Below are 126,390 nucleotides of genomic sequence, written 5' to 3' on the forward strand. Positions count from 1 at the left end.
AGCCCCTGAAATAAGATGCATCACCTATCAACTCCTGCATTATAATTGTACCACCAGTTGCTCATGCAAATATCATTTACATGACTCTTTGCATAAATCTGCAAGCCATGCATCACTGATACATCCGCCTTCCTGCGGCCACTCAGTCTTGGTCTCTGTAAAGGGCCTGGAGAAGACTCTATTTTGAGATGCACGGATCTTGAATGACACTGACCTATCACCTGAGTGGCTCCTAAATGAGACTGAGTGATGTCCTCACACCGACTTTCTGTCAGCGACGGCCTGTACTCAACGACATGAGCACAATTAAGCTTCTTGCCTGAAGAGGCAGCGAGCACATCAATCAGCGGAGAGAGAACCATTTCATAATCTAGAATGATGCAAAACGTCTCCCTTGAACTGCAATGACCGGGGAAAGAGCACTTATCACAACACAAGCAGGAGTCTGAAGGGCCGAGCGGCAGAGTACCCTTCAGATCATGAGTCACAGGAGCTGATGATTTTGTTCACCAGACGGGGTTTGACTCACCAAAGAGATGGTTTATTATTGATTCAGTTCACTAGTCTGTAATCAAAAACAAGAGAAACAGCAGGCTGATTTTCTGCAGTACGTTATAAATGGGATAAATGGCTTGCTCCAAGTAGCTAATTCTTTCTTTACCCTAAGTCCCATTATGTACTTAATGAAAAGACATAAAAAGCTTAAAAAATGGACTTGGAATTAGATTAGCTTTTGCAGGACGCTGGTCAGCAGTGAACCACACAGTGAAGTTGTATGGAAAGTTACAACTAATTACCTAATGAAGAAAGACTGTTATATAAACCTGATTTATTGTGTGCTGGTGTTGTCTTTAATTGAAAACGTTGAGGGGAAGCTAACATAACATTATGAGCTTCTGTTGAGGTGGCAACACTCTTCACATTACTTTCCGTCGGCTATTTCCTCTGCTTTAAAACAAAGCTAATGTCAAGCATCTACATCTTCCTCTTAATGTTCACTTGAACACTTGAGCCTCTCGAGCTAATCCACAGATTGTTTAAAGATAAGAGACATGACAGCTCCCTAAAGTGAAGCCAAATCGGATGCCCCCAGGTAGCTAGTGGATGGAATGTGGACCTAACTACAAAGTAAAATTTTCTCAAAGATGGATCCTGTCATTTCAACTAGTTCTTATCACAGTGATGTACGTCCGACTGCTCATTTACAGATAAGTTTGGTTTTAATTAGTTATTTGATGAAATGGGATAAAACGTCATGAATGGCGACTGAGACTGATTCCCAATTGGTCGAGTGAGTGTATTTATACCACGGCTCCATCTCCCGATCACTACAGCTCAGACTCTGGCTCCACATCACCACCGTCATCGCCACGAGACGGCAGCGTGCACATCCTGATTTTTTCACGCTTTATTTTCTGGATAGTGAAAGGAAGTAGAGACACCTCATCCATCTTTACACATGGTCTTTGAATGAAACTGGAATGAACCAGCTCAAAGCCAGGCTCGAGGGAAGAGTCAAAAAGTAGAAAGTCAGGGTTATCATAGTTTGGACGGTTCTTCTACGAAGGATGAAAGATTCCTGTTTAGTTTGCAGAAATTTGTCCCAGTGGAAGAAGTTTTTCCGCCTCAGAGCCATGCAGCTGTATAGTGCCTCAAAAAAAGTGTGAGCGTTCACAGGATCTGTTTGAATGAACATGTTCTATTTTGCCTGCTTCTACATTCTTGGTTACAGTCAAGCGAATGTGCCCTCAGTCACAAATTTAGTTTTTCAAATGCACTCAACACAACAATCTCGTCTGCTATTGTTGTAAATAAATGGTTTAGAAATTCGAGGTTGGATGGGCTATGAAAGACACCAAACAGCTTTTTGGCCCCACAGTACAGGCAGTGTTATTCCGTTGTCTATTGCCTTTGAGATGCAAAATGTTGCACGGCGAAATTGTTTCTTTTGTTTGTTAATTTCTATTCAGAGGATGCACCATGAAGATTCCATCAGGGATTTATTTTTTCTCTTCTGGGAATAGCTGGCCCACTCACTGTTTGTATAGGCCCGACCAAAAACTACAGTTGTCTGCCTCGCTGCCAAAGACATCCACGCTGCCAGTTAGATGTTTCATAAGTACCATGATAATCTCTAATAGAAAATTAAACCTGCGCTACAAGCCCTGACAGTCAGTGTCAATCAGACGATTCAAAGGGCCGGCTTTAACAAAGTGTGAAGCAGCGAGGAGGAGATAATGGGGACGAATAAATCGCTGAGGGGGGGAAAGGATCTATTTGATGGTGAGCCTGAAAGCTGAGAATTGTATCCTCTGTGTGGAAGTGCAGTTATTAGAGACGGCGACAGAGCTAAGAGATCACAGCATTCAAACACTTGAAGAACGTGGCACATCTCCCTCTCTCTTCTCTCTATTGCATGTTCTCCTATCTTGGAAAAATGAAGAAGCAGAGAAGTGGCTGTAAGTCCCGAGTCGGCGTGGCCCAAGAGCCTGCAGATTTCTCATGCCCCTGACACCTTCCTCCCATTAGCTCACCTTAAGCTGCAGAGGAGGAGGAGGACTAATGAGTGAGATGAGCACGGCCGGCCTGATCCACGGCAGGAGGACGACCATTGTATTTCTGTCATATTCGGCGCAATCTGTTCTCATTATGTTGTTTCTTCTCTGTGGTTCCAAGGAACTGCCGGCATGTGTGTGTGGTATGTGAGTTTACAGCACGAGAGAAACTGACGCAATCAATCTCCAAACATCAACAGGTTAATGATCCCAGCACAGGAAGGCAGTGACATTTATATGGCCAATCCATACAGGAAAGTAAGAGTGTGTGTGTGTGTGTGTGGGGGGGGGGGGGGGGGCTTTGCGTCTCATCTTCTTAAGCTCCAACTCCTTTACTGAAATAATGACAGGCAGGTCCGGTTGCATTGGGTGGAGCAAAACAATTATGACCCACACTTAAATTAACAGTAGAGCATTGCTGGAAGCCAAGAGCCAGAGGCGATGACATGACAGCGGAGGAACGTCCCTGAGTGAAAGGAGGCCGCCTGTAGTACTCCCACTACGCCCATCATAAGAACAGTGTAACAGCATGGAACAGGGAGCATTAAGTACCATTAAGGACAGCACGCAGTCCCTCAGGGACATTACAAGATTGTTGTGATAATGAATAAAATATAAAACATACCACGAGGACATTATGAATGCATTCATTGAGAACCATTATCCCCGTTTGTCCCATTACTACCCTGTGGGAGAAGCAGATGCGGGAATGAAGAAGTTTGTCACAGGTATGAATAAGGGAATAGAATAGAATAGAAGGTGAAAGTGTTGAATCAACATTTGTCCTGATGTTTCCATATGTTTTGTGTTGGAGTCCCTACTTAGGCAAGAACAACGTGTGAAATGATCATGTTTTGTTGCTGGACTCACCCTGAGAGTTGTCGCGCTCGTGTCCATCTGCCTCAGCTTTCGCGCACGTTCGCAGCGCTCCACGCGCACCATGCCTTCAAGTTTCTCACGCAGTTGTTCTGGGACATTGTGTCGTAGCCGACAGCAACGACCACTCTCTCCGATTGCAGCGACTCACGAGTCGCACAGTTGAGCTGAGCGGCTTCGCGAAGTCGGACATTCGTCGCCTGGCGCGCCCCGACACGACCGCTCGCTCCACGGGGAGATTCAAAAGAGGTGGATATGTTTCCTCCGTGTCCAGAAAGACTCTGTCACATTCTCCCTCTCTCCGTCAGAGGCGACGTGGCAGAGGTTGCAGAGGAGTGTGTGTGTGTGTGTGTGTAGCAGGTGGAAGGATCAGTCTCCAGCTCACTTCTGGTCGCAGCGCTGACTGTTCAGGTGCCTCTGGAGCTGCGCGCTGCGCTCCGCTGTGCGCTCCGCTGTGCGCTCCGCTGTGCGCTCCGCTGTGCGCTCCTCTGTGCGCCGCGCTGCGCCGCGCTCCGCCAAACCGTCTATCTGGGAAAACCACGACTGCTTCAGTGCAATGTGACAGCGTCAGGGGGAGTGTTTGTTAAGGATTTCAACTGACTGTTATGTGACAGGCGTCATCTCCCCGCGAATAGATTGGGATATATATGTTTTTCATTTAGTTCCTGCGTAAAAGGCCGGTGATCATTAAATCAGAATCCTAGTTGATTTTCCCACGTGGTGAGATGTAACCAGTATATTCTGTTTATTACTGTACTTATTTGTATTTAATTTATTTTCAGGTACTTTTTACTTGTACTTCCCCACAAATATCAGCAAATATCTCTTCCACTACAGATTCATATCCATATTGCTTTCTACATTTTTGTCACCTTAACGAGACATATTAAACTCATTCTCAGGTTCATATTTTGAATGTGTGCTATTATTCACTACGTAAAGGTTTACCTGATCTAATGTTCCAAACACACACTCCTCATACAGCCCATTGCTGCAGCTCCTCTTTTCTGCTCCCGTCTGAAACTCTTGGTTTTAGCTTAGGGTCACTCTCAAGATAAAGCCCAGTCTGCTCTGAGCTGTCCCAATATGAGGTGATGGTCAACCACTTCCAGGATGTAATGGGAAATGTGGGCCTTCACTCTTTTCCACCTGGCTTTGTTAGGGGTGTGTTAGACTCACTGCTAGGTGTCCATTGTGACCATGTAGGTAATTGGGTTGTCAAGTGACAACATATGTCTCCTTTTAAAGTAATAAGAGGAGAATTGGACCACAGATCCAATCAGAGCAAACAGGTATTAGACTCCGCCTCCTACAGCTTCAGCATCACTGGTGAAGAAACACCACTGAGACTGAGCCGTAATGATGTCATAGACCGTTTCATTATGGAAGAGGATACACTCAGCAAGCTCTTTAGTTAGTTTATTTGAAGCAAGTAATTACTTTTACTCAAGTAGGAAGTTGATGTTGTACTTGTACCTACACTTGAGTCTATTTTTGTTCATTTATTTGATCTTTAACGAAGTAAAACTTTGTCTGTCACTGGGTTTTTCACACGATGTCAAATTATTTACACATAATGTGAATCGTGTATTTATTCATGTATTTGTAAGATCCACTGCTCCTCAAACTGAAGAGGCACCAACTGAAATGTGAAATGCACAGTATTTTGGATTTTTTCACGTATGTGGCCACGGAGAGTCAGACACACCCAGCTCACACAGTAGGTGTATCTACGCAGCCTGAGAGCCTGTCATACTGGCTGGAGCGCCTTTTTAATTTCAGCCGGTCTGTCAACACCACGTCAGCTCAGCTGAGTGTATTCACAATGAGAGACAGCAGAGAGAAAATAATTGGCATGGTCTGATTGATGCTAAAGCAAACAGAGGTGATGGGAGTGGAAGCATCCGTTTGCAGGGTTTCTGCCTCAGGTAAATGACTGCTAACAGCTCAGGGTTAAAGCTGCAAATGTGCTGAAAATGACTCTTCAGATTTTTAAATAGAAGCAATTTTCACTTACTCAAATTAGAATCAAGGACGTGGTTTTTTTTAACAGCAGCATGTTGGTGACAGAAACTACACATTAGCCTTATGACAATAAGTTACAATAACATTCATGATGCTGGAGTGAAAAGCCACCAGCTCCTAGGACGCTGCTCCAAGGCCGCCAGTTTCAACTGTGACCTCCAGGTTATGGAGCCATATTTTCCTGAGAAGACAAAAAAAATCTAAATTTAATTTCTCAAAAAATGTACATGTCATCTAGAATCCATTAGTGGATATGCGTTTATGTAGTGACACCAAGCATTTTAGTTTGGCACTTTCAAACATTGTGGTGACTCAGAAAAGTTGAATGGTCAAAATCAAAGCAGCAGAGGCCAAGAAATCTCAACTTGCAGTCCTTGAGATGTATTGGGCACAAAAATACCTACATTTCCCATAATTCAATGTAGTATATTGCAATTGTATTTTCCACCATCACAATGTAAGAAAATGTTCCTGTTTATCTGTAATACTTGAGTATTGTCCCAAACCCAACTGAAGTTACCTGATGACACAAACAGTGATTATTTTCTGAGATCTGACAAAGCTCTGTCACTTTTCAAAAGAAATGATATGTTTAGTCTGAGTCGTGCTCTCAAGTGATCAACAATGAGCAGGTCCCTATAAACCAAGCTCCTACCCTGCATTTCATCTGAGCACATCATGTCCACATCGACAGGAGGCATTAAGGCTCAGGCTAGCATGATCCCATGATGATGCATGGAGTCATCAGGAAAAAGTCAATAAATCACCAGCAGCAGCCTGTGTCCTGCGCTAATCCGTTTTGGGAAACTGATAATTGCATTTCCCATTAGTTTACATTCATCGTCCTTTACAAGTATGGTCTTTAAAGGGAGACTGGAGAGACTATGAGTAATGTTTGCTGAAAAAAACTAAAAGGTCAGGGGTTATGCTAGGCGGTTGGACCAAGGTTCATGTCTGTGTTACATTGTTCACATTTGATCTGGTTAGTTTGGGGTCAGTGTCACGAACATACACATTGTCGACATCCCCTACGTGGGCTGCTTATACGTGACATTGATTGGTTTGTAGGTGTGTTTCTGACATTCGGTTCAAATGCGCTAAACATTCTTACATTGTGTTGTCGGAGGTGAAGACTGCAAGCAATCCCACGACCCGCTCACCCTTGTATTTCTGTTCTGTTGTTCAAAGCTGTCTCAACTTCCTGCAAATGGTTTGATCCAAACTATTCTCATGAAGTTTGCCCAGGGAAAGTGAACCATGGTTCAGTTTGGTCCTGACAGGGACCACCTCTTCTGGTTGACTAAAGTTTGGTCCTATATGGTCTAGAGACTGTGGTCCAAGGCACTTTTCACACCTGAGATTTCTTCACATCAAACTGGAAAGTCTGAAGGTCTGAACCAAACAAGGACGATGTGAAAGTGCCCTGAAAAAGTTACATTAAAGAGAAGGGTGGCCCTGAGACAGCAATACACTGTGATTTATGGATTCAACAAAACATCCTCATCAAGTTGATCACACATGAGCTGCAAATACTCACAACCACGGGTGTTTCCAGAGGACAGAAAAAAAGTGATGAAAATATCAGTGTAACAGATTTGTTGCTCTTTAGTAACTTACATCATCTCCAGTGATCCCTGAATGGAAAAGGTAACTTCCTTATTCAAAAACAAGCCAATGAGATGACCATGGAGAGAAAAGATTAAAATATTCACTCTATGAGAGTAGAGTCGGGGGGAAAGGGAATTGGACTTGTGTGTGGAAACTCACTGTCAGCCAAAGAAGAAACTTCTTCCCTTTGCGAATCCATCCCTCTCTTTGTTTGCCTCTCTGGCTTTAGATGGTGGATTTCCTCAAGTTAATTACAGCTCACATCAAGGTAATAGGTGCTTCAGGACCACTTTTGTAAGGCCACTGACATTATTAATCCGCCGCCCGTCCCCTTGAACTCATCTCTCTCTCACAAGCCCGTCTCCAGACTTCTCTGGCGCCCGTGTGTGATGAAAATGAAAGTTTGATGTTGTATAAAATCATATTTAATTTAACTATTCTGACTCAGCCGGGCTATTCTGGGTTTACACGTGTTACGTAAAAAAAAAAGGTTACCTAATCACGGCATGACAACGACAACAGCGACAACAAAAGTAAAACATAGGCACGATGACCTTACAGTCTGAGATATAACCGAGTTACACTGATACAGCTATTAGTCGTTCTCCACAAGCAGCGGACGTTGATGAATTACCATGCTCTGAATTTGCTGCATCAGCCATGTGGGAACATAATAAACTTTGGCTTCATTATCTCAGCTCACGTCCCTCCCTCTGCAGGAGGATGAAGTGACTGGGCCGTGAGCAACAAGCTGCTAAACCTGCAATTACGGTCACAACATGTTTCCAGCCTTGAGTCTTTACAGGTCTAAGACTGCGACGGGAGCGGGAGATGAAAAGAGCCAGGAGAGCAGGCGGCCTTGTTTGCTCCAGACAAAGCACGAGAGAGAAGCGTCTGCAGTGATAATGACGCTCGCTCCCGCTGATGTGCACAGAAACACTGTGTCCTCGGTCATCATGGATCATTAGGCGTGTTTTCATTTCACGGCCGAAGGATGCTGGTTCGGTTGTGTCATTTAAAGAAAAAGAGATGAACTCCACATTTTGTATACAATTTGTAACGACTTGGTTGTAATTTTATTTCGCTAATGGTTACGTTGGCCCTTGTAGATTGCGACAAAAGTCGTAAACAGGACAGTGAGACAAAACACAAGACGTGTTTATATTCTGCTTTTATCAAAAATGTCTCAAAGGAACATGGTCATACCACAGAATACCTGGCAGGGGATGTGCACAGAGGCACACCTAGCTACAAATTCAAACACATGGAGGGAATTTAAATGGAAAATAATTACCAGATTCTTCAGAACACCAGAAATAGTAGCCAAGATGGGCCCGACACATTCCAACTTGTGCTGGCGGAACTGTGGAACACGTTCTGCCAATCACACACACATATTCTGGCTCTGCCCTAAGTGAAACACATATTGGAGAGAAATCTTTGATGCCCTCAAAGAGATATTCCAACAGGACATCCCACAAGACCCCATAATAGCACTACTGGGAGCAATACCTGAAGGCCTGAATGGGAGGGCCAAAGAATATCTGCTAAACATACTACTCACAGCAGCATTGAAATGCATAACCATCAAATGGTTAAAACCAGACCCACCCACATATAATGTATGGACTCAAAAAGTATGGGACATCTACCAAATGGAGCAAATCACATAATCATTAAGGCTCCAAAAGTCTATCTTTACTAAACGATGGGGTCCTGTCTCTGCGTTATTAATACAATGAGGGTTACTAATTAATATCGCTCTGGGCCTCCGATCGTGCGGCTATCTGTCACCTTTGCCTACTTATGTACATCATAAACCATCCTCTCGGAAAAGCATATATAGCACCTATGATACTAAATTCTGGAGTGGACAATAACTATTACTTTATCCTTGGTTTTGCTTTCATTTACTTGTTTTTCTTTTTTCTTTCCTTGTTTAATTTAATATATTATGTATGTAATCAATCATCTATTCTTATCCCCCCTTTTTCTCTCTTGGAGTGAGCACTGTTTGATGTTTGTTGTTTTTTCTATGCATTGCACGCTATACTTGAATACCATGTATAACAGTATTGTATACAGTTGAAAAATGGACAAAGAAAGTAACTGTCTGGATATGCATATTGTTTTGTTGAAAACCAAATAAAAAATAAGTAAAAGAAAAAGAAAAAAAAATGTCTCAAAGACACATTGTTTCTTTTATCTTCATTTTGTAACACATTGCGTTTCTACAAGTCAGTTCTGTGAGTGATTAACAGTTTAATATCAATTTACTGTAAGATGAAGTCAACTGATCGCTTTTCAAAACTGATAATAATGTGAGTTATAATGTTTTGTGTTACCTGTGAGGCAGGACTCAGGTCTCCAGCAGCTTCAAATTAAATTAAATAAAACCGTGTTGAGAAACAAAGGTTGTGTCTTAATGAGGAAAACATCCGGATCGACTAGTATATAAACGCTCATGGTTACTGAAGAGGCTCGATGTTACAAACTTCTCGATTATGACTCCTGACAGTCAAACCTGACAAACTTCAGGATACAGGGCTTTATTCTTTATAATCTGTCAAATGATCAACACAATAAGAAACAATAAAAAAAATGTTTACAGCTTTAATAATAAAGCCCTCTTCAACATTGCAAAAGTACAACGTGTCCACAGTTTTGCATTTCTAAGTTTTAGAGTCGGTTGAAGTTGAACATATCAGACCTTAATGGACTCAGAGAAATGCCATGTTACTCTCACTTGGTTCTTTCCCGTCCAATAAGCTGGGCATGCACTCAGCGATGTTAGAAATGTTGTCGTTATATTCCACCTCACACTGTTCCCACTGATGCATTGGTTCCTCTGGACCAGCTCCAGACTGGTGTTTTTGTCAAGTTGAAGTTTGTTGCTACTGAGGGAGAAACATGCCTCCTTGATCATGTGGGTCCTTCTGTGCAAATGGAGGATATGGCTATTTTGGTTTGGCTATTTTGTAGAGAGAGAAAAAAAGTACATTTGAAGCTTTTATATGGTAAATGCATCATACACTCTGATTCAAGTACTGTAAGAACCCATATTCCTTCTTGATGTGCAATTGCTTTCAGCCTTGAACTACATTTCCTTCTATTGTGTTTTGCCATTTCACACGGACGCAGCGGGGGAACATGTGCTGATGCCGGGGGAATCACGTCATTACTACGCAACTGTGTGAATCTGACGACGACTGACCTGGATTTCATGTCAGAAATTCATCCGACCCTCCGACGAGCGGTCGGGGGCGTCTGATCTCTCCTCACATCCCCACTGTGCACTGCACTACAAAAGATGATGCTGAAAATTGGAAGGAATGATTCATGATTTGAATTAGAAACGGCAAAAGTGGGCTCAAATCGCACCGTGTACATGCTTAGCTTTACTTTTAGTCGTTTATCCACATAAGAGCAAAATGTTTAGTTTTAGCTATTTCACCGATATATACATTTTCCTGCTTTGAATCAAAGCCCAGTCACTCAACAAATGTTGATCACAAATCACTGGCGTTTCTCCCTCAGGGGGTTTATTTTTCAAAGTTTTCGGTTCCCTTCTGAATAGTTCCAACCAGGTTCTAGTGGGTAGATGTTATTTGTTGGTATAATTCTTTCCCCCCCTGTGATTGATTGAGTACATCTTTGCTTGTAATGGTTTGGATTTGGCCCTGCTGAGGATATTGATAAATTTTCTCCGCACAATAGCTTCTTCTTCAAGGACACAGCAGCTCTATAGGGAGAGTGAAGGACTCTGAGCGATCACCCCCTCGCCACATGTAAATAATGAATCAGCTAATAACAAGTTATGCCTTATGATGACCTGCTGTCCAAATGAGATGCTCACCTTGTGCACGATTTCATCATGAATCCAGATTTGCAGCGAGCGCTTTGCAATATTAATGACAGAAGGTGTTGATGTGTATGTGTGCTGTCAGCCTCCTGGGGCTCAGCTCACAGGGTGATAATCGCAGGTAGAGCAGATATGTTCTATAAAAAAAACAATACTAATGAGCTCAAAGTGTTGGGAAGGACGAGTCCTTGTGTAGTGTGAGTAGAGCTGATGCTGCATAATTTCAGGCTAAGTGGATCTGGTTTTTATGTTCCCATCGGGCAAGTTTGTTTCACTCAAACTGGGGCAACGACTCCTTTACTTCAGTGTGTTTGTGTTGAATTAAATAAAACAAAATCTGAACTGAAGGAAACAAACTAAAATGAGTTCAGAGCCACAACAAAATGGTCAAAACCTTCAATTCTCAGAGCTGTTTGCAGAGTGTGAGAGGGTGATGTAAACCAACAGTTTCTGGCATTGTGTCCCCACAACGCCAGGACTATAAAGATATATCCTGTTGTTCCAAGCCTGGAAAGTAGCAGCAGCTTGGAATGATGCTGATTTCTTTATGTCTCTCTCACCAAATGAACATGAACAGAACTGAACCCAATGGATCTTTGTTAATCTCTCTCGTACCCCATCATTACAGCAATGCTTCGAAGTGATCCTGCCTCCGCAAACACCTACGGTACAGTGACATGTCATTGACATTTCTTCACATGCTACAACCGACTGATCATGAAATATGTACAAAGCAACACTGACTGTGATAATTACAGAATTTATTTAAAATGATACGTGTTAAATAAATATGAACATGAACTGATGAATTTCTCAATGTACTTTGCACCAACAATTTCAATCTAGTATCAGGATTTTTTAAAACATTTATTTGAATCTAGTTTCAGTCCACTGGATGATTGTCCAAGTATCACAAATGTTCATGATATTTACCAAAAAGGTTAATAAAAATCATTCCAGAGAAATCTTTCATTTTGCTGATGTCGAAGTGTAATAGGTTGTGTCATTGCACTCTGACATCAACAGTGGATGTGGTTTCAGTTGCAATTAGAGCTCACATGATGAAGGTTAAAGAATAAAATTACACCACATAATTTAACAAAGATGAATGATTGGAAGAAGGGAACAAGCTAACCCCTAAGCAACGTAGTTAAAGATGGATTATTTTTAGCATAGGGACTAGCTGTTCATCTGAGTTGAAGCGTGATACTCGGCACCATTTCCCTGGGATGCACTGAACCCTGGGATAGGTCGGACTGAGAAGGATCCACCTGTTGGAGCCTTCATTTCTCAGGGATTGGATGAAGGTATTTGTTGGCAGCATTTGAAGGAGCCTGTGAAATGGAACAGTCTTGTCACACCGCTGTGATGCAATCAGTCTTCAAATGCAGCCTCCAAAGATGCAGCCCATGAAATGAGACACAGCCTTTTACTTGGTCCGGAGCTGTAAGTTCCAGGTCAGCTCCACTAAAGAACTAATTTGACACAAAACATTGCAGGTAACTGCAGAATAAACATACAAAATGAGTGGGTTTAAAATGTGCTGCATGGTCTTCACACTCTGTAATCTTTCAATGAAGCAAGGCTAGCTGGTTCCCTTCTTCTGGTCTTTGCTCTAAGGCTTTCGGTCTTCTATAGCAGGGGTGATCCGCGACGGCATTACAGGGGGTCCGCGAAATTCGCTTTGATATTTCATCACATTTCCAGATTACTCTTGAATATCGTGAAAAATATCTATTGTAGGAAAAATATGTCTAAAAGAATATAAAGGTGATGAGGGGAATCTTGAAACCGGCTTGGGGCTCGAAACTGCCAGTAGTTTTCCCCTGTGCATGCGTGTTAAAGGTAGATGTAGAAGAGCGGTTGAGCTAGGTAGAAAAACTTGCAGGAGGTCTATGAGATGATGGGAATTTTTATTTTCCCAAAAAGAAGTACCAAAAGGGCAGAATTAATAATGAAAATATTAAATAAAACAAAAGAGCATAATTGGCATAAATAGCCAAAACAACAATTAATTGCAATAACAGTCACTTTACCACGTTCGCTGGTTGAGAAACAATTTCTTAGGAGAGCTCTAAGACAAACACACTCAGAAGTACTACTAACCCACCACCCTCCCCCCAACACTATCAGTAGGTGGTGCTGCTGGTGATCACGAGGTTAAACCTAAGTAGGCCTTAATTATTTGATTGTTTGATTATCATTTGTGACATATTCTGCGTTACTTTGTCATCTTCCCTTTTCAGTTGTAGCCCCAGTTTATGTTGATTGTTATTGATAACCGTTACTTTAACGTTCTCTCAACATGTCAGCTCCATGTCTGTACATTTAAGTCATGAACGTTATATATTGATGTACATATGGTTGTGAGATGCAGTACAACTACAAACTGCCTTTACATTTTTTTTTAATGAAAATCAACCGTTTTTTTGTTGTTTTTTACATAGATTTTTCTAGTTTTGTTTGAGGTTTTTAAGTAGATATATCTAGATTTGTTTGAGGTTTTTAAAAAAACCAACATGGAAAACCAAATGTTAAAACTTCCTTTTATCCACATGAACGCACACAAACGCACGTAGGCACATCAGTAGGCAGCGGATTACTTTCTAGTCAGAATGTTGAAAACCCCTGGTCTATAGGAAAGATGTCAGTAAAATGTTTTACCATCAAAATACTTTTTTATATAGTAGCACGCACCCTTGCATATAAAGTTACATTACACTGACTGCTGCAGCACAATAGATTAATTTAGTTATTTTCACCGCGTCACACGAACAGGCTTCGATGTTATGAGGCAGCACAGCGAGCGACACAGAGATCTAAGCCCAAGTAAACATGCAGATATAATTTGTCAGACATAATGGAATGGAACTGTTTCATTACTTTTTCACTCTAAAGACCACGGCAGCGCTTGGTCTAACAGCTAATGAGGACATGAGCAGATAAGCACCTTATAAGCTCCTATACAGAGACACAAGTCACATTTGAATGACATTTATTCACTTTATCAGCCTTCAAAACAAAGCACTTTTCTCACCTCATTTTCCTAAACGTGAAAAGATTTATTCCTCCCTCTGCAGTAAAGGTCACTGTCTGCAGGAAAAGAATACAATAATGAACCATAATGGTCAAATCCATTCAGGAAAAAGAGGCACTTTGGAAAAAATCCCATTAATGCATGTCATTGTGTGCACTTCTCCTCTTTTATAGACTTTTTCATAAATGTCAGTGGACTGTGAGCAGGAGGTGGGTTGAGGAAGTGTCTGTGAGAGACAGCAGAGAGAGAAACACACAAATGCTGCTCTTCAGTCAAGATGATGATGAAACTGTACTTATTCATCCATGACAACCATTTTAAACGGAGAATGACTAGTTTATGATAACAGATCAGATCACGGGAAACAGGTTGCAAGAAGTGTCAACCTCATACGATTTTCAGTGTCAAATACATAGAGAATCATTGTTTTAGTGTCTTTCAGCTTATCTGTCCTGTTTTGTTTCTCATCACTCATGTCAGGGATTCCTGCAAAGCATTGCTGACACTGTCCGAAAAAGAGCTGGAGAGTGAACATTTCACTAACATGAGTCAGCAGGACGAAGTGAGAGGGTCAGAAATCCTATCAAGGGAAAATATCAGAAAAAGGACCATGTTGCACATTAATAAGAGTATCAGAACTTTCAAAAAGATTGTGTAGGAAACTGTGTATCCTGAAGAAAGAGCCACAAAGACTTGGAGGAAATTGTCTTTTTTGTGGAGGAGGAAATGTTTGTGCAACTGCAGGTTTTCACATTTTCTCAAGAATTAAATTATGACTTATGATTAATTCTCATAATATCTTAACAATAAAGTATTTTGTTCTATAATATGGCTCTTATACGTCATCCTACCTTTTGCCCCTGTGTTAAACCACATTAATGTGTTTCCACAATGCAAAAGCGATTTATCTATAGTGAACCTTTGCTATATTGCTATCAATAAAAATGATATTGTGATAATGATTGATAGTGTCATAGTGTTATTGACCAGCCACATAATTAGGATGGCTAAAACAAATAAGGGCCAAATCAATGCTCCTGTTGATTCATGTCCGCCGAATGTGTAATATGTTTGCTAACCATATATAGAGCAGCTGCCATAACCACTGCTGGTAGATCTGCATAGTCTCAGTCTCACTCTATAAAGAACCTCAGGACACACTGAAAAGAAAGTGATGTGCAAAGTGGCAAAGACGTGGATCTGTGAGAAGCAGTTTGTCTGGCAGGAGAAACGAGGACTTGATGGGATAGAAGTGTTGTGTAGTTATTTCAGTGAAGTAGATTTGTTTCATGTGTTGGATAGAAAGTAAATAATGCAGAACATTCCCCCTGGCTTCCTTCACGTCATCACATCCAATCAGAGAACGGGTCTTTCCCTCTCTTTATTGCCCTTCTTCTGGTTGACAAGTGCTCGGCTGCTGATGTGCAATATTGAAGAGAACCGAGGGAGGTAATTCCCTTTCCAACCACCATCGAACTTGACGGTGACATTTCTTTTGAATGTCCTCGTCAAACCTTCCTCAGATGGAAGAGTCAAACCGCTATAAAGCCTGAAGAAGTGACAGGATATGAAACTCTTCCTCTGTCCGCCACAGACGGGATAGCAGCAAGGGAACTTCTGAAGACCTTCTTAATGATGATGTGTATTGGCGTGTACATGTGCACATTAACATGGGCATGATTTAATCCGCAGAGAAGAAGACGGGATTTTCTATTTGATCTGAGGATGTTTTGATTTGATTTGGGGAGAAACAGGCAAAAGAGAAAAATGTCTCTCCAGCCTCTAAATGCGGATGTGTCAAGTCGTTCCCACAGGTCAGAGATGATAAAGGAAACGGATTCAGAATGGCTCTTTCCTAGTCGAACAGCGTGCATGGCAGAGGGCGGCCGCAGCATCAGCAGCTGATCTCTGGATGAGCCTCCAACCACTGACAACCTGCACTGCTTTGTTTCTCGCACACGCTGCCACAGTTTCCCGACAGAAAAAGAAAAAATCCATACACGGCAAAAACATCTGTCTTTGCAAGTGTCACATTGAGCCTTGAAAAAAATAAGGGGGGGGGGGGGGGGGGATTGTCCTTTGTTACAGGGACTTTGAAGGACAGAGCACACCATGCATCAACAATACGGCCTATTTGTGCACTGCAGTAACAAGACAGTTGGACACCATAGCCTCATGGCTCCAGTGATGGCAAGTTTGGACTGTCAATTTTATTTACAAAGCATCAATTTTATATTATTCATTTCAGACTAAACTATGTCAACCTCAAAAGCAATAGATCACCTTCAGTTGTTCTGTCATTCATGGTCACCAGAGGATGGACCCTGATGAGTTATTGTCTTGCACAATCCCTTTTAAAAGAGCTATTGATTTAAAATATCTCAGCAAGATGAAACCACATTTTATTTTTAAAATTCATGGCTCCCAGATTATTCAGTCTTGGCCCCCCTGGCTTCATCTCTGGCGCCATCATGGAGTTTATGTTTTGGGGTTTTGAGTGAAATATTGCAACAGATACTGGATGGGTTACAAAGAAATTTGGACTTTCATATTCTCCTCAGGATTACTTTGCTGCTCTCTTCAATTTTCATCTAGCAACACAATCAAGCAAGAAAACACAGATTTGCATTTTTTGCTTAAACTGCAGGAGAAATAAATAATAACCAAGCAACTTCCTGATTACTTAACCCTGCATGGACTGTGCACCACTGCTCCCAATGCAGCCACTGGCTGTACGGGGACTGTTAATAAAAGGGGCCCAGTTCTGTAATTATATATTCCCTGAGTCACAAAGTTGCTGTTTTTTACGAGAGAATCACAAAGAGGAGTTGCTCTGTAAACCTTCTGCTGTTTCTTGAGACAACACAAAGTATGAAATATAAACTTCAGTCTTTTCAATAATTGGGTGGATGATATAATTCCCTCTGTTATCAAGGTTGCCACCCGAACTGCTGTGCAAAATCATAATTAGTGAGATTAGCACCAATATGCTTATCTCATTAAGTATCAGCCATCTAATCAAATCATAATGGTGTTTGGATCATTGTGGGGAGTGTGGTTAACTCACACACAGTAAAAAAAAAAACTCCTGATAGAAGAGACGCAAAGATTAAAGAAATATTATAAAACAGACATTTTCTACTCCCTTAACTGTCGGACTGGTTCCTAGCAGGATCATAAACCATGTCTTTTTAACTTTGACGGAAGGGAATAGGAGAGAAAACGCATCATACAAGGACGTTTGTGTGGACCTGATTGGAATATGTATGACCCATGATATTGCTGATCTTCCAGATGCAGATCCCGGATCTAAAGGTCATGTGGAAGCGGCCCATATAAAAAAAAAAAAAGCAGTCGGTGAAGCCCTGAGTCGGTGATCCCAGCTGAGCCTCGTTTTTGCCATGAGATGAGGTGAGAATGATTTCTCTGGAAACCAGTCAGATCATGTTTGTCAACAGAGGGCTTTCTTTGAGTGGTTCTTAAGAAGCATTTTGCTGTTGTCTCGCCTCTTCACATCTGTTTTTTTTTTTGCGTGTGTGTGTGTGTGTGTGTGTGTGTTTGGGGGGGGGGTATTTAATATCATATTCAGCTCCAACTGATAAAATGTCATCTTTTGAGAAATCTTGATGCATATTTCAGGACATAAAAAATTAAAAATGAAGCTACTCATAGTGTCTGCAATGTTGTGCAATAAGCTGCTTGGAGACAGGGGAGAGAATCCCTGTAAAATTAATTAATTTATATATATATATATATATATATATATATATGTCTGTCTATCATATGTTTTACGAAAGACAATAAAAGACTCATTACCAAACAAATAGATATGCATTGATGGATAATCTTGCCCAAAAATTATAAGCTTTTAAGCTTTGTTTCTTTCCCTGATGGTGTCTTGAAAAATCCCTGTTACATAAACTGTGCCTAATAGGCCACAGAGCCATAAAGAATCTGCCGGCACAATATATGATCTCGGAAAGCCTCTGATGTTTTCAAAAAGAGAAGCTGGAGAAATCAACTGCCGTATGTGGCAACGGACAAAAATACCCCGGGTGTTAGTGGGTGCTGTATTTCTGGAGGAGCGGAAATTAGCCGAGGTGTTGGATTGTGATTAATATTCTCGGCCGTTAATGGCTGAGGAGCAGAGAGCTATTGGCTGATAAAAGCTAGCTACGCCTGTGAGAGGGATATGACCTGGTTTGATGCAACAGATGAAACATTCAGCCATTATGAATTGTTACAGTCTTCCCATTTTAAGTCACTGATGTGTCTGAAGCAGACTTTATATAAAGAGGGACGACGAGAAAACTTCAAAAAGTGAAGCCAAATCATGGGGATCATTGCAGTATAGGTCATTAATCCCGCCTAATCCATGTCATCAAATGGGACAAGGAACAAACTAGAAAGTCAAAATACATATTAAGTACATTTTTCTCAAAGATTATTGATTACTGACTCAATACTGAGGCTCCACCCCTATGCTGCACTCTACACTCTGGTTCCAAATGTGCAAGAGGGCGGAGTTCGAATGTAGAATATTTTGACTTCATTCAGGAGAGTGGGAGGAGGTGGAGACACCTCGTCCATCTGTCTTCACAGTATATGGTCTAAACAGTGAAAGACATTTTGGATATACTTCTAAATGAAACACTGACTCCACGGTAATGTCCTATGCTTAATTTAAAGCCACAGCCAGGAGTTAGCTAGCCTAAATATTGTATGCACTTTCCTTTCTGCTATTCCTTAAGAATATATGCTTATATGCCCCAAAGCTAAATAATTAACGTGTATGTCACTTTTGTTTATGTCTGATAATTTTTATAATACGTTGATTTGCACTCTTGCTAAGTTATAATAGAAAATTCGAAAACCATTTGTGCAGTAATGGTAAAAAATCTTTGTCCAGTAGAAACATTATATGTTCATTCGAGATATATGAAAGTTAATTGAGAACTTCTGTTGCTGTACTTTAGTTGGAGCGAGGCGAGCAGCTTCCCCGTTTCCATTATTTATGCTAAGCTACGCTAATCATATAGCGCCATATATTAGCATAGAAATGTGTGGTGTAGATCTTTTCAGGAAGTTTTGCGGGAAGAAAACCCATAATATTCCCAGTAACACGCTATACAACAGCTAAATGTAACATCCCCCCATATTAAAAGGAGACCTGCCAGTGTTTCCAGTATGATGTGCTTGGTATTGTAAATTAAGTAATGTTGACCTGGCCCAGTTATCAGCTCTACATGTCTTAGAGACACATTTTATTAGTGACCCTCATCTATTTCTGGAACATATCAATTGACCAATTTAACTGGTGACTTAATTGACCTGGTTTAAAAGTGGGTTCCAGTCCGTCAAACTGGCTCCTTCCTGAATTACTTTGAACAGGAGCAAATTCCTTATTCTGGCGAAGCCCTCAAGTGGTCCAATCTCATACTCGACTTGATTCATCATGTTTCATTATGCAGCTTTGAGCTCACGTGGTCATCCATATTTCAGTCACACTAGGGCTGATTGATTACCATACTGGGTTCCCATGTGCAAAGACTTTCCAGTAAGTTAATTTCATTAGAGTTTTGAAGGATGACATGGATGCAAGCACGTTTTGTGTAGGGTATGTGCAGTATAACGATGGAGGGATGTAGTCCACCTGCTTTTCTACAACCGACAATAACCCAGGATGAGATTTGCTGTAGTCGTGCTAATTGGAAATAAAGTGAATGTTGCCACAATCCCAAGTTAGTCACAGTTTTTACCTCAAGTCTTGATTGAAGCAATAACTGTGAATGCTTGGTCCTGTAAAGGTGTGTGATGATCACAGTAATAAGTGCCTTTCAGTCACGTATTAATGGAGGCGCTCACCAAACTATAGCCAGTTTCACCTCCCTCTGCTGCCCTACATACAGCGCTCAAACAGCTGCCGCATGTCTCAGCCAATCAAAGGGTGGGAGAGGTTTGGAAAAAACTTTGATCTGATGCCAGGCATTGTTCCTCACCCTGTTTAAACTTTGGAGGTGACTTGAGTCCAGATGTTGGAATTCAACGTATGAGTTTTATCGGCCCCTGGTAGTAACCACAGACTGTTTATAAAGATGAACCACACGTCTCCGATTCCTCCTGCTGTATAAAAATGAAGTCAAAATATCCCAGATACGGTTTACCACCAATTTGTCCCTTTGACGTCTTTTGATCTACTCAGTGTTCATGGGGCGGAGCCAGGTCCTGCCTATACACATGTTTGACAAAATCTCAGCTGTCAATCATGACGGTTCATGTTTTGTTTATCAGCATCAAATAACGAGTTAAACTGAACTTAAACGTCAGGAAAAAAGCACTTTAAAAAACATCAGGGTAATAAAGGAACAGAAAACATTGATTGTCCTGATCTCATCCAATAACATGGAGAGGGTAGAATGTATGACCTTTAATGCAACCAGCCACCAGGGGGCAATCCAGATGATTTGGCTTCACTTTTTGGAGCCGTCATGCCGTTCATCTTTTTATACATTGTATGGTGCTAATACGTGCTCTTCTTCTTTTGTGGATTAATGGCAGCTTCCAGGAGCACAACTGCCCACTCCTGGTGGAGGCTTACATATAATTGTCAGGCACTGATTGAATCAAAATATACATTATCTTCATGACAAAATGATAATTTGCATACATTTTTTTATAGTTAACGAATAGTGAGCCTCAGGCCACACAACCCCGGATGTCGAAATGGATGTCGTGGCCTGTCCATGGTCTCAGATGTCAGCCTGATTTCTTCTGTGTTGTGGCAGAATGCTCTGGGGTTAATCATACAACACCCTCGGTGCCTCTCAACCTGTGAAGTATCAGTGTGTGTGCTTTCATTTGAAGGCGTCAGCTGATCAGATGGAGCTGGTACTGGCTCGTTCAGCAACTTTCAGAGAATAATCAGGAAAAGGCACAAACAGAGATTCATGAATGTGATCTCCTGTGTCTGTCACATGTGAAGTGCAGTGCAATGAATCAGTGTGCATAAAATCTGAAATTTCATATTTGATATTTGAGAGGACATCTAAACAGTCGTGAAAATCTGAATATCAACATCTCATCAGACACAAGCTGACCAAAGAGAGGTCTTTGGATCCCTGTGGAGAAGGGAGAACCCCAGTCACTTCGGCCCTCTCGACTCTTAAATCTCAGCGGTAGAGGCAGAAGATTTTCTTTCTTTCCCGGGTGGCCAACCACCAAAGACTCCTAGGGTCCAGACGATCCTTCAAGGGATCCTGTTCGTGACGCCAAGTTTGCGATGATAATAATAAGCTCTAATAAACCAGAACGTATACAAAGAGGCGTTTCATAAGACATGATATGAAATAAAGAAGACATGAAAGACATGAGATCATCATCTGTGTCTTATCTGCTGTGTCCGTCTGAGGTACCAGTTGGAAGAAAAACATCTCCAAATAAGGGTTCCATCCTGTCAGGTAGACAGTATCACTCACAGCAGTGAGACACCTAGTCAGAGGATTTCCACTTCCTTAGACACTGGTCAGTGGAATTTTCCATAACAAAGGTCATGTAAAAAGCTAACAGCTAACGCTCCCAGAGTTCCTCTCTTTTGATTAGGTCAAAGAAAGACAACATTCAACAACCCTGGTGCTCTCCTTCCATCTCCTCTGTGCAGACGCACACTCAGTTTGAAGAAAAGAGAACGGATCTCAAGTGGCAATCAGAACACCAGCTTCTCATTGGTTAATGGCTCATCAATCACGTCCAAGACACGAAACCTTCAGGACAGACACAAAAGAAGACCATCGGGCCGAGCACATGATGTGAGATGTGAAGGTGTGTCCTTGGCAAGAGGCCAGTGGGAGCAGCTGTCACTCAGCAGTGAGGACAGTATTTTTCTTGTCTTACAATCATAAGGACAGGAAGTCAGGAGAGAGGAGAAATGGAACAGGACGATATCTACAGACACGTCCCCATTTAAGGCTTTTCTGAAAAGCAGGAGGTGCGTAGGCTTGTCCAAACTAAAGGTCAATTCACACGCCTTTCCAAAAGTCTCACGCTTTTCATCCTTGAAGACTATAAAAAGGAATTGTGAAATCCTGCATATTTAAACTGAATTGACACAATCAGAGAATGTTCTCGTGAAGGCGAAGCAAATTTAACAAACCATCACTATGTCTTCCTGTTAGGAGACATACGTTGATGGTACAGATAAGGATTACCTTTATTGATCCGTCATAGAGGTAACTTAAAGTTAACACAGCAGGACGAGGAGGTAGCGGCGCGATAAAATAGAAAATCTATATTCAAGGCTGTTTTTATAAATGCGCAACAGAAACGTAAAGGTTGTGAAAATGTGCAGTTGTCCAATCCGTCAGTCGTATGTCTGGCACATTTGGTGTGAACCAATCAAACAGGTTTAAATGATGTGGCTGAGGTTTAGTTCGCCAAACAACTATATCAGCCACATATCACACAATACCTAAATCAGCTGAACCAAACACATGTCATATTCAGCTGACTGATCTTGAACTCATATTTAGCAACAAATTAAAAAACTAAACAGTGACCTGGGTATATATAACAAACCCAAATCCCTCTAAGTACTGCTCCGTATGTTAGGGAGCCTATAGAAACCTCAATAGGTGCCTAGTCCCTTTCCTTCAGAGTCGTCATCACTGCTCATCACCACGCAGCCTCCATCAGGGCTCATAAATGTGTATATGGCTATGGACATAATCACATGGGCCTCCCACCAGGAAGGGACACACAATCTCATTTTGAGCTTTGTGTTTTGTTTCAGCTCATTTATTCAACAAGGCGCTTCATGTGATTCCACACGGACGCAACAAGCTCGCACAATCTGTAAATCTGATTTGTAAATGGAGTCACTTCTTCCTCTGATCTACATCAGGGTCACTGTTGTTGTCGATCATCAACAGACCCACAGTAAAAGCAGAGTCTGTACGATATGGTTGAGCGCTCTGAACCTGAACACGTCCCACATCGAGAGCGGAGGCTCAGGCTTGAACTTTAAAAGCCTCATAGACAAACAACTCAGCATTTATTGCTGTTTGCTTTGGCTTTCAAGGCAGCGGCTCATTCCTGGAAGGAAACGCAGAGAGCCTCACAGCAGAGCCACAGGAGACATGCTTTTAATGAACTTCATCTCGCCGTGATCAGCGTCACATCTGAAGAGCCGAGACTTGGACCGAACGACAGGATTGACGGTGTAATGTGGCAGACGTCTTTGTTTCCCAGACGCCCCAGGTATCGCAGGGCCCACAACAATTTAGACCCATCAGACGGCTACACGAGGCTGCGGTTATACACAGAGCGCCATTTTATTCATCCCTGATGGAGAGGCAGATGAGGAAAACACCACGACTTCACCTCACACAAATGATCATTATTGTCTCCCTTCTTTTCCCTCCTGCATCAAAAATTGCAAACTGTTGATTTGTGCTCTCCCCTGTAATGAGCCTGCTTGTCTCTGTGTAATAACAAGGGGAAGAAAGGAGATTTTTTTGTAAGTATGTTGCAACACATTTGCTACACATGTATCAAAGCAAGCGACAAGATGGAACAGGGCCTAATGGTTCTGGGGTGGTTTCCATGACACAGAATCCATTAACTGAGTATAACGTTTTCCTGGGAAGAGTCTCATAGCGAAATACATTTTACGATTCTTAATACCCAGCAAAGAGGCCACGTAAGGCAAATTGACGCTTTCTTTAATAAGTGATTTTGTTGAAGAAATAGAAAATATTACAACTACGTTTTCCTCTATAGGATAAAAAAAACCTACTGTGGCTTCCGTTGTTACTTAGAAACATCTTTATTTAATGAAAGTATCTTTTTTTCTTTCTCGGGGGTCAAGTAGGAAATTTACAAATAGGTTACACGTCAGTTGTTTGGATCAAAACTCTTGGAAAAAAAACACATAAACAGAGACAGTTTGTCAGGGAGAGAAAGTGAAAAGAAATAAAGAGTAAAACTTGTAGCGGACACAGATCCACACGGTTTCAGTGCTGTGGGTCCGACTCCAGATAGATGCCAAAAACATGAGCGTGAGCACATCCTGGTACCACATATGGTTTACACTGGACGACATCACAATTAGTTCTCTAAAATGATGTCAGTAATGGAAGTTGTTGATCTCCAGCCATAAATACTGTAACGTGGGATGACGGTAAAGTGCGCTCAGGCGGTCTGTGATTGGATAAGACACCAAAGGGATGATATGCTGGTGAGTCCTGCTCTCTTCTCAAATTTTAATTCATAGTTCCTGAAGTAAACAATTTAAAAAAGGCAAATGGGAGAAAGAAATTGTATCAAGTGCATATTTAACGATTTTGTTTTGACTAAATTACAATAATAAACTGTATTGTCACTAACCTCCGGAGCTATGTAGCTAAATGGGCAATTTAGGTTTTTGAAGACATTTTGCTTCTGCTTCCTCCCTGACACAGCGGAGGTGACTGGAATTAAGTTTGGGGTGTTATCATGAACTTCAAATTCAAGAAGCCGGATTTCCAGGATCAGTTTGAGGCCAAATATGACCCAAAATTATTTTCTACTTGTATTATGTCCTGTGACGTGTTAGAGAAAAGTTTTACTTCAATATCATCTGTCAATTTGCTTAGCTTAATTTTAACCTGGGCGAAAAAAAAAAAAAAAAAAATGCATAGTTACATAACACTAAAAGTGAGAAAGTTATTAGAAAATGTATTGATTTTTGAGGATTATCTTATCCTTAAAAACATTTCACAATAATCAGAGACCTGATTGGAATATCGGTCATGATAATGTCAGTTGAGCTGAATTTGGTTTTACAGTGATAATCTCTCAAAGTTCTGGTTATGACAAAAAGAGAAAGTTCCTTTACCGCCATGTCAACAAAAGTACACGGAGGAGGAAAGAGAACACATTCACAAGTCTGGATCCGCTGGTTGAATTAACGACCCGAGCAAACTGTTGAGGAGGACAAAAGAAAAATACGACTGTAAAAAGTTTAGCTGCACGCCGTGGCAAACCTACTCCAAACTCTTTGGCATGAACAACCAGCAAAGGTACAATTTATAATCTCGTTTCACCTTTGTTGTCATGAATATAAAAACTCGAAATAGAAAACGGTAAAACAGAGGAAGTATCAAATTCTATGTCTCCTACAGTTTGTTATCTTACAATAAAATGTTAACTTCAAAGTGTTTCATGCCAAAGTGGCTGTGTATCAATGCTACAAAAACAGAAAACCTACTAGCCGACTTATTTACACAGCAACATGTCATTTCTGTACAGGACATTCATTTTCATGACAGCGCACATTCATGGCTCGTACATCCTAAGTGGACATGAATCCAAATCAGAAAAATAAATTTGTAGGTACCACTCGTAGGGAGAACTGGGTCGTTTTTTTTGTTTTTTTGTCCGTTCATGTTCCCGGTCACATAAAGTCATTGAGCTCCGCATCCAGTGCGGCGGCCATCTCATCCGCCTCAGAGCTGCTGCCTTCCTCTTCCTCGTTGGAGTCTTTGGAGGACTCGTCAGCAAACTGTTTACTCTCCTCCACTTCCTTGCCTTCATCGTGCTTCCTTTTCTGGCCCCTACAAGGACAACAAAGGGGGATTTTAATGTAAATTTTGAACTTTCAATTTGTGTGACTCCTCTGCTCCGCTGCTGCAAACAGAATTTATATCATTAACATTGATTTTCCATTTAAAACTGATGCATCATATATTTGTTGCTTTGGTACAGCATGCAAGGAAACCAGAACCAAAGTATAATGGCACCCAGAGAGAGAGAGAAAGTCCTCGTATGCAACCACATTTAACATTCATCTAAATTTGAACTTTTTTGGCATCTGCAGCAAATCAAACACACTCATAAATATCAGTAATATCAGTCCACTTATCAGGCCTGATTTTTTTTTTTTACCAATCAAGATCCATGAATTATTCTCTGAGAAATCAATGAAATGTGGACAAATTCCCTCTCACATTGTTCAATAAAGAACTGAATTGGATAACTTCCTGACACACATATTACATCCTTCCACCAAATTTCATGGTAACCCGGCTAAATAAATACAAATGCAGATGAAAACATTAATTCCTTGGCAGAGGTGAAAAGACAATAATTAAACCACATAGTTAAATCCTTTAGGTGTACTGATAATTCAATTTGAGGAAATATCCCAGTACAACTATAATATAATATAATATAAAAAACACTGATTTGCATTAAGACAGGGGAGTGGTATCAATCTTCTCCACCTATTATTAGCAAGAAAGAGAATAACTGTATTTCCCAAAAATATCAAACTAATCCATTAAGAGGATATACGAAACAAAAAAGCTTCCTTTAACTTGTACAGTTGCACTACGTGTGACTTGATCTGAAGATCTCAGTCCACAATTCGTTAGTTTTTCATTAATTTAAAATATCTTGGATGAATAAGCTAATGACCAGATACCAAACAGCTAACTAGACCCAGTAGAGGTACATACTAGTTAGCTACATGAAAAAGGCAATCCACTCATGGACTTAGTCAGGGAAAAAGTATGAAAATGAGCAAAAATGGTTCTTCTCATCTGATCAAAGATGAATATCAGTAAGTATCAACAATGACTAAATCATACATCTATAATAAACGTGCGCACTAAAACGGTGAGTGAATGGAATTAATTTAGCTTGTTGCTGCAAACAAAACGCTTGGGTGGATTCATGATGAAACCGTAACAACCGTAAGTGTCTGGAGAAGTGTCTCGTTGGTGTGGCTGTAAACATGCCATTCCTCTTTCCACTCCTGCTTCACCATGACATCCTCTGCAGAGCAGCTTCTTAGCATGATGCTAATGAGGTGTGCAGGGGGGTGTGCATGATTATTGTGGAGGTCTGACACCAGCTCTACAGAGAGCGGCCCTCTCATTAGGCCACTCCGCTGCCAGACAACCTCGCTCACCTCCCGCAACAGTGGGGCCCTTGGTCGGAAGTTCATTAAAGGTCAGATGTCAGCTAATATCAGTGGAGCGCCTCGGACGAGACAGTTGGCGTGGACCCCTGGGGACCTTGTGGTGCGGTGTGTGGGAGGGAAACGTCCATGTTTGTGTTATAGTGGCACAGCTCTTAACCGCCACATTAACAAGAAGCTTTAATTTTCGGAGCTGTGAGATCGAGGCCCAGCGGTCAGAGTTTAATGTGAGGCTGAGCTGCAAGAGCAAAAGATGAGATAAGAGATTTAAGATGATTTCTTCGGCGACTACGAGGAGAAAACTATCCTCCACATGTGCCACCGCCGGTGAGGCTGCTCCAACCACCTGGGCTGGTTGGCGCCCCTGCTAGTCACTACAGATGAGATTTATATACTTGGTTTATACTTTCTCTTTTGGTTGGGGGTGAAAGGGATGAGTTGCTCCGTTCCTCCTATCTGCTTCGCATCATTACATCCAATCGAAGTCCCTGTCTATTAATCCAGCCGCCCACCAACACTCCGAACACATCCACCACACTCAAGTCAGCTCCAAAACAGCCTTCACATGTGATTCATTCTTATTACATTTCTGCTGCTGTCAGATGCTGTTAAACTACACAGCTTCAAACAGAGCCTCCTGCAGGTTTTTTTTCCTTTGAATCCATTTTAACTAGCACATCATAAAAAGAAAAGTTGCAAACAGTGGCGTTTTTTAAGTGTTTTCGACAGGAACACTGGGTGATATTTTTCATTGACAGATGACCTTACAAAAAACACAAATGCTGTAGTGGAGAGATCGAGGAGCCGAGCCAGGAGCTAGGCTGCCCCTTCCCACTGAGGGAGCACTTTAAATCAAGCTGCTGCCCGTGACACAAGAGGCAGGGCGGGTTTGACAATCATCCGCTGTAGTTCGAGCAACTACTTGGACCTCAACATGAGAGAAGGGTGGCTCCAAATCAACTGGTGTATTTGTGAAATCTCTGATTATGAGCTCTCTCCATCTGCTTCTGGAAATCAAACCAAATTCTGTTCCGCAGAAATCATCAGTTATGAGAATGCAAAAGGTAATAATGTGTCACATTACAATCACAGATGTTGAGCTCATTATTTTGAGACGTGATTGTCTCCATGTATTAGGGGAGTATGATTGCATTGGGGGGGGGGGGCCTGGCCTGCCTGTGAACAAACAGCCTGCGGTTACCCTGCTGCAACACATCGTTAGAGAAACATAAGTGATATAAAATGACTCAATAACAAGTCAGGAAACTGCATTTGCACCAAGGCTAGATGCATTTTGATGAGGCGCTAACGTCGCCCAGGGGAACCATCAGAGGGGCCAAGTTGGGGACAGAGCTTACAGAGAAATGGCCGGGCCACAGTTTAAATCTCGTGATGCGGAGTAACTATCCCTGCTGATAAAGCAGCAGCAGCGATAACTCCATCCAACTTGTCATCGCAATCTTAAACTGGTGGGGAAGGAGAGAAAAATGAGGAGAGAAGGAAGCCCCTGTAAAAAGACTTCAACTGCTTCTGACAGCTCTGCTTGCATCAGGAGGGTGAGACGGGCCGAGGGAGAGAGGAAGAAAAAAAAAAACAGGCAAATGGAGCAAATTAAGTGTGAAAGAGGAGGAAGCGGAGCACAAAAGATAGACGAGAGAGGTAATGATCTAAATAATGAACTCAACTTTTAGGACTCAGAGCAAATCTTGTGGTTCTTGTACAGTTTCTACCAATAAAGGAGGTTGACTTCTAAAGGTCTTAAGACCTGAATATCCGACCAGGCCTCAGATCAATGTGGTGTCCTCACACTATCCTCAATCGTTTGACATCCACATGAGTCAGTTAGTTACAATAACCCTATCCCTGCATCAGACAGGGCTCTTTACTGTTAAAGAAGTAGCCTGACAAGGGCAGGAGCGATAGTGTTCTGCAACACTGGTGACCTGCTTCATACGGCTCCACTTTCCCAATATCATTACAGCACATGTGTCAAATGCAGAAGATTGGATATGTACACTGCCGTCCCCCATGTGTTTTCAACTGCTCCATATGCAGCAGGCTGATAAGCGGAGCAGTTTAACGATTGTTTTTATACAGACATTATCTTCCCCTGCCCCTCATTATATTACCTCACTACGACTACTGACAAACAGAGGGGGATGAGAGTACACGCACTGAAGCGGAGATGGCGACGGTTTTACGAGGGACGTGTCTGTTTTGCTTTGATACGTTTTGAAATCTGTTTGACTTAACATTTCCAATGAAATGGGGAACGCAGAGTTGCCTGACAGCGCGATCAACATGTGCTCTCACAATGACTACCTGAATAACTTCAAGCTGGATGCACATTGGGGAGATGTTTTATGTGTTTGGGAGATAACACTGTGCAGCGTCACCTGACAAATCAGAGGGGGCTGGGTTTCTCTACACTTATAGAACCATATATAAACCCAATTGATGACAGATTTATCTGAACATGTTTAGTATATGTGGTTGTCTTTTGTTTTTAATCTAAACTGGAGGAACTATTGGCACCCACAAGAATATAAAAGAATAGTCATTTAAATATGACAATTGCTCCAGTGACCTGCCCTTCTATAAACACATATTGTTATAGGATTTGTGCCACTGTTTGGATTCACTAGGCAAATTTAAAGCAGCAACACAAAATTGGCAAATTCATTTTGTGAAATTATAATGTATATGTTGGCACACTGTTGTTGATTGAGTATCCAGCACAAAGAGAACACCATTTAAAATGTGCCACTTAGTAAGTGCTGCATTTCCTCAATCATTTAACTCTGCTTTTAGTCTCAACCACTTCCTGACGGCAATATTAGTCTCCCACAAACTGGAAGACAACTCCGTCTGCCTGTCTACACCACACAACAATACACGGGCGGTTTGTTTCCAAGCTTTCCTTTTTTTGAAAGAATCTGCCTGAGTGAGCCAAAAAGATAAAAGGCAAAACAATGAGCTGAAAAGTGCCCAAAAGCTCCTTAATGCCTCGGGGAACAGAAGAGTCCAAAGAAAACATTGATTACGGTCTACTTCCTGCTCAAGCAAACTGTTTTCTTTAATCCTCAAGGCCTCTCATCTCTATTTGATTATTGTTGCAACATGTGGTTCAGAAAGGAATAATCAGGGTTCATACACATTTTGAACAAATGGATATCCATGACTTTTAAATAAATTTAAACCAAATTTCCATGACCAAACATTCTGTGAAATCTCAGTGTATACAAATGTATAAAAGTGACAATTTAGTATTTAAGCTAAAAATGAGTACAGTATACCTTAAATGACAGATGAATAAGACAATAGTTTGATTGAGGTCTTTGTCTGTTGTAACCCACGGCATGCACTTTTCCATTTGTAACCAAGCATGGTTAAATCTACACTTCCCTGGCATAGTGCATTATCCCGCCTGCTTCCCCACCGAACTTTTCAATTAGTATGAGAGCGTATGTCTGCCTATATTTTGAGGGCATTTCTTTTAAAAGCATATGAATTATTTAAAACTCAGCGTAAATGAACGACATGAAAATATTAATAAAACTTATTTTTTTTCAAGCACTTTTCCAGGCCTGGAAATAAACATTTTACAATTCAATGACTTTTCATGACGTAGGAACCCTGAATAATTGATAGTCTTTTTAATTAAACTTTGATTGTTATATTTCTTTGTAAATGGAGCTTCAACTCTTGTGGCTTTATTGACATTAAAAGCTGGAACTTTACTGACTTGATTTGTAGTATGGATTTATGCACTTTAGATACTGTCCCCACAACTGAAAGTAATTAATTATGTGTTGGCTGCCAAGAGTAACAGCTTTTGTGTTCAAACTAAACTAAATTAACATTAAATAATGGTAAATGAGGATAATTTGCTTAACCACGTTGCATTAGACTGTAGACAACAGACGTTGCTGACTGTCGTCCCGCAGCCATTCTGACAAATGCATGCGTGATGCATGATTCACTGTCAGTCACCCATGCCTGCATCAAACCACCTCCATCTCTGTCTTCGCCGCAGGCAGGCGAATCGTATTACAGCCCCCAGGCATCCTTTCATTACTTTCCTTTTTTCTCTGTCTGCTTACAGGCAGCAGCAGCTTTGACGAGGCTGTGCGAATCTTTTCACAGAAGCTTGAGTCGGACTTGGACCCAGAGTTCTGGACCCTGCAGCTGGATCAAACAGTGCATGGAAGAAAAAAAATAAAAAATACAAACGGATGTTTCTCCCTACATTGTACTGCTTGGCAGGGAGGAACCACAGTTAAACACATTTAGGCTGGATCCACATGTCAGTCGATTTGACAGTTAACAGCAAAAAAAAATGGCAAAGTCTATGAGAAAGGTCAGGAAACTGAAATTTGATAGTTAATTTTTTTTTTTAAAGGAACTTCTGTTTGGACCAGATCACCCCCTCTTGTTGCGTACTTTGTAATATCTATCATATCCCCGACAAATTCAAGTCTAATCCAGGGAGCTGAATATGACAGGTGACATTTGTGAACAAGGCAGAGGAAGGACATTCACTGTGCAAAATGAAAAGACTCTATCCAGAGCTCAGACTGATTTCTGCATGGACGCCCTCTGTGGCAATGGAACCCCTTACCTTGGCGATGTGCCTGTCACACTGACTGATCAATGCGTATCGATGAATACAGCACGTTTTCACTTGATTTATTTGTTTCTTCTTTCATTGTGAGTTCATATGTTCAGTCTCTGTGTAACAGCGGGTATGTTGGGAGGAGTCTGATAATATATTATGTGACTGAAATGTTCACGGGGCAGCCCACTGATTTAGTACTGCTCTTTGTAGACACAGACAAATCAATGATTAAAACTGAGCCTGAGATTTGTTTATTTGCTCTAAAGGCCTTTGCACATCAGCGGCGAAGCATATTAAGCTCAATATGATTTAGACTTTAGAGAATACAATTATTTCTGTAATTTTGGGCAGCTATATTGTAGACTGGCAGCATACTGATCTGCTTCTCCTCTAACTTAATATAAAGAATAAAAGACTAAATACTAAGTATCACCGGATATTGATGAAGAGAGGAGAGGTTGGTTCAGGAGCTACATAATATACTTTTAAAGACCAAAACAAACCATGAGCAATGGTTAAAAACAAGTATATAAAATAAATCAACTAACATTTTATATCAGACTGGATAGAGGAGGGGAAGTTTTCCCTTTTTTAATTTACATACTACACACTTCAAAGAGCTTCTGAGAGGTTATGTCGATTATTTAGGTTTGAAGTGAAACCTTCACAAATAACACGCATGTGAATTGCTCGAAGAAAAAGCTGCATGCAGAGTCTCAAAGATGGGTCACGTTAAACAGCACAGTGTATCCTACAATTCCCATAATGCTTCTTATATTGAAACATTCTTACCTAATAAATGTCAGTCTTGACCTGGAGATTATCTTTTTTACCATTTGATTAGCGTAGCATAGCATTAAGACCGGAAAAAAGGGACTATTCTCAGATCCACTTATCATCATCAATAAACTCATGTAATAACACAACCTTTTTGTTCAATCCATACAAAAGTGTAAAATGAATTTTTTTCTAAAGGTTATGCAATAATTTAGGCAGCTTTAAAATGTACAACTGTACATCTGGTTGCACGGACAGAGAAACATCACCTACCTACAGAAAGCAGATGGGAAGATAGAATAAAACCTCTCTTTGAGGTGATCATTGGGTTCAAAGAGTGGGTCAGAGGTTATTTAGATGTTGATTTACTGCTTGAATACCAATATCTGCTGGACTGACTCCTGTGCAAAGCAGGATACATGCTGAGGCGTCAAACTGACGGAGGTTTGATTAGATCTGAAAAATAAAGTTTAACTCTCATCTGAGGGCTAAAACTAACTAAAAGAAGTGTTTGCAGATATGAAAAGGTTTAAATAATGTTTACGTTAGAGAGACGGTAATCAAAATTACATATATATTATATACTGGCAACGGATATGATACATGTTCCAACGAAGAATTATGGTGAGAGTGAAAATGTGTATTGGGTTTTCAAAACAAAAGGTGGATAACAGGTCTAAAAGCCTGACTGGTTTATACACCGAGCTTCCCACTGTCCATGTTCCCGTCGTCTGTCCATGCAGTGGCTGGAGAGTACTGAGCCCAGTAATTGCATCAGTGTAACAAGGTGGCTCTTAATGAAGCCCTCTTCTCTTTATGCCTCCATTGTTGGCACCTGTCTACTGACAACGCAGTGGTAGGCTTTTTCTCAGCTCAGCAACCACACTGGGAGTTTCCTATCAATAGTAATAAAAGCTGTTGAATTTGATTATTTTGGCGTTATTTCACTGATGATTAAACTGATGATCATAAGGTTGTTTAATAATTAATTGTCTTTTACCTCTAGACAACTTGAAGTACTTGTAATGTAAAGTCAAGTTGAATGAGCTACAAATGACTTTGGGATAGTTGAATTTTTCTTTAATTTAGACGTGCCTCAACTCCCGCCTCCCTCATTCATATCTGTAGACAAAAAAGTTGAACCTTTATCAAGTTCATCGCGCAGCTCATGGTGTTGGCCAATGAATCGCAGTCTTTAACGAGACAGTAAGTTCACACAATTTCCTCAAGAGACGTATTTTGTACCATTGACTACTCTCACTACTGTGTAGAAACCATTCCTCTTTCACGCAACCAACACACCAGGGGTAAATAAAAGGGAATTGTGCAATCCAGCTAATAAGCTACGTTAGCTTCCTCCATTTTGGTCTCTTGGACTCTCCGGTCAAAAGTGAGGACTCACAAGGCAGCTGGTCAAAGGTGTGGTCTCACCAGAAATAAAACCAGACATGAACCAGACTAATATTTACAACATTATTGTCAATCTGTGCTTGAGTGAAGGTCTGTGTGACAGGAAGAAGAAAATATAATACGACAAAGGATACAATAAACGTTCTAGGATCCTCCAAATGAACTGCAGCCTATACCATGGAATTGTGTCAAATCTATGGGAGATCCTTCAAAGCATAACAAAAGCTTTTTGTCTTCATGCAGAAAAAGTGTACTGTACACAGTCTCCTGCATCAGGAAAAATAGCTTATGCGAGTGTATGCATGGTGATAAACAATGTGTATTAACAGGCGAGCCTTCCCCTGAGATGCATCACTTTGCTTCATAGCGAGATCAATTCGAACCAAGAGCATAAATAGAAAAACTGCCTGCATCACCAGCTCACAGCTACGTGCCAAGAGGAAGAAACTGGGTCACATTACTCCCAGTTTTTTCTTTTTCCTACTTATGCATTCCTCTCTCCTCCTCTTTTCATATATGTGAAAAGCCTGAGTAAGCATTCCTATTGCTCATAGTCTGACGCCTCTCTGGCACTGCTGAGCTGTTTTTATCAGGAACATAGAGCACAGGGATCACGCTGCCGTTCCTCTCTGCTGCTTCTGCAACATACTGGTGGATTTGTGTGCGCTCACAAGAGGCAGCCGAGCAAGACGGACTGCTGTCAATGTCTTTTAAGTTGGTGTTACTTTTATAATCCTCATATCTTGCAGGTGTCTAGCATCATTGTCAGAATAACAAAGGCTTGACAAAATGTCCAATGGGACAGAAAGATGGACCGATCAACTACATGAGATGATCTATCTGTGAAATGTATCTGTGAAACCTTGCTGGCTCATACATCTGATGCTCTGTGCAATGACAAGGTGACAAACTATCTCAAACAATATGTCAGGAGTGTTAATCCAGGATATGTAACACCGGATCAGGACAATGCACTGAACCATTTGCATGGACACCAATATTCTGACTATTGACCTTATTCAAAATGAAAAAAATCAATTATTGTATTCACATGAGTTGGTCATAGAATATTCCATTCATATTCTGACTCAGGTCATTACGTCACGGCTGACGTTGGTCCGCCAGTTTGAAATCCCTGAAATAGTATAATGTTTTGGTATTTTGGATTTTGGGTGGCCTTTTTCTAATTTTACGCCTCTTAATTTTCCATCTCGTTTACATCTAGGCCATGCGTTGTCAAGCTATTGGCTACTGCCATATGTCAATGTTGCAAAATGCTGGGGAAACTCAAATAGGACGCAATTAAGACCTATACAGTTCATGTATACCTAGTGTGACTGTGGTACAAATACTCCACATGTCTTATTCGATTATTGCTAGTTGTGTTTAAAGTAATGTTAAGGCTTGATCGTTTAATATGGGACCAAATAAATTATTAGAACCCAAGAAAGCAGTGATTTGGTGAGTCCATATTAACGGACTGTCACTCATTGAGTTGTTTTATGTGATTAATACATAGGGTAGGTTTGGGAATAACTGTAAAGGTGAAGGAAGAGCAGATAACAGCAGCTGAGGGGGCTGTGTCACGGCCTAAAATGAAGAAGCCTCTTACAATATTATTGTTCTGAGGGTGAACAATGAACTAAATTTAATATACCAGATAAATGAACTAGGAGCAGGACTGTCCTTCAAGGAATTTCTACATATTTTTTTAATTTAAAGGAAAGCTTTATAAGCCTCACATGTATTGTAGATGAGACTAACCTTCTCAATGAGTGGCGTATCTGTTGAGGTGTTCAGGCTCCACCTCCAAAAGGAGATTTGTCAAAATGTATTTATGCTCAGCTTTAACTTGATTCTTAAATGTCACAAGGTGAATTTAAAACAGATCTGTAAGAACACTGTCATATATGGAGACCTCCACTGAAGTACATTTGTTAACAACAAAAATAAACACAACTTTTTTTTACATTTAACATCATAATGTTTCTTCACTTTCCCGTTGAAGGGAAACACTGTGCACACTCTCACCGACCTAACCTCATCAACTTGTGTGACAGCTGACCTTACACTGACTCCAACAAACTCCAACTATTCTTTCCAGCGGCATTCACTGTGAATACAGAAAGAAACTGGATTTGTTCACTGAACCATCGGCGCTGGCTACAGCTGAGTGTTTGTTCCTGACAAATCACGTAATCACAAAGCCCGTTCCTACAGAAGCAGCTCTGACTACATGTCACCAAAAAAAAAGCAAGGGGTACAATGCAGCTACCTGAGTTTAGATAAGAAACAGGTGCTGAGACACAATGGTTTTAGTTGACAAGCGAAATACAATGGGAAGTTTCTCTCACAATCCCTCTGAATGTCAGACACCTAGATAAACTCACGCTGTAATGGTAGAAGTTTAATTATCTGCAGCAAGCATCAGCATGCCCAGCAGCACAGGACAGATATGAAAGCTTTGCCTTCATGGGGGTGAAAAAAAAGAAAAAGCAGCTTTGGTACATTAACAAGGGTACATATATCTGCAAGCTGAAGACAACAGCTTTCATAAATGCAAATAGAAAAATGTGTGCACACACACTGCGGCAATACGCTGCCAGTCTACAGGGTATCAACCAATCCTTAAAAACAATTACCCACAAAAGGGCCCTCGGGTTCAGACGTTCTAATTGGAAAGCACATGGAGACTAACTTAAAATACACGCAGGGAGATAACAGCCTTATTTTCCCCAGTACGCCACCTTCATCTCCTCCATTGGTGAATGAGGAGAGAACAGTACCAAACACTTGCTGTTTAAATGTAATGAACATCACGATGCTCATCGCTAACGAGATTTGAGGGTTGGGCGCCTAAACAGTTATCTGAAGGAACTGACAGTATTCAGCATTAGATTGTATTTAACATTATAAAAAGGGAAATGTTGCTTCACACAGCCTCACCTTTTGCTCACATGAAAAATAAAAACATTGAACACGTATGTATGTATGTTCATTAAATTTCAATAAATGTCAGAAATCTAACATCTTAAATCAGTAACAGTGATTGTAGTATTTTTGTAGTGGAAGAGTTATCGTGAAGTACTTTTCTGCCTCACTGTCTGGGGTTGTCAGGCTGTTTACCATCCAAAAAGAAGACTGTATCAGGCAAGGTTTTGAAAAAACAAGTTGACTACAAAACAGAAAATTGTTAGTTATTATTCATTTTGGTTCCGTCTTTGGGCTGATTTATTCTCAAATAGTTAATTTTAAAGCAAAACCCGATTTGAGCACAGAAGGCCTGTCAGGGAAAGATGCACATCAGCTGTTTAGCTCAGCCAATGTCCTTTCAGCTACCATGTTAACTGGCAGTAAATGTCCCTGTTTATCTGCATGTACTGACAATTTAAATGGAGTTGGTTGAGGGAAGTTTCACTGGCTGTTTAAAATAAGATCTTTAACTCTTTTACCACAAAATACAAAGGATCTATAGGTTGTTGCATAATCAATTTAGCTGGTTTGTGCAACCAAGTTGGAGGGAGAACACCTTAAAGCTAGAGTTGGCAATCCCTGAAAAGCAAGCAAAGCAGGCTACAATAAAAAAAAGAGCCCCTCCTGTCAGCCCTCCTGTCAAAGCTAAGGCCCTAAAACAAATGAATGTGCATTTCTCATACTCGCTTGTTAACTTCTAGCTATAGTTTCTTTTTCACCGGTATTTGTTTCCCTGTCTGAAGAATTGGGTCATGTGTAGTGAGAGGACGGTCAGGCAAGTCAGTAAACAACAGACAGGTATGCCAGCCAAGGATTTCATTTGGTCTGAATGAAATGATTGGTCATGTTTATTACAGTCCTGCGATGGCCACAGAGATTTGCTTTTTGTCTTTCTTTTATTTCAAACAACTTTACTTAGAGGTGGCAATTGGGAGATCAAGAGCGTTTCAACAAATAAGATAGAAACTGTTTCAGAAACAAATTACCAACCCAATCTTTAATGCTGGTAATTCGTAGAGGTAAGATATTGTATATTATGTTTAAATATATATGTAACTATAAATATATGCTACAGTAATAGTCATCATATTGTAGAAAGACAACTGCCTTCTATGCCCACAAATTACCATAGTTAAACAGGAATAATTAAGAGCAGAAATAATTACATAACAGGCTCTGTGAGGGACTTGAAATCTCACACTGAATGATTTGATGCAGTGGAAGGACGACGTACGTTTCAGGAGAACATGTAGTTCATGTACAAGGCTTTCTGTTAATCCCCAGTAAAAGGCCAGAGTGTACACACACACACACACAGACACACAAACACACTAATGCAGCCTGGAGGAGAAGAATAAACATGCACCAGGGTGGGAGAAAAGAGCAAGGCAAGATGCAGAGTGAGAGGAGGAAAGTGGGAGAGTGGGTCCAAAACGCAATACGCCAGGATGAGCTATAATTTAGTTTTGCCCTTTCATCACGGTCAAAGCGCACACTGAACAGAAGGCAGAAAAGGCTGATGAGACCAACCAGCCCGACCATGTTGTTTCTGAAGATAAGCCGTGTGATTTAAATAATCAGGTTTTCCACTGGCTCTACAGCACAACAGCAGAGGGTTCTGATGGCAAGATGAAGCTTATTTCCCTCATTAATGAATAATTGAATTTGATTAACAGAAATATGAGCTGTTCAACACAGAATGTAAATTTGCTAAAACATGTGGAGTGAAATCTAGAGCGCATCATGTTATGCAACCATTACTAAACAAGTCTGAGGTGCAAGGCAGCTGTTAAATCCCAAGAATATGTATTGTGTGTGTGTCTCACACTATACTGGCTAGCAGCACTTTTAAAAATAAAATCTGACAGAATAAATCTTGCAGAGAATGTGCTAAGCTCATTTAGTTTTATGATCTCTCAGTGACATTCATGTAGAGGCCAAAATTAATCTGGTGTCGTGTTGGCTGAGGCGTGAGGGGGCAGCTGCATTGAAATTTGATGAGGTGATGATTGTCAAGTGTGGTGATGTACAGTCGCTGCAGAAACTGTTTATTGAGAGGAGTCGAAACTTGAGAACTTCTAATGTGTGAAATAATCTGTCGCTCTATCAGGGAAATTTGAGTGTGGATGGGTGTTTGTGGTGCACTGCAAACAAACCGTCAATGACAGACAGTTCACATTCAGGGAGGTTTAAACGGCCTGAAAGATGGTACCAGGATAGTGGTTGGAATTCATTTCCAACCACAGACTGATACAAATATGTATCTCATCAGTTGCCACTCGATATCCCATAGTGATAAAGGGTTAGGATGTCATTTGTCTACGTAGCAGAAGTAGCCACATTGACGAGAAACCGCCGATACACACGGTCGACAAATCGTGATTAAGACTCATGAATTGTGATGTTTCAGGGGAAAGAACCAACATTTACAGGAAAAATTTACAGAAAACCATCTTTGAGAAAATCTGACCTAACCATAACATGTTCTTTGATTTTAAGTTTGGTCCCATGACCTGTCAGGAAGGAGGAATTCTAGGATCAGACCTTCAGGGGAGATCAGCCCCTGACGAGAATGTAACATGCATTGATAACCTTGCAAAATTTCAGTGTTCTAATTTGTCAAAATATATTAATTATATATGATCATTTAAATTTCAAAATGAAAAACTGAATACACAGAATACTGCAAGTATTCAATGTTTCACCGAATCTTACCTTTAGGAAGAACCCTGTTAGATTGGTGATGCAATTCATTGTGCAGTAATAATTGTTCAGGATGAAGAATAAGGCCTTCAGTTAGTGAATATGACCTGAGGCAAAGACTCACCCATAATTAACAAGACTTTCCTAAGTAAGTAGAAAGAAAGCAAGATAAAGTGCTGCTTAATCTTGGCCACTCTTCTCTTTCTCCATATGATGTGAAAATAAAGAGCATATAGATCAGCAATTGGTGTTTCAATAAACATCTTTCCACTAATGCTATGATTGGAAAGCAGTTAATGTGGGGGAAAATACACAGCATCCACAGAATACATGAAACGGTTGAGACCTGAATGGTTGATGTTTTGGCAAATAAATTCTGATAATAAAGAAAACTGAAAACTAATTTATAATCACTGTTGGACAGATGGTAGGAACATTTACTCAAGTGCTATTCCGAAGTCGCATTCGCTATAGTTTTACTTTACTAGATCATTTTTAAATTAAATGCAACTATATCCTAGCCGAAAATCACCAATGACTCCAGCTAGCTATTTGGCTTCACTTTTCGGGAGTGAAGATGTATGTCATATCTTTACATACACAGTCAATGATTCAGATCCTTGGACACTCGAAATGTAGCTAATGACCCAACTATCAAGCATACATGATCACCGAACTACTACTCTCAGTCACTAAGCTATAAAAGCATGTAGCAGTGCAAAACTGCCATGGGGCACAAAACAAACCACTGTTAGCTGAGCAGATTAACGTCAAACAGATGTTGACAGTTAGCATAAGGTAGCCTCCATTCTGGTTGTATTTATCTTTCCTGTCCTAGCTAAAGCGAACAACACCAATATTTCTTAACATAGCAAACAGCAAATCACCAACTAAACTGTGTCCTTTTGGTTGCAAACTCTTGTACAGACTACTGTGTTTGTGTGTTATTTACTTTCCTTCTCATAGAGAAAGTGCTGCACATAGATGCACTGTATCAATGCATGTGAATGGGTGAATGTTAAACTGTACTTTAAAGTGCTTTGAGTGGTCATCAGGACTAGAAAATCACTATTCAAATACATACCATATCTTTTTTCAGAGATCAGGGGTTATGGGAAAGGTAAACTTGACTGTTAAGTGCAGCAGGTGATAGAAAAGAGATAAGGCGGTAAACATGTTAAAAAGCTTGTAAAGCAGAACTTTGAAGTAAGAACAGTGTTATTTTAGTTAAAAAATGCACGTCACACTCTGTAGATCCTGTAGATTTGGCCTATTTGTCCAGAAATCCCTGTAGATCACATGTAGAAAATAAAACATCTCAGAGGAGCTGTGTCCAGTCAGACTGTTAGATCTGATGCCTCTATCCTCCCTGTGGCTCTTTGCATAAAGCATCACAGACTGGCTGGGTTGGCAGATACGAGCATGCTGTTTCCAGCTTACTGATGCCACTTTGGATCATTTCCGGAAATTAATTGAAACTTTAGAAAAGAGTTCTTTGAGTAGGCCGTTTAAAACTCTGAAAACTGATTTTGTGAGTCCCGTACTGAAAAGGACCAGAAAAGACAACGGTGGAATGAACCAGAGTAGTTTCATCAGCCCCGGACTAAAGTCTCGCCGGGCAGGAGTTGTGTTGTCTGAATTGACATCACAGAATAGAGGAGTGAAACATTCTCCTTTGGAAGAAAATCTGCACTTTAGAAAGAAGAAAAAAGTGGTGCCAAATGATGTGATTAGAATGAACTGGCTTTCCTTGGAACAAGGAACATTGGACAGCAGAGCTGAAATGGGGGGATTTGGCTTTAGATGAGCTCATCAGAGAGTAGAACCAGTGGAAAAGGGTTTTGTGTTCGGCTCCTTTGACCATGAATGAGACCCAACATCAGGTTTTCGTCCTCCAGGGATACAATGAAAGAGATTCAATAACCAGCTATTGCCTCTTCTGTCACTAACAGTAACTTAAATGTACAACGAGGGGTAAGAAATTAATTCAGCAGTAAACAGTGTGATTTTCTCGATGTGCCTGACAAACTGCCCAATGTTACAAGCAACGTTTCACTAATTAATCTCTGGCGCCAAGAACAAGCTGCTCGTGCTGCTGGAAATATACCCGTCCCAAAGAATGTAGTGATAATGTCATCATGAGAGAGATGAAAAAATTAATTTTGGGTAGCAGAGAGAGTAGTTATTCTAGTTTAAAGAGACGTGAAAACTCAAACACAAACCTGTTATACATTTCTCTATACCGTTGCACACCATGCCAGACCAGTTATAGAGAGATATGGATTATTCGTACACAACTGAGAGAACTACACAAGTATTGAGTCTTATCAGCCTTCAGCACACATTTTAAAATAGATGGTCTGTGTCCAGAGCATCATTAATACCACATCAAACAACACTGTCCTCTTAGGGCCGATGCAATATCCTCGAAATTAACATGTACCTTTTTATTTTTTTAACCGCACACGATGCAATTAAAAGCAGGAAACCAGCCTCGACGATGAGGCAAAGGTCTTATGAGGGTCTTATTCCTCAATGTGTTTTCCGAGGCTTAAATAAATACTCAATAAATCAATCTAATGTTGTGATCGTCGAGAGGAAGGATTGAATAACTGCCCCTTTAAAGAGTTGGAACAAACTGTCTATTAGTATAACAAACTGTCAGATTTTGTTTTCTGATAAGCCTCTAAATTTATGGAGGTTTTTATTCTAACTGACCTCCCGTTTCTTCTCTTGTCCCATAATTGCAGAAGCAATGAAAATATTATGTTTTTCTGCTCAGGCGCAGCTAAAATGACTGCCGTCGGGATTTGAATGGCACAAGTCTTCTCTGTTGTTCCGTCTTGCCGGGAAACCACAGTTCAACCACCTTTAAAAGAATGAGCCAGGTTTACACAAGCAGTCTAGACACAATATTTATTTAAGATGGTATTAAATTCTTCCTATACACCAGCTCAGTATGAGATCAGAGGACATCTCAATCTAATCTTCAAACGGTGACGGCTGTAGGTGTTTGACTAAAGAAAATAGCACAGTGCCCCAGAGAGCGTGACAGACCATGGTATAATCTCTTGTGAAGGTATAAATTATGTAGGAAAAAAATTAAGTGAAAGCTTTAATAATTCATCAAGACCTTGTGTAGAGCAAATACTGCTAAAACAGCACAAACAGTACATATTGTAACACGGATCAAATTGGGTTCAGGTGCCTGAGGCAGAATTCTTCCTTACTGTGCTATGTTACCCTTAGTTTAACTCACATAGCCCATTTGGTTGAAACCACTTCTAAAATGTGCCTGAGGTTTTATTGTGGTCCCAGTAGGAACATCCACTGGGAGAAAAAGTGAGCATGCCCCATTATGAGAGACATTTCCCAGGGCACCTTTTATTTCCAAATAATATATTACTTAAGAACAGCCTCTCAGGCGACTTGCAGTGGAACAAGCTGATGTAGCACCGAAGAAGACATTTAGAACTGTGGCTGGCGCAAATGTGAGGTCCCTCAGAAGTGTGGTCTCTGCAGAAACCAAATGTAATTTCCTTTCATATTGTATAAAGCTAAAAAATATGAGCATTACTCATGAGAATTAATACTGATGCTAGTCACACACTAACATTCAATTTCACCGAACCAGTGAGAGGAAGACGGTAAAAAAGTGATGTGTAAGCAGGGCACTCGCCCATGTGTCAAATTACTCTTTGAATTCTACACATTCTTATCAGTTATTGAACTATTGAATGTGCCAGTTTCATTTGCAATTTACATGAAACATTATACATTCTAATGTGTTAACAATATGTTAAGGTGTAAATGTTATATGCTATAATGACGACTGCATGTAGCACTAGTGACTAAATGTTCCAAAATATAACTCTTATATACGGATACATCCAACGCATTTTCTTTTTAAAACTAAAAACATCTCCGTCCAGAAATGCATTTCAGCTTCGTATGAGTTATAATAACCAACCATACCAACACACCTACAAAATAAACAATCAAGAAGCGAATGCAGTTAACGGCATCATTGTTTCCGATCTTTTAGTTTTTGCCGGTCCAGACTAAAATGCAGCCTCAGAGTTTTCAAACTAAAACAACACAGTTTGAGCCGCTGGATAACTCTGGATTAGTGTGGACGGCAGCCTTAAAAGTAGCACACAGTGATGCGTTTTAAAACTAATTATGGTAGTGTGGATGAAGCCTAAATATAATCCATCCAATTAACTTTCTTATAGTTAGAAAGTAGCTTCGTAATAACCACCTGTTAATAGGCAGCAAATGGTGGACATTGGATTTAACACAGGCAAACTTCTCCTCAGGAAATTTCTAGAAACGTTTAGTGTTTACATTGGTGACATAAAATTGAAAACGTTTGAAAAGCTTTGTGAAGGTAAAAAGTTGTGAACAGCATTTTATTTAAGATTAAACACTGTCCGATAAGGAAGCTCGTCATTATTACAGTGGCAACCTTTGAATGTCATGATTGTTTTTTTGAAGAAACGTTAATGCCACCATCGATGTCACATCTGACTAAATGGGAGGTAAAGTGATTTGTCTTTTCAAAAGAAATCTACCAAAACTGACTTGGAGCTGAGGACATTCTTTCCTATAGAAACCAAACAGTGCAATCATGTTTGAATAAACATTTTCATACTCAGTAGCCAAAATCCGGCCTGGAGTTGAATAAAATGCAAATGCAACATAGCCAGGAATATTGAAGGTTGAGTCTTTATCTCAGACTGAAAGGAAATTAATTCATGTATCCCCAGCTTGTTTAATAAGCACAGCTTACAAGCAAAACCAAACATTCTGGGATTTCTGTGTTCAACTTCGGCAAAAATAAAAAGTTTGTTCGTGATTGAGCTTACTCAGTCTAATACAATTTGGGAGAATATTTTGGTTTAAATCAACTTTATAAATCGCTACAGTGAACCGGGGCATTACAGCAGCAAAAGAAAGAACAAGTACGATAGGCAGGAAATTGCATAGTGTAATTCTGACTCGTTTCATTATCAGTGGCCTTCATAGGGTGAAACAACAGCCCAAAGGCCCTATGAATATGTTGTTTGTAATATGAGGCTGAAATAATCCACAATAATATGCTCTTCTATCTTGCCGGCTAAGGAAACTACTGAGAGATGGCCTTTGGAGCCCTCCTTATCCCAAAACTAGATGTGCCAATATCAGAATCGGAAATGCATCAGATAATGCCAAAAATGTTGTGTTAGGGATAGTCCAGTACAAAAAACTAAGAGCAGATCCTCTACCACGTCTTTAAGCAAATTAGTTCCACCCAGATAACACTGCAAATTGCTTTTCCTAGTAATCAGATCCTCCTCTTGTCTAGCATTAGCCATCTTTGGCTAAAATTGCAGCAATTCTGCAATATTTCAGACTGGGTAAGCCCACAAGTAAACCGGCAACATGTAACGTGTAAGACTTGTTTATTCCTAGATTAATTTAGTGTTTACATTGCTGCTACACCATTTTATAATGTTGCTACACTGTTTAAAACCCAAAAGGTTTTATTTTTATACATGGTGGCTGCACAAACTATTTAAAGGATGTAATTGTTTTGTATTCCTACATGTATTCTTTTTCAGTTAGGACTGTCAAACTAAATCATTAAAGGATTTCTACGGCATTCATTCCCTTTATGTATTTGTATTTCAAAGGGTTGAGCGAGGCCATCTAACAATGATAGCAATATAAAGAATACAGCTGTGTGTTATACAAGTTACTTTGAAAAAATGCACTGGTAGCGGCTGTGTACTCTGTATTTGCTGATAAGCAAAGAGGGAGGGCAGGGAGGCGGGAAGTAGCAGAGCCAGGGAAGGAATGAGCCTGAGCTTCTAAGTACGTCAGGAGCGTTTTGCTGCTGTGCATTTCATTCATGTTTAATCGGCTCTAAGGGACTGTAGAAGCTCTTTCACACGTATCACACGGTGGGCGCCCTAAAAAAGTAGACGTACATCTAGTCTTTGATTAATGAGAGGGCACAATTTAATCACTGGCTTCTCCTCAGGAATCTTTAAAATAAACTGAGTGCTCTGACTTAGCAGAGGGACTTCAGTCCGTAGAGGAGCTATGACCTCTCCTGTGAGCAGTTTTAAATATTTTCTACCAGAGTATAAGGTTTGGAAATCTCAGCTAACTACTTGACACAGGTATATTTTACTGACCAGAATATATGCACAATGCCTGTTCCTTAAAAAAAAAAAAAAAATCTAATTTCAAACTTCAGTTCAAAGCTAGAGTTCCTGGAAAAGGAAGCAAGACCAGGGTACAGTTTGAAAAATATGCAACATAAAAACCCCGCCCCCTCCCATCGGCCTCTCGTCAAAGCTACGCCCTCAAAACACATGAACGTGCACTGCCTGACAACTGCTCGACGACTTGTCTGTGACTAGCTCCCCAACTTCTGACAGTCTTCCCTGCTTCGGTTGTGTATGTCTCTCCGGCTGAAGACTTGTTATTTGCATTAAGAGCACGGGCAAAGAGCACGCAGGCAAGAAGGTCTTTCAGTGACAAACAATTCTGTCAGACAACTTTTTTTTTGTTTACTGAAGAGGTTTCGGGCAAATACGATAAACAACTTGCCAACCCTAGCATCTCAATATCATACCATATGGGAGAGAGCAAAGTCTGGGCCTGTAGCAGTCATGTCAGGTTTGTTATCATCTTCTTAAGATCAGTCTTAAATCAGATTTTTTCTCAATGCCAGGGACAGGAAGGTGACTCTGAGCAGGAAACATAAAATATCCTTATCTAGAGCATTTCTGCAGACGCCTCCAGATCTGCCGCATCAACTTTCATTTAGATATAACTTTTTGTCAGGCATAATATATGACCTCCCCGATATTAAAGCATATTATATGCCATTAATTACCTCCTGTCTCACTCAAGTGAGGCAGCAAGGGCAATAATGAAGAGGATATCGACTCAGTTTAGGATGACTTAAAATCAATAAATAAAGTTGAAATTTTAATAGAAAATGACAGTCAGCCAATTCCCACACTGAAGTTCTAATCCTGCCATCATGTTTTATGAAGTCTTGTATGACAGTGAGTGCTCCACTCGTGTGATTTGCATAAAAAAAAAAACACCAGTGAAAATTATTCAAACATATAAGACACACACTTAAAGAGTATCAAAGCAAATTTAGTTTCATTTTATGATGAACATAGACTATCCAATCTTCAGTTAAACCAGAGAACTCACTAAAGGCGAGGAATCATTCTGACTCTTCAGCTCCTGAGAATTAACACAGGGCCAAGCAGAGAGCCAATTCCAAACAGGCAGGTTTAGAACAGAACACAACAACTCTATATATTTTAGTTTCATTTATAAACCTCTCTATATCAAACCCTGTCTGCACCTTATAAAAACTACAGTAAAGCCACATTCACCTTTGGTCACGATGTGGTCTGCCATTGTCGGTGCACATTATATTCCAATCTTCTTTCCGAGGATCCGTGCTCTATCAAAGAGCATGGTGATGGTAAACATACCACAGAGACGCTTCACTGCACCGCAGAGTCACAGATACAGTTACAGCATAGCCACGATCCAATCAGGCTACCGCCGCCACCTTGGGGTTGATGATAAGCATCAATGCTGGTCAGATAGGATGACACATGTTTTGACTTTGAGATTTCGTTGTCTGACAACCTGAATGGGAAGTCTTCACAGCCCATTTGATCCCTGCATCTCTTCTGTCCTGGAAATGTCATAATAACATGCTCACTCAAGCTGACAAGTTTTTCCACTTTCGTTTTCATTCGAGAATAAAAACACTCCAACAATACACTGCGAAGGGTGGGGGGGAAAAAAGGGGACACGGAGCAACTGAGTTACTGCAAATCACCTCCAGTGGCAGGAAATGAAACGTGAGGAGAACTGATAACAGTGCATGTGTTAGAGGAGTGAATGGGTTTGTAATTGCTGTAAAAATAAATCAGACTGGCATGGAATAGATGTAACAATTAAAAAAAATATATATTGAAAAAGTTAAGGGTGAGACATGGGAAGACAGTTAATGACAAAAATAAATGTGCCAGATACGATTTAGCATCTGACAGCCATCACAGACCTGATGTTAATGGCCATTAACTCCAAACAGCACACTGCCAAAGAGATAGAAAACCTCACTGGCACTTTAATTGGATGCCATTTTGACTTTCTTTATACCTTAAATAGTAATCGCAGACCACTTGTTTTCAATTATATCAAAAAAAAATCTCACCGTCCTTGTTAAAGCAGGGACTTTTTCAATGAGGAGACAAGAGGGGCGACCTGACTCACACAGCGCATACTGCATTGGGTTGTGATAATTTTTGGTAGAGCAAGTGTAAATATCAGAGCTGTATTTCAGTTGGCACCAAGAGTTCCGCTCACTAATCCTCCACTGGAAGTCTATGTCTGTCATATCCAGACTGCAGCATCGAGAATCATTACTTTATTAACAGAGTTTTGAACTGTGCAATCCCCAATCATATAAAAGTGCTTTCATACCCAAAGACAAATGGGAGAAGGTTCTGGAGCCAAAGCTGGTGAAATAAACACTTACTGAATGGTTTTATCATGGTTTTATTCTAACAATACTATGAAATCTGTACAACTGGTGAGTCCTACAAAATCCTATATATATATTATTTATGGTATCTGATGTACAACATACTGTTTTTAGGATAAGTAACTGCATGGTTTAAATTTTAAATGACACTAAAAGCTAGAACTCAGAGCACACATCTCTGCCAAGACCCAACAGTCACCTTATGAAACTGCCTTTAAATTAATTAGATCCAGATTTTTATTTAGATCTGCTCCAAATTTGAGATCGTTAATTTCTGAGAAATAAACAACAAGTGAAAGAAAAATTCCTGGATCTGTCATTTATCTGGGTCAGCACCAATATGTGATGATTTGTAATCAGGTCATGACTCACTCCTACATGAGTTTTCATAGAAATCGGCTGAGCAGTTTTGGTGTCATCCTGCTAACTAATGAACCAACCAACCAACAAACAAGCAAACAGGTGGCAGAGGAAAACAATTAAAAAAACAGGATTATGATCAATTAAATAAAGGCCTTTGTTTCACTGAATCTACAGTAAAAATGCATAATTTATTGCATCTCATATATACATATACCTAAATTAATGTGATATCTAAAATGATCTGTCATTATTTCAGGCTGATACTAAGGGAATTCGAACAACCAGTAAAAATTGTATATACAACTAAAACTAGATTCTGGTTTTTCCTCCGAGTCTGAGGGGGAAAAAATTAGATCCGGCGGTCGGCCTTACATACAGTATTAGGTTTACGTCCCTACCATTGGAGGAATATTCACTATTCATTATGTTCTTATTACTTAAATAATTTATATAAGGAGCTCTTTGTTTTAAGTCTGATATTTAAGCTGTGACCAATATATCATGTATAAAACACGTATTAGACTTAGGGGGGGTAATCATTTAGTTCTGAAGCCGCCGTAATATGAAAAAGTTTTTCCTAAGGCAAAAAAATCATGTTACTTCAGTCTAACAAGTTTGGCTCACAACTGTGACTGCACTATGGGTTTATGCTCCGAATTAGCCATGACACCGTGCTGAAGAGAGGGGGAGAGAGTGGCCTATGGGATAGAGCGGGTGTTCTGCAACAAGAAGGCTGCTGGTTCGAATCCCACTCGTTCCCATCTGCATACCGAAGTGTCCTTGGCAAGATACTGAACCCCTAAATGGCCCCTCATAAATGTTGAGTGTACTAAAACAATGTAAGTCGCTTTGGACAAAAGCGTCAGCTAAATGGCATGTAATGTAATGTAAAATCAAAGTCCATGGATGTACTCCAAAGGAACCCAGAGCTGACCCCAAAACAGTGAGCGCTTCTTTCTTTCACTTATTATCCTATTAGAAGTCCTTCATGACAAATATTGTGAGAAAAATTGCTTTAAAACTGAGTCTAGCAGAAACAAAAATAGAGAGGATTAAAAATAACTTTTGATAATTAAATTAAACGCATGTAAAAAAATAGCTGAATATTAGAGTGGCTGTTAGAAAACAGGAAGATTAGTAGTTCTGTACTGAAAATTCAGTGTCTGTTGATGCATGATTTTTTTCCAATTTCACATACTGCATTATTTGTTTAATACAGGTGTTCTTTTTAAAACATTAGACATTTGGAAAACTACATTTGTATCCCCTAAAAAAATAAGAAGCTTGTTAGCCAAGCTTGCTAATGCTAGTACTGAATCTCAAAAGACCTTTTCCTTCATGTGATCATGATCAAATATTTAACTTAAACGTATCCAACCAGAAAAACAGCACTTGAACATACATCAATTTGATAAGAACTACATGCAATGTTTCGTCCATGTTCCATCGACTAACATGGAGAAGGCGCGATTTTTGACCTATACTGCAGCCAGCCACCAGAGGGTGATCAAGACACTATGACTTCACTTCCGGGGAGAAATCCTGTCGTCCATATTTACATACACTCTACGATGACAGCCAGTAACATTGTTTCTTCTTTGTCAACAAATTCACATTAAATCAGGAAGTAAACAGGCCGGTTAAACTGGTCAACCAAAATAAGCGATTTTTCACAAAAAGTAAAAAAGTTGAATTATTTGAGTGCAAATTTGTAAATGACATATCCTTAACAATGTGAAAGATAATAAATCATCTTTGTTGAAGGTAATTATTTCGATTTGCAAAAAGTGGCAGGATTGGTCCTGAGCACACAGTACCGCTTCCTTTTAACCTGGTACTGTGGGTGTAAATTCTTACATGCGCAGTCAAAAAAATAACATGATTTATTAGGAGAAAGCTGCCATAATGTATTCAAAAGAAGCAGTAGATCATGTGGATATGGTTGCATTTTTAACGCTAGCTGCAGTCTTTGTAGTTGAGTGGAGCGACAGCACAGATTTTTTTTTTACTTTAGACAGAAACAGGAAAGAAAGGCAGGACTAGACACTGAATGATGGCGAGAGCAAAACACACATTCACAGCGCTACAGTATCTTAGCAACAGATGGATGACTATTTTGTGCCAAACGTCAGAAAGTGCTGAAGCCGAGGATGGAGTCTGACAGAATGAAAGTATTAAGCCAGCATCTGAAGGTCCCACAGTCACATCTAAATCAGGAAGAAGCTATATGACTTCTATCAATTTTAAATAGACTCTAATGGCTTACTGGGCAACAATGTAGACAAGGTCTTCTCTCTATCAGACAAGATAACTACATTAATGCAGTTGGCAGACATATAGATGTGGATGACACACAGGGTTGTATAAATACCAATATGCTTCTCATATTTGACAGATAGGATGATTGGATGACATGTTGCTTTGGACAACGTGTGATGTAGTCTTGAAAAATGTGTTTGGAAATCTCTGGAAAATATGTATTTATGTAATTTGAATTTGGGATTTTGTTGGGCATATTTTAATGATATTTTGATATTATTTCTCCATTAGTAATGCTACCTAAACCCTTGACCCTGCAGTGCACCTCAACAGATATAGGAAATGTTGACAATCGGTTAAGGTGAACAAATAACTGCAGCTCAAGCTGAAGTTGAGAGGAGTGGAGAGGAAAGCAAAAGAAAGATGAATTTAACAAACTAACGAATGCAAAATGCTGTTTGACCAATCATCATTTCGCTCTGCAGTGAGTATTAGGATGTGCTGTCATAGCTCTTTAATGAGAGGCGACAGTTTTGTAGACCTGACCTAATGTACCTTAAGCTCCCCTTCTATCCTCCTCTCTGTCTAAGAGCAGATACTCAGCAGCTTGACCCGGCCTTACGTCCACATTTCATCTGCTTAAGCTTTCCAGATGACATCGGTGACACCTTTATGTGAATGTCAGGTCTCCAGCCTCCATCCCTGTATTTGTGGCTCCAATGCACTTGATGTACAACTGGTAAGAGATGCATTTCCTAAGTTATATTCCTTGTCCTGTCACCGTAAAGAAAATGACGAATGCATGAATTTGTGAGTGCAGGCAGAGTCTACAGGGCATAGCTGGTGTTCAGTTGTGTTGGGCCTAGGGTTGTAAAGATACCAACATTTTAGACTACGATTCTGGTATAAAAAAAATTATGCTCAAGACCATTTAATACCAATAGAACTTAAAGAATTTATTTATATGGTTAGTAGATGTAAAAAAATAAGTGTGGACAGACCAGTCTGTTAAAATGATTAGAAAATGTATGATGGTGGCACTTTTCTTAATCAACAGGCTGCATGATGCAGGTTTGCTTCTGGGCGGATGGCGTAACAGCTACTGAGTGAAGATCAGTTGATTTTACTGTATGCTGTTGCTTTAATGTGGCCTCATGAAAATATGACTGTAGATCTGCTTCAGTACTTTTTGATATTATTGAAAGTATCCAAGCATTTATACTTTTGACAACCCTAGCTCAGCCCATGAAAGTGAGAAGGCTCAACAGTGTGTTCCTGTGTAACAGAACTAACCTTCTCTTTAACAGCACCCACACACACTAAGAACTGCGCTTCCCAGCTAGATTAAATGACCTCTGTATACAACATCAATAGCGATCACCACCATTCTAGCCAAACCTTCCACCAACGGCAGTGTGCTGCTCAAACCACCAAGCAACAACACAAAATACAGCACATCTGATGTGATTGCAACCTTCTTTACAACCATAAAGAGTTGTAAGGGAACCACTGTGATTAAAAAATATAAGCCTGAGAGTGACAGAGGCATCTTTCTGTGGAAGGACCCCCAAAACCCACCTGCCATTACAATTCTACACTGCCCTACCATCTTCCACTCAGTAGTCAAGTCGTGTGTAAGTGAGGCTCCTCTGCACTGCTGCGCTGACTTCCACAGGTTTTCAATAGCAAGTAAACAACGCCGTGGACAGTGTATTTCTGGCTTGTCTCATTAGCCGTAAACCAAACGTGTCAGAGCATGTGACAGAGGGACCGACATGTCCAAAAGAAAAGAGGGGAGAAAAAAAAAAAGAATCATCACCCTGCTGCGCCTGCCTGCTGAGGCCTGGGCAGCCTTGAATGCTGATCCACAACCAGAGGAAAGGTGCCTGAGAGTAAATGCAGGTGTAGAAAAACACTCTATATCTAATTTTTAAAGCTCTGAAAATCGACGCAGTGGGGCTGAACAGACAGGAAACCAAGGCTAGTTGAAACTTTGTAGAATTAAATTGAAATAAAACTTTTGCACCGAATCTTATTGAATGAACAGAGTCATTATTTCCATTATATCTGTGATTTTTCTGCTGACATATGTAAGTTACTGCTCACTTACGTTTATACTATAGAGCAGTGATTCTCAAATGGGGGTACGCGTACCCCTGGGGGTACTTGAAGGTACTCCAGGGGGTACTTGAGATTTTTTTTTAATATATTTAAAATTAGCATCCTTTCAAAAATCTTTGAAAAATTGTTATTTAACAAATATTCAATAAAATATAAGTGTAAGTTCATGAACTAAATTGTATATTCAGTAGGCTCTGAGACTCTGTTTTTTAATTATCCTAAAAAAACAGAGTCTCCCCCATACCGATGGTTTGACCCAACCTGGCACACCACCTGTCATCGCCTGTCATCAGTAATCACCTGCCTTGAAAACTTCAACATGGAGTCGAGTTGAAGTGCAGCAGCAATGCTGCTGAAACACGGAGGGACAAGCGTCAAAGAAGGCGAAACCAGAGCAGAGAGCCTTCCCTAAACAACACCGTGAGAGTTTGTGCCTCTTCGGAGGGGCGCTAAAATGGACAAGTTTTCCGTTGTGAAGTTAATGATTCATAACAAGAAGTCCGCGTCTCTACCGGTACCCTTTCAAAATAAAAGCATGTAATACAAAAGCGGAAACGAAATTGTATGACCTTAAAGCGAGCAAATATTTCACAATAAAATAACAGAAAGCCACTTCAATAATATTAACAATAACATAGATTGGGTTATTTACACTTTTTGTTTTTTCTGTGGGGAGAGATTAGCCAACAGTGGCATTAAGCCACCACATCTTCAGCGGTATCTCCAGACAAAACATGAAATTCATGTTGGTAAGCCACCTGAGTTTTTTAAGAGGAAACTTTCTGAATTCAGGTCATCTCAAGACACGATGCGAAAAGCCTCCCCAAAGCAAACGGAAAAACAAGCTACCTGTCAGTATTCTTTTCGATCCTTAAAGAAGATATTTTAAGATGATAAATATTAAAAAAATATATTTTGAGCTAATCTTTTATTTAAAACTAAGTTAATGATTTATTTTTTGTGAAGAAGTGTTTAGCTATAATTAAGTTCATGAGTTCAGTTTGAGAACATATCTTTATTATGATCCCAAAAGAGTTCACTTTAAGTTGATAATTATTTTGAGGTGCACAAATCTTTATTTATATTGAGATAATTAAAGTCTTTAGTTATTTTTATATCTTTTTATTTCGAAATAGTTCAAGAGAGACCACTACAAATGAGCAATGTTATGGACATTGATGGAGTTTTAAATTTGAATGTGTCTAGTTACAAGGCTTAATAAATCACATTACATCTTTCTTTCAACCAAAAATGCTTTGCGCTGGTTAGGGGGTACTCGGCAGAATTTTTTCTTCGAAGGGGGTACGTCACTGAAAAAAGGTTGAGAACCACTGCTATAGAGCACAGTCACACGTACACAAATGCAAAGTGAATATCACGGGTCACAGTCAGACAAATAGGAACTCCTCATGAAGGCATAATGTGATTTGCCTCACCACAGAAGGCAGATGTTTTATTTGCCTCCTTGCACACACAGATATTAAGTGAACCGAGAGGAGAAAGTTTCCCACTGAAAATTTTAGTAACTCATTATATATTATATAAATATGACATATGTATTAAGCATTAAGGTATGTATGGTTATTAAGTCAAGTAAATGTAGCATAATGTCAAACTTTTAATGATTTTTGGATTATGGACATTCTTGTCAGTGTTTTTGACATTGAGAGGATTATGAATAACATATGCAATACAATCAAAACCATCTTTATGGTCAATTTGTTTTTTTATTTGTTTATAATTGATTTGTTTTTCATGCAGGGAAATAATAAAAAAAGAATGTGTCAATACAGACTGAATCCTGGCTCAAGTTTGTCCTTGACCAATAAGAGACTTTTGAGTTCTTCAGCTGCTTGATTTCTGTTTATAATTTATTTGCATGGCAACGGACAAGTCCCTCGAGCTCAAGCACAAAGGTGCTGATAGAACGGTGTGTTATAATGAACCCAGTGGAGAATCAAGACCAGAAAATATGCAGTAGATTTAAAAAATATCTTAAAATTAGAAACTTTTTTGAGCATGTTAAAGCCCTCAAAACCCCAGTTCATTTAGAGGAATAATAATAATAATAATAAGAAACATTTCAATTTCAATAGGGTCTCCCAACGATTTCGGTGCTCGGGCCCTTATAAGAATCCCAGTTGAATGCACACCGTCTGCAATTTGACATGAGCATCCTTCTCAACCGAAGGGGTTTATGCAAAAAGTAGAGGATCAAAAGTGAAAGTGAAAGAGTGCAAACGTAAAGACATGACAAACTGTGTCTCTGCCAAAGGTGTATATGATATCCATGAACAATTACTCAAGGGTGGGTGCTGAAGCACTAGAAGGCATGACACAAAAAGAGGAAGTAGAGGGGTAATACCAAAAGATAGATAAGAGATAAACATGTGGATGATATCATGATGACCTGTGTCTCACCTTGGCACACCACCCAGCACACCGGCCTCACTGAACGGCGTTTGAAGCCTGTCTTCCAGGGTTAGCGTCTGAGCATCATGGCCATCTCCTGCGATCTGTCCAGCTCCTGGATGATGCTGCTGCTGCTGCTGCTGTTGCTGTTGCTGTTGCTGTTGTTGCTGCTGCTGTTGCTTCTCCTCTTCTTCTTCTTCTTCGTCATCCTCCACCTCCTCGTTACCTGGCTTCTCCTTCCCTCGGCCATCACTCTCGTTGTCGCTCTCCTCATCTAACATGTCGTCCACCTGTTTTTTGTATTTAGAAAAGAGCTTTTTGTTAGAAAGGTTGTTTTTTTTGTCAGGTTCAGATCACAGGGAAGTAACCGAACATATTCCATAAGTAAGAATTTACTCATTCCAGTCCTTGCTTTTTGCTTATGAACCGTCCTCAAGTTCTTATAAGATTAATTCATTTCTCTGCCTCGTCTGAACACCATTGTTTATCCATTGTTAAACACAAGATGGCACAGCAAATATACTCAACTGAACTTTTTTGCAAATTTCCCAACACAGCTTTCACTTGTAGGAAATCATTAAATAGAAATAATGAGAAAAATGCATTTAATTACAACTAGGGAGTGGTTTTCCCTCTATAAATAAAATGGGTCATATGCTGTATTGTAAACTTGCTGAGGAGATTGGGCAGTGCGTTATTGAAGGTCCTGCAAAGTAAGGACTTCATTGTTTGGTGCAATGCCTGTTTTATAGCACATATGACAATAAAAACTTTAAAGGTTTCGTAAATGCTAAAAAAAATGTTTTCACTGGTATTCATTGGGCGTGAAACTCTATTGGTTAAACATTATGATGACATGGGATGATTTATTTTTGTCCACCTACAACAACGCAAACCTGACAAAGTTAATCTGTCCAGTGGGATCTCCTGGCTGGCTATTAAAAGCTAAATTGTTAGCTCCACCAGCTCATCAATCTTGTATTCCTTCAAAAGCTCATCATTCACACCGCCCCAAGGTTAATGACCATTTACAACAGGTTATCCAATTGACAACCATCTGAGGAGAATATCACCACAGCCAATATGCAGCCCTTCGTCCACCAACTCATTAGTGGCACGTAGCTGGGGGAAACTGAGATTAATGCAGAGGGACATTCTCTTGGGGCTAGTGCCAGGATCATTACTGGCATCAAGCCAGGCTCATTAAAGCCTTGTTGATAGTTATTTGGAGCCACAGACCCAGAGAGTCACAGTAAAGGAAGCAGGTATGAGTGTGTGCGGCGAGGCTGATTTAGATATAAAAAAATTAAAAGAGAAAGTCTGAGCAGTTTGGGTCAATGTTGATGTGCATAATCAATTTCCCTTTTCTGAATCAACTTTAAATAAGAATGACCCCATGTGGCAGTGACAAATTATATTGTTGGATACCGATAAGACAGCAAACAGTTTGTTTCCCTCTATTTTAGTTAGTAACACACAATTTAACATTTCACCTAGACACAAATTACTTTTTTCCACTTTCCTAGAGATATTTTTCCTTATGGCTGTCTCCCATAATTGTTAACAGTGGCAAGTCATTGGGCCTTGTCCTTTCAGCAGCTGTTAAAGGATCACAGTGTGGTGTTGAAATAAAAAGAACTTGACATCACGATACACACACTGTGCTTCACAGCACAGAAAAACTACAGAGATACTGAAAGCCCTTATTACCCAACACAACATGTCCAGGTGCTTAAAGTACTTCCATCAAGGAGGATCTATTTGCATCTTGGTTTGTTTGTCTGTTTATTAGCAGAATTATGCAAAAAGTGCCTAATGGGTTACCACAACACGGGGTGGAAGGATGCATTATGGGTCAGGAAAGAACCCATGTTGGTGCAGATCCAGATGTGTGGGCAGATCCAGCTTTTTTTTCTTTAAAATTTGGGGATTTTTCAACATTTCAGTGGACTGTCAGACAATAATTCATGAATCTATGAAAAGAATCAGGCATGTTACGGGGACAGACATTTATGATTGTGTTCAATTTGATGCAGACCTTAATAAAAATCAAGAAGTAGGGAATTTAAATGTGGTTTAATGAGGGGACTGTTGACCATTGGCTGAACCAGGATTGGTTCAGCAAACAAAAACACTTTTATTATCTTTTGTGAATTTGAAAACTGCCCAGTTGTAGCAGCAGTATCATTACAGTTCATGTTTCCTTGCACATAAATAATTTGTATTCAAGTTCAAATAATTCAAATTTCTGACAAAAGGCAATTTTTTTATAAACCGACGGTTGTTTTATGTCCATTTGTCCAACATCTATTCCGAATCAAAACAAAAAAAAGAAATAAAGAAAAGAAAAGAAAACGCACTTCCAGGACAGTGAAGCCATGTCTGCTTCTCTACACTTCAAAAAGCATTATACAGGTCACTATGCCAGAGAGGGTATCACAGGCTTACCAGAGAAGGAAACATTAACAATCACCACAAACAGTGAGGCAAACTTTTCTAAAGCATCCTTTTTCTGACTGCAATCAAAGGCCAAGCAAGAGCACAACATGGTACTTTTCAAAGCAAAGCATGGCACCATCTCCAAGTTAGTTCAGAGTCAGGCTACGGGTCGTATCACTGCGAGGAAAGTTTAATAATCGTGTGATTTCAGGACATGGAATTTATTTTTGACCCAACACTTCAGTTGCAACACTATTGTCTAGACATTTGTGGTCGACTGGGGTGAATTATCCTTTGAGGATAGATGTACAAGCAAACATCAAATAGAGGAAGTTTTTTGTGCTCTGTTTTATTGCACAAAAGACAGGGACTTGGGACTCACTATCAAACGTAGCTAAGCCGTTAAGATTTCACTTCTTTAAGTCTAGACATAGATATTTTAGTTTCAGACTCACATCTGGCCTGAGGTGTAACTCACTCTGCAAGATTCATGTGCAGCAAGAGACGCCAAGAGTCATTCATTTTAAATGAAAGGCAGCAATTAGGAAAAGCTGTTACTGTGGGATCAGCCGGTTGCTGTTACCCTGAGCAGAGAGCGTCGGCTGAGCTGAGGCCAACGTAAAGCAAAAGAGTGTCTAACAGTTTCTTTTTTTACATCTGACTTAGGACTGATTGTTTGTTACAACCTGACAGGTTGGAGCCTTACAGTCAAATTACATTTTTTAAATTGGATCCTGATTTATTGCCAGTAAATGACGCCACATTGTACAGGAAGCCGCTACTTAATGGTTCAAATTGTAGATTGTAAATTAAATGTCATTTTGATTTTGTTATTAGGAACCTCTGTGTGCCCAATTTTCCTTTTGCACAATGTGTACATAGTGAAAATTGAGTTTTTAAAGTCTCAACAAAGCTTAGTTTTTAGTACCATAGTCACCATCTGCTGACTTTAGGATGACCTGGTCCAGTGTGAACAAGAAAAACAAACAGCAGCGGCACACTTTCCACACTACAATTTAAGCAGTCCATAGCTTTATGAGATGACCTGTGTTTTTAATATGCATACCTATAATGAGGACAGCTTTGCTCGGCTGTAATACACATTTCAAAGGTTTCAAAAAGTCTTGCAGGTTAAATGAAAACTATTAAAATGGCAAATTTGCCCCAAACTTGAAATCAAACCAAAAAATCTATCAACTGCATCACGGTTACACTGCAGCTTGAAGTAAACCATGATAGAAGTTTACTCAGGCAAGCAGTGGATAAAGTTTCTGAAGAGCCCCGGTTCGACTTTGTCAATGTCTCATTAAATTAACACGTCTCTGAAGAGACACAATAGTGTCTGGAAGAAAACTTCAGAGAAAAGATGAGGACGTGCCCATAGCAAGAGCCTGACACATTTCAATGCAGACAGACAATCAGCGCTCATTGTCCTGGACAATTTCCATTTGCGCTGGGTTATTGTACAAGGAGATTGTGTATTCACCAGACTGTGGAGTTTGCAGGGACAATTTTACAGAGTATATCCCCACTGAAGGGGGATCACAAAGTTTATTCTCTGCGAAAATGAATGACTTCATCCACCAAAAGGTAGCTAGAGGGGGTTGTAGGGAAGACAGGTGATTGCTGAATGGAAACAGACTCCAGGGCAAGGAGGAAGATAGAGGTTTTTGCATTTTTGGAAAAAAGCTCACCTGAGGCCCCAATAAGAAAAGGAATGAATGCAAATTTATAAGAAGAGAGATTGTGCTGACTGGTAAAATTCAGGCCACAAAAGATATGTTATGGAAGATGACAGGACTGATGAGACTGGTCAATCAGAAGCACAAAAGCCTCAAATGCCACTCTGCTTATAACCACATTCGACTCTTCATTAGCAAGGGCCAAGTCCCAATCTGACAGTAACAATGGCAACGAGAATATACATCTTCACTCAACTTCTACCGACGCCTACATGAATGGAAGCTGAAGCACTCACAAGCAGAAAACAGAGAAATCCTTTGACAACAAGTGCTCGAGAGGCTCCGCCAAAAAGGATGATACTGGTTTCTTTTTTAACCATCATCTCAGGGAGACCTGCTACCCTGCAGCTGAGGTTAGTCGAGGGTGGTTAAGTAAAGCTGGGCTGAAAAACAAGAACAGCTTCAAACACAAAAACACTTCAGAGAATCAGCCCTGGAGAATTCAGGTTGCAGAAAGTTTTATATCAATGATACACTTTGCTGTATCACTTTGGTTCCGGGGGAGCCAGACAAATTTCTTCTGCAAAAATGAGCTTTAACTGTTAGCGCGAGGTCCAAAAAGGGACATCTCCCCACAGTCAGATGACTTGAGATGTTTTTGTCAGGCTGCAAAGGGACCGTGTGAGAATAGCAACCACAGCAGAGGGAATATTCATAGTAGGGATGGGCAGAATTAATCAACGATCGATTACTGATCATTCAGAATTTCGTCGATGACATTATTTTTTCATCGACGAAAAAACTGGATTTCGTTATGTGACAGGACTTTGAATATAGCACAGTGAGGATGTTAGCAGCTGGAAGAAGAAGCCCGGAGCTAGTTTCCAGTGCTCGGCTTCATGTCCGCACACGGACCGTCAGTCCACGGGGAAGGGAACCCTGACAGACCCGGGTGTGTTTGAGGGGTTCCGGGAGTGAGGACATTATAACATCCGGACTGAGAGGTCGAGAACCGTCCAATCCAGCTAGCTCTTAGCAGCTAGCTCTTAGCAGCTAGCTGCTGCTCTCTCCGTCGGCTAGCTGCTCTCTCATCGGGGCTTAAGAGTACAGCGGCGCATATTTTAAAGTGTAACCATTGAACTGATCCTGTTTAACTGCCAAGAGTTGTCCATCTTGTAATATAGATCTCAATGGGGAAACACTCTGTGTTTTTTCTATTTTCACTGCATTTTAATAAAGCCTATCAATAGTGCATTTTAATATAAAAATATTAATGATTAATCGAAAATCGATCGTTAATTCTCCCGACGACCGACTAAGACAATTCAATCGAATGCCCATCCCTAATTCATAGCGCTCCAGGTTTAGGGAAAGATGCTTGGTGAAGGAGTGGCTTGTCTAGGAGCGGTAATGTGCTTGTGGCGGCATTATTGACTGCGCCTGACCCTGTAGCACTGGTCTGATAACTTGTATCCTGCTGCTTTGCAACCTCAGTCTTAACAAGTGCAGAATTTCAGAACCACGGTGAGCAACACACACACTAAGCTGAGGCCAACTGGCTGACGATTTCACTCTTGGTTTTGCTTTTATGCGTTTTGGAACAAGTTGAGTAAGTTTGATGTAATGTTTGAAAGCATAAGCTAATAATGTTTTAATGTTTAACTTAAAAAAAAGAAAAAGCAATATACTTCACCGTTTCCAATTCTCAAATCTACAAGCATGTCAGAAAGAGAAAATCGGCTATTTTTAAAGTCAGAAAGAGTAAACTGGTGAATGCTTGGCAGTTTTGCTCAATATAGAAGGACTAATTAATGCGAAAAATAAATAATAGAACTACGACACATTTTATCGTTTACTCGTGAGCTACTTTAAGAACTAACAAAATATTTAATGTTTCCAAGCTTAAACATACAACTAGGATATCAAAAATCCCATGATAACCTCACATTAGTCCGTATGGTGTCTGCTCTAGAAAAAGCACTCTACTTAAGTCCAAAGTGTAACTTCTGTTAAAACGGAGGCCATTTTCTATACTGTACAAAAATACTTCTTTATCAGCAAAGGCCAAGTCCTTCTGACATGTCATGTCCACAACATAATCCATATAACTGATTTCTGCTGTGCTTGGTCTATAACAAGCATCACTTGGCATGTTCATCTCCATGGACTTCATGCCAAGCTAATGTAGTTATTGGCCTGGCCTTTCTACATACCACAGACTTCACAATCTTCTCTTCGGCTTCTCGGTTAAAAACTTTCTTAAATGTCACATTGACAAGCAGAATTGCTACCAGGCCGGAGCAGCTTGTTTCAGATGGCCTGGTCACAAGAGTTCAACCAAACTTGGGGCTTTCTTGCAAAGAGAAATATGGAATGAAGCTTTTAAATCAACAGAAACCTCACATTCAGCTGAGTCAAATCCTTTGGATGATCCTTCACTTAATGTGTGTGGTGTCTCTGTGGGGACGTTTGCGATTCTTCACACTACAGTTGTAATTACTGGTCTGTAAGTCTGTTGCCACAGAGCAATAAAGGCTTTCATATACTACATATTGGATTTGTCTACTCTGTGGTACATATGAGCCACAGAAAAGTACAACACAGGGTCCATCGGCAGGGGACTGGGCTAAAGCACTGTCCTGGGACAGCTGTTGTCTGCGCCAAAAGAAAGAACTTCCAGGTTACTATTATGCGTTTAACCAACAAATAACATCAGTATGCAATTATATAGCACCAAGACAAAAATCCTGACAAGCCTCTGCATTTTTGAAGACTCATGCAGAAGCGTGTTCTCCTCAGTACCTTCTGAGAATTACATCTCTCAAAGGCTGTAAGATATCAATATCTGCAGGCGGAGGGAGACCGAGCATCACTCTGACTGATCTCCTATGATCCTCGGCTTAATGAGTCATGTCTCTGAGGCCCCCTATGGCGACACACATGTCGCCCTAACACTGCCCTGTGTTGAAATCCTCACCTGACTCATGAGGTCTGGACTGATCAGGATTACATTTGACATTAAGTTGAACGGTGTTGATAAATCCACTTTCCTAAATTGGTAAAGGCAGCTAAATTGTTACTAACTGACAGATTCAAATCCAGCCAATACACACTTTAAACTCTGCAGTTGGTGTGTGTTTAACGCCTTATTCTTTAAGTGAAAGGGTTCATGGACTGTTTTCTGCTTAAGAGTTTACCTATAGTATTTAAAGGGATTACAGTAAAGGTGCAGTCCTGACTTGATAATGAATTTAAAATTACAATGACTTAACTAACATTATCAGCTTCAGAGCAGCATGGGAACACTTTATTAATTTATATATATACATTTATTATATTTTACCATAGGGGCTTGTTCCTAAAGACACCTTTTTTACTTGTTCAATTCAAATATAAAAAAGAGAAATACGCCATTAAATAAGCTATTGCTCATAACGCAATACACTCACAAGGCAATGTTATCTTTTAGGTAAAGGAAAAAATGTTATCATTACAGGTCATCTGAAAGACACTGTAAGAGTTATCTGAGGGTGACATTCTGGTTCAAGTGGGAAGACGGTTTTAGCTGTAAATCTTGTGTTCTTTCAAGCTTCATTAAGCAGGACTTTCTATGTTAACAATTCATCAATTGACTTACTGCAATGCGAAAGGGTTTTCTAGCACTGATAGTCCCATTCAGGAACAACACTCTGTAGCTACTGGCTGTTGTTTCGCCAAGAGGTCCTACACATAGGGCAGGTTTTCCCAATTGTAAATATGGTGCATTATGGTGGTAGAGAAAGCAGCAGAAGAAAGAGTTTCCAACCAGCTCTACTAATCACACAGCCAAGGGAGCAGCCATTTTAAAGAAAGGTCACTCAGTAGGTACATGCTGTGATTCTTAGCAGGGCAACTCTGCACATGTTGTTCCATGTAACCTGACACATACCATCATGTAACCATTGGTGACATTTAAATGTGAGGCTGTCTTACCTGACTCTTATGTGTACCTTGCTTCAGCCAATTAAGATTGTCTCTTTCTTTTTGCCCTGAAGATCTAGAGTGTTTAATAACGTCAAAGACTGCCCTTTAGCAAAGACAGTCCGAGGAGGATGACATTTTAAATCTACACAGGATCCTTTGAGTCTATTTCTTTACCTTTAAAAATATGTTGGACAAGGATGCAACAGTGCTTGTAAGGAGTAAATACCCAGACGAACAAACTACCCTGGCTGAAGTCAATGTGCCATAGTGATGTCAAGAGTCCAAACTCAGATACTTATGAATCATGGTCTATTTCAAATAGTCCCCTAAGGCTTATCCTCTGATATACATCTACCCAGAACCTTCTTGCTATGAATCACAAAGCTTACTTGTATAATAATATAAAAACTATTTTTTACTGTAACTTAGCAAAATCTGTGGTTTGATTTTATATTATATGTATGTGTAAGAAGTCTCTGCTACACAGCTATTGTTGCATAAAGTTTTGGCCTTAAGTTAGATTTGCATATTTTTGCTTCATCTACATCAAAAATAATTCTCCTCTCAACTGTGGCAATTGTTGCATGCATGGAGACAAGGTGCTGCATTAGCCTGTAAACTAAAGCTAAAGTACTGGGTATAATCTATCTGATATTTCCAGTTGCACCATCTTGCCCTCTGAATGGGTTTTCATTGTTGATGTATTACATTCTTTAAAGTCCTTTTTAGTTTTCAAAACTGAAGAAATGAGCCCTGCCTGAACCAATGGGCTGGGCTTCATTTCCACAAGAACCACCTGATGGGTGCAAATCATCCCTGCTCAACAGTGAACTTCATTAAGCATAATGCTTGAGCCATCAAAAGGTCCCATTTACACAGCAAATGCTGTTGGATTTTTTGGAACAATAACAGTGTGTGAGCACTGAACACTTCATTCATCAAATTGGTATTAAACAGCAATCGAGCTGTATTAGCAAGAAATTGGCCTTTGAGTAAGATTATAATATATATTAAGGCCATGAAACAATAACAGTGTTTTATTGCACAACAGCAGTGACTAATAAAAACATAAAGCAAAGTGCTTTAGAGCAACAAAAAAAAGGCCCAGCCAAGGTGAGATAAACAAGACTGCCTGTTCTTATACATTAGTTCTGGCACCTGTACTGAGAGAAAGTATATTGGGTAAATAGATCATGTCCCTGGAGGAGTTGACAGATAATTAATTTCTTCATTAGTGAAATCAATTCTAAGCTTCTTCATGGCCATCTTAATAAGAGGCCAGCCCTTACAGTTGGAAGACCTCTTTAATGTCTGCTTAAAATAAACATATTACTGGCTTTGACAAATCAAATTGAGATCCATCTTAATCCTGCGCTTCTCTATTAAAAAGTCCCAGCACATTTCAATGAATAACGTGGTAAGCAAGGTCAAGCTAGCAATTTATTAAGATCATAACACATTGCTAACATTTTATTAAAATAATCAAGAAAAATATGTTTTCCAAGTGGCACATTCTCTGCATTGCAAATCCCCCATTATCCAAGAAAGGAAACAGACAAAACACGTTTCAGTGCAATCATCCCAGCTGAGAGGACCCAACCACTGACATAATGTACCACTTCAAAATTAATGATAAAAAACTCTTTCAAGTGTGCTTCCTGCTGCAGTAATCATGATGTCTGATAGGAACAAATGCAGATAATTTATCAAGAAGAACTTTTTTATATATATACATCTTTTAATTCGAATAACCAGCTTTTCATTGCAGAACAATAATATAATCTTTATTTCAAGGACTTAATGGAAGCCAAAAGAAGGCAGCACCAAATCATGCAGCCTCATTAGGTATAGGTATCTAAAGGTAGCTAGCATTGAGAGGTCTGCCTTTATCTACCTCTGAATTATAACTAATAAACCTGCCCATTCATCATTATGAACCTGCAAATACACCATTCAAGAGCAGAAGCCTTGACATGTGCAGCAACAGAAACCTTTATTTATTAGACAAATCATTTTTTTTTCAATCAATAGATTATGCCTCAACCTAATCCTCAAGAAGACTCTATCAGACATTGCATTTAGAGCTCCGAGATATAGATGTTAAATATTAAGGGAAATGTTAAATAGCTCTTGGCTCAGGCGGTATTTCAGGCCACTAATTCTCGATTTGTGATGCAGCCCTGCACCATCTTCGAGCACTTTGGTGTAGCGGGGGAAAAAAGGAGTAAAACGTCCGTTCCCAGAAACGCATGCACAGCAGTTAGACAGAGCTGTTGCCTGCATCTACAGAGTTACTTAATTTCAAAATTATACTGAGTTAACATCGCAGTCTGTTTGGCACCACAGTAACTGGAGCCAGTTTGTCTGTTAATGCATGACCAATCCCACTGACATCCAGATCATAAAGTTAAACTAAAGTCCTACTTCCTTGCAAGATATATTACCTACGTCGGACCAAATGGTTTAAGGGTACACACAACCTGGAGAGAACTTTGGTGTAAAGAACGATATGTTATTCCTTACTGTGTTATGGCTGTTGACAGCTCAGGGGCTTGTGGTTTGTTGGGTCATTCTTTTTCATACTAATATTTTGTATTTTTAGAAACACTCAACAAATATCCTTTCTTAATTTTGCCTCATCTACAAACAGGACAAATGTATCATTCACTCCCCTGCACACTGGTGCCTATCGTGCCAGTTCGGCTATTCTACATCAAACTCATGTCCTAAATACATGAGCGTCATGTTTTACCTAAATGATTAAATGTCTTTGTTCACCGTTGGGAGAGAAAACATCAGATTTCCAAACCAGGCAATTACAACTTCAAAGAGTTTTCTCTGTCTTCTTGACTGATGCCTCGACTCATCCACTTACATTATGTTCTATGCCATCTTAGCATAAACACATTCCACAACGGAAAACATCAAGAGTATTTTCTTTTTAAACTATCAAACAAAAGCATCTTATTGATTTCGGAAAAACAAAACAAAGAACTCCAACAAGATTCACAGAGTTGAGGGGATTTTCAACATTATACACTTTCATCACCTATTCAATTCTATTTTATTTGTATAGCGTGAACATTCTTTATCTCAAGGCACTTTACACATAGATATTTGGATAATAAGCCACTTTGCACATTTCCCCCCCTGCTAATTACCACTACCCAACAATTGAACCTATAGTTTGTCACATGTCATGTCCCATGTGAACATGGAATCGTTTTTCTTTAGAACAATCAACTGCCGAGAGGCTCTTGGCAGATCTCAAGATCCACTTTGCACATTTTCCCCCTGCTGAAGCATGAGCAAAATTCAGCCTCTATTAAAGAGCATTATCCAAGCAGGAGGTGCAGAGCTCTCAGACATTAGTAATCACTTCACCAGCCTCACAAGAATGGCCCATTATATAGAATGTAACACGTAGGCGGACATGATAGCTATATAACGTTTGCTCAAGATCCGAATAGATGAAAACGTATGGAGCAGTACGTCAAAGTATGATGTTTTCAAAGCTGTCTATTGATTCACTTTACGTAGTGATCCAAATCAGCCAAACGCTGTCTACAATGGCTGCATAATGAAGTGGATCAAAATGCTATTTCGATTCAGAACAATCAACCATCTCATTCGTACATGACAAGAACGTGAGATAAATTCTATCAAACCTACTTTTCCTGAAGTTTTACCAACAAATAGCAAGACTAGATAACATAAATCTGCACAAAGGCACAGAAAGCTATCCATTCATTGTCTCTATGTTATTAGAGTCAGCGGGTTGGCTGGAGCCTATCAGTGTTGACATTGGTTGAGAGGCTGGGTATACACACTTGATAGGTTAACAGCGAATCGCAGGGTTACATACAGTGACAAACAACCATTCACCCCAATTCACACCTACAGTCAATCAAGCGTCTTCAAATAGCCTAACCCCAATCTGCATGCTGACGTCCCTGCAGAAAACACACACAGGGAAAACATGCGAAAACCACAAAGGCTGTGAACGCTCTTGATGTGAAGGGAATTTGCTAACCACTGCACCACCATTCTGCCTACTAGGGGGCAGTGAAGCTGAAATGTCACAAATACAACCTAAAGGCTGAATTATAGTCCTGCGACTGCAACCGCGGAAGGCCACGCAGTTGCATCGACGGACTCGTTTTGGTTTATACTTCTCTAATGTGCTGTGAATGTTGCAACGCAATTCACCGCCAGAACACTAGGCGGAGTAACGTTTTTTTTCGAAAACAAAACACACAAAGAAGAAACGTCTTCTACTTCGTCGACTGTTTATTTACATCGCCACTCCGGCTCCTCATAGCCTATTTCTGGCAGACAAATCGGCCAGTCAGTGACGGGTTATACAAGTGGTCATACTTTCGGATCTCTTCTGCCAAGTGCTCATCTATTTGGTCCATATTCGTTCTTCTAAATCTTCCGTGATTTCCGCGTATTGTGGGGCATGAAACCGGAAACTAGACTCCGGACGGGCTGTAGTAAGCAGACCAATCACAAGCCTTTCGGGCTGTGTGAGGCTCGCGTCGCTTTGTCGTGTAATTAGAAAAATTGGCGGACGCAAGCAAGCCACCAGAGGGCACGAAAGGGGCGTGTTGCGTGTCTTGCGTGCATGCGTGCTTGAGTGCAACCCGACTATAATTTGGCCTTAAGGCTGCGAAAACCTCACATGAAAATCCTTTCCACAAAAACCATGCTGATATATAAATATATACAAAGAAGGATTATAGGTCCTGTTCTTTTTCCTTTATCCATCCATTCCTGTGATGTCAACATTTTCACTGTAATGCAGATGATACATAATTGTATGATTCTGATTCACCATAGAAGTGTTGGTAAGTGTTGACATATGTGTTCTACTGCCCAACAAAAAATCTAATAAAACTGCTTTTTGTCTTATGGGACTAATACTATCTCCGTGATCTCAGATCAGCAAACTCCATTAGTATTTTTTTGCAAAGAAATTTAAAATATCATGCCTCTCAATGTGAGTCTACAAAATTGGTTCATACTTTTTAACTTTTGGAAATTACTTTTCAGTTTATTTTATTTTTACAGCTACAGTTTATTTGTTTAGAGTTTTGAAAAAAGCTTTGGGCTGGATATTTGCATGAAAGCTGCGATACAAAGAGTTATTATTATTGAGCCGCTAACCCTCTATTGGTTTGCTAGTCAATGACTTTCAGTTTGGAGGGAGTACAGAAGTGCTGAGTCTTTAAATAAATACTTAATTACAGCTCAAACAGCACTGAAAAAGGTGGCAGACCTCACAGCTCTTATTAGATCATAAAAGCAACAGGAAAGAAGGAGTGAAAGAGAAGTCAAAACAACAAAGACTCCATTATGCAAGAGCATCAAATGACTAAAAGTTAACACAGAAAGTCTTCTGAAACTGAAGTTGGTTCTGGTACCATCAACAAAGCTTGGTTGAGTAAGGGAAGCAGCACGGTTTGGCAATAATATTAGAGAAATCTCCTACTGTGAGGTTCATTGAAAACTGCTGAGAAAAGAGTTTTTGACTTCATTGACTGCTGAATATTCGTTCTTTTTGTCTGTATTTAACATTTTTACAGTCAATCAAGTAAATTACAACAAGCAAATTCACTAAAACTACTAAGTCTTGGTCACATGAGGGCTTTTCCTGCCTAATGGGACATTTCTATTGGTACTCTTGTAAGCCTTCTTTCTTTGGCTCTCAAATGAATCAGATGAGCCAAAGAAGAGTTTTCTCATATCTTACCTCTTTATCCATGCTCTCTAGATCCGCCTTGCAAAGTGTGTATAGAGGCATAGATTCTGACATGCTCGGCTGTCGTTTTCTACGAGACGGCCCAGGCTGCTCGTTGTCTTGGCTGGGCCCCGCTGCATCATCCTGCTGATCCTTTGAAGTTCCCCTGGGGTGAAATAAAACAAAAAACAAGAACACTGATGAAGTAGTTTATTGTTTTGTTTCACAACAGACAAAATCTTCACAAATGTTTAGTCACAAAGGGGTATATCAAATTGGCATGGAATAGTGATGATAAAAATAAAAATAACACATCCATAACCTAATAGGACTAAATATGAAGACAAAACTTCAACACATATACATACACAACCATAAAGAAAAAATGAATATATATATCAATATGCCCAAATGCACGTATACAACATGTTTATAGCTATACTACCAGAAAACCAAGATATCCCTCAAGTAGATGATTATCAGTTCATTATTTGATAATGATTAAAGTTTTTTTTTTATAGAGATGGCAGCGCCACAAGTGCCTGATATACAAGAGAAAAAAGCACTATGAATGCTAACTCCATGCAAATACAAATATGGACTTGCTAGATAGCTAGTTCAATAGAAAGTTGGGGACAACTATTTTATCCTCCATCTATACAATCAGTATTAACAAATAATGTTCACACATTAGAAATAAGGGATAATTACTGTTTTTATTATTTTTCATCTCCTGTTTTGCTTGTCCTGCTTTGAAATGAAGTCTTGTTTTACAGCACTCTTCACAGGAATCATTAGGGAAACACATTCATTTGCAAACACTGTATATAATCAGCAAATTTTTCACAACAATTTGCAGATGTAGATTGCCGGGTGAAGGACGGAATGCTTATCTAGGGAGCGATAACGGGAGTTGCAAAGACTTTCTCCTTATTAAAAAATAACCATTAGATGCAAATCTTATGTAAGTGGGAAGAGGATATGTCTATACTTTGCCTTGTGCTTAATTGAACAGACTTTCTTTGATGATTACAATTAAATTAAATTAAAATTCAAGTTTATGAATCTCCCTTAGCCTCCACATTGCATCCAAGCCATTTATAAAGTGGGCCGGTTTCATGCTTGAGATTATTAATTACAGCGTATCATCACAGATATAATAAATTCAAAACATTTTAATCTTGCGTGACTGTCCAGTCAAGAGATGTTAAGTTTATGTAGTGTAAAACAGTCAGGCCACAGCCTCTCTGCTGCAAAGTACACTCTTCATTCGCATTAGCTATCACCAATGAATGCTGGAGTGGAAGATCACAAAACTGATAACTATTCTGTTATCTAGCATTTCATTATTGTAACTGGATGAATATGAAAACATTTGTAGGATAAGTAATATACATCGTTACAGCCCTAAGTAGTGAAATGTAGCCTGGATTTTATTGTGCTGTTTTAAAGGCCCAATCTGCAGATTAAAAGATGCTCCAAACTAATTCAGAGGCTCATCTGGGAGCAACAAACTACACACTGTCTGCCTTCCCCTGCCACCAAACAATCCATACAGTTAAAGGTTTGTTGGAGGAGCCCAAAAAAGTCCCCACAGGTTTGTTGGGCACTTTATTGTGCCTCAGTTCGAAGCAGAAGAGGCTGTATGTCTCCACTGGGGGTAATTTATACAGTAAGGTAGCACTACATTAACAGCTGTCTACGTATACAGAGAATTGAGGATAGAAATGAGGCTCAGAGGACAAATCCATTCATATAAGATCTGTTATGTGCAAATCTGCAGTAAATAATAAAACAGAAAAGACATCAGAAGCATAACCTTCACTTTTATACATTGTTACTATAATAATGTCCAAGGTGAAAGGGATGTGACAGAGGGAGTTGATGGAAAGGTTTCACTCTGGGATGTCCCTGTTATAAAGCCACTTTATTTCTTAAAGGGGTCAATCCCCATGGTAACTTATGCAGAGTTGCTAACCTTACCCAGAGCAGGTTGAGGTTATAGCTAGTGACCAATCAGATCACTGGAAAGCCAGAGTCATTGTTCGACAGGATCCTGTCTGATACATACCATTTAGGATTTTTATGGATGAGAAGAATTGTTTTCCTTTTTGCTTCATTTTAATTCAACAAAGATTCCTTGATTCGATAAATGAACATAAAAAGTAAAGGATTTGATGTAGTGGATCAGAAGATTTATCAACACATTGTTCAATATTACACATGATTGTAAGTCAACAGTAATTATTTCTCCATCATCAGACGAAAAAGCAAAAATACTTCCTCAGAAATATTTTTTTCATTTGAAGTCATCCTACTGTAAATAATGACATGGATTTAATCAAGTTTATTACTGTCTCTTCTAGCTAATCATATTTTGTAGGTTCCATATCTCTGTTTGATACACTTTCATTCACTGCTTTCTCATAATGCACAATTGAGATTTATTTCTTGCAGTACCTGAGACAAGACTGTTGGTGATCGGAGAGCATTGACCCTGAAGCCTGGAGGTAGGGTTGCTGTTGTGACACCTGAGGGCCCCTGCGGATCAGCTTCCCCGTGACGGGATCGTAGATCCGAACCTCGAGCTCTGGAGGTGGAGGTCTGTGGTAGATGGGAGCTGGCTGGAACAGTGGCCTCTGCAGGGTGCCCTGATTGTCAGGAAAGGCTGCTGGACTGTTGCTCCTTTCACACAAAACAAATCAGATTGTAAGGATCATCTTCAAGTGAGATTTTGATAAATGGACTTCATATGTCATTAATAATAGTTAACATCTATTAGGTTTGGGGAGGCTTGTAAGACCATGGCTCATTAGACAGCTCTTTTACCTTGGCATCTTAGAGCAGTCTTCCTTTAGTGGGTACAGCTGCTCCTCCACCCTCTCCCAGCGCTCGAGACAGCTCCACAGCCAGTCGGGATTGACAACATGGAGGTGGTTGCAGTCCTGTGCCCGACGAACCTTCTCTGTGCCTGTGGAACAGGAGTCAAAATTGGGAAAAGGTTTTGACAATACAATCCAAAGCGTTTACAAAATACACTCCCACCGGGACTGCTGAATAATTCGGATCAATGTATAGACGTTCTATCCTGGAAGCAAAAGGGGGAAATAATTTCCTGGTCAATATTATTAGAAAAGATAACAAGGTCGATTTGTCTTTTGGAGCGAATGCTCTTTCCCTTTTCTGCTAACTCAAAAGTTGACTAAGTAATCGAAAAGGCGCTGTTTGTTTGAGGGACATCAAGAGGGGCGTGTTTCTGCTTGAATAACACATATCGATGTTAGACACAAAGACTCCAAATTTAATCTTTGGGTGTAGAGGCTCATTAACTCCGATTCATTTTAGTCATGGATGGCTAACAATCAAATGCTTTTTCAGATATTGACTCTCACTGTTCAAGCACATTTTCAGTTCAGCTGGTGTAAAGTATGCAGAGCGCCTGCTTAGTATTTCGCTGTGTGTCATCAACTGGAAAACTGGAAAAAGCGATGTCTACTCTTCCATTTTAATTATTTTTCTTCACCTTAGGCAGCAAAGCTAACTTATGCATTATGATAAACTGATTTCATTATTCCATTACAATTTAACTACATTGCTAAAGAAAACAGCATAATATAATTCAGTCATTCTAGCAACTCTGTGAGGCTGTACTTTAGGCTCAGTCATGCTATGAGCTAAATACTAATCATCAGTGTGACAATGCTAACATGCTGACGTTTAGCAGGTACAACATTTGCAATGATCAACATGTAACTTAAGCAAGTAAGCATACTAGCATTTTCCAATTGGCAGTAAACAAAAGGTGCTGCTAGGGCTAATGAGAATGTCAGAAGTATTGAAGCTGTTTGGCAAAACCTTACTTGTCTTCAACCACATGAGTTTAGGTCCAATCACTTATTTTTCCATGTTTCATTCTGTGACAAAACTTATGTGTTTGTTTCATATTTGACTGCAACAGTGATTGTTAATATTTCAGATACCTCACATGTACAACTATGTTTTAGAAGTCTTAAAAGTCCCCAATTATTAGATGTGTAAGGCAGGTTAAGGATATAAATCAAGCCCCAGGGAACAGCACTGGAGCCTAGCACTTACTGAGTGTCATTAACCTACAAAATTACTCAATTACTATACTTTGATCAATTTGGTCGAATACATTTTGGAATGTCAAGAACTGTATGATTATTTATTTAGTCAGGGGAATGACAGAGGAGCCATCCTAAAATATGATGTCCAGTTCTCCTTAAAAAAACCATAGGTTTAGCTTCCAGATATAGAGGAGCTGGTTGATAGTGAGTAATGAATTGCCTTTGAGCCTGTAGGGACCGTCACAAATTATATATCATCCATGTCAGGTCACGGTGATTGGTTACTTGATTTCTTGTATGCTGTATGTGCCTTCAATCGGGGAACACGTTGGACCCTTTGATCTGATTGGGACACAAAAAAACCAATGCCTATCGGGTTCCGTTCATGTTTGGTTAATTTTCTCTTAATTTTCTGACAAAACTTCACATCTAGCTGAACTCAATGATGAATATTGGTCATTTCTACTTGTCTGGCAACAAAACAGGAGTTTTCTGTTGCAATTTCCCATCTAAGTGACTGATTGCTCATATTGCAATGATTCCACCTATGGCTGATTTTTCTCCCCTGATGCACAAGGTGAGTGATGGTCAAGTGCTGTTCAACGGCCACTGGTTCCAAGGAAAATTATGCCACTTTGTGTCTTTGTTTTCAGAAGCTGAACAGGATTGGTAGCAACACAGTTGTGAATCCACTGCTTTTCAAATATAATAGCAATTTCTTTGTTAGAGGCTGCTTTAACATTTTAAGTGTTTTAAAGAAGAGTTATATGTTTTATTGTCTATGTGTAGTGGACAGAAAATGCATGCAGATGTTGGAGACATTTCTGAAGATGAAAGCAAAAGGTGATGACAGTTCATTAAGGCCCAAGGGTGCTGAGTAAAAAAGTGACCCATGATGGAATGGCTTCATCAAAGCAGTACATTAGCTTAAGCTTCAAAATTACAAAGGTGTACGAGCAAGTTATTTTACAATTTGAGGCTTAAATGCATGTAAACACCTGAAGCGTTCATGCGGTTCTCTAATGTCAGATGAAGTGATCTTTGTCACTGAAATTAATAACTAATTACAGAGACGGAGCTGTCACAAGGAACTATGCTAAAAAAGCATTCTTATTTAAAATATGAATCAATTTATAGCCACTAGATCGCAGGGGTCCAGATCCACAGCTTGCTGGTTTTTGACTCAACCACAATTTAAGTTAAAATCCTTAAGATTTAAATGAAAGACAAGTATGATTCTGTTTTAGATTTTTTTTTCAGCTTTTCTTCAATGGTCCTGTATACACTGGGGCTACAATTATATTTTTGATTCAAATAATGTGCGTTTTTGCTTTGTCAGACCAAAAGTCAAAAATGTATGAGTGCAGCCACGTGAGAAGCTGAAAATTGTAGCTGATGATAATTATGTTAATAACCTAATCAACTAAATGACTTCCAGCTCTAGCATTCACATTCAGTAATTACCTCTTTCCACATTATATTTCATTGGTAGCGGCGGAGTCCGCACAAGGGATTGACAGAAAATGGCATGCATGTCCTACAGCAAAAAGTCTCAATATAATGTATTTTGTTCATGCTATTGGATATTCAAGTAACTCTACACCTTCCTTCCCCATTTCATGACAAGAACCTATGTATGTTCTAATATGGCCCGGCCCCTACTCCCCATCCTCTCAGCTCACCCGTACTATTGAGGAGCCTTTTCCAGCTACTGAGCTCCAACCATTGACTGCTTATTTTTGCTAAAACCATGTCTTTTATCACTTAATAAAAGGACCAGGTGGACAAGTCAACATGTTTAAAAACTTAAATCTTCACCCGGGGCTCTAAATTAGTAGAAGTGCAATTAGAACATGAGATACATTAATTGGGATGACAGTGTGCTCTATCTCAATTGTCTGTCTGCTCAGAAAAAAGTCTCAGGCACAGAAGTCTGCCAATAATTAAGTCAGCATAAAGAGATTAATTCTATCCTCATTAGCAAAGCATGACAAATGTTTTCCATCAAGCTTTTGCTAACAAAATACCTTGACTTTATTCAGCAGAAGAATAGAAAAGCCACTGCAGGTGATTCTATTGTGTTTAGACTTGTTCTATAAACTATAACTACTTTGAGAACAATACCTTGGAAGTTTTAGAAACATTGATGCATTTGTACATACCAGCTCTTGCTGCGATGAGATGTGTTGTCCGATTGGGATCTTGGGAGTTGAGAGACAGATTCTTGCCAATTTTGGCCCCCAGTGCCTTGGCATGGTAGAACTCACGAGTCCTCTCCATGGGGTAGTTGGTCGGGTACAGACCACTGAACACTATCGTCGTTCCCTCCAGTGTTTTTCCTTTCAGCTCTGGGACAATCTTGCGGATGTCTGGGGTTTCCGGGGCATCCTTCCTCAGGAACGCCTCGTAGCGGCTATAGTACTCAGCATGAACCCTTTCTAACACTTCCTCCAGGTAGATCAGGTGATCATCCTGGTCAATATCTATTTCTTCTTCCTCCTCGTCTTCCATACTCTGGTCTAGCAGTTCCTCCCCCATGGTGACCCCAGATTGTTCACTATTCTGGGACTCTGTTTCTGGCTCTGTCCTGTCTGAGCAGCCATTTCCGAGCTCTGGGTCTGGAAGAAGAACTCCTGAAGGTTCTGCTACATCTGAACTGTTGTCTATTTCTCCCTCACCTTTACTGTTTCCTTTGGCCCCTTCCCCATCACTGGGATCTTGCGTAACACCTTCCGGTTCTGGTTTCTTTTTTGTTTGGCAAGACTTCTCTTCACTATCACCATCAGAGGAGGGAGGTTTGTCTGTAATAGAGTCATTGTCACTGTCACTTGACAGGTCAAAGTCCAGGTTATTGGAGTCGTGGCTGGGGGCTGATGAGTTTGCCCCTTCCTGTGCCTCTTGCGTCCTCTTGCTGTCATCTTCCTTTACATTTGTTCTATCTGCTTCCTGAGCTTCTTTCGACCCTGCCTCAGGCAGCGCCTCAGTCACTGACTCAGTCACTGACTCTTTACTTTGTCCCGACACATCCTCCACACCCCCTGTGGGCTGAGTCTGTGCATTTGTTGGTACTTCCTGAGAAGACTGAGATATTGTGGGCTCATCCTTTCCAGACAGATTCTGGTCCTTTGGCCTTTTCCTGAGGCCATTATTATGCTCTTCTGTGCCAAGCGTCCCTGCTGATTCTGTGCTCTCCGCTGGTCGACTTGAGGGACCTCCTGCAGTTACAAGACATGAAAGTGAATCAGAATCGTCTCACCTCCGGTATGGAAACAGTTTGTAAGATAAACTAAAATTAAAGGACTCTGGTCAATCAGACAAACCAGATCATCTACAGCAACCAGTGGATGTTTATCGTCCATATACTGCTTTGCATAATACTATAACATTATTTAGAAAATTATTGTAACAGAGGCTCACACATTTCAGTAGATAACTAACGCTTATTTGAAATTCTTAGCGCCTGTAAGAAGTTTTGTACTCTGGTCCTCTGCTATGTTTTAAATGCATTACTTTAAACTTGCAATGATGGTTTCAAGTAATGCTCCAAGAGAAAAGCTTGAGCATTGGGTCCATGAAAACCTTCCTTACATATGACATTATTACATTCTACCCAAGGTATAACCCTGATTTTAGCTCCGGAAGCTGCTCTGGGCTCTGATTTTCCTTTGCGGAAACGCTTATTAAAGTTTTTTTCAACCTTAACCGTGTCAGAGTCTCCTGGTCTCCCTCCACTCTCCCACTGATCGCTAACAGATACTAATCAGAAGTTATTAGGACCTGAACAGTACTGAAGTTTAAATTTAATATTAGATTATCACACAACGAGATAATATATATATTTATTTTTTTTCTTCATTTTTGCAAAAGAAGCACGATAATCATTTTATGAGTGAATCGTAGCCCTCTGAATCACAATCGAAGCTAATCGTGGGGTGCCCAGAGATTCCACCCCTAGTAGTGTGTGTGATATAATGTTTCACATCACAACATGATTTTGACAGTGTTAGGTAAGGATGATCAAAGTCAAATATGACCTTTCTGAAATCAGTATTATATTAACCGACAGAAACTAGCGCATCTGAAATCGGCATTGAATCTGTATTGGCATAATGCAATCCCCATCAATTATGGATTCAATGAGGGATTCTCATGTGTCTTCAACACTCAAGGTCCATGTGTGCCCCTCGCAGCACTCATTCCCAGTGCTGCGGTTTAACCCCAACCTAACCCTGATTCTAACCATGAAAGTGCGTTACAAGCTTCAAAGAGCCCATTGAAAGTGGGTCAGTCAGAGAGTTGTGGCAAAATGTCCTCACTCCGTAATAGTCTACATTTAAGATGTTCCTTACAAAGATAATGGTACAAATATATACACACACACAGTGACACAAACACATTTCAATTAAATTAAAAGAAAATTGCCAGGTATATCAAACAAGGGTCAAAATCTTGAAAGCAAATTGTCAGTATTCTGCTGCTCTCCCTGCCCAGTCACAGGAAAGGTCCTGCCTCTGTCAAGTTCGCTATTATAGGTGAGCTGGTCCATCGATGATGACTGACAACCAATGTTGTTATGGGTGGAGTTAAATAACCTCCTGCTGTGATGTGCATGTGTGAAAGACAACTCTGGTTAAACTCAATAGCCAATTATTCACATTTTTCCCGGAGGTCATGTCTTAAAACGACTTTACACTCCGGACCTTTAAAGCTGCACTAATCAATTCTTTGACAGGGATCGCTTGCAATAATCAACTCACACAGAATAACCATTCATCTCTGCAGGTTTTTTTCACCTCTACAAATTATTACACTATGTGTTATGGTTATGATTTACTTTTGGAGATAAGTGCATACTGAACACTCATCATATGTAATGCCCCAGGTGCTATAGACAAAACAATTTAATTTTACAATGTATTTGTCAAAAAAATATACAAAAGGAAATAGTGATAATACAAAATTCACCAGCTGCCACCAAGAGCTTTGTTGATTTAATAAAGCCCTTTATGTGAATTAGGGTATGTTTGTCATCTGTTTGAGATTTATAGAGCATGTGTAGATAAATAAATATTTGACTTGCCAAGCTGCAATGCCTTGGGGAAAATGCCCTATGAAGAGTTTATATATTTATTGGTGTAAATCTTTCTGACATGCAGCATTAAAATCAGTTAAGCTGTGTCTCTGGTTTATGATTTGTGATATACATATAATATAGGGCTCCACACATACTTCAACCACAGGGGAAGTTTGTGTTTTACCCTTTGAATTTATCAACAGTGTAAGAGCCATTGCTGAGCCTGGCTGCTGTTGTAACATGGAGTTATCAGCAAATTAATGTGAGTGGGTGAGTGGGTGTAAATGAGGAGGGGGTTTCTACAACAGCCCCCAAGGAGATAGAAACATGCCGGCTCCAAGCAGCATGTCTCCTGCTTTGATAAGGAAGTGAGTATCACTGTTGCTCCGGGGATTCCCTTTGTGAGAGACCTTCAAGGCACAGAAGGAGGTAAAGATGTGAAAGTATTGGAACCTCTTAAGATGATCTACCTTTGTCCAGTGACACATGCTTTTGATTCACAATGATGCACATTGTTTACAGAGGTGTGGATGCTCGTAATGTGTATTTAGGGGACTGAATGGACATGGATGCAGTGTGGATGGCTATCTTGCCTAGGGGATTTTTCTAGGAAATAAAATGTTATGACAAAGGAATTTTAAAGAGGCCCAGTTCAGAACTGGTATTAACATGCATCCTGAGAAGAGTGGGAACCAGTAGTGCACTTATTATACATAAATAGTGCAACATATGATATATATTATACATAAGCAAATAAGCAGAAGAAATCTTAAATCCAGTGTCATCCATAAGGTATATGTTCAAGTATTTTCTTTAATGAGGCAGATTTGGTCCAGGTTTATGCTACTGCAGAGCTGGTTGTCAGTGAGATGCAGAACTGTCAGCTCTGTGGCTCAATTTCAACAAATATGATGTAATAAGAAAAGTTTTAATGCTATGATATTTTAAGAGCAGCTTAATACCAGTGCCTTTACTGGACTGACTTGCTTGTTATTTTAAAGGGGAATGTGCATGGTACTAGAAACAAATCGTTGGACAGCACTTTGTTTGTTGCACATTTGACCCTCTGCATTACATAAACTGTGATAAGCTTACAGGGTTTTTCTACAAATGCTTGGAGCTGTCAAAGATGTGCGAGTCCGTTACCTTTCCTGGCCATCTGAGATTCCCGTGATCCGGGGGGAGCATTGATATCCCCTGTGCCTTGGAAGTAGATGTATTTCTTCACAGTGATGAGGTTTGGTGCAAACTTCCACACGTCCTCACGGTCATCGATTATGCTCACCATCGAATCCCCACATGGGAAAAGGTTCCTGTCAGGAAAGAAATGCATAAGACAGTTTTCCAAACCCAGACAAGCCATTATTTATCTCTCTTTGGCTGTAGTGTTGTTTTGGTGGCAGCGCTGTTATCTAGTTGTCATGTTTAGCAGCAGACCATTCTCACCTAAGATTCCCCGTCTTGGAGAAGGGATCGATGCATTCGTCTCTAGAAAGGATCCGATGAGAGAAAAAATTCTTTTTAGGGTCCAGAAAGCCTAAAAAAAAAAAGGAAAAATAAAGAATAAATATATGAATACTACTAAATGTGCATATTTGTCAGTTCAGCTGCAGTCCAAGATTTGTATTTTACATGCATTGAAACATACATGAATATTATGTATATTTCTCCCTGTATAAATGAAACGGTCACACCTGCATTTATAATAGATAACTTATCCCACTAAAACTGTTGTATGTTACAGTTCTTGATTTTAAAGTGAAATCTAGATCACAATGATGCTGACTCAGTAAAGTAACTGTGATCCTGAATCTGATCCACAAGAATCCCGAAACCAAGCCAATGTATTTTTATGGTAATGTGTTTTCTCAAAAATTTTCTCCCACAAAGCCTTTCAAATCTTGATTCAATAGGGTGCTCAGGACACACTAAGTCTTTCTGTAAAGAAATACACTGTCTCTGATTAAACCTTGATGGAAATTGAAATCTACCACGGCTCAACAGGGCGCTCTGAGCGAGAATTCTATAACCAACAGAGAAGCTGTCATTTGCTGGAGTGCTGGTCTGAAACATACCGACCTCTCTGCATCAGGGCTCGTAGTAAAATCCAATTCAAAATGCCTTAAACATTCATCAAATACAGTAGAGGCAGAATAGCTCTGGACAGGGGCAGCCTCGATTATACAGTATGATGAAATATTAAAGCCTGAATACCAAAATGACAGAGGATATTTACACACTTCAGCATAATTCAGCCTTCAGTCATGAACTGAATTTTCATTTAGGAGGAGACTCATCAGCTGGCAGCTACATGCTACTGAAACTAACTACATACTGATAATGCAAATAATAGGCATTTAGGAAGTGAACAAATAAAATACGATTATTCAAAAAGGAACATGCTTGGTAAGCATTTTAATATTTAGCATCACTGTGGCATGTAACTGATCACAGAAGAGAAGCATCATCTGTAATGAGCAGACACTCCCCTCTAGAGGACACAAATGGTCAGTACAAGTAGAGGTTTAAAGTCACAACCTAAATCTTTAGTTCCTCCCCTGTTTTTGATACAAATAAATCTCTGTGGAACAATGTATCAGTGTAGGCAAATAAAGTGAAAAGAAATGAGACCATTACCTGCAATGGTGTGTGCATAAAGTCGGCTCCCGAACGTGAAGACGTGCAACTCGTAGAGTTTGGCAATTTTCGCCAGGAAATCGATGCAGTGTGGGCGTAGTCGTGTGTGGAGCATGGGCTCTCCTCGCCCAAGCTGGAAGTGGTAAATGCCCTAAAGAAAATAACAAACCTTAACTAGGCCCCACTCAAGCACAGAGACACAGATTTGCAAACTTGACACTTTTCTTAAATACGGATTCTGAAATACAACTTCAGGTAAACAATAGTGAAAGATTGAGGAAAATAAAGAAAAAAGGGGCACAAGAAAACATATGAGTTGGGACTCTGCAGGTGCAGTAAAAACAGTTTGACATCACTCAGGAGAGTCACTCTGAATCCACCCACATCACACAGGACATAAGCATGTCATTGGGGAAAGCACCATAACAAGCACAGAACACACCAATTAACAAGCCTCAGGATAAAACACTGACATTACAGCAGAATGAAGTAGAGACTAGCTGGGACTTTAGGGGCTGCATCCTTCTGAAGTTGCATTTGAAGACTGGTTACATCAGAGGCCCATATAGCCTCGTTCGTGGGACAGCTATAATGCGTTCTCCGAGGGATGCAGCCCCTGAATTAAGACACAGCTTTTGTAAGAATAATTAATGCATTCTACCTCTTACAAATAAAAAGTCACCATTGATCGCCAAGTAAACATAACTTACTCTTCTCAATAAACTCCAGGTTTGTTACACACTTAATGGTAAAATAAACAATAAAATATAAATTCGGGTAAAGCAGAATGAAACTGAATGTGGCAGAGTATAAAGATTAACAGGGGTGACCTCTCGACCACAGCCATGAGATTATAGGATGTTGATAAGAGGACTTAATACCTTATTGGACATGCGCTGGCAGTGCTGTTCAGTGGTGTGGATCAGGGTCTGGTCCAGATCCACCATCAGAACCAGCTTTTTGCTCCGGTGGAGTCTCTGCTGGTCTTCTCTGCCCAGCTGCTCTGCTTGCTGGTGCAGTGAATGAAGACAATGCACAGAATATTAGACAATCCCAGTTACCACCTCTATGTTTTCACGGCCTCTGTATTGTTTTTGCAACTAACAGCAAATGTAAGATGTCCTGGGTTGCACACTATGGCACATGATTGCCTTTATATGTATGAATAAAGTTTGTATTGAACTAAATTTGGAACTCTCTTTTGGTAGACAGATTTGTCTCACACAAACACACAGATCTTACAATGGAAAGAGTCTGAAGTTCAGTCTGCTCTCCGTCTTCCAGGTATAAGCATCTTGACTCACCTCTGCACTGACCATCAGCTCGGGGACACTGTGCACCATGGATACTGTTGCTGTGGAAATAGGAGTTTGTTGGTTCCCATTCGTGCCCTGCAACCTGAGAGAGAAGAAGAGAAAGAAAAGAAGAAGTGTGGGAGTTGTGCATTTTATGGTTTTGCATCTCTCAGGTCCCTGAACATGTTGCAGTGGAGAAGAAAAGCAGCGTTCATAAACAAGTAATGTTTTTGAAGTAGTCAGACTCTACTCTAGCAAGCGTTTCCCTGAAGACCAGCATTCAGCTACCTGAAACTCACATTGTTTGTCAATCGCTAGATACAATAATCAACAGGAAGAGTATTCCACATCAAACTATGTGCATACAATCTAAATTCTGAGGTGTTAAGAGACAAATTACCACCGGCTGTATATTTGACCTCTTGATCAAATTTTCAACGAGGGTGTGTTTAAAGTGTGAACACTTAATTCATGACTTCATCTACACTCAGCTCTCTAAACATGATCTCTGGTGCCACATGATGGAAAAAAATAGAATCCAGAAGGAGAATCTACCACAAACATTTTACAGTTTGTCAGTTTTTCAACCACATTCTCCTCCTTCGTCTCACTGAAAGATATTGGTGTGTGAGATGTCATGTGAGCTGGTGATATCATTAACCTAGAATATCCGCACAATGTGGTCCAGACTTTCTCTGGAGTTTGTCTTTCACACTTGAACAACAACAACCACACAGAAATCCCCAGAGCATTCAGGTGAGGGGTGGTGCAGCAGGCAGAGGAAGGACATTAAGTATCAATCTCTCCTGACATCTTAGCCTGCATGTTCTACATGCATGGCACAGATTTTTTTTATCCTAAGAGATATTTATAGTCTTTTTAATTTGTTTTGCATCCATTGAGTATTAGAAACATCATCAACACGCCTGTTTGATCGTGGTGAATCCTCTTGAGAAGGCTTCTGCTGCATTCTCAGGTGAGCACACTCTGATATTCTAAGGAGTCTTTACTGGGGGCTGGCAGGTGACACTCCAGAGAAAGTCTGCAGCCTCTCACTCGGACATTTGCTTTCTTGCATACAGCCCCTTCTTAGAGTGTCAGGAGATAATCCAGAGTTCAGTGCATGTCTGAATGTGGCTGTGTCAAACACTCACTTTTCTCGACTTCAAAAGGAAAAAACTAAACCTTTTTTTGTTTCCATATAAAAGTAAAGAAAAGTGTCTGTGTGTGTATTTCCTTACTGTGTCAGGTCCTGGCCGCATTCAGCACATAAACCCTTCATCACTATCGGGTGGCTGCATACTTCTATTCTGACAATGACACCCCTGAGAAAAAAGAAAAGAAACATGAGACAAAACATTGACTAGATTATCTCCAACTTTTAACACGATTAACAACATGTTTAATGACCCATTTGCTTTGTGGCATCACAGGTATGAGTGTAAATGTAGTTTATTGACCGTTACATCCTATAAACATGTCTTTTTACTGGCAAACAGTAGAATTATTAGTAAAATAATCTATGAATCAATCGAAAAACCGTTACAAATACATAAATGTGCTTCTCTAAGTTTCTCCCCTATAAACTGATCATGTAACCTTAGAGTATGGAATTAAGATGAGCTTTCATTTTAATTACTTTTTGACTGCCTACAGACTACACAACTATCTAGCAATAGATCTATTGATGGCTAATCAATACAATCATTAGTTAGTTCCAGATCTACTTATAACTTCAGAGAACCAGTTCAGTCAACTAAACATTTGTGATTAAATCACTGGGCGGCAGAGCTCATACATTTGCTTTGTTACTAGAACAAAAATGTTGCCACTACTGATGCAAACTAACTACATAGAATTGGAAGACTTCGAGTAGATTGCATTCTAGTTGACCTAGAATGCTACAGGGAATCGATTACTTGTAATAGAATCCCTGATGCAAACTTTACCTCATCTCCTCATGTTCTTGCAACCACTTTTGACACATGGTCCAATTTGACTATATTACAGACTGCGGGGTGTCACAACATGCAGCAGGGATTTCCAAAGGAGCCCCTGAAGGCAACAGGGGCCATACAACATAACAGGTGGGACAGTAAATAAATGGTGGCTGCAGATGAGAAAAAACGAAAATCATATCACATCTAAATGAGAGCAGCCTCCTCCAGTAGTCCACCTGTCAACAAGCAGTACACGGTTCGTGCACGCGAAGGGATGGCTGCGTCAAGACAAACAAAACGAGACAGAAGTGCACGTGGTTATGCTCTTCAAAATAAAAGCCTGCAGAGGTTTATCCATTAGAGTCGTTCAAAATACATCAGACCCACCGCTCATTACGCGATTATTCTAACTCTGCTAACGATTCGCTGGATTTTCACAGTGACAGCAACAACTGAAAAGTCCAGAACCACAGTATCCATAAGTCCACGGTTTCATTGTGAAAGCCCACGTCGCTGGTGAGCTTGTTTACTTGTGACTCACTTGACGCTACGAGCAACTGCTGCGTGTGTGGAGAGGAGCTAGCAAACATGCTAACGTTAACATAGCACGGTGTTAGCGTGCTAGCTAGCTAACAGCGGGTGAGGAGAGTAGCAGCGATAACAAACACACGTTGTTCCAAGTGAGGGGGCAGGTCGGCTAGCATGTGGCGGGAGCCAGAGGAGGGACTCACCCGGGAGGGATGACTTGCCCAAGTTGACAGCACAGCTCCCTCACTACTCCGGCACGGTCCGATTTCACCTTCTTCTCCGGCAGCCGGGCAGCCTCCGTCGCCCTCTCCGGGGCTATGGGAGCGCACAGAGCCAGCACGGAGTCCACGTTGATGTGAGCCCCGGGTTTGACCTTCCACTCCAGCAGCCGCAGCGGGAGAGCCGCGCTCGGCCAGCAGATGTCCGCCACCTGCACCACGGGGCCCTCCGCCACCGCACTGTCGCCACCGCCGCCAGAACCTGCAGGAGGGTCCTCCATCTGCCCCGACCTCTCCAGCGACAACAATCCCCGTAGTTTGTTTTCAGCGACCACTTAGAACGTATCCGCCAGATGCCCCGGTCCTCCGAGAATCATTAAAATGCGCAGAGCAGCATTCACGCTAAGAGTTAAAACAAGTGCTTCCTCGCAGCAGCTCCCACTCTCAGCTTGGTTCGCTCTTCCCGCCCGTAAACATGAAAGCGCAACACTGCAGCGACACAGGTCACCACAGCTTCCGGTCCAGCGTGAGGCAAGCTGGAGCGTCAACCCTGCGCTTCCGCCTGTATGTCAAAACAGAGTCTTCTTTTTTCAAAATAATAACAATAATAAGGATAATAATAATACATATTGAAAGGGTTTGAGATTTGGATTTTTTTAAAGGGATAGTTAACCGAAAAATGAAAATTCCCTCATATCTACTCACCACTATGCTGATGGAGGGTTTGGTGAGGTGTATACTGCATATACTAAAGGAGCAGTATGGAGGAATTTAAAGTTTTTTTTCTGTTGTACGTTTGAAGAAGTGGTCACCAGTATGGTGTTGAGTAGATATTAGCACATTTTCACAAATTTTCACCTGCGATCACTGTCAGGTAGACAAACAGAAATCAGATAAACAAACAAATAGACAAGAAACTTACAGCTAGCATGTAGGAATGGGTAAAAAAAATGCTGGGATCGGAAAAATGACAGACTATATGACTTACAGACAAAAGTACACAGGCACATAACCAGCGCAAAAGGATGTAGGTATAAAAACATATACTTTCACTGCAAGATATCCCATTGTTACTAAATTGATTATTGTGAGTTCTTGTTTTATTGTATAACCTTTATTTTGAAGTTTTTCCCACGTTTCCGTTTTGTTGTGCATTGCTGATCTGCTGTGGTTGGACAGAGCCTTCAACGCTCTGCACTGACAGCACTTGACCAACAGGCACATGTTAAACATGCTTTTAGATTTGTAACACCACGTCACATTGTGGACATTACATAACAACACAAATCCCTACAAAATATGACTGCTGAAACATCAAGCTGTACTTTACTTGTTTACTTGTTTGTTTCCACATCCTACAACTTTCCACAAGGGCTGGATCCCAGAGACTTACCTGATGTAAGATGACGTAAGATGGAAATACTACTACACTACTGCCTCATGTAGCTATGTGATACACTCTATGCATGCATCCTGTTCCAAGTTAGGCTGTTGCCATGGGGTTATCTTTGTTTTAAAATGGCCCTCCACATTTCAGTGAACTGACGGTACCAGTGTAGCAAGTTAACCTTTATTGATTCTCAAGGTCAATTATTTATTCATGAATTTTTTATCCTAAATGGATACTATCAATGATAAATAAATTTGATTTATTGAAGTTAAAGTGTTACTGGGGGGACGGTACATTGAATAACAACTAAATTAATTCATAGTACGAGGGCATGCCTTAAATCAATCCATGCGATCAATGATATATCATGTTGATATCTTTTTAGGAGCTTCCTCCAGAGAGTAAGACAAGATGCAGTTCTGCCCAGTCTGCATGTACACCCACTTTCCCAGAAGTCCCTATGAGCACGTCCCGCCCACTGACTTCCTGTCACTAAATTGAAATGAAGCAAGCTCACATGACCTTACTCTGTTATAGCGCATACCAGAGTGCTGTGATGTGAAGACATCAGCTAATCTCATAAGCCCTTGAGTAACCCTGGTAGGCTTGCTTTGTTTTCTTGTTCAGCAGACAAACTTTTGCTATTTGAAATTGATCAATTAAACTCGGTATTATCATACAAAACTGTAATATTCTTGATCTTATTCTCAAGACTCCATTAATTCACTTGTTGTTGGAACAACCTAATCCTAAAAATTAGTACTTCTGACTGAAAAAAAATCACACGAACATCATCTCCCGTCGAAAAACAACACTGAAAGTCTGCGAAAATGTTGGTACACCAGTGGCTTGCAACATCACCTAAAAATCTACTAACACAATTTTACAATCAGCTTCTAATGCTTCACTTTTGGCACCTATGTTTTAGAAATGATTTTAAGATTTTACTGATACTTTTAAAGCTCTTTCTCCCAGCTACATATCAGAGCTTTTAGTGTTGTACAAGTCGTCACATACATTGAAATCCTTGGGCAAAGGTCTTCTGGTTGTTCCAAATACAAGATTAAAAAACACAAGGGCACAGAGTTTATCTGAATTGTAATCTTAAATCATTTAAATGACGATATTGGCTTTTTGTTTTTGTTGCCCTTGAAAAGCACTTTGGAACTTAGATTTTGATAAATGCTCCAGAAATACAATTATTACTATCAGTATTATCAATTATTATAACGGCACACTCCAGGATTTATATCTGTATGAAGTGTATGGGCAGATAAAATAAACATATGTACAAGGATGAAGTTCTCAAAAGAGCCATAAACAAGTTTTCCAGCGAACACGGAAGTCCCTCACTTGCTCTATCTTTGCCTGCTACTCTTCGGCTAGCCAATAGCGGACATACTAGCAGGAGGAGGCGGCGCTACTTCCTGCAGCGCTGGACCTTCACCGCTGAGCGAGAGGAGGTTCGGTTATTGACTCGGCGACATGACAGCGGAGGCTTCTAGAGTGGTGACTATATAACAACCATATCTCTAACTCGTTTTGAAACTGGATTTGACTGTAGCATCACCTAATGTCAGCTAGTTGACCAAGAGCCAACTGCTTTTAGCTTAGCACCGCTAGCCGGTCATGTTAGCAACACATAGTAAAAGGCGGCTGCTGAGGAGCTAAAGGTGTATTTTTTATGAAAAAACATCACACACGAGTGAAGTTGTTTTGACTTTTAACGCTCCGTGTCATATTTCCCATCACAGTCAGCAGCTGTGGCTCAGAGCTGACCCTGACATGTGTCTGTAAATACAACTTAAAGCTCCAGTGTTTAAGTTTTAGGTCAAAGGGATTTATTGTCAGAAATTGAATATAACATTATTTTCCTGTTGTTTTCAGTCTTGTGTTTCATCTAAATTGTACGAATTGTTGTTTTCTTTGACTTTAAATGGGCCCTTTGAATTTAAATTCTTTATATTTACATCAGGAGCGGGTCCTCTCTACGGAGGCCGCCATGTTATTCCCAGTTGTCCAAACTGGAAAAACTAAACACCTTTTTTGAGTTTTTATGGCAACTGAAGGCTACCACAGGTTCTCTTTCATGTTTGGAAAGGGAGGGCGAGGTGAGGGGCAACATGGAACTTTAACACTAGATGTCATTAAATTCTATACACTGAACCTTTAACTGTTCATCAGTGTCACACAGCGACCAGTGCACAGGCCCGTCCGTCCGTCTGTGCTCTGATGGTTGTGCTCGGGGTGGGACAGTCTGTGTTTGATGTGTCAGCGCTCAGGTCCCTGACATCTGCTATCTGTGCATCAATTTGTCAACTGGGGAGACATTTTGTCCCTCGGATGCTGACGGGCAACAACAACAACAACAACAAAGTGGTATCCCGGCTGGACATGTTGGCCTTGATCTTGACTCATCCTCGTCTCTCACACAAACACCACACACACCGAACACAACACAAAACACACACACACACACACACACCAAGTCATGTCTCCACTTTAGAGAGCATTACATTTACTTATGTTGACTTACATTGATTTCCCGCAGACCTCAACCATAGTTACTTACTTCTTGCCCAACCAGATCATAAACCTTAACCTAAACTCCAACCGAAACTTTAGTGATCAGTTATTCAATCACCAACTATTGTAACTAACACAAAGTGCAGCTATTGTAAAGTGTTTTATTGCAGCTTGCTTATTATAGCACAGCTTGCATGCTTTCCTATTAATACAAATAGGATTAAACTTTATTGCCCCTGGCTGTTTGTTTGTCAGTTTACACAAAATCTACTGGACGGATTACCACAAAACTTGGCGGAAGGACGTGGTACGATCAGGGAAGAATCAAATATGTGCAATAGATAAATGGATCAGTAATACATTATTGATTTAGGATTGTAGATCCAAATATATTTTAGTGATTCAAATAATTGTCAAAGTTGTAGGGAAGCTCTGGTGACACAAAGGCCTTTATTTTATTGATCATGATCAAAAATCTTTCCAGCTCCACCAAGGACTTTTAATGCAACAGCTCCTGATGCCCGCAGGCTTTTTAAAGTTGGTTCTCATGCAGTGCTTATGTTCTTTCCAGTTCAAGTTGTGTCGGCATCACACGGCTCTGCTCCGACGATACTCACATCCAGGCTCATCGCTCCAAGCAACCAGGTTCTTCAGTTCCCACAGGTACCAATCCGCCAACTTCCAACCATGATGGTGTTGCCGTCTTGATTAAATGTGATGGTTTTGTCTCTTTTAGGGAAAGTAAGCGCAGAGGGTTGCTATGGAAGACACTTGTTGGGGTCTCTGTGGGCGTACCTGTGGCTCTGGGAGTCCAGTATGCTCTGTCCGAACCCAGAGAGAGGAGGAAGATGAGGATTGTGATTGAAGGACTTGGTCGCTTCTGCAGGTTTGTCGTTTTTCTTAACTATATATGTAACACAGGACTATAAGTACTGCCTACTTAGCATCTATACAATTTAAAACATGGTTAATTAATTACCCACTATGAGATAATTTTAGGCAACTTTTAAGACATAACATGCTTTTAGACGTGCTCTCAACTCCAAATAAATGTGTGTGTGTTTCTCTAGATCTCTTTCTGTGGGACTGCTTATCTCTGTGGATTACTGGTGGACCTCCAACGTAGCTCTGCGTGGCCTGGACGAGGTAAGTTCCATGGAATGAGATATGGTCACAGTACGTTTGGTCAGTTTGGCCGTGGTGGTAAAACGTCCGTATGCGACTGCCGATCTGATTATGAAAAAATGAGGACTCTCTTTACTGTTAGGCACCTTACGTGTATTGAAATGTCTTTTTATAATAATATTTGATATTTAAGTCACTTATGAAGCCAAATAAAAGACAATTTATGAAAACATGGACAATATTTAGCAATTTTCAAATTGACACCAAAAGATTTTTGGTCACACATCCTATTCACAGTTTACCTCTACGTAAATTGAGTGTAAATTACATAACACAAAAGAAAGCAAAAAAAATGTTTCATCATGAATTGGTGAGTCAATGGCTTGTTGTTGCTTTTAATTTTCTGCCACTGCTGAAGTCTTCTATCTGTCCTCCCCTGCTAGAGCAGCCCATCTTACCTGGCCGAGATGTCTGCCTGCCACCAGAGGGCGGCAGACAACATGGTGGAAGGCGCCGTCAGGAACGGAGGAATATACATCAAGCTCGGTCAAGGTCTGTGTTCCTTCAACCACCTCCTGCCCCCCGAGTACATCCGCACCCTGCAAGTACTGGAAGACAAGGCCTTGAACAGGAGGTACAAAGAGGTGAGAGCAGCACCACAAACAAAGGCTCACAGTTCAAGTGGACGAGGACAGCGTGCAGTTTCTCAGAATTGTGTCTGTTACAGGTCGACGCTCTCTTCCAAGAAGACTTTAACAAAGCCCCAGAGCAGCTGTTTAAAACGTTTGACCCTGAACCTATAGCTGCTGCCAGCCTGGCACAGGTTCATAAAGCAGAACTGTTTGATGGGACTCCGGTCGCTGTGAAGGTCAGACCTGCTTCCTCATATTTTTTAAATCAAGCAACTTCTTAAGGTTCACGATAACCGGATTTTTCATTCTCAGTACAGACATAGATAAAGAGGTTGTAGTCATGATTCATTCAAGCTTTTTGGGGGGTCAGTGAGAGATGTGCTGCATTATCCTTCCAAATGTAATTAAAAAAAAATTCTGCTCCTCCACAGGTGCAATACATTGACCTCAGGGACCGATTTGATGGTGACATCAGAGCGCTGGAGATCCTGCTGGATATTATTAAATTCATGCACCCCACGTTTGGGTTCCGCTGGGTTCTTAAGGTCAGGATGCATTTCTTTTGTTTTGTTTTTACACTGCGAATGACTAGAAGGACGATGTTTGGCCTTTTATTGATATCGTCAATATAATTCTAAATTCCCACAGGACTTGAAGGGCACATTGGCCCAAGAGCTGGACTTTGAGAACGAGGCCAGGAACTCCGAGAGGTGTGCGAAAGAGCTGACCCACTTCAAATTTGTCGTTGTGCCCAAAGTCTTCTGGGAGCAAACTAGTAAGGTGAGGTCTCAAGTTATGGTTCTGAAACAACTGGACGATTCTGTGATGCTTCTTTTTCAACATTTGTCTTTCTTTCTCTGAATCGAAGAGGGTGCTGACGGCAGAGTTTTGCAACGGTTGCAAAATTAACAACGTGGAGGATATTAAGAGACAAGGGTTGAGTTTGAAAGATGTGAGTTTATGGTCTCTGGGCAAAAGAATTATGTTAAAGAGACCATTATCATCACAGAGTCACTCGCTGAAATATTTTATAATTGAATATTTTTCAGACCGCAGATAAACTGATTCGAACGTTTGCTGAGCAAATATTCTACACTGGTTTCATCCACGCTGATCCTCACCCTGGAAATGGTGGGTACATCACCTTTAGCTTTCAACGATTAAATTCTGCTTATATTTTCTTTTTTTGGTAAATAACGGTTTCCGTGTAAGAACTTCATTAGAAATTGATTATTTTTTAGCAGGGTGATTTTACTACTAAATATCACGAGTCTCCACCAGGGGGCACTCACAAGTAGATTTATCTGAAAACAGAATCAAATAACAGATTTTTTAAATATTTATGTGAATGTTCCCCTTGTAGGTTAAAAAAAATGATTATTGGCCAATATACAAGGAAACCATACATATCGAGGATATATCAGAAACTGCAGAAGTTTCAAAACGAAGTAATGCCTCTATCCAAAATAATGAAACAAACCCTATTTGTCATTTGAATTCTTTTTATTTATTAATATTATTTTATTAAAAATGTGTTTCTTCCTTGTTTTAATTATCACACTGTTTTCTTGTCTGTGTCTGCAGTTCTAGTGAGACGAGGGCCCGATAACAAGGCAGAGTTGGTGCTGTTGGACCACGGACTGTATGAATACCTCAGTCAACAGTAAGAGTTGGATAATTCAGTTAAAAAAAAAAGAATACATATACATGTTTGCTGGTCTAACTGTGACCTTTGACCTCAGTGATAGAGTGGCTCTTTGTAAACTGTGGAGATCCGTTGTCCTGCGAGATGAGGCGGCAATGGCGAAGTACTCAAATGCACTTGGGGTCAAAGGTGAGGAAACTTAAAGTCATGTATCTCAGTAAATGTTGCCTGTAAATTTATCTGAGTGCTAAAGTCCAGTTCAGGGAATTTGCTTAATTGTCAAGGATTGTGTGGAAATCTACTTAGATTCAGTGATTTGTTCCCTCCTCTCGTTTGCTCTGCAGAGTACCTCCTCTTCTGTGAGATGCTGCTGCAGCGACCCATCAACATGCGGGAGTTCGGACTGTCCAACATCCTGAGCCGCGAGGAGACGACCTACATGCGCGACATGGCCGTGCACCGCTTCGGGAGCATCATGCAGGTGCTGAAGTCGATGCCGAGGCCCATGCTGCTGGTGTTCAGGAACATCAACACAGTGCGAAGCATCAACATCACACTGGGAGCGCCGGTGGACCGCTACTGTGTCATGGCAAAGAGGTATCACATGGAACTATTCAAACAAGAAAGTGCCCGGCTCATTCTAATTGGTCGGGACATTTCTAGGAATTTTGCTATAATGATAAGTACCTAGAAGTGTCCCAAGTATTGTACATTCCTAACCACAAGTGTGGGACATTTCTAGGCATTTTGCTACAATGATAAGTGCCTAGAAGTGTCCGGCTCATTCTGATTGGTCGGGACATTTCTAGGCATTTTGCTATAATGTTAAGTGTCTACAAGTATCCCAATTATTGCAATTCCCTATCACCAAGTGTGGGACAATTCTAGCCATCATCCGTCAGTATACAGTCGATGATCATCACTCACATTATACACATGTATAGTGTGGCACATTTGTATACTTTCTGTTCACATTTAAGGAGCAGAATCCAATGTGTACAATATGTAATCACAATTGATATAATTATGTACATTTTTAGTGATAGGAAATAAATCTCATCCCACCCTTTTGCCTTAAGAATGTTGCTTCATACACGTAACATTGTTTCAGTGCGGTCCGAGGGTGGGGGAAGATCCAGGCAGAGAAGGCAGGGATCCTGCCCCGGCTCTGGGTGTTCAGCTGGGTCAGGAAAACGTGGGAGAGCCTCAAGTTTGAGCTGGCGTTGAGGTAAGAGCTCAGTTCCAGTCCCAATTGCACTAAATATTTATATTTTTGGGACTGAGAATCAGGAATTAATGATACAACTCCTGTACAGGTCAGAGATGGCGATGATGAGTGTGACGCGCTCCCTGCTGAGCGTGCTCTCATACTTTGGTCTTCTATCTCTGGACGCCGACATGTATGAGTACCTGAGGTAGTGCACGGCTACGCCACTTTGAGGCAACCGAGGACAAGGACCGTTTTCCAAGCACAACTTAATGCAATCCAACAAGGAGCCTTTTCTCACTGGCAGCTCTGAGTGTTCCTCACAACAAATAGCATTTGGACCTGATGTCTTCACAACAGGCGGGGACATATTGAACTTCAGTGTGACAGTGAAGTCTCAAACCTCTCTCCAGAGTTCCACATTTTGAAAATGCCTATTTTAATGATTTTTAAGTTAAAGAAATTTACTTTTAATTTTCAGCTTGTTTAGAGCGTAATCATAGTTACATTTAAATTAAAATGTCAAACATCTTTAAGTGCATTTCATGTTGTTTTTTAGCAGTTGCATCATTCTGGCTATGCAACAAATAAAACAGGATCCCTTAAGTAATGTATGCTTATTCCCATTGGAGTAAGACACTTTGATTTCAAAAAGGTTAAAGATATTACGTAATGTTCAACTTTTACTATACTGTGCAGGTTTTATCTTTCTAAATAATAACAGCCTCGATTGTGTTGAGTTTGCTTTTCACACATTCAAAACCCAGCGGGAGGTGTTCTGCAGACGCCTTCACAACAGCAACAACACCTTTTAGCGTTATTCAGGCAAGAGGTGGAACAGCCGAGTGAAGCAGACAGAGACAGGAAGTGACGCATTTACTCCGCTGCTGAGATCATGTGATTTTGTTTACAGCACCGAGACACTTTGTATGTGTCTTCTACGTGTATACTTGGCTGCGTCTGTAGCTTGTTTGAAGTGTCATCAACCCCCCCCCCCCCCTTTCGGAGTCTGGTGCATGTCTGAAAGCAGCTTAAGTGAGTGTGACTCATAATCGATGGGTGTGGTCTGAACCCACGAGTGCGGATGTATCTCGAAGTGAACTCGGAGAGCATGCACCTCCGCCAAGGCAAACGCCCTGTTCGCAATGTTAGAGGCGGGGTTGGGGATCCTCTGGAGGTGGGTTGATGACATTTTTAAAACACAATGAAATCAAATGAATTGATTCGCCGGTGGACGTTTCTATCACTAACCAACCCTTCCTCTCACTGCGTACTACTACTGTCTTAAGTCAGAGAGACATGCACCGCTGGAGCAGAGACGATGACCAGAAGTTAGCACAGAAAAGTTGTCTTCTAGCAGTTGTCAATGCACGTACGTGTTTTGGAGAGAAGCTTTGACGAGGGGGGGCCGATGGGGCTTCAAAAGATTTCATAGAAATCTGTTAATGTTATGCATACTGACTGCTCATTGGTCGCAACGTCAACATGTGACCTCACCAAATGATATCTGTTTGAACCTTAAATAAATCTTCTACCTCCTGTTTGAGAAGTATTTGTGTCTTAATCGTTCGACGTGAAAACATTAAAAACAACCAGCCATGAATCATGATTTCACAGATTTTTTTTTTTTATACAAAATATTCTAAGAAAACACAACTGCCCTCTGTTTTAGTTCAACGAGTAAGAAAAACAAACGAGGATTTCACAGAGATGATCATAACAAAACATGGTTTCCACTTGATATGAAACAGCGCTGGGTGGAGGGGATGTGGGAATGTGGCTCAGAAATGAGCTGTTACTCTGTCGATCTCCAGAAGGTCGTCCAGGATCTGGAGAGAAGAGAAAATGAGGAAATGAGGAAACGAGCCTGAATGCATTCTCTGTTGTGTTAGCAGCGAGTGTGGTTCGTACTATGTCCTGAGTGGTTCCGATCTTTTTGGCCAGCTCGCTGCGCTCCATGGTGCTGAGGTACAGGTACTTGTTGAGGAGTTCTCCGTCCAGGATGTTCCTCACAGTGTTCTGCAGGTTCCGTCTGTCACTGTGCAGCATTCTAAACAAAAAATGTTACATGTTGATTAAAATATCAAACTAACGTGTGTTATTCTAAATATGTGACCAGTAGAACACTGATGAGCAGATGTGAACCTGAAGGCCTTTGGGTTTAGACCAGCGTGATGAGGCAGCATGGAGTTGAGAGCGTTCTGTAACATCAGCAGTCGTCTGTACGTCTTCTCCTGCATGGGCAGCAGCAAACCAACTCCTCCGTCTAAGGTTGCTGTGGGATCACACATGATAAACACACGCGTATATGAAGAGGATTTCATTCCTACAATTTCATGTGATGTACAAAAGTTGAAGGAAACTGTTTTTCACAACTTTAATAATATCGTCACTGTCACTCCCTCTTACCCTCAAAACATGCATGGGGTTCTACGGCCCTGGACAGACGGGTAGAATTTGAACTAACATTGGTACGTACGGTAACGTACTGTGTGTGAGGTCCCAAAGCAATCAGAGGAATCAACCCTGTGTTCAAACCTCTAACATCTACAGGCTCCTTTCTTTGCGAGCAGCCGTCCCATTCTGAGCTCCATCCAATGTCTGAACTCCAAATCACCCAATCTCAAACCCAAAGCTTATTTTGTGCCACTTCGCATTCCAGCCCAACCCTGCTAACCTCACGGGACAGGGACTACCCCTCCTCACATATCAGACCTCGCAGACATTTCTTACCAAACCACGTGATGTGCTTGTTGTCCCAGGTCAGAGACTTCTTATTCCCGGCATCTAGCGCTCCTCTGCACGGCATCCGCCAGAAAGTGTTGATGTTAGCTCCAGCGTTGAAGTCCGCTCGCCTCAGCAAACGCATTCCTCCGAAGCTCTCCTTAGCTGCAAACACATTCAGCAAATTGCATGACTGGGTGTGTATTTGTTACTGGGTTACATGAGGTTTAAATATGTAGCTCCATCATCTACTTACCTTCTGGTAAATACATATATACATAGAGGTTCTGGTAGCGATCTGACACTGAAAGAATAAGAGAAGAAAAAGGAATTAGAAAGGGAGGATTTATTTTGTTGCTGAATTTAATTTTCTTCCAAAGGGCATCACAAAATACCCAGGAATCCGAGCTGGTTGTTATCCACCATGAAGTCAATGCTGTAAACCTCCATGGGCTTTGCATCCTGGTGGCGGAACAAGAAGAAAACAATTTAAACAAGGGCAGCTCCAGTCCCAGAACTGCTCTCTTCAAGATGAACTCCACTGGAGATTAACACCCAGAGGAGACACGCCGTCAATACCCACTTGTACACCTTAATCAATGAACACTCCACTGCTTGTACAACAGCCCACAGGGTTGTTGATCGGCCTCTGCTCCGGAACGCAACACTTAGACCTGCTTGTTTGTAAACTCACCCAACGTCAACCCTGTGGCTCTGAATTCAATCAACAGGGGGTTTTATCAGTTTTGCCTGCATCCAGTGTTGGTCACTCACCCTGCTGACGAGCGACAGCGTCTTGCTCTCCTCCTGGTAGCGCAGCAGTGAGATGCTCTTCATCAGGTCGGCAGCCAGGATGAAGTTCTTGATGCTGAACATCTGGTGGATGTGGAGCTGGGTGTCGATGAAGGCCATGCCGGTCAGGTCGTTGTCCTTCAGGACCCATAGGAAGATCTGCAGGGACACAGAGGACATTGACCTTGGAGTCAAGTAGTTGGACACAATGTGACACAGCAGTGTTTTTATGGTTTCCAGATAAGTGAAGTGCAGATGCTGAGATGGTGAGACCTTCTGTCCGATGGCTGAGACCAGGTATCCGTTGCAGTGACACAGAGCCGTCACCGGCCCCTTCTGTTCCTTCTCATAAAGCACTTTGAACTTGTTCTTGGTGAGTGGTTGTCCTGGCTCCGGCACAACTTCAATTATGTCCATGATAAAAATCTGAACACAGAAAACAAAAGCTTTAAAAGAATAAAGTGACTTTATAGAAAACAGAGAATTGGAGTCATTACAGCTTTAAATGGCACTTCAATGTCGTATTTTCCTCAGATGTGGCCTCTGTGAATCCCTTTTACAGAAACCCTATGTGCTGCTCACCCGTCCCCTGCAGGTGACCTCCTCCCCCTGCATCAGGCAGGTCCCTGCTGCCACGTAGCCTTTCAGGCCAGACACTGTCTCCTGACTCCTCAGGTTCACCGTCTTCATACAGGTCACATGTTCCCACTCCTCCAGGTCGATCCTAATGTAAACACAGAGGAGGAGTCACTCCTACACCGGCTTTCCTCGAACCGTTAATGTGTTCCTGTGTTCATTCTGACATACTGCCGTGACTTGATAGAATGCAGATACAGGGAAAGAAACCATTGATGAAAAACAGCATGTGTTCAGTTACATCTCAGTTCTCAAAGTCCAATACACACACCTGAGGTCATTCTTATATGCTTGAAGAAAACCATCTACATCTGTTCTAATTTTAAAATACTAGAATATCAGTAATTGGATCCAGAGAGTGACAATTATGAGCCCAGTAGTTTAGTTGGGAAAAACTCAGCTAGCAGAGTCAGAAACAGTTTGTCACAAACCACAACTGATTGATGATAGTTAGCAAAAATCTATTCATATAAAAATAAAGAAAACTAAAATATGAATCCATTTGTCAGTAATCTTCTAACGATATGAAAAAATCCCAGTTCGAAGTGTTCAGGACAACCTGCTCCAGAGAAAAATGTGAAAAAAATGCTTCCTCTTTATCAATAGGTCCCTAACGTTAAGACCAGGCAACACTGTCGATTTTCTATTGTTCTTCAAAAGGGTGACGATGCATAAAGAAAACAGCTTTTACCGTGTGTTGGGAATGGTCTCCCAGCTGACTGGAGAGATGAGCTGGATGGAGAACCTCTCCTGCTGAGGATTAATGTAACGTTCATCTGCAGGACGACAGTACAGAAGTGTCAGGAAGATATTGCAGATAAAAGGGAAATAACAGTTTCAGAAATTCATGCAATGCTGATCTTCAGTGAATGTATTGTCACATCAATAATCTACTACATGTAATGCGTAACGATGAGTGAGTGTGTAAGAGATGGTAAGACGTGATCACAGCTCAAAGCATGGGGTTGAAAATGGTTGATGGTTGAACTAGTTAACGGAAACTAATTTAAAAGTTGGGATAGAAAAGCATTAATGTTTAAAACAGTAGCTAAATTCTCACTAAATATTTTTTTACAAACAACTGTTATTGTTTACTGAAAAGCTTTAAAGAAACCTACCCAGTTGAAATAGCAAACTTAAAGTAATTTACGGGTTAAAAATGGATAAATGGTGGAAATAGTTAGCTAATAGAGGTTTACATATTTTTACAGGTTTTTCAAATAGCTTACAGATTAAATGGTTAATATTGATAGTTGGCTAAAAGAAATGAACAAACTTGTCAAATAGCGAAATAGCTCAACAATATGTATTAACTTCTCACACATTTATCTGAAGAAAATGGGTAAATAATTGAAATAGTAAGGTAAAAGGTTACACAATTTTGAGCTAGAGTTTTGCTAAAATAAACCCCAGACAAAGACACTATAATTATCTAAAAGTACCTTAAAACGTTGAAACAGTTTGCTGATATCAAATGAAGTAGCAGCAGCATCAATCCATATTTTGCATGATAAAAAAAATTATAAATATAAACAATAAACATCAATCCCTTCAGATCCCTGCATCGGTGGCATGGAGGGTGGTGTTAATGAAGTACTTAAATCCATCTGATAGGATGGTGGGGACATGTCAGGGCAATAGTGTTAACGTCTGACCTCGATCGATGGTTTCAAACTCCTTTTCCTCTCCAGTCATCCTTGGGATGCGAGTGGTGGGCTCTTTTATGCTGGTACACACAGCATACACCTAAGAGGGGAAAATCCACAGTCACATACAAAAACTTCAGATCAAAGACTAATCCTTTCAAAGTCACCCTGACTGGGTTTTTTCGCTCTCTCCCTCGCAGAAAGAAAAGTTTGAGGCCAGAGGGATTTCTCTTTCAACTTTTCAAAGAAGTTCGATCGATGCGCTTTTCTTTTGCATCAGGTTATTCGAGTTGAGGTGTGTGAATCCAGGGAGTGTGTTTCAGCTTGAATTTGTGTCACGTCGTTGCTTTGAAGCCACTGGTGCTGTGCGGGCTGAGTGAGCGGAGCCTTGCCTTAGATTCGACGTGGTAGGAGACGTAGTGGACGGTGCACCTCAGTGGGATTTTTCTGACTGGCCACGGGGCATCGTAGGACAGATATGTGGGCAGCACGCTGATCCTCAGTTCCCCCTGTGGGACGACACACATACACAATGAAAACTGTTTGAGGAAGTAAAAACCAGATGAAAACATTTACGATTCCAGGAGGTTTAAATGTCTATGTTGAGCACCAAGGACATCAGTGATGATTTACAAAGGTATGACAGATGTTGCATTTCGGATCTGAAATTTATCGTGACAATTAAGAGCTGAAAAAAATGCCAAATGTGCAAAATGGAGGTAGAATACAATGCATATTCCAAAAATATACAAAGAAAACACATCATGCAGATAAACCAACAGATCCAAAACAAACCCGTGGAAAAAGGCATTTGTGTTGAAGTTATCCTCGTGACCCAAAAATATCTGAGTCAATTGTAACTTTCATATCCAAAAATAAACGCCTGTACAGTATTGTTGGAACTGATGCTTCTGAAGCCTCATTAAGACACTAGACACAAGCTACATTTCACTGAAACACAATTATCTCAGGGAAGTGCATGCAGATGTGAAACAAAGCATCAAACACATCTTTGGTTGTTTCTCTCCTGATACATACTTTCCTTTTTTTACAATAATGCAATTCTGCTTCATGAAACCAGATTCAACTAGCACATGGCAGCTCCTGGAAGTAGGCATCATGGCCGGCTGCAATACCTCCCCCCATAGCAACCTAAAGCACTTGTTCATCAAGTGCTTTAGGTTCAATTCTTAATGTAACCATGACTATTTGAACAATGCACCAGGTTCGACAGCTTCATCTACTATTTAGAGAATGAGTTATCTGAGAATCTCTGTCCTATCTTAGAAAATTAACTGAATCGAGTTGAACTGAAACAAATTGGGACCTTGTAGTTGAAATTGAATTGAAACTAATTGGAGATACCCAGTAGTAACAATAACACTGTTGAAAAAAAAGCCATTGACTGATTTCACCTTCACAGCGATGGCATTCAAGGCTCATGGGTAATGTATTAATTAACTGTCTGCCATGTCAAACCACAAAAAAAAGATTTAATAAATAAAAACATTACCAATAAAACTGATGATCAAAAAATAACCACACAAAAACACACCTGGAGTTAGTGGTTCTCTGCAGCTTTCTTTTTGTACCATTGTGATACAATCTCTTTCAATGTTTTAATGGTTAAATAATTCCTGCATTTATCGACTGAAGCAGGGAGTGGAAAGAAACATTTAGTATTTTGAGACGCGAAACCCGCTGTGTTTCCGAATCTATTGTCTAACAGTTTAAAGCCTCTGAAGACAAAACTACTAAGTCCAGGATAATAAAGATGACCTCACAACTACTGTAATCATTCATAGTTCACATCATTCATACCTGTGTGGACATTTTTGTTTAATGTCTTAGTGGACTTCAACTTTTTTACCAGACCTGATAAAGAGGAGAAGGCTCTGACATCAACATATTAACATGACAAAGTGGGAAGGTGGGTCTGTGTACCTGCTTGTTGAAATACAGGAAGCCTTTGGGGCAGTTTATGTTGTGGAAGGGGGAGAAAGACTCGATGGCGCCGTCAATGGTCATGGGGTGCAGCCTTATTGCTCCCCGAGACGTGACCAGCATCCAATGTGGAGATGGACCACAGATGAACACCTGTGTCAACAAGGAAAATAATTCACTCATCCAACATATGACGTGGACCCTGGAAGCTGGAGATGGAAGTATCTTTTTTTTAATGCCCTCCTTACCCCTGAGTATCCGGAAATGTCCTCAAAGTATCTGAACCTTGCAATGCGACTTTTCACGGCTGAACTCTCCTCGGCGGCGCCGCTCTCGGCCTTCTTATCTTTCTTCATCTTTGATTTCTTTTCTCTAAAGTTAATATTGTGGGGCACCTGTGCAGAGTAGAGTGACATTGTTAAGATTTGGTAAGTTGATTTCCTCCACCTCTATCACCCCATACTGTTTCTCTTACCTTTTTAAAGCGGACTTTCAGGTTGTTTTGTGGCTGCTGTTGATCGTATGGGAAAGCTTCATAGATCAGAAGCTCCTGTTCCACATGAACCTGGAAAATAAGAAACCGTTTTGTAATGCTCTCTTAAAAAAAAACAACGAATTAAGCTTTTTTCTTTTTATGAAGCACTTAAATCAACTGAAACCCAAACAAGCACATAGGGGAAAATGAAAGAAGAAACTCACCAGTAAATACGGTCTGCTGTGATTGTAGCCAAGGGAAACCAAAGACACCTCTTTTACTAACGGGATCTCTCCCTGTCGGGTTACTTCCTCCTTTTTGGCCTCCCCCTGTGTTGCTGCCTGGCCAGAGGAGCTGTCAACCAGCACCCTCTGACCAACTGGGAAGTTCTTCACCAGGAAGACCAAGGTCCAGTCCGGCAGCTGGTAAATCTGAAAGCACAAAGAAAGGATCATGAACATTTTTTTGTGTTTTTTGTAAAACATTTATCATGTCACTAATTACACTTAATATACTCTTAAGATATTACATATTTACACCATACCTCCATGACACCATTCTCCCTGATGATTATGCACCAGTGTGTGGGCTCTGCTTTCAGCGATACCCCCTCACTTCCAAAAGTTGCGTGTGCCATGGAGCTGCGGCCCATTTCATCCCTTGTGTTGTCTGCGTTGGCATTGGAGTCTCCATACAGCATTTCCTCCTCGTCATCCACCACGTTACTGCAACGACAACCAGTCCTCACATGAATACAACATCTACCACCTAGTCGTAAGATTGATCAACCTATGTAGACTGGATGAGACATGCGTGTATATAACTTAAAGACTGGGTGCAAGGTCCCTTTCGGGCAAGATGAGACGTGTTCAACTCAGCCGCATGTCATCATTTTTAATACATGTGACTGATGAAAAGCATTGGGATTCGCTGACATGTGGGAAATGTGAATTGCATTATGGGAAATGTAGTTTTTTTTGTTTAGCCCATAACATTTTTTATAGTAGGCGAGGGCCGGCGATCCAAGTGATTGTAACAATATTGGAGCAGTGTTTCATTGACGAGAAAACAACAATGAAAATAATTATGACCCAGACTTTGTGCCTACTGACCTGCTGACCAAGGCTCAGTAAGTAAAGCTGTTTTCATGTCAGAATTCAGGTGAGCGGTAAAAACTCTTTGTCTTTTATGTGTATGGCCATGCTTTTTCAACCTTTGTTTTTTTTTTTTTTTTGCATCTGTTTGCGCGTTAGAGGCTCTCACTCGGGCAATTGTGTTCACACATACATCTACCCGGAGTTCAGTGCACGTCTGAAAACATCTTTAGAGACACGAGGAGGGAGAAAAGGTAGTTTCTCTGCAGGTTTTGCTGGCGTTATAGATTTTTCCAGTTTAGAAAAATGACTTTGATTAACACTGACAGCCAACTCTTTAAGTGAATGTTTTTTTATTTCATGTCTCTAATCTGCTTCAGATGCAGAGGAGAAATGTTTGTTTTGTAAACAGTGGCCATTCTGTAAACTGGTCAGAAAACCCTCAGATTTTAGATGATTTTTTTCGAACAAGGGCTCATGTTTTATAGTTTGTTTTTTGCTTTTAGGTCTTAACTGGTTAAGGAGGTGATGCAAATTCTTACCTGAGGTCCTGGATGATGGTCTCTGTCTCAGACTGACTCCTGATGACGGTGTCCTCTTTGACAGAAGAGCAGTTTGCTTTGTTTTCCGTGGTGAACATACCGCTTATGTCTCGGTAGGCACACAGTGTGATCACACGTGATTGCTGAGGAACGAGAAGCAGTTTTAGACAAGTTAAAGAAAGCATTTTTAGAAGAGTAGTTTCCAAATGTACGAGTTTACAATTGTGCTTCATTTGGATATTGATACTGCAGAAATCTACTTAATGACAATATTGAAAACAATTTTGCCAGCAGGGGGAGTGTTTGGTCAATAAAACCCTGTTGTAAAGACTGATGAGCATGATCTACTCACAGTGGGGATATGTGGTTTCTGCAGTGCCAGCCGATGTGTCTTTCCCATGTACGAGTCGATCTTCAGCACGAACATGGTGACTACTCCATCTGCCGTCATGATTACCACAAAAGGGTCGGCCACGGAGCAGTGCACTATGGGAGAGCCCAGGTCCACGGGGATAAAGTGGAGCTGTGTGACTGAAATCAGATTGGAAAAGAAATATGAGAGTGAAACACATATGTCAAATCCAGGTATTTCTGACTTAGGCCAATTGTCTTTCCTCATTTTACCTCCTTCCAGCAGTCTAATACCCATGGGTGACACTTGGATGATGTACTTGTTGTCACCTATGTTTCCAGCGAACACGGTGGGGCCCTGGGTGGCAAAACCACTGGTGTCCAGCTCCATGATCTCCTGACCAGTCTGAAGGATCTGCACAAAAATTCAGCCAAGATACATTAGACACTGTCCAGAGTATGAAAAAGACGGGTTTTAGTTTCCCTACAATTCAGCATAAAGCTTATTTTCATATTAAAATGTATTAATTTAAATTCTCGTTCTAATTAAGATTATAATCGGTTGTGTAATGATGTAGGTTTTACCATAGTCGAATCTTCTCTGCTTAGGATGAGGAAGCCGTGCTTCTTCTTATCGTCTTCCATGGGCGGCTCTGTCTTCTCCTCCTCCTCTTTCTCCTTCTCGTCCTTGTCTTTTTCTCCCTCTTCACCATCTTCACTGTTCTCCGTCTCTCCTCCCTCCTCTGACTCATCAGCTGACTTTGCAGACTGGGAAAGGACAGGGAAACATTTTACAGCTAAAGAAAAGTGCCACTACATTGTGATCATTGATTAGTGAAACCTCCAACTATTAATACTCAGTACTTTTTTGTCTTCCTTGACCTCACTTGAGATGACCGTCCACATGTCATGGCAACCTGGCAGCTCAAATGTAGTGACGACCTGGGGTCGGATGCTTCTCTGAAAACAAAATGCAAACACATTAAACGCATTTGAAAGAAAGAGAAATAATGATAAAACAGAACCAACACTGTGTGCTGTGTTTCATTGAAGTGTCTCAACTCGTATCTGTGTTTTTTACAGGCTACTTCGTCGATCTCTGAGGCAGCCCTGGTAGACCCAGACTTTTTATAGCACCGTCACTGGACCAGAAACAATAATCATGCATACACTAATCTAAGCACACATGCATTAAAACAACAGCCCGGCTAAAGGGGGAGGGTTTACCTGAAGTACAGACAGCGCACCATTCTTGCCATTACCAGAGCAAACTACTACCTCCAGGTCGGGCTCAGGGTTGTTCTGGAACTGTGGTTGGGAGAGAATCAAAGTCAGTGATATCCAGCACAATTCTCTTCTGGTACATCAGCAGCACCACAGAGAACTTTTACTAATGTCTGTACCTCTTCTGACAAGAAAGCAGGTTCCCCCATGGAGGCATTCGCACAAGGTCCAATGTTGAGTATGCTGTCACAAACCTGTAACCACAGACAAACCCATCACATTCCACACAGATCTGAAATTACATACAAAGCAGTAAAGCTTTGGATTTACTACCTCAAAGGAGTAGGTGGCCAGCTGAGTGCCTGACTGGGCCTCGCTTCCATACACCTCAATCTCATCCACCTCATCTGTCAAAACAAAGATATCATCAAATAATAGGAACACATGGAGAGATTTGCAGATCACACACATATTTCTGGCACATATAATCAAACTTGAACGTACCTGTCCAGTTGGTGGAAGATTCGACTCGCTTCTTTTTGCTCGGTGGCTCCTCCTGGAATTCATTAGCAATAATTTAGAACAAAGAATGTGTTGATGAAAGGCTGTCAAACCAAACAGGAATCCTTCAAGTACAAAGTGTTTATTGGAAAAACTGACACATGCCTTAACCAAACTAACTACTGGGGTAGAAAAGCACAAAGCAAATGAAAATAAAGTTAACCCCAAAATGTATACAAACGTCACATTTTCCATATCACTGAGTTACCTGTTTGTCTTTATCCGTCTCTGTTTCTTGGTCCTGGTTTTCCCTGCCCTCCTCTGGTGGTGTCTCCTGAAGTTTCTCTGTGTATTTCAGGAGCAGAGAGTTTCCGAGGCGGGAACCGAGGAAAATGTAGCCTGGCTCCATGGTCACCATCTAGAGGAGTCGAGCCCACAGCATGAGGCATCAGTTCTACAGACTTTCTACATACATTATCTTAATCCTCTAAAAGTGGATTACCATAGTATACAGTATATCCAATTTAGATTTTATATCCTCAAATGTCACACATATAACCTGTCTATTGGTTTTGGGTAAAGTTTGAAGACGTTTTATTCAACTTTCTTTGTTTATCTCACTGCTCTGCTAACTCTGTATCGGTACCTTCAAACCAGCTGTCACTAAACTCCAATGGCTAATTTATTCTCATTGGTAGAGAGGTAAACAGGCTGAGCCATCTGTCTATACTTTGTGTTCATTTTCTGTCTTCTAAGCCATATGAATTATTGACAAACATACGAAATGGAGCAGTGCCACTGGAAATCATTGGGGGCAGTGTAGCCAACAGTTCAAATAAGACAATAAGAAGCAAGGAAGCCTCAACAGTGGCACAACTTTTTGTGGAGAGACTCTGTGAGTTGATGAGTTGGAGCACCAAAATTTACAATAACAATTTTCACAACCTTCTTCATGGAAGTATGTTGAAGGTGCCGGTTCCATCGTTTCATAAAGACGTATCTTTTTGTACATATACACAACATAAATGAGACTCAATACCTCCTGACTTTTGTGTTTGTATGACTGTGTCTGCATCATCTGTCCGTGTTTGCTCACAACTATAAGCAGAACTTACACAAGTTGTCAGGACGCTGGCAGCGGCTTTGTCAAAGTGGAACGCCCGCACACTCCTCATGCCATCAGTAATAAGGGTTAACACATAACTGCAAGACAACAGGAGAATAATCAGAGAAGAAACATAAACTATATACGTTGCTTATGTTTTGCTTGTCAAGACAAAGACTCACATTTCTCCTCCTTTCAAAGAGATGACCATCTTATCATAGGCAATAAAATCAGACTGGGAACAGTCCAGTGTGATCCTCACTTCATCCTGTAAACCTGCAAAACCAAAATGCATGGATGTCAACAAATATCAAACAGTGTATGTATATGGCCACGGTGACTATAGCACTTGTGAGTGTTTTCAGGTCCTAATGCTTACGCAGTGGGAAGGCTGTGGTCCCCGCTGTTTGAGTATTGAGAGAAACTCCATATGGTGGAACACTCTGGTTCAAATACAGCAATGAATTCACAGCAAACACCACCACACCACCTACAAAGATTGCATATGTGATCAGAATCCTCAGCAGCTGCAACAACACACACATTAACAACACAACATTCACACTGTCTAACAGAAATTATCTTTATGGCAAAGTGGGAACTTTTAATTCCCTCGACTCACCGATGGGTTTGGGAACAGCCATAACTTGGTTACAGTCAAAGGGCAGATTGCTGAGAGACCAAATGACAGGATGGACTTTTTGCATGATGTTGAGGGAGATGGCGACGATGCTGCAAGTGTCCTGACGCACAGCAACACGTCTGGCAAAGTGACACAGAAAGAAGTTAAACGCTGAACCAAAACAGAATTTCACTCTTCTGAGCGGCTCAGAATGTCAAATATAAACAAAACGTTTGCATCCTATCTGGTGGTGTGTTAGACTGACCCAGGCCATGTCTGGTTGGGCTCAAACAGGGTGAGCAGCGTAGGCTCATAGTAGCCATGCAGAAACTTCATGTCAATGATGTTTAGCAGCTTCTCGTCTAGCTCACGGACATCAATGATGTAGCTGGGTAGGAAGCTGGATTTAGGTCTGGAGGTGAGATACAGAGACAGTGTTGTATTCAGTATGGCCAAACAACTTTATCACAGGTTTAAAAGTGGAAAAGGTTAAAGGCACAGCTGCCGCTCAGATACTTAAAAACACCAATAAGCAGAACGTATAGAAGAGGGATGCAGACGTACCCTTCTCCAACTCCACCCTCCTGCTCATCAGTTAGAGTGTCCTTTCTGAACGGCAACACCACAAGTTGGGTGCCATACACAAGCATGACAGCACAGCGATTCTCTGGATCTACGCGAACCATGGGAATGTGAACATTTTGTACAAAACCATCCTGAAAATAGAACAAGAGACCCAATTAGTAATAAATAATTAATTGTCTGCACATAAACATTTAGCTTAATTCAGAGAGATACATCAAATGCTATCTATATTCTTTTTGCTACATACTCTGAGTTCTGGTTCCTCAAAGTAATGAAGAGACAGCGTCTTGAGGTCATGTGTCCCAGGGTCATACTCCACGACAGACAACTGGTGAAACAAGAAACATATCCAGAAGTCAGACAATAACTATTTTAGCAATTTAAACATTCAGTCAGTGGACAGATCAGCAACCATACCTTGGCATCTTTGAAACTGAGGAGGAGTGCATCTCTGTTGGAGCCCGAGAGCTGCACACTGGCCATGGACATAACATTTCCAAAGAGAGAAAATGACGCCACCTGCTCCAGCTTCTCCTTACGAGATTTAGAATCTGTAAGAGGACAGATTTAAGTTGGATTGCAGAAACACCCATGCAAGTTTATGTATCATATTAGTAGATCATTATGCACACTTTAAGCTTGATGCCCAGACTTACCTGCAGATTTGTCAGCCTTTGATGTACTCTGAAATTATGAAATTCAACATTTAACACACGAAACACTCAGTGTATATTTCAAAACTTAAACAAAGAAACAAACAAAGAGGAGGCACCTTTACCTCTACATCGTGGATGATCCTGTATACATAGAGCTGCGATGTTCCTGCAACGACCAAGTTCTTCTCCTTACTGGATATAAAGTTGCAGTAGACAGAAAACTCCACTGCAGTGGGGGTGTGGGCTTGCCTGTACACGGCATACATCCTGGACGATCGCTCTCAGCCTCTAATATGGGGAGAAATTCAAGTCAAGACCTCAACACTTTGCCACTGTTCAATATAAACAGTTATGATTTACTAAATATCATGTCTATCATTATTTTATTGTGGTAGTTTTTTTTAACTTATCATCAAAGCATTTGTTTCTTCATTTCTATAGATTTTCTTTTTATCCATTGTTGTGTTGCTTTTGTTAGTCATGATTGTACTGATATTTTTGTTTGTTTACTTTGTGCTACTATACTTGTATGATCCTTAACCATTGTCCATTGCACAATTACAGCACTTTGCCTCAACTCTTGTGGTTTTCCAATGGTTTTCATAAACTATTTTCACATCACTTGAATCAGAGTGGTTGGTGGTAACTGGCAAGTAATGTGAAACCTTGCTGGAATGAAATTAAGTTTATTGGGGACTCGTGAGATGAATGACCTACAAGTTCATGACTCAAACATTCATGAAACGTTTAGATTCTGTTACATGGTCGTGCTTTAAAGATCATATAACGCCGTGCCAGCAAACGTCTTAATATCTACTGCTCTCAGACTGCTGTACAAAATTATACTTCATAACATACTATATTACAGCCGAGGATGGAAGTGGGAGGCAGAACTCCCACAGGAGGGACTGGGGAAAGTTTAACATTAGTTAATACGGTTCATAGGGAGACCGTATAATTTCGCTTGAACAGAGTCGGAAACTAATAAAAGCCTGTGGACTTATACATTGTTTTTTTTCTGGTGCTGTAAACTATACATGTAAAAAAGTGAAACTATGCAAGTAAAGTAGTAAAACAAATCAAGTAAACAAAACATATTAAGGAGGGATGAAAGGGCGCATTTTCCAACCATTGACAAGAGGGGAGGCCCCCGTCTCACACTTTGAAAGCCCTGTATCAAACTATTCTTTCCTGTGACGTTTTGAGAATAAATGGCACTGTTGTAAAGATGCCCCCTTGATACATAAACGCTAGCTAGCTTCAACTGTTCTAAATGTAGCGTTGACGTTTGTCTGCTAAATGAGATCATCAGCCCACATTCTGATAGATAATTTAATCTAATGTGACATGCAACCAGCAACACAGAAATGTTGTCCCGACCAATGTGTGCCTACAGCACAGCTAACAGCTAGCATCGGATTACGAATGTATGGATATACCGGGTAATGTTAGCAATGTTAGCAAGGTAATACTGTAGCTAGCAAAACGTCTGCACCCTAGCTTTTATACTTTATTTGCAAATCATGACTAAAACTTGTTAACGTACCTATATCAAACACGTTATCAGAGTCTGAAGCTTTATTGTTCCTTCCTCTTTTCACATTTAGGATATCATGCTTTGAAATAGCCTGCTAAGCTAGCAGTTAGCTGTCGTGCAGTGTTATGGCTACGCGAGGGTGCCGCTTCTTCTTCTAGGGTTTTTCATTTCCGGTAGATTAGCTACTCCGATACGCGTTGCTGCCACCATAGTTAGAAATTATATATTTTTTTTGAGGAAAAACTGGGAAATATTCAGTTATTCATTTTCTTGGATATCAGGATAGATGGAAACAGCCATATAAACATGTTCAAAATTAGGTAATCAGCTTTATTTTCATTTTTTTTTTTTCAATAATGAAATTCAAAGTCTTTGCCCTGCAGCCCACAGAAGAATCTTATCAACTCTATTCATTCCTCATTGTTTCTTATTGTAAGAAGCAAAGGTGGAGGGGAACAGCAATGTGACAAGGAAGCATCATCTCATTGTGCACATTACAGAAAGAGTTTATTAAGATGATTTTTTTGTATCAAAATAACAATCAACATTCCTTACAAAGTAAGAATGCACCGCAGGCGTGAGAGGTCAAATCTACAGTAGGTGCGCAGGACAAAACTAATAAATAAAACATGAATAATTAATCCTAGGGACATTTAGGATAACTTTACAAAGGTTACCTTATTTGGTTATAAATGCCTAATTTTAAGTTTTTTGTTACTGTAACTGTGTTTAGGAGCCATTCTCAGCGCTTATTTAACTATAATCATGGTTGGAGGAGGAGGAAACGCAGAACTAGGACACTAGTTTCTGCAACTGAATCTTGAAGCAAATATAGACAGTCAGATTAAGACCATCACAATCTAATCTGTCAAAAAAGTTCATATTAATCTTTCTTAGAAAGAATTCGACAGCAGCGGTTCCAAATCAAAACTGTCAGTTATATTAACATTCATACAATTTCTTGTGTTGGTAAAAAAAACACAGAGATAACAGATTATTTATGGTTGATTTTAAACCACATATGCAAAAGAGTAAATGTTGTCATGTACAAAATTAACAATTAAAGTCAGACCCATTTTAAAGGTTCAGTTTGTAAAATTGAATGACATCTAGTGGTGAAGTTGCATGCTGCAGGTGAATACCCCTCGCATCACCCTCCCCTTCCAAACCTAAAAAATAGAACATGGAGCAGACTTCAGCTGTCCTAAAAACTCAAAGTTGTTTAGTTTGTCCAGCTTGGCCTACGTAGAGTAGCATGTAAATATAAAGTATTTAAATATAAAAGGCCCAATTCTATGCCAAAGAAAACAACAATTTCAACAATATAGGTGAAACACACCTATATTTTTTATTCAATTTCTGCTAACTAAATCTTACACACTGAACCTTTTAGTCCTTGCTCCTTAATGTGAAAAAACTGAATGCTTTAAGTTGCTTAATTAAAATGTTATTTATTTTGGAGTTCCGCGGCTTGTGTTTCCCCTGACCGGACGTGACTAAACTGAAAAACTGAAAGTAGATCAACTGATGCAGCAGTCAGCATAGTGATTTCATACATTTGCATAATCAAAAAATAAAATGTACACTCTAGCACATAAGCCCTTAATGAAGCATACACACTTTTTTAAACAAGGTAAAAAATGGAAATGAAAACAAAAGCTGTCCCTTCTTCACATCATTTGCTTGATATCAAAATGCTGATGCGTTTCCTCAGCGGCGGACTTTCTCGCACGTAATGAGGTATTCCGGAAAAGCCTGCGTGTCGTTGAAGATGACAAACATCGTCGGTTTGGTGAGGTTGTCGGTCACGCTGTCATATCTGAGGGGAATATCGTCACTCTCCTTCAACGGGGCGGTCTTCATTGAAGAGCAACCTTTAGTATAGTCCCCCGTTAGAACCTTCGACACGAAAATAAACTTGCGTCCGTCTTTGTTTGGGGGTGAATATCGATCCTCAACTGACAGGGCAGAGTCGACAGCAAAATAAACCCCCTTACCGTAGACGGTGGCTGTGAGAAGAAACCAGGATGGCAGAGATTAATAAAATACATCAAACAAACTGTGTCAGAAAGCGGAACAGAGTCAATAAACAAAACATACCATTCTTTCCACAGAAGCTTCTGTTGAATCCATGAACACATATCTCCTTCACGCTGTCCTCACTTGTGCCGTGGTAAAGAGTCCGTTCTACTTCTGGGTAGGTGGCCCGCTGCACTATGCTCGCCTTCTTCAACTTGAACTGATTGCAGAGCAGGCGATTCATGAGCTTCTCCACCTGAAGAAAAAATATTATGTTATTAGTGACACACCAACTCATTTGTTAAAACACATGTGGGGTATTTTCTCACCTGTATGATTCTGATCTTGCTATGGTATCCTTGGATGGTCTCGTAGAAGTTCTTCACCACATTCTGAAATTCATCAGATGCCTCATCGACTTTGTAGGATTCAGGCATGCATGACATCAGAGAATATTCCTCTTCTGTAACAAAGGAATCAAATTTTACAGTAGATTTAGTTTATTTTACCCCCTTACATAATTTATAGACACAGCCAAGATGTGAAGAAGTATGTCAACGAATAGTACTGCTATGTAGATAAGTAATAAGCACAAATATACTGTAAATAAAAAGTAGCTGAAGACTTACTTATAGCCAGCAAACTAACGCTAATTGAAATTACCGTATATAGGCTACCGAAAGCTAATGTAGTAATTTAAACTTTTCAATAATCCAACGTGTCCTGAACCTGTGGAGCAGCCACGGTTGTGCTGCTGAGCTGCCACTGCTAGTGAGCAGGGCCGGCCCTAGCACATTTGGCGCTCTAGGCAAGCTTCACTCCTGTCTAGTGCCCCTGAGCAAGGCACCTTACTACCCCAACATCTGCTCCCCGGGCGACGTACATGGTCACTCACTGCTCTGTGTGTCCTGCACCAGATGGGTCAAAAGGGTTAAAGAGGTTAAATTCCCTACCTGCATGAGTGTGTCTGTGCATGTGTTTGGGATGAATAAATGCATCTTAATCTTTAATTATCACTGTGAGTGAGTGAGAGAGAGAGACTATTGCCCTGAGCTGAAGTTCATTACATTTAATATAACTACAGTACTTTCTTGTATAAAAGCAGTCATACAGTATGAAGCTGTGCATATTGTGCTCCTGCAAATATTTCACTATAAAAACCTTTTAAAAACAAATGAATGAATTCAGTTTGGAATTTTTTCTAACTGTTTTACTGTGAACTGTTTGCAGAACGGGAAAAAACTTCAGCTAGACTTTGTATGTTTAGAAGAGCAGCACGGCTGATATCTACGATTGTGTGATATCTGGTGCAGCTTGATTGGATTTAAGGAGACTGATGGGATTTGGTGGAGGTATGCCCTCTACTGAGTGACAATCGAGTCACGGCTGTAAAGTATGTTATGAAGGTAGAAGCATTGTATCAGTGTTAGCTAGCTATGCTACATTTTGTCACTTTTGGGCTCCATTCAGAGAGCATCATTATCAAAATACTGAAAGCACGAGACAAATTAAGTTCCATCTACCTGGTATTTCCTCTGGCAAATCCCCCGAAATGAGCAGTTTCCTTGAGATTTTCACAGTTTTCTCTGACGCTATGTTGCATTCCTCCATCTTTTCAAAGTTGATAACGTGGGGCTGATTGTCCAGTAAGATGTCAAGTTTTTTCAGCTTCATCCTCCAGGCGTTCTCGATGAATACTGTGGCATCTTCTGAGTATGGAGTTGTGTCTGAGGAGGCTTGATCATGTACCCCCCACTGCACAGTCCTCAGGATTTCCTGCCTGGGTACAGAATGGTCGACTTTCTCCAGAAGCAACTTCACATCCCCCACTCCAGCAGGCTGAAAGTGCTGGAATCCAGAAACGGTGATTAGGGTCCCCTGAACTTGGATCTCGACCGCATGCTTTCTCTTGATCATCTCCAAACACTTCCAGTGGTACTCAGTCATGTTCCCCATGCTCCTGCACTCGAGTTTCTCCTCCATCTGTTTCTGAATGACCCTCTTCCCAAAGGCGATTTCCACTCGAGTCAGATCCGAGATATAACCTGCAAACACAACTAAATGGAGGGTGTTGGCTGCCTTGATGGTTTCCTGTAATGCCTCATTGATGTCCTTCTTCTGGTGATTAAATTTGGGTTGGGGGCTCCTTTCAGCACCACTAGAAGAGGCTTCAGGGACGATCATGTTCCTGGACAGCTCTATGGCTTTTTGCAGCTGTTCATCATCATCATCCAGGTACAACTGACTTGACTCCATTGAGTACTGGATGGCTAAAGACAGCTGGGCTTCCTCTTTTAGATCACGAGAAAGACCCTGGGCTAACCCACTCGCATTGTTTCCTTCTGCTGAGGACTGGGAACCATCTCCGGCCATCGTCAGCTCCTCTGCTGTGTACAGGTCAACCTCATCCATGTCTGAATTCTCTTCAACTCTTTCATCAATGGCGGAGAAGATTTTCTTTGCCTCCTCTAAAAGGTCTACAAAGAAGCAACCAGAGTGTTTGAAACTGCACAGGAATATGAGAAGTTATATTATCAAAGACAGACGTTACCTTCGTCTGGAGTTTGCAGTGAATCTGCTTGTAACTCATCCACAGACCCTCTCTGGAAGTTTCTGTGCGACATCATCTGCCATGCAGCATCAAAAATGTCCTGCAATACAACATAATCATGGGAATACTGCAGAACAACCTGAATTACCTCAATATTTATGCTGAATTTCTGATTCTTACTGAATGTTGCACTAATTATACATGTAATAAATATATCTATGAATATTCTAAATGTATTTAATTAACTATTTATTGAAAATACTTTTGCTGAATGTTTCTTATTAGTTTTCTTTCATAAGGGGAACACAAGGAAGGAAACACATTATATGCTACATTTTGGACTCATGGAGAGTAATTAAACTGAATAATGGAAGGATTTGGTATTTGTGCAAAAGGTCATCTGCTCAAAAAACCTTTGGTGAAATAAGGTGTTGCTGAAACAGAGACAGAATAAACTTGTTTTGTAATGCATCCACAGACATGATGGAGTTCAAGAGTTACTATAAAGATCAAAATTAGTTTTGGCTTAAAGCAACACAGTGTCACTAAAGGATTACATTGACATTTTAAGAAATGCATATTGCCTCGCTGAATTTGTAGCATAGGGCTGGGCAATAACACAACATTAATAAGTTGATATATAGCATTATTTTAATCTATAGGGATATAACAAATGTTTAATACATATTGGTCAGTGATCGATGTAAGAGTTTATTTTCTTCGTTACTGAATCTAACAAGTGTTTTCATGTATCCGTATTTCACTCGAGTAGATTTATATTCAGGTACATTTCACTTTTACTACACTACATATATCAGAAAGTATCTACTCGACTACATTATTTACAATGCACTGTTAACATTGTTTTTATAATCTTTTTTAAAGTAAGCATTAATGAGAGGAGAGTTGGTCCGCTGATCCATTCAACTTTTGAGTACTTCCTACATCACTGACATTGAGACATTGCTTATGCTTTGTTCAAGTACAGTGAGGATGGATTGATTCAGACCAAAAGAAAAAACATTTTTGTTGTATTTAAATAGAGCTATGTTGATTTTTGGGGGTTAAAACGTCACGGATTATATACTGATATATTCAGTTTATTCTGTGAATTTAGACTGTCGGTCCCTTACTAATATGTGTTAAGTTGTTTCCATTGTTTAGAGACTATAGTTGGAAATAAGCTGGTAGCTACAATTGGTAGAAACTAGGGTTGCGCAGAAGAACAATATCAATAACTATCGTAATATAATATAAATCAAAAGCTATATAATATAATACAGTATATACAAATGTATTGATGTGTTGCTGTACAAGCACAGTGATGACGTTTAACAAATCTATGATCTAGCTCAGATTTATAATTTCTTTTTGGTGTTTATCAAACATTTCCCATTCTCTGCTAATAAAGACAAGTTTAAAAACACACTTCAGGAGGAAGAAAATCAGTCTTTAAACTTTAAAAAATAAATAATGTGATTTGTGATAACTAGGGAATGTGAAAGAATAGAGCTGTATTTCATAGCTTCAAAAACAGGGAGAATGCGGAGGCTGACAATACTTCAGCTCTGTTGCATCATTATATTACCTGGCCAGGCATGGGCACCCAGGGCATGCACTGTGGTTCGATGTTCACCTCAAACTTCCTCTCCATTTCACTCAGAAGGCTCTGACAATCTGCTTCATGTAAAAACCTGGTAACTCCTGGAGCTTCTATTGGGATGGCTTTGGTAAGGATGGAGGCGACCACGCTTTGCAACACCTCCTCAGCCATTTGGCAAGTGGCAGGATGGCCATAAATCTGACAGGTATGAAACAGAAACTGCTTTACAAATGCATGAAGCTTAAGAGGATTCAAACCGAATAAACATTCAATCACCAATGATATTAACACCACTGCCGTCCAAAATCTCTGCTGATACATGTTAGGGTTGTATGGAATCTGCAATCGCTGCTGGTCAGAGCGATCAGCGATTGATAATGGCTTTGCCAATATTAAGACTATACTTTGCCTGCTTTCCCATTCTCTTTTAGAATTATTAGTATTGCCTAGAATTTTATACATTTTATATTTAGTTTGCCCCTCCTTATGGATTCACTTTGGCTCCACCTTCGCACTCCGCACATACGCGTCACTTGAGGCACAAACAGGCGCACAGCACACATTCACCCGCCCACCAACAGACTGGCACAAGCAAAGAACTGTGCCATAAATAAGCACATGCTGTCTGCACTAATTGAAGCCGGACTGTGGTATACAAATATTGCGCAGAGCACACTAGGCAAAGCCTGACTAAATCACCATTAAATGAATAGGAGCCGGACAGTGTGCATTAGGTAGTATTCAAGTGACAGGATGCACCTGGCATCTGGTAACAGGGAGAGATTGAGATGCACTTGGTATGTTAGCGGCAGGGATTCACTTAATAAACCGGACATTGTTTTGATCTTTGTTTGGGGACATTTTTTGATGAGCTACACATGTCTAGTACGCATCCATAGTGATATAAACACCCATTAGACAATTTGAGCTCTGAAGACTTCTTGTCCCTGAAACTCATTTAACCTAAAATGGGATTTACAAGCTTTTAATTTGCAAAGCCATTTAAAGGGATAGCTCACAGAAAATGAAAATGCACTCTTTATTCTAGTCACAACTATACCGCTTGAGAGTGATTGAGTCCACAATACACTTGAGGAGTCTCAGGGGTAAGCAGCTTTGCAGCCAAAGTGTCTTTTTCTTCAGACGTTAAAAAAAATATGCCTCCACACTGCTCATGTGGTGTCATCCAAGCGTCCCATTTACTGCAAATGTATTGAATTCGGCTTCAACGCTGTTTACCCCTGTTTTGTGGACTCAAACACTAAAATGTTTCCTGTGGTGCATTTAATATACAAAGTGTATGCAAAGACTTTAATTATGCAAATTGACAAAATCTTAAAAATGTTTAAACTTATACCACTTCTAAACAGATGCTTATAGACAGACATTCAACAGACATGTCAAACCGATTAAGCACTTCATATTTACTACTAAGTAAGTATGTAATGTTTACTTCCAAGTAAGTAAATGTTAATGTTATTATCCTGATGAACAACTTACCTTTAAACCACAGGCGTCTTCGGCCTCTAGCGGAAAGATAGAAACTTGGTCCATGTCAGCCAACAGCTGATGACAATGGTTCTGGATGTATTTCAGTGCGCCTGGCTTCATAGTGATCACTGTCTCCCTTTCAATGGGTGTAGAAAGAAATTGCAGGATTGCAGCTCTCTTCTCGCTCTCCATCCCTTTCAGTGTCAACACATCAATATTCCCTCCTTGCTCCGACGCCTTAACAGAGGAGAAATCCAGGGCCTGCAGGAACTCCGACCACTCTCTGCAATATAACATGCATTCATGTTCCGTGGCCAATGGCATGCTGAAGTGACACATCTGGGACGTTAAAAAGCTACACGCCTGGTGAGCCGAGTTCTGGGACAGCGATGTTACCACGACTTTAGAATCTGATACAGAGTAAATAGTGGGTGACATGGTTTGATTGATGGTTTGTAGCAGTCGCTCTTTCACTTCTTTTTTTGCAAGGAACTGAGCCTTCTCTGGCTCGAGGGTGAAATCAGTTTCACCCATATTGCAGAGAAAGTCTGTGATGGTTTGTTTTATCTGATCCAACTTTTGATTGTCACTTCCTTCAATGAGAATGCCGTCGTCTTTTACCTCGATGGTAAAATCTGGGTGAGCCTTGACAATGTCCTGTGAAAGGGGGCTAAGTTTAAACAAAGCCAATTTTACCGGGTCAGCAAAAGCAACATGGCTCAATAGTGTTACCACATCCTCAGGTTTGTCATCTATAGCTTCCTCTGCTGTGTCCTGTACTGCCGCAGCAAGAAGCTCAGAGGTTTGCTCAGAAGAAGACTGACTGTCACCGTTGGTCTGCATCTGAATTTCACCGAGGTCCTCCGAGTCTCCCTCAGCCATAGGTTGGCTTCCACTTCCAGCGTTCTGTGATGTTGCTTCTGTCGGTTGAAGGAAGTTGAAGTACGGCCTCACTAAGAGTTCAGCGCCCTCCAGTTTGTGTTGTTGATCCAGGACAGGACCCAAAGCTGTGGCAAGAAATACAGTTTGTTTGTTTGTTGAGGAAACTGCAACAGCATGCGCTTCAACGGCCCAAACACTTACCTTCGTGGTTGAAGAAGGACACCTTTGCTGTCCCCTCCGATAGCATGGTGACGTCCCTCACCCTCTGATCGCCACCTCGCTTGCTCTCAAAGTACAGCATGAGCAGGTCTTGCGTGGTGCCAGGGTGCAGTTTCTCCACTAAAACAGAGTCTGTTTGCTCAGTCTGTTCGAGTGTTACCTTAGCCCCATCCAGTGTCCTCCTGGAGACCTTCAAAGAGAGGGTTTGGAAATCTGTGCAATAAAAACATACACATGGAAATTATTTGAATTTGAACATTTGGACAGATGTAAAAAAACGTAATTTATCATCTATGGGCGTTTTATAGACCTTTATCCAAGGGTTGGTTGAGGTGAATGAGGATAAAATCTCTCCCCGATAAGGGATACAGTTGGTAGTCGTTCACATTCAACCCCATCAAGTTCTCCACATAGAGCTCTATCATCTCATTGTCGGTGTTGGGCTTTATCCCCCGCAGCAACAGTCTGCACTGGTCCTTTGTGGCAGGCTTTCTCACACTCAGCTCAACATTATGCAGAACGTGGTTCCCTTTAGACAGCACTTCGGCTGCAGCTGTCAACATGATCAGAGCAGAAATAAGGGAATTAGCATTTGGCATATAAATAACCAACACTAGAATAGCACTCAGTCCGACAGCCCAATTAAATTCAATCAAGCTTTCATAACTTTTCTTTACTGTTTGTGTATCAAATTGCAAGCTTTAGTTGGAAATTTTGTTTTGGGAAGGGGAGGCGAGGGGAGGGGGTGGGGGGGCTGTAATGTGAATCCTCACCATTTGGCTGTCTGATATGTTCTCCTCTCATTTCTTATCTGTGAGGACTATAGTACATAAAGTCTTGTTTAGAAATTTCTACAAATAAATCATATATAATTTTTTTTTTTTTTAAATTCAATCGAGCTGCAATAAATTTCACACTCATACATGAACATACAAGTACCCAAAATATACTATTGTTTTTCATTAAGATCTCTGCATGATATGTTGTGCCCCTCCTTCCTACTCACAATGGATTGGACAAATCATGTTTCTGATGAATTTAGTAAAAATCTGCTTCACTACCATGGATCAGAGAAATAATTTTACAACTTGTGGCACCCTTTCCTGACATTTGTTAAAAAACTACAGTCATTTCAAGAAGCTACCTTTTCTCTTTTCTTTTTCACCTTATTCCTTGTCTTATTTATTTGTTCATTGTTATTTCATTCTCATTATTTCCTGAGTAATCTTTTATGTATGTTGCCATTAAGGTATACCCAATACATTTGCTCTGCTTTGTTGTCAAAACTTGAACTTGTTTATCCAAAGTCTAGGTTGTTGTGGTTGTTTGAATGTGTGCTTGCTCTCAGTTTAACTTGTGGACATACTCTGAGTGTTATTCATTAAAAAAAAGCATTTTCCCTGAACAGATCATTTATACACTGTTGACAATCAATTAAAAAGGATCTTGATAAATTCACACAAATGTCAGGATAAAGAAATTTGGTAGAAAGTATATGAACATTTTGACAGCAGCTAATTTCAAAGGCTAACAAATTATAAATACACACCATAGATGAATATACGTTTTCTACTTGCCTGCTGCGTCTTCAAACACCAATGTGGCACGGTCGCCCTTTTTTTCCACGGAGACGAGGGGGCCTCCCCCCGAGCGGCGCCTATTCTCAAAGTACAGATACAGCAGCTCCTCGTCCACTCCTTCAGGCAGCAGCAGCACCTCCACCGTCCTCTCCTCCAGGCTTTCAGCTTGCATCCTGAAAAAAGCACAAACGTACACCCCGCTCTAATCAGTCAGTGTTCCAGTTCATTGTTTACTAAATGTGAAACCGGAGCTGAAGGTTTTTTTTACACAAGATGTTACTTTGCTTTTCGAGGAATATTCTAACAACCCATTATACTTCAAAAATAATAATACCGGGCATCCTTAAAAATGTGGGGGAAAATTCCATTATGTATAGTCCAGGTCTGAGTCTATCAGTGTTCCTACATGTGCAGGAGTTTCCTGGTTTTGAGTTTTATCCTGGGTCCTGTACTATGAAGCAAAAGCAGTAAATGGTCTGTATTTATATAGCGCTTGTCTAGTTTTGATGACCCCTATAATTGCTTTACAGTTATTGCCAATCAACCACTTAAACAAACATTCTTTCAGTGCATCTATGTGCATGACAAGGGGCATTTTTTTTTGGGGGGGGGGGGTCAGTATCTTGGTTAAGGACACTTCAGCATGTCTAATGACTAAGCTATTATGTCCATGTGATACAAAAAACAATAGTTGAGTAATGTCAGACTGTTTGTAAGGGAGAGGAGAGAGTAGTTTATGTCTGATGAGGTCAACATCACAGAGACGTTCATTCAACATCATGGGAAACGATTAAGAGTGTGTATGGATCATTTTCTCTAATGGAGAACATCGAAGGATTTGGTTATTTCCAATTAACACCGGACGGAAAAACAATACAACACTGCACTAGCTATTATATTATATTAACGTTTGTCTTATTTAACTGGCTAATGCGAACTATATGACATCTTTGATCGCACACCAAGGTGTTCAGGTATTCTTGTGTCTTCAGGTATGTGTCCAGGATTTTGTGTTTACTTACATGCAAAATAAAAAAAACACCACCTGCATACCCCCCCCAGCCTGATCACAGCCAGGATACTTGCTTTTAATTTGTTGATGTCACTTAATGTACATAATCCTTTTACTGAGTAAATCTTATAGTGGTAATTTGCTGCTCATGCAAACTTGAAGCCACATATGGGGTACAATGTTTTCTTCACATGCCAGTGGACATGACAGTAAAGTGTGCTCGTCGTGATTATGGCCTACACAGCAGTGTAGTAGCGCTGCTGCCTCACAGGAAGCTCGGCTACAGTGTGTCTGGAACCAAATCCACTTCAGGAAACATTGAGGCTAACAGGTTCAGACTGCGGCCCCCAGTTTGTTGTTGTCTCTGCTGCGCAGTTCCACACAAGTTCACGTCAGTCGCAGCTCTGTCAGTCCATGTAGAAAGTGAAACCAAGAGCCGCAGTTGCCGTGAAGACACCGGAGCGGAGACATTGGTTTATTTCGCATGGATAGAAGCAGGAGAATAGAGGAGAAGGGTCTGGACTCACCTGTGCTACAAAGAACACATCAGCTCGTGAACTCGTCACTTCGGGAGGTTCGTCCGCAGACACACGACTTCCGGGTTGTGCTGCGCGCTCACGGCTGCGATGACTTCTGCCTGCGCGCCGAGAAGCGGGAGCGCACACAGCTTTAACGGAAGGACGCGCCTAGAAGTAAAGGGAGCGTCCTTCATCTTTCTGATCTCATAATAATCTCTTTAGCAACGTACTGCTAAAAAACGATATGATCTCGTTTGTTTGTGTTTATTAATTATGATTAATGATAACATGCTTGTTGTTCGGGGATGTTTAGAGTCATCAATGATTTATTAGTCTGATCAGTGAATATTTCTGAGTTGGTTGGTGTTAAAACGTCAAACGTGAGCTTTGCATCCCCTCATCCAATCATTTCAGACTTACTGTTAGTCATAAAGATGCTGCATGAAGAACCGGATGAGGAAAATGAGGAGGCATCTCTTGATCTCGAATCTGAGTCGGGGATCTCTGAAGATATGCCCTAAGGTTGTGAATTTCCTCTTGAAGATGGTGTTGATTTACTTCTGAAATAGCTGGCATGCAATGTATTAAACAGCAGTTCAGTAAATCATTAAAATGTTACACTTGAACAGTAATAAAGCCAATGAAGTTTCACTTTATGTCAAATATTGACTATAAAATGTTGAACTAGGTAGAAAGAAAACAAAGTATTGAAACTTCACTTCAACACTGACCCACTGAACAGTCACCATCACCATGTACATTCTGGTCCCCCCCCCCCCCCCCCCCCACTTACTTACTACACATAAATGCATATTATTTAATTTAATATTCCTCACTCCTTCACCCTGTTAACTGCTGCTAGCCCTTCAAATTTTAAATTTAAATTTAAATTGTTGTACTATGTTATATGTTAAATATTATATGTTATATGTTAAATATTATCATATAATGTTAAATATTATATGTTATATGTTTTATGTTACTAGGTTATTTGTTAAATATTATTATATTATGTTAAATATTATATGTTATATGTTACTGTGTTATATGTTATATGTTATTTTTTTATCTTGTATTAGCCGTTTACTGCGTGATGTTGCCTGCCAGGTCATAAGAATTTCACTGCTCTGATGATGCTGTTATTTGGTGCATGTGACAATAAACTTAGATTTGATTTGATTTGATTTGGACCAAAGACTGGTCACAGTGTCCAGCACAAAAACAATGTAGAACTGTTTGAGGAGGACTCACTAATGACAAGGAATAATTCCGCTGGTTTAAGTTTGTACTTTGAACGGTCAGGGTATTAAAAAAGGGTTTAAAAGTTGAAATGCTGTTATTACCGAATGTGAGTGCTGACTCAGCAACCTCACTAAATACAATCATTGGTGAAAATGAACGAGTTACGTCCACAGCAGCCTCAAAACGCCTGTACTGTGAAGCCGAGTTGTGAAAAGCAGAAATAATGTGTAGCAGCATTAAGGGCCAGTACTTCAGGGATAACACTGGTGGTTGCTTGGATAATATCATATAATCTTCAGAGGGCTACACAATTTTAAAACATCATCCTGTTGAATGATATATATATACTAGATCCCAATGGTTATGATGTGATACCATCAGCATGTGTGACGTAATTATGTTGATTCTTTCAGCAAGACACTAACTTTTTTATTTAAATGAAAAACTGCTGGTATTGACACACTTTCATCACATCTATTCATTTTAGGCTGTAATGATAGAATGAACCCACTTATTAATGCCTTATAGCCACAAAGAGAAGATGACTCACTAAATCTGATTGACAATGTTCCTGATTTCATAATTTCATGCAAAACATCGGAAATAATAGAAATGAATCAAGTACCTGTGAGGATAAACAGATAATTCCCAGTAGTGAAAAGCAGAAATAAGTTCAAGGTTATGGGTATTTTTAACAGGTATCTACCACATGTCTCTACAAATGAGGCACATATTGCAATTTAATTATTATTTTGGCTTTGTTCAGTGTAATAAAGATTAATTAATTTACTCTTTCACCAATTTCTAATATCCTTTATGTGAAACAAATTTGGGGGGGAAGCATTTTTTACTTTGCTCAGCAGAGCAACTATACATCTCAATGACATCCTGCCTCTGCAAGATTTGCAAGAATTCTGCAAAATATATTATTAATAATTTATCGAGCTCATTGTCATTTCCACACAGCATATTTTACAGTATTGTGCAAATCCACGGATAACTGAATTACTGAATAATGCAAGGTTTTCATTATCCATCTCTCTGACACAAGACAGAACCAAGGAGCAAGTCAGTCACATTAACGTCTTCAGACTACAGAACAAATAAAAAAAGAAAATCTATATGTGGCAACCTAAGCTGGAAAGAAAAAGCAGGTAAAATGCAACAGGCTTTGTTATTATGTTTAATCATAAAAAAATTGAATACAGTTTTTAAAGTGTTAATATCAAGTCTCACATCATCTCTCAAAGTACAATGCTGATGACAGTTCCTGTCCAGTAGGGGACAGTGTCCCCTTCAGAACAAACTGTTAATGCAGACAGCGTGGCTGAACGATTTTGAACTCGACAAACCGTGTGGTTTCTATTTTTTATCAACCTGCTCTCACAGGAAGAGGGGAAAAGAACATGAAGACACTGACTGGGCTAAGTCCCATTGGAGCAAACCCATGGAGCAAATCATAGTCTATTAGATATAGATATAGCAACGCCGGATGGATCTGAAAAATTGTGTAAGATATTTCCCGATCAAAGAGATATGTTGGCGAAAATGATTACACAAGGGCAGGACACAGAGTGCTTTTGTGTTTCCTGAAGCAATGAGTCAAACATGTACAAGTCATTTCAAGCTTTGAACATTTAGAGATTTTGGGGGAAATATTAAAAATCTGAACTGAAATTTTAAATCATGTTGGATCTTTAACAGAACAAAGAGTGCAACAGTGAATGGTTCTGATACTTTCTGAAGCCACTGCATCCTTGTTTCATCAAACCTGCAGAAATATTCACGCAGATCCCTTATAGTATTTTGCTTAAACAAGACTCTCTCAAATGGCTATGTCGTATGTATCCTGAATATCATTGAAAAAAATTACACAAGAATAACATAAAGCAAACTTGTAAAGTTTACTAACTATCTTAGAAATAACTAAGAAAGTTAAAACACAGTACAATGCGAGTGAACAAAAAATTCCCATCAAAGACACTTCGCGCCTGCCTTTCATAAAAAATGCACGTCATAGTGTACATTAAAAATGTACAGTACTTCACTGATATATTGATAAGGCACCCCAGCTCAGGCTGTATCAGTTGTCCATCACTAATGCCTGCGTACAACCAGATAAAGAACTGTGTGTGAAACCACAAGAATTTAAAAACCTTTGCACCAATTTTTCATCTGGGCTAAGAATCTCATTGATTGATCTATAGGTCTACGTTGAGGAGGTTATGTTTTCACCCCCGCCTGTTTGTTTGTTTGTGAGCAGGATTACACAATAATCTGGCGATAGGATGCAGTATTAGTTTGGGAAGAACGAATAAAAAGCCTGTGCGGAATTGGTTCTGGGTGCGAATCCAGAATCCGTTGCGAGATAGGGTGTTTTATGTTGTTGATTTCTCAGAAAATAATGCATGGATCTTGAGGAAAACAATCAGGCATGTTTAGGGGACTGATATGTATGAGAGAAAGGAAATTTGGTGCAGATCTAAATAAAAAGACGGATCTAGTGTATTTAGATGTAGTTTCATGAGGGGACTGTTGGGCCATGTTTGTCTATTAGTTGACAGGATTAGGCCAAACTACCAGATGGTGGAAGGATGTGGTCTGTGTCAGCGAAGAGCCCTCTAAATTTAGGTCCGAATTAGGGGGCGCATTTTTCACTTCCTTAAACATTATGAGATTCATGGATCTTGATGAAAAAAATCCCACACATTGTGGGACTGATTTCTATGAACGTGTGCAATTTGGTGCTTGATTGTTAAGAGGACTGTTTGGCCTTGATAGAGGTATGCCAGTCCAGCTAATACTAGATTTCTTTGATTTACAGCTTTGATGCGAACAAGGACAGCCTTAGCTCTAGTTTGTTAAACTGTGCAGATATGTGCAGTTACAGGTTGCAGGTTCTGCTGTACAATAAAATGCTAAATGCCAACAGCTCATCGAGGAAGAAGCTCCTTTTGATATTACTGCGATAATTTCCTCTGCATTTTTAGGAGAATGCTTTGATTTTAGCAACCATGGCGGGAGTTTACTTTCTACAATTTAAAACAGGTTTATAGACATACGAGGTCTGTAAGGCTGGTGGTGCAATGTTGTCTGTGATGGTTTTACTTTGGGCACCTTAATACCAATCAATAATGATTTAAATGCCACAGACTGAGCATGTTCATCTCTTCATAGGCACAGTTCAATTTTTCCTATATATGTCACACCATTGTAATGGTTACTACTTGCGGGATATTGCTCCACGTTGCAAAGCAAGTCCTCTCAAACTGGTTTTGTGAACATGGCAATAAGTTAAGTGACCTCTTCAGTCACCTGACGTCAATCCAATAGAACTGAATTTTGGCAGCTTGAATGTGCAGCTGACGATTCTTTGAAAATGATGTGATGCAGTCATGTCAACAGGGAGCAGAGTCTTGAAGCAACTCTTGTAGACTCTACACCACAAAGAAAGGAGGATGTTTGGATAGATCTCTCTCTATTATCATGCTGTTCCTGCTCCTTTTTTTGGGCTTGATTTTAAGTGTCCCTTGGCCTTGTTGAGCTGTATTTTACAGCTGCAATCAGACACAAGTAGC

At 40.3% G+C, this 126,390-nt stretch overlaps 4 protein-coding genes across 6 annotated transcripts; 1 reads left to right on the forward strand and 3 right to left on the reverse strand.

The window, feature by feature from the left end:
* Window positions 1–23,770: 23,770 nt before the first annotated feature.
* On the reverse strand, window positions 23,771–85,225 carry ctdp1 (CTD (carboxy-terminal domain, RNA polymerase II, polypeptide A) phosphatase, subunit 1). Its single transcript, XM_062410018.1, has 13 exons — window positions 84,722–85,225; window positions 83,292–83,375; window positions 82,060–82,153; window positions 81,637–81,765; window positions 80,756–80,906; window positions 79,565–79,655; window positions 79,265–79,431; window positions 75,207–76,259; window positions 71,786–71,927; window positions 71,417–71,641; window positions 68,969–69,122; window positions 55,139–55,419; window positions 23,771–25,551 (listed from the first exon to the last, which is right to left on the reverse strand). The coding sequence occupies exons 1-13, from the start codon at window positions 85,015–85,017 to the stop codon at window positions 25,392–25,394; spliced, it is 3,027 nt and encodes a 1,008-aa protein (XP_062266002.1). The 5' UTR covers window positions 85,018–85,225; the 3' UTR covers window positions 23,771–25,391.
* Window positions 85,226–86,128: 903 nt separating this feature from the next.
* Window positions 86,129–94,802, forward strand: adck5 (aarF domain containing kinase 5). 3 transcript variants are annotated; one of them, XM_062410021.1, is made up of 15 exons: window positions 86,129–86,144; window positions 89,224–89,315; window positions 89,389–89,538; window positions 89,723–89,798; window positions 90,221–90,421; window positions 90,505–90,645; window positions 90,841–90,954; window positions 91,058–91,189; window positions 91,278–91,361; window positions 91,459–91,540; window positions 91,994–92,072; window positions 92,152–92,243; window positions 92,399–92,651; window positions 93,166–93,282; window positions 93,371–94,802. In XM_062410021.1, the coding sequence occupies exons 3-15, from the start codon at window positions 89,501–89,503 to the stop codon at window positions 93,471–93,473; spliced, it is 1,512 nt and encodes a 503-aa protein (XP_062266005.1). In that variant the 5' UTR covers window positions 86,129–86,144; window positions 89,224–89,315; window positions 89,389–89,500; the 3' UTR covers window positions 93,474–94,802. The 3 variants fall into 3 exon arrangements, with proteins under 3 accessions (XP_062266005.1, XP_062266004.1, XP_062266003.1); XM_062410020.1 differs by lacking the exon at window positions 86,129–86,144 and adding an exon at window positions 87,518–87,635; XM_062410019.1 differs by lacking the exon at window positions 86,129–86,144 and having other exon boundaries at window positions 87,644–89,315.
* A 62-nt stretch (window positions 94,803–94,864) lies between these two features.
* Window positions 94,865–109,850, reverse strand: cpsf1 (cleavage and polyadenylation specific factor 1). Its single transcript, XM_062410016.1, has 38 exons — window positions 109,705–109,850; window positions 108,281–108,446; window positions 108,159–108,186; window positions 107,920–108,053; window positions 107,750–107,830; window positions 107,482–107,633; window positions 107,183–107,329; window positions 106,918–107,057; window positions 106,675–106,785; window positions 106,478–106,571; window positions 106,306–106,393; window positions 105,459–105,608; window positions 105,194–105,245; window positions 105,023–105,096; window positions 104,869–104,943; window positions 104,693–104,773; window positions 104,330–104,425; window positions 104,051–104,233; window positions 103,739–103,880; window positions 103,467–103,645; window positions 103,115–103,257; window positions 102,023–102,203; window positions 101,703–101,909; window positions 101,479–101,568; window positions 101,252–101,398; window positions 101,004–101,156; window positions 99,452–99,568; window positions 99,069–99,159; window positions 98,105–98,189; window positions 97,360–97,501; window positions 97,051–97,203; window positions 96,760–96,936; window positions 96,381–96,447; window positions 96,242–96,289; window positions 95,995–96,150; window positions 95,407–95,536; window positions 95,173–95,311; window positions 94,865–95,090 (listed from the first exon to the last, which is right to left on the reverse strand). The coding sequence occupies exons 2-38, from the start codon at window positions 108,422–108,424 to the stop codon at window positions 95,043–95,045; spliced, it is 4,425 nt and encodes a 1,474-aa protein (XP_062266000.1). The 5' UTR covers window positions 108,425–108,446; window positions 109,705–109,850; the 3' UTR covers window positions 94,865–95,042.
* A 154-nt stretch (window positions 109,851–110,004) lies between these two features.
* Window positions 110,005–121,671, reverse strand: parp10 (poly(ADP-ribose) polymerase family member 10). Its single transcript, XM_062410022.1, has 11 exons — window positions 121,580–121,671; window positions 120,038–120,213; window positions 118,771–119,013; window positions 118,443–118,673; window positions 117,369–118,366; window positions 115,854–116,066; window positions 114,266–114,365; window positions 113,238–114,191; window positions 112,044–112,177; window positions 111,796–111,970; window positions 110,005–111,704 (listed from the first exon to the last, which is right to left on the reverse strand). Exons 2-11 carry the CDS (start codon window positions 120,210–120,212, stop codon window positions 111,406–111,408), a joined length of 3,522 nt encoding a protein of 1,173 aa, XP_062266006.1. The 5' UTR covers window position 120,213; window positions 121,580–121,671; the 3' UTR covers window positions 110,005–111,405.
* Window positions 121,672–126,390: the final 4,719 nt, after the last annotated feature.

The sequence above is a fragment of the Platichthys flesus genome, chromosome 17 (assembly GCF_949316205.1).
Source record: "Platichthys flesus chromosome 17, fPlaFle2.1, whole genome shotgun sequence".
Lineage (NCBI taxonomy): Eukaryota > Metazoa > Chordata > Actinopteri > Pleuronectiformes > Pleuronectidae > Platichthys > Platichthys flesus.

Excerpts from the sequence above, each read along its gene's own strand:
- ctdp1 (XM_062410018.1), bottom strand. The coding sequence starts at position 85,017 with ATGGAGGACCCTCCTGCAGGTTCTGGCGGCGGTGGCGACAGTGCGGTG. Across the intron at positions 76,260-79,264 it reads ATCTCAGATGGCCAGGAAAG|GAGGTCCCTCAAGTCGACCA; the intron begins GTAACGGACTCG and ends TTGTAACTGCAG. Across the intron at positions 71,642-71,785 it reads GACTGCTCTAAGATGCCAAG|GAGCAACAGTCCAGCAGCCT; the intron begins GTAAAAGAGCTG and ends TTTGTGTGAAAG.
- adck5 (XM_062410019.1), top strand. The coding sequence starts at position 89,155 with ATGCAACAGCTCCTGATGCCCGCAGGCTTTTTAAAGTTGGTTCTCATG. Across the intron at positions 89,316-89,388 it reads AGGTTCTTCAGTTCCCACAG|GGAAAGTAAGCGCAGAGGGT; the intron begins GTACCAATCCGC and ends TGTCTCTTTTAG. Across the intron at positions 92,652-93,165 it reads TACTGTGTCATGGCAAAGAG|TGCGGTCCGAGGGTGGGGGA; the intron begins GTATCACATGGA and ends ACATTGTTTCAG.
- cpsf1 (XM_062410016.1), bottom strand. The coding sequence starts at position 108,424 with ATGTATGCCGTGTACAGGCAAGCCCACACCCCCACTGCAGTGGAGTTT. Across the intron at positions 101,399-101,478 it reads TGAAAGTCCGCTTTAAAAAG|GTGCCCCACAATATTAACTT; the intron begins GTAAGAGAAACA and ends TACTCTGCACAG. Across the intron at positions 99,569-101,003 it reads TCCTGTATTTCAACAAGCAG|GGGGAACTGAGGATCAGCGT; the intron begins GTACACAGACCC and ends GTCGTCCCACAG.
- parp10 (XM_062410022.1), bottom strand. The coding sequence starts at position 120,212 with ATGCAAGCTGAAAGCCTGGAGGAGAGGACGGTGGAGGTGCTGCTGCTG. Across the intron at positions 118,367-118,442 it reads GTCCTTCTTCAACCACGAAG|CTTTGGGTCCTGTCCTGGAT; the intron begins GTAAGTGTTTGG and ends TTCTTGCCACAG. Across the intron at positions 112,178-113,237 it reads TTTGCCAGAGGAAATACCAG|AAGAGGAATATTCTCTGATG; the intron begins GTAGATGGAACT and ends CCTTTGTTACAG.